We start from the raw sequence: 114,312 nt of genomic DNA on the forward strand, positions 1-114,312 counted from the left end.
GCACGCGACGTGAGCAACCGTAGCAGTAGAATTATAGTAATACGGGCTAGCTGCTGCAGCATGCGTGCTGCCCACATCATCGATGTGCATGCAGCCGCGTCGCTAGCATACTTGTGCATATACATGCATGTGTGGTGTATGATCGATATGATACACATTGTTTAACGGCAAGATAATGCCGCGTATTAATTATTTTGCGGGGAGATGATAATGCCGCGTGATGCAGGCGTACAGAGCTCTGAGGCGAGTGTCCATTTGTCCCGGCCTCTCGTTGCGTCAGTCAGCAGCTTGCGGATCCTGCCACCCATGTAGGTACAGATGGGTTGAGAAGTTTGTTTAATCTATCAGCAAGGATCTGCTCTTACAAACAAACGTTTCAAACTCGGTTTAAGATAATGGATGATCGAGCCTCGAAAAGTTCCCCTTTTTTTTTTGAGCGGGCTGGAGCGACAGCTTTTGACGACCCGAAAGATTAGTACCCGTAATTTAATGGCGACGGCTTAGCTCAGGTCAGCTCGTCCCAGCATCCAACTAGGATAGTATTTGTACACTAGTCCTGTAGGTACTACGTACTCTCGTTCTGTGTCACGAAAAGGTTCAGTGTAAACAACTCCAACACCGTGACTAGAATAATAGAGTGCGAGCAGCGGAAACGGAAGGGCAGAAGAGTTGGTGAAACGTGAGAGTGAGACACTGATCGGTGGTGAAACCGTTGCTGGAATCTGATGTTGGACTCAACCGATGCCCTCATGGTCAAATTCTGGAGTGGGGCGCACATGCCAACGAGAACACCGGCTGGATTGGAATCTGCGCAATATGCATGCATGCAGGTATTATAATCTGTTTAATCTGTTCCCTGTTTCCCTTTTCTTTTTTGCAGGCTGCACAGTTGCACTCTCACGTACTTGACGTGACAAGCGTATCCCGTCCCTGCTTCCAACGAGGTGGCGGTGTGTTGGGATCGTTCTGTCCAAAGCTTCGGAGGGGTAGCTCTTGTGCACTGTGTTTCGTGATATCTCATCGGGCTATGCAGCAAATAGGATATTTCCGTACTACTGTTCATTAACCTATAGACCTAATAAGTAAAACATATTTGTTAGTGAGCAGTACTGCAGAAGCAATACTATCGAGGAACTGGACTCACTCTACAGCTGGTGAAGAAAACAAATCACACTGCAGCGATGCTTCACACATCGGCCGAGCGCAGAACAGCGAATTGACCAAGTTGAGGGTCAGGGAGAAAGCCTAGGGAGTAATTGGCATATTTATAAACTAAAAAATTAAAATAATATATATATATTGATTAAAAATTCAAAGCTAAAAAAATATGGTAAAAATTTTAAAATTAATTTTAAATTTAAGTTAAAGTTAAAATTTTAGTTTATAAATATAAGTAAAAACAAAAAGACCGAGGTCCGTCGCCCGGTCTGCCGCCGAGGAGTAAAAACAGGAAAAGCAGTGATGCTTTCGCGATGCTTGCAACGTTGAGGACGGCCAGAAGCCAGTGTGTCTGATACTCTGATATGTGATTACTACTATCTGCATGTGAGAAGATGGTCAGTGATGGGGAAGCCCTACGCTTAGGGAAAGAAAGGGACTGAATTTATAAGGCTTGCGCGAGCACGAAACGGTGACCATTGTCAAAGGTGAGTAGGTGACAAAGGCCTGCCGGACTTATCGTTTTGTTGAAAAGAAAAGGAAGGGGAGGTATAGGGCTTGAAAGTAGAGATCGCATAGTCCCAAGCGTTGCGAAAAAGCACACAATTTGTTAGTTTCGAGTACCGTGCAGATCTTTCTTCTCGTCCTTCCCGCGGTTCTATTGCCAAACTATTCCATGAGAGCTACTCTTCACTGCAAGTGATTCTATTATGAAATCAGTATATTTTCCTCAGTTGTACCGATATTGTTACTTTTTTAAGGAGACTATCACTTGGTTGTACTGTACATCTAAATTACCAAAAATTTTATGATAGTTAACAAAATCACTCAAGCCGTGCACCAAATTTTTAGTGTAAAATACTGATATCTTAATGTACATAGTAATCAGAGAGACCATTCTTTTAAGATTTTCGGTGTTTGTATTTTAAAAAGATAAAGATTCAACCTTCACGTTGAAATGGTAATTGTACCGAAGGGCAATAAAGTTCAAAAATGAAAATGTACCATGCCGGTATTCTTCTGTAAGTGAGACCAAAGACATTGGTTGATACTAATAACTGTGGTACTGATCATATTTGCTTGATTTTTTATTATCTTTCTTAAGGATGACAATATTTACGTCGTATATTGTGGATCCGTAGGAAAAAAAACCAAGCCGATCGACTAAACATACTTCGTAGAAAAGAACTATGCCGACTAAACGCACTTCTAAAAAAATAAGAACTATTCTGACTAGACGTACTTCATGATGAATGATTTGTCTATAGATACAAACAATGATATACAAATAGGCCTGCTAATGGGTTGAATGTAAATGGATTAAATGGGTTGGTTTTAATTTGGATTGTGTTTGGTTGAGTGCAAATGGATTGTAACTTCAAATGGTCTGGATTGGATTGGGTTATAGAGACAAATGGATTGGTATGGACTGGATTTGGTTAGGTTAGATTATTTTAGGTTCTAAATAGATTTAACCCGTGGAGGATAAATGAATCCTTTAATTGGATAGCTAATGGATAAGATAATAGACATACGTGGGGCCCACATATAGAAATCGACCAAAATTTGTACAAACTTGCTTTTATAAATAACAGATCATCCCACTAAATTTTAGTCAAATTTGATAAACTTTTATAGTGTGAACGCGAGTTTTAAAATTTTAGATCCGAGTTTATACATATGTGCATCCATTTTGCAAGAGTGGGTTGAATCCATTTTAACTAAATGGGTTGGTGCGGGTTAGGCTAAAATTAAAGTTGAATGGGTTTGAATTGGATCCCAATGAAGAATAATTGGTGCGGGTTAGTGTGGTAGACTAATTAGCAAAGAAATAAGATTGTAACAGATTTGGATTGGATAACAATCCACTGGCAGACTTATATACAAAGATGAAAGATTTACGTACTTTGCAAACACCGCAGAATCTTCCTAAGTTTTTATATTTGAAAATATAGTATTGCATGTTAAAATCCTAGTACTCACGTCCTGAAACGTACTAAATACTAGAATGAGATTTGATTCATTCTATAATTAGGATGAGTTAAATCCTATTCTAGTTAACTATAATTTTGAACGGACGAATATAACGTTTCACTTGTGTGCGTTCGTCGCGAACGAACGTGCCGTGGCGGTGTCGGAAGGCTTGGAGCGCCCACTGGGAATCCCAACAACGCTTCCAAAACCAGCAACACACCTGTCGTCCAAAGATGCCACACTCGCCACATTTTACGCCAGCTTTTGACCTGACATGAAAACTGTCGATCCATGCATACGTCACAACTTACGACGGCGCATTTCCGGATTACACGAGATCCCAAGTTGCATGTACGGAGTAAACTACTAGCCTAGCTAGAGTCGTAGCCTCAGTACCCTACTGTACTGACAGGCGTTGAAGTAAACGGCTCAATAATACTCTCTCTATCTAAAAAATCAATTCTCCGGTTTTTTATGTTCAATATTTGATTATCCGTTTTATTTAAAATTTTTTTAGAAAATTAAAAAAAATTAGTCACACGTAAAATACTATTCATGATTTATCATCTAATAAAAATAAAAATATCAATCACAAAAAAATTGAATAAAACGAAGAGTCAAAAATTGTAGATAAAAAATAAAAAATTGGTTTATTTTAGAAGGAGGGAGGAAGCACTTATTACTGTAGCTAGCCGTCTGTGGTGCAGCATGCAGAGCTCGCTGCCAAAAAAAATAGTGCAGCTCTACGTACGTAGCAGAGTAGGGCCGCGTTCGGCTGGTGAGCATAAATTAATTTATGTCCTAGCACAGAAACGTAATAATAGATTATTATATGATTAATTAATTATTAATTATTAAAAAATATAAAATAAATTAATATAATTTTTTAAATAACTTTTTTATAATGTAAAAATATACCGTTTAGCAGTTTAAAAAGCGTGTGCGTGAAAAAGGAGGTAAGTTACTTACCATGCCCAGCCGAACGCGGCCTATATTGTGAGTAGAGTCTCTCGGATCATATGTCTCTGGCCATCACGGTTCAACGCCCAGCGGAGCAAGTCTACACCCCTATACGGAACGCGACGGCCACGCGAGTTATTGCGACCGCCGTACGTACCGTGCCGGTCGGCCATCCGGCGGCGGGGTCTTCGTCCTCACGGATGCATACATAGATCATGGATACTCGATAAGGGGTGGTTGTTTGAATTTTTAAAAAACGTATTTGTAAAATATATATATATATATATGTATTATCAACGATCGGAAGTTAAGGCTGTAAATAAAATTTGATAAAAAACTACACACAATCAATTATAATTTAAGATTAAAATTTAAATTTTAACTTACAAGTATAAGTAAAAACGAAAAGATAGTTCATACTAATATATCGGATCCACACGCCGCTGACCCGACCACAGCAGAATCGCTGGATCAACCATGGGGCTGGCCGTGCGTGGAGGTATACGTCGAGTGCGTGGAGGTAATTTGCCCGCGTGCGCAGCAATGTTTGAACGTCGAGTGAACTGATGACGAGCAGAAGAGCTCAGCGCTGACCTGACTCCCGAGCAACTACTATTTCGTGTGGGGACTCAGGCTCATGTGCAGTGCACTTTGGATGCAGGGGACAACCACCGTGGGCCAGTTGATTGGGAAATCAACGACCAGGGGGAAGACGCGAGCGCTGAACTGATCAAGCAGCATGCAAATCGCTCGCTGCCTGCCTCTGATAGTCTGATCGCAATTATGTGGTTTACTACTAGTAAACTGGTACCAGGTTTTCGATTGGAAGGCTGCGTTTAAAAAGTCAAAATGGCCGCTTAATCTAGCGCAACCATGATATCAATGCGTGCAGGCTTATATAATGCTCGGCTGATTGATTACTGCAGCTGCTAGCTAGACCAGTAGGCCTACCGTGATGGTTTTGCCTTTTTACAAGTCAGCATCCTGGCAGGTTTTCATATATATATTTTTTATTTAACACTCCGGCCGCAGATCGCACGCATTTATTTTTGCAGATTTTTAAAGTACCGTATGTCGTTTTTACTCAACAGTGGGCACATGTATGAATTGATGAAGATATTTTTCAGAAAGACGGAAATTCAAGCTGTTGAAAGAGATGACACATGCTTTCGTTGTGCACTCCGAAGCAGTCTCTAGCTTCCTTGCCACAAGCACAGTTGACGTGAAAAGGATCGGTACCTGCAACTGCAGAGTGTTAGTGAATATTGAACACAAGTAGTTAGCCCTTCCCTGACTTTTATTTCCAAACTACATGTCAATTTGCCAAATGGTCGAATACAGTCTAATAACAGTGACAGAGCATGGCATAAATGACTGAGATAAGATGCAGTCTGATCTACAGAGATAAGATAAGATTGCTGAAAATCTCTAAAATTCCAAATCCCGTGTTCTTCCCCTACGTACAGACCTTCCTCGCCGTGTCATTCACAACTTGATGAACTCACAAGGAAAGTGTGCTGGTCCAGCTCCAACATCAACTGATCAAACTGCAGGAGGCAGCTTTGGTTCAATGGAGTGCATTACATATTCCCAGAAATATCACCCACATATTAGTTTTCTGTTCAGGTTATGCGCTGCAGATGGGAATTTCTATACAGTAGTGAACTGAAAACAGATGCTTCGGAATAATATGGGACGATATGATTTTCCGGTTCTCTGCAATCCAACTGTAGCCAAAAGTAACGGGCAACGATCAAAGATGTTTGGAGCATGAGCAACAGGCCATGAAGGTATGCATGAGCAGAATCAAGATTTTCAATCAAGATAAGGTCCCAAGGAACCTCCTACAGGTCTGAACTGATGAGAAACTTCTTGTAAGTTTTTGGTCCAATTTGAACTGGAGTGATGGGCAACAAGCACAGCACGGCCCACCACGGGATAGGCCCAGGTGGCTGCCAATAAACTACAGAAATCGTAGGCACGGTCCATTGGTGAAAAGGCCTGCGTGTGCCGGCGGGGAAATGGCGGCTGGCGGTGGCACCCGCGGAGCAGGGAAGCAGAGTGCAAATTCATCAACAGGAGCCAATTACTATTCCAGCCGGTGCACTGAAATCTCAACAGTAGACTATTATTGCAAGTACCGGGCGATCAAAATCCGAGGGACAGTTGGCCTCGAAGTCCAACGACGAGGGGGTGCGGCCACTGAATCCACAAGGGTAGGAGAGAGACAAAGCCGATACAGCTCGAACAGGCGGCCACCGTTGCGGCGAATTGCGAGATCCGCGAGCTCCGGCCCAAGTCCTTTTATACTTAACTCAACGAAGCACGGATGCACGCTGACGAGCAATGGTGGGCTGAATTTGTAAGTGAGCCGACGCACCAAGACATACATACATACATACATACATACATATATAAACAGAAAGACTACACAACGGGCTTCCGTTCGAACGGGATGAATTAGGGAGCTGTCAGTGTCGCGTGTTTTATCGGTGCCACTGCTCTCCTGCGCGCTTGCGCCGCGGGCGTTGCCTCCCTTGAGCAGTGCATTGCTCCTCCACACGCTACTTGTCGGCATCGTCTTCTCTGTGCCCAGCGTCACTGCTCTGCGCTCCATCGTCGTTCCTCCGTGCTGATCGCTGACATCGCTCCTCCATGCTGCCTCATGACGACACTGATATCCCTAGCACCCTCCGTTGTGTCTTTCTCGCGCATCACAACGATACTAGATAATACTAGATACTATCTCCGTTTCATATCGTAAGACTTCGTAGTCTTGTCTAAATTCATCAATTGATGGCTTGATTTTGTTTTTCTTTTATTTTTTGGTGGTTTCTTGTTCTTGCCCTACGCGTTGTCGCATCGCTACGGTTTCTTGTTGTTCTCTCCCTTTTTACCAGTAACTCAGCCAGAAAACCATATGATACTGCCTGGTACCACCTGGTATCATGTGGTATATACATCCTTCAAATTACCCTTTGTCGAGCTGCACCATGATACCAAATAATATCAACCAATATTATCTGGTACCACATGATATCAGTTGGTATTTATCTGGTATTACACCAGTGATATCATATGGTATCACATGATACCAGTTGGTATCATCTGGTATCATACTCCTCTCCTCTATCGGCCTCACCACCAACACCGACCTCCGACCACCCTTTGTGCCGTTCCAGACTTCGTCGCACCATCCGTTTTGTGCTAGTCTCCCGAAGGCGCTCATACTAGATGATACCAGTTGGTAACATATGATACCAACCGGTATGGTACCAACCAATATCAATCGGTATCATGTGATACTAGGGCTGCGTTCGTTTGGGGTGGAAGATGGGTTAGTTATCCAGCGCGAAAAACATAGTAATAAATTAGTACATGATTAATTAATTATTAATTATTAAAAAATATAAAATAGATTAATATGGTTTTTTAAAACAACTTTCATATAAAAAAATTTTCGTAAAAAATACACCGTTTAGCAGTTCGGGAAGCGTGCGCGCGGAAAAAGAGAGGAGTTAGATATCTAACTCTCTGGCCGAACACAGCCTAGATGATACCGGTTGGTATCGTCTGGTATCATAGGCACCGCACAACGAGGGTGGCATGGGGAGGATGCAATGTGAAGTTTGGCATCCGAGGTGTGGCGCCGTGCAGCGAAGTATCGACGCGCGACGGTGCGAGGCACAGCGGAGCCAGAAGGCGCAGGGACAAGAGGCGCGTGAAGTCGTTTGGCACGCGACAATCGGCGGTGATGGATGGACATGTGAATGTGTGAACGTGCAAAGGCAACTGAGGCGTGTAGCCTTAAAGTTGTTTTAATATGTTAGCTTCATTTAATTATCCCGTTGAACCGGGATGCCGTGCTGTAGCTACACTCATATATATATATATATATATATATATATATATATATATATATATATATATATATATGATGTCATTGTCTTTTTTGTCAAAGTTTGATCATTCATGTTGAAGTATAAATAATATTGATTATTTCATTTGACTTTGATTTATTACTAAACAAACTTTTAAATGACTTATAATATTGAATATCTACACAGAAACTTTGAAAAAGACGACGGTTATAGATCTAAAGTTTAATGATGTCATAAAAAAGCTAAGGGAGTATTACAAATACCACTGTATCAAAAAAAACTTCCGCTATTAACTATATATATATATATTATAGATAATATGTATATACATATTACATAATGTAATTTATACTATTTCCATTTTTTATTTGGCACATTTGATTTTTTGGGTCTACATTTGAATTTGTATATATATATATATAATTTATTTATTGCTTTGATTTATTATTACTAAAGAGACTTTGAGAATGTCTTATAATATTATATACTTGCATAACAAAATTCCAAGAGACAAATGATTAAATATAGATATAAAATTCAACGGTGTCATAAAAAAACCCAGGATATTACCGTGTCAAAAACGACACCCATTATTTCCTATTTGTCAATTTGATAATATGTCTAAATATATATATGTCTAAATATATATTACATAATTGACGCCTCAATTTATCTATTTCAAGATTCGGTTTTTGGGACTATATTTAGATCCAAAGTTCAACGTTGTCATTAAAAAACCAGAGAGAGTATTACAAATACATGTGTATCAAATAACATTTTCATAATTTAATTTATGTGTATGTATATTATGTAATTTAATTTATCCACATATATTCATTTACTATTTATAATAGTGTATAATATTTTAATTTATAAATGAATATATGTGTAGAATGGCTATGAGCTAATGTGACATTCGTTGATTAACCTACCGACATACTAAGAGAATCAATGTGAAAGCAGCATACCCGGTGGCAAACATTATATCCTTATATGTATCGCTAATGCTAAATGGTAGATTCAATAAATTGGCTATATTGTATTGGCCATGACGATATTGAATGCTTATGTTTTATTTTTTTATGTCAGTAACATGTTAATTACTGTTCTGACATTATATTATTTTTCTATGTGGACGTATTTTGTTCACAATATAAAAATACTGTAGTTGATGGTACCAGGATATATATACACACACTAGAAAAGTGTCCGCGCGACGGATAACAATAATTTAAATTCTTAAGTACTAAGGAAACACAATTCTGACATATGCAGAAAACAAAGATAGAAATAAATAGGAATTGAGCCAATTAGTTAGGTTTCTTATAGTGGAATTTGTTCATCCGGTTTAAATCCAAGATCTGACATAATCATCTTATTTATAAATAATTATTTTTTCGGTAGTAAATACTCATCTTATTTACGAATAATTATTCGAGATCTTATTTACAAATAGGATCAAGCGCTGTAGTGCTGCCGGTGGACGTTGCTCTAGGTGGACTGTGATGCCAGATACGTGTCATCGTCCTACGCGCGCATGCCGTGGTTATACTTGCACGGACGAAATCATAAACAAGAAGAGACGAGGTTGGAGAAGGGTAGCTACACTACGGTGGATGCTGTTCAGTATAAATTGTGGAAGGCTGAGTGCTGATCAGCACCATGAAACTGAAGCTACTTTCAGGGTTACCGAAAGAGATGGCATCAGCACATAACTGTTCTCTTCTCCTCTGCTCTTGCCTGCCGCTCAGCCGCTCCTTGTCTGCTCCTGCAATGCGGCCGGCTGGCCATGCGTGCGAGGGAGACCCGGGGTCATGTCCGGCGCCAGGCCGGGTCGTCGCCGGTGGCGGCAGGAAACGCCTCCGGCAGCGGCGGCGGCGTCGGCGGCGGCGGGGCGCAGTGCAAGCCGCCGCCACCGCGCACGCCGGTGGCCGTGTTCCCACACGGCGTGGACCCGGTGCAGTTCGCGCTGAACCTGGAGTTCACGGAGGCGAAAAAAGACGCAGCGCGCGCCGCGCGGTCTGACGACCCAGCCGATTCCCGCGGCCCATCGATCGCCGCGGCGCGCACAGTCACCAGCGGTATCGCACCCGGACACGTGAAACCGACCTCGCCGAACTACGAATATGATACGACAAATAATGCATATGCACACGAAACAACGGATGAAATTTTACCAGAGTCATTATTCCATTTTATTATATATATATATATACTTAGATTGTATTTTTTAAATAAAAAAATGACAGCTGATACAGTAGCAATTATATTTTGACAGCTTTAGCACGAGTATATTCCTAATGTACTATAAAGAAAACACAACCTAATATAACGGGCACGGCCATTCATCTTCCTCTTCGTCAAGGAGCTCTTCCACTAAGTCGATGATGTGGGCGAAGCGATCGGCAAAGAAGGCCTCCTGATCTGATGCACCATCGTCATCATTGGCAACGGTGACCACCTCTCCGGACTCGACGCCACCACCATGGCGAGGCGCAAACGCTTCCGCCCTTTCCTGGAGATTCTTGATTCTCATACATAAGTTGGCAATGTCGTCAGTGACATCCTCCTCTGTATCTACCAAGGGGAGTACGGGGTCATACACAAACCCCTCCAGCGTCATGGAGCGGAACCTGGCCGGGTCGTACAGGAATCCTGGGTACAACGGCGTCCACACAGTGGAGAACGGCTGGCCATGTTCCATCGGCGTCGTTGCCATCTCAGTTTCGGCGGCTTGCTCAAATTTGCTCGGGTTGTGTGCTGGGGTGTCAGGGCGTGTGCGGTCACGGAGAAGTCGACGAGGTGAGAATTCTTGCTTGGACGACATGTTGACGTGCAAGGTTTCACCCTTGTCGTTTTGCTCTTGCTTTGATGACATGTTGCCTTTTTTTCTTCTTAAAAAAAAAAGAGGAAATGTGGACACTCTTAATTTGACGGGACAACAAGCAGGGGACCGTGGCCCGTGCAGCGTGGCCTATATAGCCCGAGAGACAGAGACCGAGTCCGAGTAGGAGGCAGGACATCAATCGTAATCAATAGAATTTTTACAACTTTGATTTGTTTTCGTTCTCGACAACAAAATCGCAGAAAGACACCTTTCAGGCTTTGACACGTACCGTGTTTAATTAAGAGAAGGTAAACGGGAATATACAGAGCTCGTGAATTTTCGCACACGACCAATATCAAAGCAAAAAATATGCATGCAAACTGACACGTAAACTTCGATCCATCCACTTTAAGCGTAGTCCTGGTCGGCGACCGGCTGGTAGGGGCCAATGAACACGTCGCCGTACACGAGCACGGCGAGGCCGCCGCCGATCAGTGGGCCGACCCAGTAGACCCAGATGCCCGCGCGCGAAGTTGCAGGCGGCCGGCGACGGCCGGGCCGAGGGAGCGTGATGGGTTCATGGAGTCGCCGCTGAAGGGGCCGGCGGCGAGGATGTTGGCGCCGACCACCGGCCGACGATGAAACCGATGGCGATGGGTGCGATGTTGCCGAGCGAGCCCCTTCTTGGGGTCCGCCGCCCGTGGCGTACACCATCGCGAACGTGATGACGATTGACCTCCATCACGACGCCCTCCAGCTCGCTGATGCCGGCGACGCCGTGCGTCGGGATCGATGGCCTGCGTGCATGCATGCGTTTTTGGGGTCAGTTGCTACTAGCAGCAGAGAGCGAGCACCATGGAGGCGAAACACTTTTAAGCACATAGGTGCAGGTGCACCCATACCCATCACCGTCCAACACTTCTTGAGATTCGTGCGGTATCCTCCCTCCCTGCGTATTTCCTACTCCTTCGGTAAAAAAATCAATTCTGTCCCGCGTTTTAACATTCGTCTTATTTAAAAAATAGGAAATTAGAAAAAAAATTAGTCACACGTAAAATACTATTTATGATTTATCATCTAATAAAAACAAAAATATCAATCGTAAAAAAAATTAAATAAGACGAAGAGTTAAAGATATAGATAAAAAGTAAAAGATTAATTTATTTTGAAACGGAAAAGCATATTTGTTCATTCCTTGTGTTTTCTACTCGTTGTATGGAGGACGTTATATCTTGTCATAGCTTCTCTAGCTCGGACACGCGGGATTTGGCTAGTCCTCACCCATCGGATCCTTTGCGCACACAGCTCCCTACCTCTGCCAAATGTGAAGTCCCCTCTCCAACTCTCCACCGTTCGGTTCCCCTCTTTCCCCCTCCCCACCATGGCTGCAAATCAATCGCCTGGGAGGAGCTCAAGCTCGATGCACGTTCTGTCGTGCATTCATTCCATTCGCCCCCCGACCCCCTACCTCAAGTGTGCATGTGATGGAACAAATGCCGTTGTCCAGACTTCGCACACCGAGCGAGAAATCAGAGAAGACGGTTTCTAAGCTGCGGGAAAAGGGATCGCAACAAGGTGAGCTAACAGCAGTTGCTTCACTAACCTCACTCTTTTTAGCAGTTGCTTGACCTCCTTTCTGATCCTTCGCTAACCGCACTCCTTTTTGTAGGGAGATGTGCCGACCTTGCCGTGGGTGTGCCGACCTTGCCGTGGAGCTTCTCTAATCGGCGATGGGTGTGCCGACCTTGCCGTGGGTGGCAAACTCGAGGAGAAGGCAGGGGGCGGAGGCGCCGAGCAGCTGGGCGACCCAGTAGAAGAGTCCGGCGAGGATGGTGATAGCTGACGGTGCGCGGGGTGGCGGCGCGCGGGCCGCGCGGCGCGGAAGCGGCGGCGCACGGCACGGTGGCGGCGCTCGAGGGGGAGTGAGTTAGGGGGGACGAGGGCTAAACTTCCCGTAATATTTGAACGTTTATTATAAATAAATAGTAAACTTAGACTATTAATAAAACTCATCCATAATGTTGAACTAATTTACGAGATGAATATATTGAGCCTAATTAATCCATAATTAACCTATGTGATGCTACCGTAAACATGCTCTAATTATAGATTAATTAGGCTTAAAAAATTCGTCTCGCGGATTACTATTCATTTATAAAGTTAGTTTTTTATTAATCTATGTTTAATACTTTAAATTAGTGTCTAAACATCCGATGTGACATGGGGCTAAAAAGTTTAGCCCCATCTAAACAACCCCGTAAGCTACGTGAAATAAAAGAAATGGAGGGCAGAGGGAGTTGCTTCCACGTAAAAAGCGTAAATACACACTAGTATGTTTTGATGGTATATAACCAAAAAAACGTAAACTTTATATGCCTAGAAACCAGTTTTCCCGTAGGGCATACCTATTACCCAGTGCTCCAATGTGGTAAGTAGCTCAAGCCCACCACGTCAACACTTACTCGCCGGGTTGACATGAACTGTGCCCTCGTAAGGGCACATGGATCTTGTAGAGGGGCGATAGCCCTATCTAGATCCACACGTGGAGGAGAGAGGTGTCGATGGAGCGAGAAGTCTGTCTAGAGCCACACACAGAGGAGAGATACTCCGATGGAGTGAGAAGCGACTGCTGTCGAGACGCGCCGCCGAGCTCCGTTGCTAGGAACACGAGTTCCGCCGAGCTCCATCGTCTTCGAGCTCCACCATAGGGACGCACCACCCCTAGAGATTCGTTGTAGGGACGCGCCACCCCCTAGATCCTACGCGGGGATGCGGCCGCCGCTGAGCTCCTTCGCCGGGACGCGCTGTCACCGAACTGAGACATGAAGAGGTATTGGAGAGAGGGGGACAACGGATGGGATAAAGAAAGAAGAAACGTTTTTAGGACCCACGTAAAGCATCTTATACTGTAAGAGCAAGTTCAATAGTATAACCAACTACTAGCTCCAATTCATTTATAGTTAATCTAATAGCTAATTTATATAATAATTATCTACAAAACATTAATACATGGCCCTACATGTCATATACACATTTTGTCTTGGAGCCCGTGTACAGCTGGCTATAAATTAGTAGTCCACATCTTTTTTCTCTCCCCTATTATCTCTTTAAAATATACTTATAGCTGGCTTATAGCCTACTATTTTACCTGCTCTAACAGAAATATCCTGTCCATGGCGTCATCCTACGTGACACTTCTTTTTCTCTCAAGAACACTCCGACGAGGAGGTTGCATTGTGCCTGCGCTAATATTCGACAGCAATTAATCAACGCGTCACAGCTCATACGTAGAGAGCAGCAGTTAGGGACCGCGAAGTCGAAGGAGATGGATATCAAGGGGGTTCCCGGCAAAAAGGCCCACCTACTCGAGTACCCGACCCCAACCCGCCTCAATAGAAGCCGTGAATTTTAGATCCAACGGCTCACAACGGCATTAAAAAAAAGGAAGCAGCTAGCATCGCACGGAAGACGAGGATACTTTCGCCGAAACGGGCCCACCGCCTCTTCCTTCCCCCCCTCCTCCCTCTCTCCCCTCTCCACTCTCTTTCCCGAACTCCTCTCGTCTCGTCTCCTCTCCTCCCTCTCGTCTCGGCTCTCGCCGCGCTCTCCCGAAGCGGCGAGCTTCGGGTGAGCAGGCGCACGCGCTGGCCGGCGGCTCCCTGCCCCTCCCCGTCCGAGGCCGCGGCGGACGACGTCTCCCCCTTCACCATTTGTCGGGCATTGCGGGGGGCTCCTCGCGCTCTCGCCGCGGAATTTTGTGAGCCGTCGAGTGGCGGGGTTGCGCCCAGTAGGTAATGTGGGATCTGATCCGTGCGTTTCATGCGGAATTAGGAGTGGCTGTGCTTGCCATGGTGCTAATTTCTGCCGTGTTTGGTCGGTTTGCTCTGGTTGCAGGAGAATGGCGCAGAGCAATTGGGAGGCGGATAAGATGTAGGCTATTTCTGTGCCTTTTTTCTTTTAATCCTGCCTGGTTTATGTGATTCCTTTCTGGTTGTGTTAGGATTTATTTCCGATGCTTGTGGTGCAGGCTTGATGTGTATATCTATGATTACTTGCTGAAGCGGAATTTGCAGGCGACGGCCAAGGCGTTCATGGCGGAGGGAAAGGTCTCTACTGATCCAGTCGGTAATCATCTCCGCTGCTTCTGTAGCTGCCTCCTTTTGGTGTTTGCCTGCTTTGCTTTTGATTACAAAGGGAGTTTGTGGCTACAGGAAATTGCCGCATTTTAAGTAGATTTGGCAGGTTTCGAACTTTTATTTGAGATGGCAAGTTTGGAGCATAAGTAGGAACGAAAATTTGTGTTACAAACTGGAACGGGGGGTGTTGTGCTAAAATAAGCCAGGGAATTTGAAATCTTAATTCATGCAAAAGGAAAAATCGAAACCTGGACGAATTCAGTAGACAAAATTTAAGCAGAGAGGTGCTCAGGTTGGAGAGCTTTGAGCTATTGGCTTTTGCAGGGTTGGATTTCAATATTTCGGGAAAAGCAACTTGAGTGGAAATGCTTGGTTTTCAGATCACTTGGCTGCCTAGCTTTCTTGTTTTTTTTCCATTGAGGTAGTTATGAAAATAGTAGTTCCAACCGTTATCCTTATTGAGTGGATGAAAGGATTGGGCGGCTTGCTTTGCACATTCATGCATGCTTGCAGACACATCAGGTTTGATGGAGCATGGATGTATTCAAAGCCAAAACCGCATATATTTCTTTTGTTGTGATTCTATTCATATATCTCTCATAATGTACTTGAAATATAGCAACAAAAACAAATGATTTATTAATGGCTATTTATCTAATTTTTTCCTATTACTATGCAGCCATTTGTTTCATCTCTTGGTGAACTGAATTACGTCAAATTGTGAACTTTGTTATGTTTTTGTTAACGTCAGGCTATTGTTAAAATGAGAATACATGCATGTAGAAAACTTATAAAGGGCTTTGAGTTTTGATGTCAATGGAAGTCAAATATGTATGTTAGTTGCCAAAATGAATTAGTTGATAGTAAAACTGCAGCTGTATAGCAGAACAAGGTGCATTTAATTTTCTAAAAACTATGCACGGTTCTGTTCTGGACATGAGAAATAATAATTGATACAATATTTTGATGCCCTAAGGAGTCCTAACATGGATAGGAGCACATGAGCATAGTGGCGACCAGAGAACAAAGCAATACTAAAACAATTTACATATTTCTAACACGTGTAGTGGGTACTAGGTAGTACTAGACTACTAGTACTATACTATCAACAACTGCACAGAAAACAACGCCAAACATAAGAGCTGAACCAATCTTAGGAAATGAAGAGCGAGGCAGTGCTTTTGCCCTTTTTAGTGCCAAATAAACCTTCATCAAGGCATTTCTCCAGCTGGTGGTTTCAAGTGGTCAGAGGTGTCAATAAGGAAGGTAAGAAAGGGATAAGCTCTCTAATCATCTTGGTGGCTTGGGAAATTTGGTAACACCGGAGTGACTGCATCTTCAACAATGCCACACCTAATACTGTCTCCGTACTAGATGCTGTGGCAAAAGAGAGTGTTTTGTGGTGCACTGCTGGGGCAAGAGCTCTTCTCAAACTCTTAGCCCAGTCGCTCCCCTTTGGAGCTTAGCTCCCGCAGGTTGCGCATTGCTTCGGCAATGCCTTGTGTTTTTTTTTCTCCTCTCTTTTGAGTAGTCCTTTTGAACTGCTCTTTTGTATTTCCTCTCCTACTTAGTGCCAAATAAACATCTTGCTAAAAACAGACATGTTAGAAAATGGCTAGCTTAATCTTTCATGCATTACTCAAATGATAATTTGTCACCTCCGAACCTTCCATGATTTTTGACTCTAGTTGCTTTCCCCCAACTTTAATGATTCAGTTCTCACATAAAAAATACATGTGATTTGCAAAAGTCTTTAAATCCTCACTAAACATACCATCACCTTTAATTCCAAATAAACTTCTCACTAAAATTTGCATGCGAGAAAAGGGTTAGGTAGTGTGTTTATTTTTCTAGGTTGTTCACAAGTGGCAATGACCACATCTGAACCTTCCAATTCAACTCTAGCTCATGGAATTTTCAAAGATTCCAAACACCCTAGGCGATGTATTTTATGTGTGTGCGCGCGCGCGTGTATATATATAGTGCGAAACACCTAGAAGTAATAATTCAATATAGATTTGTAATTCCAAGAACTTATGTGCATGGTTTATTTATCATCCATTCACTACATTAGTTTCAATTCATTGCGAAACTCATTCAAGCATCATCCAATTGTAAATTCTCGTATTGCAGCAATTGATGCTCCTGGAGGGTTTCTATTTGAGTGGTGGTCTGTTTTTTGGGATATATTTATTGCAAGAACAAACGAGAAGCATTCTGAGATCGCAGCGGCATATCTAGAGGTACCTAAGGAATTATAAATTTTTAATCGCCATGCATGATGCTCCAGTAGCCTTTTTTAGCTCTTCCAATGTAAATTTCCTTTTGGAAATGTAGGCACAGCAAACAAAAGCAAGAGAACATCAACAGCAGATGCAAATGCAACAGTTGCAGCTAATACAACAAAGACATGCTCAACTGCAGCGAACTAATGCCAGTCACCCTTCACTTAACGGTCCAATAAGTGCCATAAACTCTGATGGCATTCTTGGGCCATCTACAGCTAGTGTTTTAGCTGCCAAGATGTATGAAGAACGCCTGAAGCACTCTCATTCCATGGACTCTGAGGGGTCACAGCTTCTTGATGCTAGTAGGATGGCTCTTCTCAAGTCGGCATCAACAAATCACTCAGGGTAATCCCACGCATCCTTTTGTTTCCTGATATGTAAACAGAAAACTGAAGAAATTGAATTTTGATGTGTTACTGGTGGTTTCACTAATCACATAATTTATGTCAATAGGCAAGCAGTTCCTGGGACTCCTTCAAGTGTGTCTACAACGCTGCAACAAATCCAAGCTCGGAATCAGCAAAATATTGTGGGTTTATTCTTTAATTGTCCTGTGCAATTTTAACTCACTTATTTGTCCATTAATCCATTAAATGTGTACATCGTTGACCTAAATATCCTGTCTAACAGGATATAAAAAGTGAAGGTAACATGAGTGTAGCACAAAGATCTTTGCCCATGGACCCATCATCCTTATATGGCCAGGGAATAATCCAACCAAAACCTGGACTGGGTGGTGGAGGTTAGCCCATTCCTCTAATCCAACCCCAAATCCTGTTCTCACTTTATCCATTTTGATTTTGTTGAGAAATCTGAATGCTTTAAAATCTTTGAGATGCATTTTTCTTTTAGCAGTTTTGAACCAAGGAGTAAGTGGTCTACCATTGAAGGGCTGGCCATTAACTGTAAGCTTCATGAATATTAATTGCCTCATCTGTACATGCTTTCATTTTTTATTAATATTGGTGCTAACGTCTTACAGGGAATTGACCAACTGCGGCCAAATTTAGGTGGCCAAATGCAGAAGCCATTTCTTTCAACTCAGTCACAGTTTCAGCTTATGTCACCACAGCAGCAGCAGCAATTCTTAGCACAGGCCCAAGCACAGGGGAATCTTGGCAACTCAACCAATTTCGGGGATATGGATCCCCGAAGATTGACAGCGCTAACCAGGAGTGTGTTGAATGGTAAAGACGGACAATCTGCTGGAACTGATGGGTGCATTAGTTCTCAAATGCAATCCAGTTCACCAAAAGTCAAACCAGACCAAGAATATCTCGTGAAGGTTGGTTTCTTCTGGAAGTGTTTTTCTTTCTTCGTTTCCTTTAAGTTTAGCTATACTTAAAAGTTGCCCACATGCAGCAGACATCTTCTCAGCAACCACAGGAACAACTGCAGCAGCAAAACCAGCAACAGCAAACACAACAGGTACAAAGTACTGATAGTATACCCAAGCCCAACATCTGAATTTATCTCCTGTTGTAGAAATTTAATTGACGTCAGCTTTTAGCTCTGTAAAGTTGAAACTATAAATGTGGCATTCAAAACTGTTCCTTTTACCTCTACCGCTGCACTGCTGTAAACAAATGTGCACTGTGAATTATTGATATATTGTATACAATGGAATTAAAATGCTGGTCTAAGAAGGCTAAGTGAATACTGTATTTTATGTTGGTGGTGTGAGGCATCCTTGCTATTCTTTTCTCTAGATTTGTTTGGGAATAGTTTTCTTGAAATGATTGCAGGGAGAAAGATCACATAAAGGTGAAGTACGGAGAGTTATAGACTGTTGTGGTGAATACAGTATAAGTGAGAGCACTAAATCCAACTCTATGGCATTACAGTTTTAGTGGCATATTTCTTAAGGATTATGTCTTTTGTTAGCGTATTGATTATGTGGTCAGATTTTCCTTCCGTTTTTTCTGTTGCATATATTTGAGACTAATTTGGCGGCGTGACGCATAATCTTGCATGCTCTAATATCTCATTCACTCACTCACTCTCTTTCTCTGTCTCACACACATATGATGTTGTTCCTGGCGAAAGTAATTCTCCTTTTTAAATGATTAGCTTCTAATTTGCTTCTTCTGCTATGCAATTCCTGCTTTCTCATTCTATAATTATCTGTTGCCTCCAGGGCAATAGAAAAAGAAAGCAACCTACATCTTCAGGAGCAGCAAATAGCACCGGAACAGGAAATACAGTTGGCCCTTCGACCAACTCACCACCATCAACTCCATCTACACATACGCCTGGAGATGGGCTTGGACTGACTGGCAATATGCGCCATGTCCCGAAAAACTTAATGATGTATGGTGTGGAAGGAACAGGACTGCCATCCTCTTCAAACCTGGTTTTGCACCTTCTCTTTTCCATTTAAAATGTACTTCTGTGTCAATTTAATTATTCTTTTATGTCAGATATATAAGGTTGCGGTTGTACTTACAGGATGATCTTGAACAATTTGGTGACATGGGCTCTTTGGAAGATCATGTAGAATCATTCTTAGCCAATGGCGATGCAGATGCAAGGGATATTTTTGCTGCACCTGAAAAAAGTCCTGCAGAGCCTAATCCAGTGGCTTCAAAAGGTGATCCTTTTGATGTTCTGTATGTCCTGTAAATGTGAAATAACAAACACTCCATGCTGTTTTTTAGGTTTTACTTTCAATGAGGTCAATTGTTGGCGAACAAACAACAGCAAAGTAGTTTGCTGCCATTTTTCGTCAGATGGCAAAATACTGGCTAGTGCTGGACATGAAAAGAAGGTATCAGCAAATGCGCTTCTTTTCTCCATCTGACTTTTCTGAATATTGTGACTTAGTTTTTACTGTGTTTTAGGGTGTACTTTGGAACATGGAAACTTTTCAGACACAGTATACGGCAGAAGAGCATGCTGTCATTATTACCGATGTCCGCTTCAGGCCTAATTCTACTCAGCTGGCAACATCATCTTTCGATAGAACTATTAAACTGTGGAATGCTGCAGATGTAAGTTATGTTTTTTCCTGTGCGTGAAAGTGGCATAGGAGATTATTTCACCACACCTGGAGCTATGTTGTCTATAACATTAATGCTTTCTGCGGCTTACTACTGACTGGCACACACTTTCTTTTAGAGTACTGATCCGTTGCAATAGATATCATTACAACTATACCATGTCTCTGTTACCTCACAATCGACAATATAAAGGCACACCAATTTGCAATTGAACTAGTATATAAACCATAGTATATGGACAAATTTGCAATTGAACTGGTATATAAACCATAGTATGTATATGTGTGATCGTGGTTTTGTTCTATAGCTTATTGGTAAGTTATTCGATACATCAGAGTCAGCATGTCGAGATTATGGTAATCTGTATGAGTTCAAAGTTAGTTTTATGTGTACTTGAATTTGGTACTGCGTTGATTATAAAATATTTTTTGTTTTGCAGCCTGGCTTCTCTATGCATACCTTTGCTGGTCATTGCTCTGGGATCACATCATTAGATTTTCATCCAAAGAAAACAGATATTTTGTGCTCCTGCGATAGCAATGGTGAAATCCGGTACTGGAATGTGTGCCAGCTCAGCTGTATGCGTGTCATGAAGGTTTGTGGCCTTTTTTCCTTAAAATTTATTTGATGCCTTCTGCCTTTTTCAGTTCTTCTAAAAAAAAGAATTGGTAGGCCGACATTCATCTATGTGGTTTTTGTTGGACAGGGAGGTACTGCCCAAGTTCGATTTCAACCTAACAGTGGACAGTTTCTCGCAGCTGCTGCTGAGAATGTGGTTTCCATATTTGATGTTGAAACATATGGCAAAAAATACACCCTACAGGTCATGTTCTTATTCAATAACACATTATGATCCATGCACAGTTCTGATCCCTCAGTTTTCAAGTAATTATTATTTTTTATATGGGGTGGAAATCTGTTGATCTTGTTGTGCCATTTAATTATGAATCTGAGGCGTTTGGCTTGTAATATCAGGGCCATAACTCAGAGGTGCAATCAGTGTGCTGGGACAGCAGTGGGCAATACCTTGCTTCTGTCAGTCAGGACCTAGTCAAGGTTTGGTCAATCTCATCAGGGGAGTGTACTCACGAGGTCAGGTCTAATGGAAACAAGTTTCATTCTTGTGTGTTCCACCCGAGCTATAGCGACCTCCTTGTTGTTGGAGGCTACCAGGTAATTATTGTCCAACATGGATCTTAATCATTTATTGGCAAAACATAGCATACTTTTGTTATTGGGAAGCTACTGCTGTAGGAACAGCTTGCCATGCATTGCCATACTTATGTATCACGTTGTTTTCTCAGCCACAATGAAAGACCTAGAAAAGTTTCCAAAACAGATCACAGCTTGTACTCTGATCTTTACATTTGAATTCGAGCATCGCAAATCCGATGACTTTGATCTTTGAGGCTTGTTCATTTCTGATGAAAATTGCAACGATGCAGTCTCTGGAGCTATGGAACATGGCAAAGAATCAGAGCATGACAGTGCAGGCTCATGAAGGTCTAATCGCGGCGTTGGCGCAATCACCGGTCACAGGGATGGTGGCTTCCGCGAGCCACGATAACTCCGTCAAGTTGTGGAAATAATAGTTGCTACACCTTGGTAAACTAGATTATTCTAGTTATTAGACTATGTTTCTTCAGCCTAGGCATAGAATGGGTCAGAACAGGAAGCAAATAAGGAAAGGTGTCGCATTTGAACTGTTCAGTGCTCATTGCAGCGAGATTCCGGGAGTTGTATTTATTGTTTGTTTATTTACCTTGATAGATGTTGGTGCAATTCAAAATGATCAAAGAGGAAAAAGGATCGAAAGCCTAAGAAGGCGCTGTTTCTTTTTATTTACTTATTTATGCTATCTCAAATGTAAAAGGATGCGATTGACAGCACGTGAGCCTGACGTTTTATGCCCTCGTGGACAGTTTGGGGGGGGGGGGGGGGGGTGCGGCTTATTTAGGGGGAAAAAATTATGATTAAAAGGCCAGATAGAAAAATAAACTATAATTAAAAAACATCAAAATCTACTGTAAATATAAAATTAAGGTTGAAAATTTTAAATTTTGATTTATAAACATAAGTAGAAGCAAAAGATTGGGCCTTTTGAAATGTTGACCGATGATCACAAACGAAGTCATCTCCATCATTCATATATTCACGTTTATGTGGTTGAAGTAAAAATTTCATCCAGCCAGCAGATCAATAATATACGAGGGGTTTAGAGTGTACATGCCACAGAAGTCTTGTTGATCCTCGTAAAGAAACTCGGAGATGATGCTGGTACAGTTCACTCTAACATACTCCTATCTTCAGTCGCAAAAGATGATATACAACACCCAAAAGACCAAAACTTGTCCCTGACGGTAACAATGTAGTAGCTTCAGTGATTCGGAGTTCTATGCGAATATTGGAGAACGTTCGCAAGTTCTTGTTGCCTTTAACCCCTCGGTCGTCTCCTGTTTACGATGTTATTTACTCCCTTTCTTTAGCTTTCCTCTTCTCCTTTCTCTTTTGCTCTCGTGTACCTATAGAAGAGAGAGTGGGAAATTTAAAGGCATACCAACAGACAGGAAACATTCATTGTTCATCTACCATTTGTACAAAGGTGTTGCAATCCGCAGATGCAAGCACGATCTCTATCCAGAGTAAGCTTAGGTAGTTTGCATGCTATTATGATTATGATTGAGTGCTGAATTTGTTGTACTTTCATTTTCTTTACAAATATTGCAAATCGGCAAGTGGAATGTCAAAAGGAACGGCAATTAGCAAAAGGTTATTGTGCAATAGAATCAAGAGGATAGAGGGTTACTTTTCTTCTCTTTTTGCTTCTTCCGCCTCCAGTTTTCAGCAAGCCTTCGCTTTTCTCTTTGCTTGTCAATGTTCACACAGACCTGGAAATATATATATAAACAGTATTCACATAAGGTGCAACAAGATGTGCCATAGTATTACACCCATAAATCCCCCAAAATGGTTCTTGCCCTGACCAGATCACTAGAAACAAATAATCTGTACAGAATCTCATTTGCACAAACCTGTTGCCCAGAATTCTGAAGAGCTTGCAAGGGTTCTATTTGATCCTGACCAATAACAACAAATCGGGATCCTTTATTTGCATTTACACCAGCACTGCCCTTAATATTCCTTTTGGACAACTCCTCTAGTTGCTTTTGAAGTAACGGCGAAACACCAGCCTGAATAATTGTTTTGGTGATTGAAGTCAGATATCTCGAAGAATGTTATGTAGGCAGTGTAACGTACTATAGCAGTTCCACAAACATATGCTGCCAGAAAACTAACCCCAGCTAAATAGCGCCGTGAGAAAGTCTTTGGTTGCAAGGGACGTTGCAAGAGCTCACTCAAATTCTGAAATACAGGACATAGAAGAACATCGGAAAATTATGAACACCTCATAATAATTTGGTTTCCCAAAAGCTACATTAGCCATATAACCCTACTGTAATATTGTAAATCATTTAAACCTGTTGAAGCTTCTGGAGGTGTGCAGAAGTTGCTTTCCTTTGCTTGTGTCCCTGTACACGTTCCTCCTCACTGTCACTTGTCTCCAATACTAATCCCATGGATTCAGCATTCCTCTGAAGCCACGATTTGTTTGCATTATCCTGAAAATGCATGCAGATGTAAGTTATAGCCTACATTAACAGGGTATCAATGATTAATGAATCCATATCAGAATGATTTTTAAATGAGTCGTCAAATATAGCAAACCGGAGGCCATGCCTGTGAATTTTTACGTGTAATCTTGTCAATCTGCCGGGCAAGGGTGAGCCTATTCATTACTGCAGGCATGTAAGCATGGTCAACAGGAAACTGCTGGAGGTTCTCCTGTAAATTTCAATCAAGGGTTACAAAGTCTATTAGAAGTTAAAAAAGTGTAACATACATTGACATAATCCAAGAAAGGACCAAAAGACCAGTGATAGAAGGTTAAAAATGCACTAGAGCCAATTAGGAGGAAAGAAAAAAAAGGAACAATGGTGTGAAACAAAATGAAAATGGTGACCACAATCATCAATTAGGTTCAACCATGAGATCATTCCATACATCAGTGCATGATGCATGCAGACAATGAATGCAAGCAGCATTTTTAGAGCCTTGGGTGAACATATGAGCGTATGATCATAGGCATCATCGGACACTAGTAATGCAGGCCAAATACAATATTGTGGCCCACCGACAAGCCAGGTGTCTGCTCAGGGTCGCAGGGCCTTGGGGTCTGCACATGACTGCAAAGCAGACTAACTTTAATACTGCATTCTATGTAAGAAAATTACCTTTGACAGTGACTTGCAAAGAGTGTAAAACTTGGCCTTGTCCCCAGGAGAGATTAGTGCGATGCTGCACCCTGCCATTGATTTCCGAGCTGTCCTTCCACTTCTGTGGATGTAAACCTAAGAAGCACCACAATATGAAAAAACTCAAGTTGGTGAGCTTGCAGTATAGAGATAGTCTAGGCTCTAGAAATAAACAAAAATACCTACATCAGTTGAGTGTGGCAATTGATAATGAATAACAGTTCGGACATCATCAAAATCCATGCCCCTTGCAAAGCCATCAGTTGCAACCAGAATTGAATTTTCACTTTCGCGAAATCGATCCACAGCCTAGAGAAACAAAAACAACCCAAATTTTCCACATAAAAAAAGGAAAAGCTAAATAACAATAGCATGAAAAGTAGTTAACTATGTTTCCAATACCACAAGTACAAGAAAAGGAGATTGAAAATATGCAAGAATCCATTTATAGTGTCAAATTTAGGTTCCGGAAGAACAAAGAAAAAGGCTGAATTCTACCCTACTAACCATATGGCAGTGTTTGGACATAGGAATAAGGGTGTAGGATAGGAATAATGATATAGGGTTCTCCTCATTGTGGTTTGATAGAGGGATTGAGAAAAGACAGATGGCTAAGAATATCCACAAAGGACCCTAAGTAGAGCGCAAAATGGAAAAAAAAAGAGAACCATTAAGATGCTAAGCAAACTGAATGGAAATTCCATTTGCGTGCACTCGAAGATAAACCTTATGAACGAATTACCTTCATGCGAGCCCTTTGTTGCATTTGAGCATGATTTGTCAGCACATTAATTCCAAGAACACGTAATATAGATGAAAGGTGGCGTAATGCAGCAATTGATGTACAAAATATTATCGTGCGGCCTTGTCCATGGACACTCAATATATAATACAGGTAGGCATCCTTATCATCATCACTACACCTGAAAATCAAACAAACAAATGAACAATGTGACAAATCTATTTTGACATGGAAAAGTAAAAACTAGAAAAAATCTATAAGCAGAAAAGGCATACTCAATAAAAGACTCTTCGAGTTTCTCAGGTAAGATAGAAGCCTTCGTCAGATCAACTATTTCTGCATTAGGTTTCATACCAGCCTGCTTCGAAAGTGCTTCAATAGAACTCAAATCAGTAGGCACAGATGCCTTTGAAGTTGCTAGTCCTCGCTTCAACTTTTTCCGAAAATTAGCTGAGAGAGCAAGTGTTGCTGAGAATACAAATGTTTGTCTCTTCTTTATTTGCAATATTGGCACAGTTTCACAACTTGGCATGGTCCCCACAGCTTGTTCATCAGAACCATTAGTTACTGGCAACATCTCAATGATAGATTGCAGCTCATGGAAATGGCCTCGCTCTATCATTCTATCAGCTTCATCCAACACGAAGAATGATAATGAATGTAACTGAGTACATAAATAAGCAATGTTACAAAACTACATTGAGAAGAAGGTTATAATAAATTTTATATGCAAGTGTCTGTTCTACTTCCTCCATTCTTACAGAAGTGGGGCATTGCTATAAGCTGAACTAACGAGGCAGACAAATGCACTAGAAATGGTGAGCATGGACAGGAATCTTTGTGGTCAATGGTGGCACCCCTCATCCAAGAAAATAATGACAAGTAATGAAGGAAGTTAAGAATTTAACACAGTACAATCACTCTCGCAGAAAAATCAAGTTCAGATGACCTTACCCTACATGATTTCATTCCATTTAATATTTTGGATGCGACATTTTTACAGGTATATATATTATGTGCTTATGATACATTAAATTGTCAGCATTCACAGTTTCTTACCCATAACTTTAACATTTGCACTTTCAATCATTCATACTAACCTTAAGTAGGTGTTGGTTGCCTGTCGACATAAGCTCCCACAATCTTCCTGGGGTTCCAACAACAATCTCAGGTTTCCTTTTCAGAAGCCGTTCTTGCTTTTCCATGGATAGACCACCAACAATGGGAATAACTTGGATTCCTAAGAATTTGGCAGCTTCTTGTAGATGATCGCAGACCTGTAAATAAGAATAGTGACATAAGAAATGAGACACTACCCTGTACATAAATAAGAAACATTAGGTGGCACCTTGCACAAAATATTCTAGGGGCATCAATGCAAATTCCAGTGTTAATGTCATCCTTTTACCTGTTTCGCGAGCTCCCTGGTAGGTGTCAAAATAAGAGCACGAAGTGGACTTTCTCTAGAATTTCTGTCTTGTGTACTCTCATCTCCCCAAGACAATCTTGTCGCCTTTTCTTGTTCTTCAAGAAGGCGTTGCAAGATAGGGAGTCCGAAAGCAAGTGTTTTACCAGAACCTGTCTCCGCTGCACCAATAACATCCTGTTGCAGCATAAACATTAGCACAGTTAGAAGACCAAAGGCATGGAAAAACACTAAAAGGTTAGTAATTATTTCAATATATATTCTCTTATGATCACTGAACTGAGAGGGTGCAAACTGGCATGATTAGTTTACGTCACATTATCCAGCTAGATGTTAGACAACTCTTAAAAAGTGGAAATCATAAGAATAAATGTCTAAAGTTTTCTAAATAAAGTAGGCCATCAAGTTAAGCAACAAACAGTGCATAAGCAGGTGATAGAAGTTCAAAATTTTCCAATGGAAAAGCTACTGGGCAATGGTTTACGAGTTAGCAGTTGACAAACCTTGCCTTGATGAGCCGCGGCAGGAAAGCAAGCCTTTTGTATTGGTGTTGGTTCTTTGAATCCAAGCCTGCGCATTGCTGTAATAAGAAGAGGATGCAGTCTAAGCTCTCGCCATGCATAAACTTCATCCTCACCCAAAATCAGCTCATCATTGTTATCTTGTTCCATAGCGTCACTGGCATCTTGCAAATCTGTGAGCACAGAACAGTACTAAGTAAACCCGTATTGCTCATCTGACAAATTTAGTAACAATGACTACTACAAACCCAAACAGAAGAAACAGTGAACACGAGATACCAAATAAAATAAATTACCACCTTCCACATTGTCATCCGAGACATCTTCCTTGCTCTCCAAATTCTCCTCCATTTCATTCAACTTCTTCTTGCTATTCCTCTTCTTCCTCTTCATCCTCTTCTCGCCCTTCTCTCCTTCCTCACACTCAACAACCAAATCACCATCATCACCAGGTAAAGCATTGTCATCATCTCCTCTCTTCCTCTTCTTCCGCTTCTTCTTTTTCTTCTGATCCTTACCTGCCTTCCTGTCACCTTCTCCTACCTCCTCCACGGCACCTCCAAAGATCCCGAAGTCTGCCTCGTCGATCTCCTCCAGCTCCAGGAAGCCTACGCCCAATCAGCCAAACCTCCTCGTCAGAGACCACACATATCAACTGAACCCCAGTATACGACACATTCAACCCCTCACCGCCTTCCTTGCCGCCGGCGAGTACGAGGAAGGGGTCGTCGACCATCGTTCCCCCCGCCGAGGAGGTCGAGGCGGCGGCGGCGGCGGCTCTCTTAAGCTTCCTCGCGCCACGGCTCTTCTTTCCCTTGCGTGACTTGCTGGACTCCTGAGGCGGAGCGGAGGGGCCCGGCGACTGCGGCGCCGGCGGCGGAGCGGCCATCGGAGATGGAACCGGCGGAAGGGAGGGAGGTGGCGGCGGTGGCGGCAGAAGGCGGGGAAGAGCAGGCGAGGGTTTTGGTTTTGGACTTCACTACGAGCCCCCACTTCATCGTGGGCTTGTGACAACTCGTAAGCCCAACCCAGAATAGCTCTTTACTGGGCCGAATGGAATCCCCAGCCCACGTAGAGGCCCACACGGCGATCCATCGAGAAAGTTGCCCGGCCCGGCCCGGCCCGCACGTACGGAAGCAGAGGGAGCAACCAACCGCGAGGTCGGGTTCGGGGTCAGGTGGCAGGCAGTCGACTGCCACCATCCCACTGACGATACGGCCCCACAGGCGAGCCACCGTGGTGGGCCCCGCAGGTCATTGACTAGAGAGGTGGGAGTAGAAAGAGAGCAAAAGGAGGGGAAAGAAAAGGGAAGGCAGCAAAAGCTGGCCAGGGAAGGGCAGGGGAGGCAGCGGCCGCGACCAGCTGCACTGTCGCAGTGACCAGCGAGGCAACCAGCGGGAGAGACGAGCCGAGGAGGAGGGCCGCCATTTTAAAACCTTCCCCCTCCCTCTCCGATCCCTCTCCTCGCCCCGCCCCACGAATCCCAGCCTCGCATTCGCCTCCGGCTGACGGCGCAAGCGGCGGCGAAACCCGCCCGCACCGTTTCCGTCCCTCTCTAGCCGTTGCGCGGCGGTTGTTCGTGTGGGGGCGCCGTGGTGGGCTGACCCGAGGTGGGGTTGTCGCTAGGGTTTTTGGGGGCGCGCCGGCATGGGGGAGCGGTACAACATGGAGACGCCCTTCGGGGTGAAGGGGCTGCACCGGGTGCTGCAGCGAGTCGCCAGCCACACCCACGCCTTCGAGGTGAGCGCGCGCGCGCCTCCTTTCTAGGTTCGGGGGGGGGGGGGGGGGGGGGGGGAGAGTTTCGTGGGGTTTTGGGTCTGATTCGTCGGAGGCTGTTTTGACCGTGGTTGGTCGCAGGTGGGCTCCTACTTCCTGCAGGGCTACTACAACGTGCTGGCCAACTGCCCGGAGCGGGCGTTCGAATTCTACAAGGGTGGCAGCACTGCGGTGAGGCTGGACTGCCAGACGATGAAATCCTCGATCGCGGGGACTGTTCAGGTATTAAAAAAAGTCCCTTTCCGATGCTTTCTTGTTTTGCGAGACATTCAAGGCAAATATAGTGATTGCTCGTTGGACCTAATATGCGCTCTGTTTTTAGTTTTTGGACAAATCCTTTAATCATTTTGTGGGGTTGTGGAATAAATGGAGTTTTAAAAGCAAACAAGCAGGAGAGCAGTGGCTGCTGTATCCAGTAGAATTAGTATGAAGAGAAGTTACCAGCTTCAGTTTTTGTTTTGGTGTATCTGAATATCTCTCTATACATCTTGCGGGACAGAGTTGCTTTTGTCGCTGTTTATTTAGCTCAGGCATCAGCTGGCTGTTTATTCTATTTAGTTCAGTAGCTGGGAAAAATACGGTGTTCAGGTGATAGTGTAGAGCAGAGCATTTTGTATTGTCGTTTATTCTATTGCTGATGGTTGTTTTTTCTCATTTTGTGCTTTTCTTCTGAGACTGGGGGTGTGTTAGTTTCTTTATATAATCTGTGTGTTTATTGGTTATGTTTATGCAGGGTCCTTGCCTGACAATTCTACTTGTTTTGTGCTCAACTTCACACTGCCCTTTTGTGTTTTATTTCCTTCACTTTTTTGAAAAGTAGGGTTTAAATTGTGAAATCCACCATGTCTAGGTTGTTTTGCTTGCGTTATTTCAATTTGAAAATTTTTAATGTGGTATAAATTAACTTGCCTTTTCATTCTGGTTGAACTTTTCGGCAGGAAATCAATGACATGATCATATCAATGAATATACGCAAGGTTGAGGTCAAAACAGCTAATTTCGTGGAGTCATGGGGTGGGGCTATCCAGATGTTGGTTACTGGCCTAGTGCAATTAAAGGACTACCCCATTCGCAAGAGATTTGCTCAGACTATGCTTCTTGCTCCTCAGGATAATGGATATTTTGTATTCAGTGACATCTTTAAGCTCATCTGTGATGAGTATGATTACTATGAAGTTGCTGATTACAATCGTACTGACAACATTACCCAGATTGATGCTCATAATACCATGACTGAAACAGGTAGCGTTTTCTAACAGTGTTGGAGTGAATTTAGATCTTAGTAGCCTACACTCGTTGTTACATAAGGTTATCATGATTTTTTTGCCACTTTTTTTATTACATGATAATGTTTGTTAATAAACTAAGCTTATATCAGTCTTGTTTTCTTTTGTAAAAATGAGTTCTCTGATATTCTGTGAAATAAATATGCATGCCATGAATGACTTATTTCATATCTTCTCCAGATTCCAAGTAATAGAAACCTCATCATCACTTCACCAGATATATCTGTTGTGTTTTTTTGCATTGATATTGGTAGAAAATTTCTCCAATGGTAACCATGATTATAATGATAAGTTTTTGACTGTTGGTTGATTCATTAGCTTCTGATTGTATGCTTGAAGATTTCGAGGCAAAGGAGGCTTTTGCTTCTGTTGATTTTGAGGAAAGGGACCCTGCTTCTATGCCTGATTATCAGGAAGTTCAGCAGCAAGATACTTTGGATTATGGGGCTGTGATTGATGATAATTCACCTTCCGAAGAGCCTACTCCCTTGCTTCTCAGTTCAACTGACTGTAAACAGGATGCACCTCTTGACCATATAGTCCATCCTTCCACGCTTACCCCTGAGGAAGAGCCTATGGGAGAACCAGCCAAACAAACATATGCTTCAGTGGTAAGCAAGCATATGTTGTATTTTAGTCAATTTGGATTCGTAATCTCCTTTGGTTGATGTTAAACTCTTTGGACTGAACGGAATTTATTCAGCTGCGAACAAAGGGACACCCTAGCCATCAGGCCATGATGAGGACTGTGGAGTCACAACAGAATGGACAGATGACTAAGCAGGTTCAGCCTGTGCATGAAAAATCTAACTTGGACACCCATCATGATGCTAGTGTCCCTGAGGATGACGGTTTGTCTTTTTGTTATATACATTGCTAATGTTTCTGGTAATTTTACTGTGATATTTTTTTGGAAATGTTTTGTTATTACTACTAACCGGCTAGGTACAGGAACCAATTTTGTACAAAATTCACCTAGTGCTTCCCTATTTCAACAACCACCAATACCCTTTAGCGCACAAAATAGGATTTTAATTTAGTCACTGGTAGTTATTAACACTTTTCTAATCTCAATTCTTATTTTGATTGTTGGAACTTGAACTCAATTTCTTTAATTAACAATTAATCTAGGCATTCATTCCCTATTTCAATATTTAAACAACCCTTTTCTTTAGCATTTGAAGTGTATTTTGACTTGTTTATTGGTGTAACATCACACTTCCTGTTCTGGAGGCAAAATCAAATTCTTTTTTGGATAGTTTGGACTCGAAATATTTTATTAATGCCTGTTTTAGTGGCCCGCTTATAGGTAAATTCATATGCCAGTAGTAATTTTTATCACATGTACGCCTATTGGTGGTTTATCATTGCTATTTTCTTTGGAATGTTTTTCAGAGATGATGTGTTGTCATGAATGCTAATTCTTGCTTTTTGCTTATTTCAAGAGTTCTTACATGTCCTCGCAAAAAAGGGCTCTTACCTGCACATACTAAACAAATTACTGCTTAATCATAACAATACACCCTTAATTTTGTAGTGTCTTGTCCATAGTCATTGGGCTTGGTATTGTTATTGAACTTTTATATGCAATTGCTATGTACTGCTTTTGTGGGCACACTACTTTTTGTCTCTTTTCCTGTAGACTTGACTGATTGTTTCAACTTGTGTAGCAGAGGCATGATGCACGCTTAATTTCACAATATACTTACGTGGTTGTCTATTTCTTGTTTGCATTTTGCATGCATTACTGTTTGTCCAAATATTTCTGTTAGAAATATCATTCATGATTTTATTCTGTGGACCTGACTGCTGATATTTTTCTTCTCTTAGAAGAGTTTTTGTCAGTTTATGTTGGGAACCTTTCTCCATCTACGTCAGTCTTTGATCTTGAGAAGGTATTCCAGGCTTTTGGAAAAATTAGACCTGATGGAGTTGCCATTCGAAGCCGCAAGGTTCTCTTGCCTTCTGTGTCCTTTTTCTTTCCTTTTGTTCTTTGTTACTAGCTTACTAATTTCAGGTATTGATATGTAGGAGGCTGGAGTTTTCTTTGGTTTTGTTGAGTATGAAGACATGTCTGGTATCCAGAATGCTTTGAGTGTGAGTTTCTCTTAGTACAGTTGGCTTCTGCATTATATCATGACATATGAAGATAAGCCTGGATACAAAATAAAAAAAGGATAAAAGGCATATTATTGTGAACAAAGTGCGGAACATGCTACAGTACTTGCCTAAAGAGAACCCTATAACAAATGAGTAATATGCTAATGGCTGAGAACTATGGAGTGAACCAACAATGCTTGCTCTGCATATATTCTAAAGCCTATGGTCAAGCATATAGTAGATGCATTGTTAAAACAGATGTCTTCATTTTTCAGTTTTGTTTATGCATGTGGTTTAGTGTTGATTGATTGATGAATGTTAGTGGGGTGTAATGCTAATATGTAAGATGTCATAATATTTCTGAATGATATCTTGTTTTGATGAATCTTTTGTTTATCAGGCATCTCCAATAGAACTGAATGGTCGCCTAGTACATGTTGAGGAGAGGAGGCCTAACAGTGGAATCTATCGTGGAGGTGGAGCAAGTGAGTATCATTGTGGATCTCCTCGTCGATGTAGTAAAACAATCTTCATTGCTTCGTTTTAGACTATTTTGTGCCAGTAATCTAGACAACCATTTGGCTCATAAACCCTTTCTTTCATTCATCAAGGGGTCTGTCACTTTTCCGTATTAATATTTTGAGTCAGGGGCAGTAAGAAAGCAGGGTTATGGTAGTAGACTAGTAATGGCACATTCTCTGATTTGGTTCCTGAAATCTCATTTTTCTTGGGATATATGGACTTCACATTCTCTGATGCACATTATTTTTCTACTGTGTAATGCCTTATAGAACATCACCCTCAAGACATTGTCATTAGTATGAAATATTTTACTTCCAAACAAACAAGACAAATAATCTGTGATGTATAAATGCCCAGTAACTGAAATGTTTAGCAAGTCATGTTTGTCTGTTTTAATACTTAATAGTTTTCTTTCTTGTTCTGCAGGACGGGGGAGAGGAAGAGCTGCTGATTTCTCCAGGGGTCAATCAGGTGGGCGGTATGATGGGGATTATGCTACTCGGTCGAAGGGAAACGGTTACCAAAGAAGGGGTTGACGCCAGTACGATGGCTGCAGCCAATTTCTCATCTGCTATGCTGGTGAACGGTCGTACCCCTTCTCAACATGGTCCGGTCCGGCCATATTTTTGTCACAACAAAGCGTAATATTAGGTGGTAGTCATTTTTGGATGGGCTGCTGTTACCATTTTGTTACAGTTTCTGCCGTCGTCCGGTCAGAACAAAACCTCAGTTGCAACGACCCGGAAAGATTCCATGATGCTATCGATGACATGGTGCCCGACTGTCCGTTGAGAACACCATTGAAAAGTTTCTGGTTTCAGTGATATGTTTTAGGAATCCTGCCATGTGCTTGTAGTATGGCAGCGGCTGGCGAGTTTCCTGCCTTGCGAATAGCTTGATTAAAACTTGTGTTCCGATCAAATGTTTAAAATTTTTAATTTCATCAATTAAATTCAGTCATTGTCTTTAGATGATAATGTCAAGGCATGTACACGTAAGTCAAAAAGCCTATATGTGTATCCTCTCTAGTCTTCTGTGCACTGCCCGAACATAAAAAAAAATCAAATGTTCGAAAGTTTAAAACTTACATTTTGCTGACGTATAAGCAAAGAAAGAGAGAACCGAGAATGGTTATAACATCTCTTGTTTTAGCCAACATATTTGCAAATGTAACATCTCTTGGTTGTCTCGTATCCTAAAACAACCTATCTTGCTCAGGGTTACCGAAACTGTTTTTCCTGCAAAAATCGGTACCGCGTTTCTGCGGATCCCGTAAGGTAACCGCAAAAATTGCTCAGGGTTACCGAAACCGTTTTTCCTGCGAAAATCGGTACCGCGCTTCTGCGGATCCCGTAAGGTAACCGCAAAAATCACAACGAATTTGAAAACAAAAAATTTAAATTCAAAACCGCGCTGTAAACGCTGTTATCGCGCGGTTTTGCACGGTAACCGCGGTAAATATGTGCTGAAACAGCGCACGAGAACGACGAAAACCGAGGTTTCCCGCAACTGAAACCGCGGTTACCGCGGGTGTGATGTCAAGCATTAAAAAATCTTAAAAAATATATGAAAAATAGGAAAACATTTTGTGACTATATTTGTGAGTTGTGACATAGAAAAAATAGGAAAATAGAACATGTTTTAGGGAAAACAAGAAAATTTTCATATGATATTTTCTAAATTCTTGATATTGCAACGTACGAACATACATACATCGTCATATGACTCATATCACCCTTCACCAAATAATTCACACCAATAACAAGTAACAACTTCATTTGATTACTGCGTCACAACTATACCTACTACCAATTATTACTAACGTACACATATAATATAATTTTTTTCCGTACATATTTTCCATATATCCATTGTTGTATATTTGTATTTCAACATTATATACCTTAGTTTCTAGTGTAAAATAATAATGACTTAACAACAAAATATTCTTAACCATCTTCCTATGAAATATTATTTGCAATAGGCTATTTTTTAATTTTGTTTCCCGAAATTCTCGTTTATGATTTTTAATTACGTCAGAAATATATTTTTTTCATAAATTTTTTGACAAAACTACAATATATATCAACACATACAACATATATTTTTTTATTAAATTTTCTTAAATTTTTTAAATTCTCCCCAAATTTAAATTCTCCGTGAAGGGCACGGGTAACCGCGGTTTGGGTAACCCTCTTGCTTCGTTGCTTCGTGCCCTGGTTCACTGCTTGGCGCGATGCCACCGAGCTCGTGCTCTGGTTCACTGCGTGGCCAACAATCACATTCGCCCACGGTGTTCACTCGCCAAGGCGCGGCGATGCATGGAGCCATGGGCTCGGCTGATGGCTGATGTACGCGCCCATCGGCGTGCCATACTACGGCCTCCGAAGCCGGGAATGGACGAGACGGGTGGGAACACCGAGACTCCACGAGTTATAAAACTGAATACAAATTACAGATCCCGTTCTCTATTTTTCACCCGTGAAAAAAAAGAACAGCGTGATGGTTAACATCCAAAAATTTACAGGCTTCTCTTCCAACCACGGTGTTATTTATTCGCCGATTTGTTCAATCGTTTCGCTGCTTACATAGTGGAGTACTGGTAGCAAACAGTAGTACTTGCACGCACAGCACGTCGTCGCCAGCTAGTCTCGCCCGCGGATCAAACGGCCGCGGAAGCCAGCTGCCTCACATGCCCCGCGCCCATCTCCTGCTCACTTTTTCCGAGGTCGTCGTCGTCGTCCTGTTCCCAGAGGAAGCTGGCGTACGCGGCGAGGACATTGCTGCCAAAAAAAAAAAAAAATTGCCACCAAGATCAGTGTAAGGTTTAGCGATTGGAGACACTAGTTGTTTGGGTGGATACCGACCTGTTCTGCGGCGCGGCCTGCACCGACTTGTGGAAGTAGGTGAGGGATCTGTCCTGGTCGCGGTGCACCTCCCACACCAGCTTGGCGTACTGCGACATGATCTCCCCGTCGCTGGGATCCGCCAGCATGGCGCGCGAGTAGTACTCCTCCGCCCTCCTCGCGTCACCCTTCACCTGATATCACCGCACAAACGAGCTACTATGTTAACACGCTTTGTTAATTTGTTGCTCGATCTATCTCGTCGTTTCACGACGTTGGCAGGTGATCGATCCGTGAGCATGGTGGATCTTGAATCGTTTAGTTTGTCGATCGATGAGCATGGTGAGTGTGCACAGGTATACGTACTACGTACGTACGTACCTCGTGCAGAAACTGCGCGTAGTTGCGTAGGAACAGCGCGCTGCCCGGCTGCTCGTCCACCATCTTCTTGTACTGCGCGTCGAGCGCCGCCACCTTCTCGGCGTGCTCCTCCTCCAGGGCGCTCATCCTCCCCGCGCCAGCGTTGCGGCCGACCGTACTGGCGCCGCCGCCGCCGGCGGTGAACAGGCCGGACGCGATGCGGTCGATGCCGAGGCCCCTCGCCAGGAACAGCGGCAGCTCCGGCTGCTCCGAGGCACGCTGCTGCTCATCGGCCTTCCCCTGCAGCTCCACGTCGTCGTCCTGCTCCTGGACCGGCGGCGGCGGCGGCGGCGCCACCTTGTTGATGAAGGCGGTGCTGTAGATGGAGAAGGAGAGCTCGGTGTGGAGGCCGGTGATCTTGTCACCGTCGGAGTGGAGGGAAGGCAGGTGGCCGTCGGAGAAGGATCGCCGCAGCTGGAGAGCGGACGGCGATGACAGCGGCGAGAGGAAGCTGGGGTGCAAGAACGGCGTCGATGAGCTCCTCAGCAGCATCGTCTCTCTGTCACATGCACACACACACACACTCTCTCCGCGTTTCTAGCTAGCTAGGCATCAATTCCTCGAGATCTCACCTCCAGTCTCTTCATTTATATCATCACAAGATCGATCGAACCGCATTGTTAATTAGTCTGTCGGCAGGTTGTTTTCAGACTTGCTGATAAAAGCATTAAAGCGTGTTCAAGTTGGTGCGTGCACGTGAACCCTCATCGATTTTACAAGGGAAAAAAACCCTAGAGATTGGAAGCAATTTGCTTCATTTAGAAACGGAAAAGGTTCGACCCGGTAGCTTCATGTAAAAGTTCGTGTACATATCCTCACATATCTCGTGAATATTGATTGACCTCTCGTTTTCAACGACGAGCATACAGATCCTGGCAGTGGTGTATAGCTTAGCTTTGTTTTGGAGAAGCCGCCAGATTGAGCCACTTGGCCACGATCTTATCTTTGCGAAGGGTCAGCTTAGCGACGGCGAGAACCTCGTGGGCATGGGCGTCCAGCGGAACCATCACCGCGGCGTCCGGTTTAGCCTACCTCCACGTGCACGCCCCTGACTCCGTGGCCGCAAGTCAAAAGGCATACTATAATACACTCATATGTTCATGCCGCCTAACGCAGCAAGGGCTCTGCACAGGCTTAATTAGTGCAAAAGGATTACTCTCACACTTTGTGAAACCAAATGGTACAAGCTTAGTTAGAGCACTAGAGCTGACAAGAGAAAAGAAAGGGTGCAAGATGTATCATTCAACCAGCGTGAAACAATTCTTGATATACTGCAGGCAAGGGAACGGCAGGTCCAACGCGTGTTCAACCATGTTCGATTTCGACAGGAGCTTGCCAAGAACAAAGTCCCTGCGGCTAAGCCCTAGCCGTGCACCGGCTGCTATGGCCTTATCACGGCAGGCGACGAGAGTGATGTTGCAGAGCCAAGGGACCGCCGCTGTGAAGGCTAGCCCGAAATGCTGCTTGTACGCCCTGCAGACCTGGGAGACGTGTTTGCCCAATGGGAGTATGCTCTGGGCACGGGAGCTGTCGTCCACACCAGCAACGGATAGCTCTGAGTCAGAGTGTAGGTTCACCACCACGGTGCCATGGTCAGGGTGGACTTTCTTCTCTAGGTTCTTGAGGAATGCTCCATCTGCGTCCCAGAGCTTGCGGGGAAATATGTCATCACCATCATATGCATCGATGAAGACTATATCGTACACATTGCTGTCGTTGGCAACAAAATCTTCAGCGTCAGCGATATGGAGGAAAAGCCGGTCATGGATGCCACCCCATAACAGCTCATTGCCATCTGCAGGTTGTGTGGACTCGACCGGTAGTCCTTCAACTGGTAAGGAGGGGAAACCCATAGACTCAATTGAAGCTGAAGCAACAACTGGATCAATTTCCACAATGTGAACGACAGCACCTGAAAGAGTCAATATATGATCAAGCAAATGTATCAAGTGCGAAACTACAGAATTTAAGGTTGGACTCGAGTAGGATAGTCTATCAGGCCAAAATTATTGTCGACTATGTGACTCCAAGCAGTTTTGTGCAAGGAATTTTCTTTATGAACAAATAGAAGTTGACATTTTGCAGCTTAACAAGCCAGGTGTATATATATGTCCCTGTCTACAGACTGCAGGAACGAAGCATCAGAAACTGAAATTGTCATCTGTGATGTTTACTAGCTAGGCAATGAGCATTGTTGAGGTTAGTGACTATATTTACCTCTGAATTTGCTAGCCACAAACAATGGTAAGCTGCCACCACCATGGCCAATGCAAAGAACTTTCATGTTGTTCTGCCCAGAAGCTGCTTGATGGATATCGTAGGAACAAGAAGGGAGTGCTGTCAACCCCGAAGACACCATACTCTTAACATCTGTAAATACCTTCTGTCAGAAGTGTATTATGGTATGGAAGCAAAGGATAAAATGCATAAGGCAATAAAATTGCTTTAATTTAGCACTGAAGACTTCAATGCATGTGCACTAAACCATATTGCGATGATGGTGATGACATCTAAGTAACTTACACTTGCAGTCTCGTAGCAAAAAATAATCAGGGTAATCATGTTACTGATATCTTTTCACTGGCATCAAGTCCGTATATATTTGTGTCATGTATATGGGTAGATATTTCTGTGTTTTCAATTAACATATAGAAATGATACCATAAAGTAAAACCTAACAATGAACTATTATGGTCATATAAGATTTCACGAAAAGATGGGAGTGAACTCACAAGGAACAGCCAAACAATGTGGTTGCTGCATCAAGTATATTCCAGCGTCACCCAAAGACCTGTAGCAGGCCATTACTTTCGCAACACTTTGACGAGTATGATCGTTAAACCGCATAACTCGCCACTGGTAGCCTAGTATTTTGAATTGGTCAGTACCAGTTGAATCTGGGTGTATTCTTTCATTTCTTTCTTGGAGCCATCTCTCTATTATTGTCCTCTGGTCATTGGCCTAAATACAAAACAGATGTCATCAATTCATCATATCAAGTAAGAAACTAAATCTTCATTAACAATCTCAACAACTTTATTAATGGCAGCGAGTGCTGCCACAGATATCGCCTCGTAGGCACATCTAGATTAGGAAAAAACAAGCGTTGCCCGATGACCTAAAACGCTTCGCTCCAAACTGAAACTACTCCAGAAGAGCAAACTTTTGGCTGAAAACAGCACGATTGCAAACGCCCAACACAGAGAAGTTGGAGCTCTAAGTTGCAAACATTCGATGAAGAGCGATTTAATTGCCTTGCTAATTAGGTCAATTCCCCGCTCGAGAAATTTGTTCACAGCATTTCCTTTCCCTGGCCCCGCTGACACTGACATGAGTAACCCGAGGTTTGAAATGCTTGGACAATGTTCTCCCCCCATTTATTCAAGCAAGGAGGCAGATCAAGCCGGGAAACAGAGGCGATGTTTACCGGGAGGGATGCGGGGTACGCGGAGACGGAGACGACGCCGTTGCCGTGCTCGGAGTGGCGGCGGAAGACGGTGTGCGCCCCCTCGCCGGGACCCTCGTCCTCGCCCCACCACTCCCGGTAGTAGGACCAGTCCCCCTCGTCAAGAGGAGGCTGACGCCGTGCGCCCACGGCGGCTGGGTATGCCGCCGCCGAGGAGAGGCGCCGGATGGCGGCGCGGGCGCGCCTCGACGCCGCCGCCCGCAGCATAGTAAAAGCAGCTCCCCTTGATTGCGCGGGTGTGTCCTGTTGACGGCGGCGGTGCACCGGTGACCTGCACGAGGAGAAGCCCACAGACGACAGGGCCAAAAGCCCAGAAGACAAATGTAGAACGGCCCATGGCCTCCTGCAAGGTGATGGTTTGCATGTCTTCGTTTGTTTACTTGTTCTAGCAAAATACCCATACCCATGTTTTAAAATACCCATGTTTTATATAAAAATGTATTAAAATATTATATTTTTATTACTATATTAATATCACTTGTCTGAACAAATCTAATTATTTCATAATATCAAGAAAAACAGGAGCTAATTTATTGGAAAGCTATACAAAGCAACGGTGACGATTCGCTACCACCAGCCACACACACCACGGGACAGTTAGTTTAAAGTAGCATAGATTATCTCTAGATTATTCATCGGGTGTTTAAAAAGACATATTTTTCAAACTGCTAAACGTTTTTTTATGAAAATTCTTTTATAAAAATTAATTATTTACTTTTTTCTAAATTTTTAACTTTATTAAATTAATTTTATCATTTACGTTATTAATTAGCTATAAATGTTTTCATCTTTCACCGCTAAAAAAAACACATCCATTCAACTGGACCTACCTGGATGCTTTGATTGTCCACCCATAGGATTTTTTGTTTGTATATTATTTCATTTATACTTTTATAGAACTATTTTTATAAAGTTACATACACCTAATCTAACCCCCTCTAGGAGAGCCTTTTTAAAATACGCCTCATTATGTGACGTGATATATGTTTATTGGAGTCCTTAAAAGGCATTCGTACGCCTCTCATGTTTTAGAAACTTTATTTTACCCACAGAAAAGAAAAACTATAATTCATAAAATGCTTTGGAAACTTAAAGACTATAGGAATAAAAAAATAGAGATTTAGCAATTTAAACACAGTTAAGAATGTAGAAACTGAAAAAAAATAGAATAGAAATTTGAGATGGTAGCAAAACATATTGGGATTGGGTAGAAAAACACGAAAATTTTGAGATGGTAAAGAAAAAAAATAAAATAAAATGGCCCATGCGACCTTCGCGTTATTAGCACGACGCTCTAACCAGCTGAGCTAATAGGCCATGTTGGTGGACTTCAACAATACGTATTAATGAAATCAATATCCATCAACTTCAGAATCTCATAGATGACGTTAGCAACCGATCGAGCAACTTGACACACGTTGACTCAGAAGGGAAATAACCGTCAATTCCCCGTAAAACACCACCAATTCCTAAGCCAAGGCCAGCCGCATAGCCGACCGAAATTCCAGCCCCGCTGCCGCTTCGCCGCCGTAGAACCGAGCGCTAGTCGTTTCTGTCCACCGCACCAAACCACGCCAATGCCAGCGGAAGAAGATCAGCACGGCCCACCCACCTCAGCCACGGCATGCTATTGCAGCAACCGCGCCACCAGGAGCAAAAGATCAGATTGAAGTGTTGCAAGTAGCAGCATTGCTCGTGCATACCGTCGGCATCACCCACATTATTCTTATTTCTCTAGCTCGCATCAAGATTCAAGATACAAAAGTTAATTACAAACAGATGCGACATTCATCTGGGGGTGTGGTTTGGTTTCTGTTCTGCTACAGAAAAGCACAAGATCAGAGAGCTAAGCTGGGAGAGCACTATCTATGCACCCCCCAACTGCCGCACAAAGGCTCAGCTCGATGCATCCACAGACCGATCTAGGACATCTTGGCGTGCTGCTCCCGCTGCCTGGCCACGTACTCGAACAGGCTCCCGTCGTACATGCGCCGGATGGCCTCCCTCGCCAGGTACCCTTCCTCGTCCCTCGCCAGCACGTACAGGATCGTCCACTCCAGCTTCGCCGCGAACCTACACACACGTCGCAACAAAAAAAATTCCAATTGGTTCCTTCTGTCAATTTGCCTCCTTCAATTTCTGTTCGAGTTCATCTGACGATAAAAACGGATATGTATCTTACCAGCCGAAGAGATCGAGCACCTCGCGGTTCCCCTCGGTCATCTGCCACACCTCCCTGTAGGTGAGCCTGTCAGGGGACGTGCGTGCGTACTTGCTGAAGATGTTCTCGAAATTCACCGGCATGAACCTGAATCACAAAGATGTTCAACAGCTTAAACTGCATACATTGAGGGTGCAAACTACTGATGTTGTTGTCTGATCATCCGTTATCTCAAAACTGAATGTGGGGTTGACAGAAGTCCGAAGAGGATTATGTAACTACCGGCCCTCGTTGTCGTAGGAACCAGAGTCACTCCCGTGTTTACTCCTGTGGATGTTGTGGATGTAGATAGGGAAGAAAGGGGACGGCAGCCAGCCCTGCAATCACAAACTGTAGTAGTTAGTGCTCCATATATATGCAACTGCGACGGCCATGCAATCGCTGAGGTCAAAACTGTGCACAATCGAACCGATCAGTTCATCACTCACGGGCAGTGTGGGGTAGCTCATGGCCACGTTCACGACCAGTGCGATGAGGAAAGACATGATCATGTTGAATCCAAGCGCACGGCACCCTGAATCAGTCGGTGGCAGCAACGATCACATCACATATCCAACATGCACGCTCGCAAGATCATGCATGGCAATTAAATGAATGCTAATTAACTCTTGACCTTCGTAGGTTTCCCACGGATAGATGATGCCGTTGTCGTCGCGGTCGAAGAAGGCGACGTGCTGCTGCATCACGCTGAGGTGGTGGTGCTCGTGATCGTCGGTGGTTCCGTCGGGGTGGTAGATGTCCGGCGCCGCCAGTGCTCGCGCCAGATCTTAATTCCCACCAGCCCATGGAACGAAGGACGCATCTCTTCGATCAACTCGTTTGCAAATTAACCATGAATAAGATTACAGTCGAGAAGGTATTGCTTACATGGCTTTGGGACGTGCTCCTCGAGGTCGCCGCGGACGGGGCGCTCGACGGTGACAGGCGACTGCAGCGCGACGATGGTCAGGGAGTCCTTGGCCTCCACGGCCGACATGCCACGCGGGTCCGCAACCTTGCGTGCTGCCACGGCGCCGGCGCCCCTCCCCTCCGTCGCCCTCATCGCGGCGGGGCCTTCGGCGCCTGCGCCGGCGCGATCGCCGTTGCGCCCCGCCTTGGTCGTCGTCGTCGCCTGCATCTCTCTGCCTCCTCTTGGCGCGGCGCAGAGAAGTTTAACACAAAATCGCCGAATCGACAGCTCGTAGTCAAAGGTGGGACACTGGAAGGAGCTGCAACGTGTAGCGGCAGCGTAGGCAAGTAGCGCGGCGGCCGCGCCGGCTTATATAGGCCGTCTCGGAGGGGGCCGTGGCGACGTGTCCGCCCGGGAGGGCACGGCGGCACGACGTGGGCGCTTGCATGGCGTTTGCTCGTCGGGCGGCCGTAACGTGTCGTTTCCGAGGGAGCGTACGTCGTCGTGTACTCGTGTCCCGAGCATTCCTGTTTCGGCACGTTATAGCCACTTTGGGGTCCTGGGGTCCTTGGGGTCCGAGAAATGAATCTCAGAAAGCTAACATTTGCGTAGTGGATAGAACAGTGAGAAATCTTGTCCTTTTTTGCTGGGGGCGGCGAAAGTAGGTTCCCGATTTTCATTTGGGAATATACAGGTCAATCTCGTCCTTTCGATAATGTAAAAGACGTAAGATCGAACGTTATTTAAAATATAGGACTTTAGTACTCTTTTATTTTAATTCTTATTATCACCTGTTCGTTTTATTATAAAATGGTAATACGTAATACTCTCTCATTTCGTCTCTCATCACGTAAGATGTTTGACTACTTATCTTATTTAAAAATTATAAAAATATTATTTATTTTGCTTGTGACTTACTTTATTATCAAAAAGAACTTTAAGCATGACTTGTTATTTTTTATAAAACAAAGTAAATATTTGCCCGTTCGTTTTATTCAAATTCTTTTGTAAAATATGTAAAGTTATATATGCATAAAGTATATTTAACAATAAATAAAATGATATAAAAATAATTAATAATTATGTATTTTTTAATAGGATAAATAGTCAAACGTATATAAAAAAGTTAACGACGTCAGATATTTATTGACGGAGAGAGTACACGTAATGCTAAACTTTATTTCAATCACAGATTATTGATTTGTCAATCACACTTCCAGGTTACAGAAATATTTCAACCACACGAATAGTACAAGCATGCTCCATCCGGTAAACCTTATTTCCACTGTTCTTCACATCCCAGGATCATAAAGACACTGAAGCAACCAGCCACATCCCAGGATCATCAAAGGAGGCTAGCTACTTTTGCTTCTCATGTGCCTCCCTCCTCTGCTGGGCAATGGACTCGAAGAGGCTCCCGTCGAAGCAGCGGCGAACAGCCTCCCTTCGGAGGAATCCTTCCTCGTCTCTCGCCAGCACGTACAGCAGTATCCACTCACCCTTACTAGCGATCCTGAATGCACACATGTATAGTGTGTTTTACACCAGCAACATTCAGAGAACGAACGCAAGAAAAGGCTACATAAAAGGATCCGGATCCTCTCCATTACCGCAGAGGATCACTGTTCATGTGAGTTACACAGTAAAAAATTTTGTAAACAGTGATGTAAATACTGTAGACACTGTTTTGGGCAGTGTATAATCACTGTATCACTACTGTAGCAATTAGGTCTAATTCATGCATTTCTGATCTAACGATTAAAAATCAGTATAAATGTACTGCAACAGTAGTACATGCTACTGCAGAGAATTCCAGCTCTATATAAAGATGTTGCTGCATGAGAGTGTTCAGGTCCTTGTCCGTGTTTCTCACCTTCCAAGCAAGTCGAACGCCTCCCTTTGGCCTTCGGTCATCCGCCAGATCTCGCTGAACGTGAGCTTGTCCGGCGCCGTGCGGGCGTTCTTGCTGAAGATGCTCTCGAAGTTAACCGGCATGAACCTATAATGCAGTATCATTGTTTCGAAAATTAAAGGCAATGGAAATGTTATCGTGCAGTAGTTGTATAGATAATTATGCTGTCGGACCTTCCCTCGGTGTCGTACGTCGAGGTATCACTGCCATGCTTAGCCCTGTGGATGTTTTTGATGTGTACGGGGAAGAGCAGAGATGGTATCCAGCTCTGCACGGTTGATTACAAATTTGAGATGTAGGCAGAGAAGAGATCTCTGGTATTCCTCGTTTTATATATATTATAAGAATTTTTGAATTTATTTATATTTATACATATATTAATGTATATATTTTTTATATGTTAATAGATTTATTAGCACACATATAAATAAAAAAACAGAAAGTCTTATAATATGAAATAGATAAAATACTAGTATTAGATGTGGTAATGCACCAAGGCACTTAGGACTATTTACGATCCTACTTGACCCTTAAAAAGGTTTTAGCTAAAAAATCTATAAAATTTTAGCCTATCTTATTTTAAATCTAACCCTTAAATTTTGTAATAAAAAACTTAGACATATTACTGCCCCTAACTGGTACATAGATATATTCCTTTGTTCTATATTATAAGCTTTCTCATATTTATTCTAAATTAAAAATTTATAAGTTTCATCGGTTTATAGAAAAAAGTAGTATTTTCAACACAAACATATTTACTTTACAAATATATTTGATATATTTGATTAAACTAATTTGGTAGTAGAGATGTTGCTATGTTTTTGAAGGGCAATTTTACCATCTTCAAAAGGTACATAGATACCATATTTTTTAAATAAACTTTAATACCTTTAGGTATGGTCGATATTTGGTTAGTTGAGTTATATAGAAAAATTGGTTATCACAAAGTCAAGACCAAATTAGTTTGAGAAAAGTTAGGACGGTGCAAATCAGTTTCAGTTTAGCGGGTTTTCCGTTTTGGGCATGACCGAAATCTGACAGACTGGGGTTGCAAAAAAAAAAAAAGTCGAATTGAAAAACTTTTGACAACACCTCCCTCTTTTTTGTGTTTTCGATAACCGATGATGACACCAACACAAATATATCTCCAATCATAACATCACAAATATATCTCCAACTGTAACATCATAGTTGCATTATTTGATTGGCATTATGAGGTACTAGCCTTTGATATATAGTTATTTATATTATTTTGGTTATTTTGATTAACCGATAAATATAATCAAATTAACTGAAATTATTTTGGTTAGCACAACTAGTGACCAAGTGACCGTAAAATTGGTTTTGGTTAGTTCGAATTTGATTTCGGTTAGTTTGGCTGATTGGCTCGGTTCTTTAGTTTCACTTTTTTATATCCACCCCTACTTTCAGATACCATGTACTGTATATTTGGAGTTGCCAAAATTTCATACTAAAAGTTTAGTATAAACCGAAAAATTTTATGTAAGTCTAGTCAAATTTGAACAAGTTTGATTTAGGGTAATCCTAAAATGACTAGTATGTATAACAGAGGAAGTTGTATATAAGATCATAGACAATTCACATCAGCTTATATACATCTTCCTTTCTCTGTCAATAAAAAAAATGTTTCCTTTGACTTACAGGTAGAGTTGTGTAGCTCAGACCAACGTTTATGACTATCGCCAAAATGAATGAAACAATCGCGTTGAAGCCCAATGCCCGTAGTCCTGTAATTCGTGCACCGTTTCATCAAGCATTTTGTACCAGTCAAAAGCATATCAGGTGCACATGTTTTGTATGTACCTCCGTAGGTCTCCCATGGATAAACGATGCCATCACCATCCAGGTCGAAGAAGGCCACATGCTGCTGCAGCACGCTCATCTGCCGGTGGTCACGCCCCTCGGTTCCTTCAGGATGGTACACGTCAGGCGCAACGAGAGCGCGGGCCAAATCTGCCATTAGAATCGTTGTTTCAGAGTCCAGAAATAGAGTTCTTCTCGCTTTATTGGAGAGTGGTATGTTTCCTTTTAGAACGTAATAGACCAGTGTATTATGCTGCCTCTGTTTCATAAAATAAAATAAGATGTTTGATTTTTTTTTAACATTTGACTGTTCGTCTTATTCAAAAATTTAATATAAATATAAAAAAATAACAAGTCGTATTAAAAATTCTTTTGATAATAAAGTAAGTCATAAGCAAAATAAATAATATTTTCATAATTCTTTGAATAAGACAAATGATCAAACATTACAAGTAAAAAAAGTCAAACATCTTACATGAAACAAAACAGAAGGAGTAATAGATTCATTCATTCATAGAACTAATAATGATGGCATGTGCCCAATTAGATTTTTTTTAAGAAACCGCTTATTTTTCTTTCTGTTTTTTCTTGAAACCAAAGATTTTTGCATAACATAGAGTGGAGAGGAGAACAGCGACTTTGCTTTTAAAGTATAAAGATATATGAGCGCATTTTCTAAATTATTAGATCAGATCGATCTTTTACAAATTCTTCCATATAAATTTCTTTAAACATTAAATAAATTTATTTTAAAATTTTAAAATAGCTAATGTCCAATTTATAAGACACTAATGATATTTCTCATGTTGCATACGCATAGCTCCAACAAACAGCACTAAACTAAATGTTGCCTTAGGTATGTGCACATACCAGGGTTCAGTTTATCGGCTTGGTCTTCTCTATCAGGCCATTTTGGTTTGAAATAATTTAGAATTTTGGAATATTTTGAATAAGTTTTGCTCAATTCACAGTAAAAGGAAAAGTCTGAAAAATTTTGGATGAAATAGGTTCCTATCGGGAGACTGGGAGAACCAAGAGTTCTTAAATTTCGGAAATTCCGTTCCAGATTTTCGAACCAGGAAAAGACAAAGGCTATAATCGAAAATCGAGGCAAATATATGAGCATATACTCACAGGGTTTTGGGATCAGTGACTCCAAGTCTGCTCGGACCGGCCGTTCGGACGTCACCGGCGCCTCCGCCGCCACGGACGAAATGGCCTCGGTTGGCGCTGCCCTGGTAGCCTCCTCCACCATCGCGATTTCTCGGCCGATCGTTGAGTATGCGTCGTACCTATGAGGAATACTTCTGTCTTTGCAAATTGCAAAAATGCAGCCTCTGTTGGCCTGTTGTTCTTATAGCGAGGAGAGCAGCATGGGCCGTGCGGCGAGCAATGCGATGAGCCAGTGTGCCTGTGGCAAACACGCAAAGTACGTGGGCTGGCGTGCTTCGCTAGCCGTGTATGCACGTACACCTGGAGCAACGCCGGGCCGGCCGGCCGGCCGGCATGGGTCCGTTGCCTTGTGTGCTTTCATCGATGTGTGATCGATCGGGGAGAGAGAGGGAGACGCTTGGACATGTGTGCACGTTTCACGTCGCCATCGATCGGGGCGCAACGGGAAAGGAGAAACTGCGCCCGTCTCTACCGATAGATAGCTAGTATAATAGCTGGCCAGCGATCCGGGACCGCATCGCCGAACTCGCGCACGTCGTGACGATCTTGACGCGGAAGCTACAGGAACCGCCGTGCCTGATGCGGAAAATACCGCAGAATCGTGCTTTGCTTTTCTGGATTGCGCGCGATGCAACCAGCGGGCTCGCGCACCGCGACAGCCTACGCTACCAACTACCAAGGGAGGAGAAAAGGCCTCGGCATGCACTGCAGCGTAGCCGTGCAGCGAACGGCTCACGGTGGAAGCGGCCGGTGGCAGTGAGATTGCCCGCCCGCAAGTGAGCGCGCGCGGCGTTGCCGTGGACAAGCGAAGCACGCCGTGTCCCCCGCCGCATGCTGCGTGCTCACCCCTTGAGGCCTAACGAATTGACGGATCACGAGGGGGGTTAGGCGCGCGTTGGCGCGACCCGACGGTGTGCATCCCGCGAGATCGAGGACGAGAGGTTCTGGCTGGCGTTACTCGCGGCACGCCGGCGCCAAAGTTGCTCGGCGTCACGTTTTTTGTTTTTGTTTTTTGTTTTCCATTTTGGGCGGAGATCGAGAGAGTTGGATAGGAAAAGAGAACGACAGGTTGCGTTGCAGACTTGGTTCGTAAATTCAGATACGGCACCCTAGGGTGTTAGCTAATACCCGGTGTTTTCGCTTTCGTTTCGGCTTATAAGCTAAAATTTGGATTTCAGTCTTAAAGTTAGAGTTAATTTTAGTGTTTTTATTAAAGTATTTTTAACCTTGGTTTTAGATAGCTTGGAATATGTATATAAACTTTTTTATAAATTATTTTGTGTTTAAAGGAACAATCACCCCTTAAGAGTATAAGACTGTTCAAACTAGGCCGACCTTGGCCGCGTTAGGGTAAGGGGTGATAAGTTAAATTACTCGACGCGGAAAACGTAGAAATAGATTAGTATATGATTAATTAATTATTAGTTATTAAAAATATAAAATATATTAATATGATTTTTTTAAACAACTTTTCTATAGAAAACTTTAAAAAAAACACATTATTTAGCAGTTTGGAAAACGTGCGTGCGAAAAACGAGAGGGTTAAGTTAACTTATGCCCTTACCCAAACGTGGCCCTAGTCGACCAGCCCGACCATGCTATTAAAACCTGAAAGTCTAAAAATAAAAAGAAAAAACTAGAAAGCCAACCTAAGGCCCCGTTTAGATAAACTTAAGATTCTTATAAGCAACTGATGAGAAGCTAGCTTATGATTTCTAATTTATTTTCTGATTTTTATAACTTCATATTATCAAAAATTATCTGTTGTTTAGGAGAGCTGACTTCTGAAGATTATGAAGCTTCAGCTCTCATAAATTCCCCAAACAGGCCCCTGGACCGATATCATCCGACTCAAACCTGGTTTTTTGGTTGGGCTTTTCTGTGCCCAACGCAGTGTTTGAGCATGCTTAGTCTCAGCGTTTCTCGGCCCATGTCGCCCGCGCATTTCTAAGCCCACGAGCTCGGCATTTTGCCAGCCACGGGTGTGAAGAGGATTACCACGTACTGATGCCACCACTGCCGAACTGTATACACATGAACGGCCAAATTCCCGCACGAATCTATGAATAGAAAATAAGATTCAAATTTTATAAAATGCAAGTTCAGGTCACTGCACCACAACTTTTAATCAGGTACTTTCAATACGATCAATTAAACACTCTAAAAACACAAGGAAGAAGAATATGCCGCAGTGCAATAACCAATCAACTTCTATTGGCAATGGCCAACTCTACGTATAAACGAGTACACATTATTGCTCATTAAACCCAAATACTAAAAAAAAAACAAACACTGGTTCTTCCTTCAGGGAACTGCGAGGCCGATTTCGCGCCCTTTGGACGGCACGTCGGGGCGGTATCTCTTCCACGGCTTGTAATCCTTCTTCTCCAGCATCTTCTCCACCTCCTCGAACTGCAGGCCCTTGGTCTCCGGCACGGTGAAGAAGACGACGACGAGCGCGAACAGGGAGACCGCGCAGAAGAGGAAGAAGGTGGCCGACGTGCCGAGCGCCTTGGTGAGGCTCAGGAACGTCTGCGTCACGATGAGGTTCGACACCCAGTTGGCCACCGCCGCGATGCCGCCGCAGACGCCCCTGAACCGCAGCGGGTAGATCTCCGAGTTGACGATCCACGGCACGGTGCCCATGCCGGGCGAGTAGGAGACGATGTACGCGCCGAGCGCCACCAGCGCCAGCCACCCGAAGTTGTTGGGGCACCCTTCCGTGTAGAACTCCCGGTCGTCGGCGTGGCAGGTCCGCCGCGACGCGTCGCTCACCGCCAGGCACGCGCCGGGAAGAAGCTGCTCATCCAAATTAAGCTCACACCTCAGATCAATGGAGAGATTCCAACAAGATTAGCAAGAACAGCATCGAAGGGTGTGCTACCTTGTTCCCTTCATGGGCGCAGAAGCCGCAGGTGGACTCGGCCTTGAGGCAGTTCATGCAGTTCCAGCTAGCGCGCGGGCTGTACTCCGGGCACGTCTGCGTCTGGTTGGCGAACAGCCGCGTCTCCAGGTCGCTGACGGGCGGCGCGTGGTGCGCGGCGCCGAGGAAGGTGCCCCCGAGCACGGCGAGCCACACGACGATGCCGACGAGGCTGATGAGCATCAGGCGACGGCGGCCGGCCCTGTCCACGAAGAACATGCTGACGATCGAGCCGATGGCGTTGAGGCCCGAGGTGATGAGGGACAGCGCCATGGCCGTGTTGTTCGACGCGAAGCCCGCCAGCTGGACGATCGTCGGGCTGTAGTACATGACGGTGTTGATGCCGACGAGCTGCTGGGCGACCTGCGCGATGACGCCGGCCATGAGGCCCCGGCGGACGACCTTGCTTCCCAGTGCCTTCTTCAGCTTTCCAAGCAGACCCTGATCACCGCCAATGGAGCCCTCCAACTGTATCTCCACTTCAATCGATCGGCGCAACGCATCGATCTCTTGTTCAACCTCAGTCGCGGGGTAAATCTTTCTTAATATCGCTGCAGCCTCCTCTTTCCTATTCTGTGCAGATCGTAGTAATTTCCAGCAAAATTTTTTAGCTTCACTGCCAATTTTTTTTCCAACAAAAATGCACTTACAAAAGTCGTGCATATGTAACAATATACTATGGAGTGCTACACATCTATGCATAAATATATATATATATATATATATATATATATATATATATATATATATATATATATATATATATATATATTTGAAGTGAATCATATGTGGATAAATATTGACCTCTGCTGGGAGGTCTGGTGTGAAAGAAACCGCCGTGTGTTCCAAGGAGAAGAATTGCAGTGTGTGCAACTAATCCGGAAGATAAAGGAAGAGATACGAACTTGGGTGATTTGTGGAGCAAAGGATTTAGCGAGAATAACAACCTAACGTACATGTAAAAGGGGCAAGACTTTCCCTAAACCTTGTTCAGCGGAATGCGGAGTCCAATCTTCTAATTTCGGGCCGCTAGCTAGGCCTTTCTCTAGTCATCTGCGGGTGACCTTGTACATATTTTCACTCCTTCTGAATATATCCCCCGGGTCTTACCGGAAGTTTCAAAAAATAAATAAATAAATAAATATTGACCTGTCTGTAAAGCCACCTCGGTGATTCAGGTAGCATCCACATTAGTATGAACTGAAGCAGAGCAGGAACTCCTGCAATGCCAAGCATCCACCTCCAGGTTCCTGTTACCTGACAAAAGCCATCGAGATATCGTTACTGCTGCACCTTGAAAAGAAAAGAAATGGTAAGAATTATGAGATTTGAGTGAGCTAGTGAGTGCCTTAGTGAAGGCCAGATTAATGAGGTACGCCATGAACTGCCCTCCGGTGATCAGAAGCCCGTTTGTGCTCACAAGTGCACCTCTGATTCTAGCGGGAGAGGCTTCGGAAATGTACAGAGGCGCTGTCATGGAAGCCATTCCAACCCCAAGACCGACAAAGATCCTCCCAACAATGATAACCGCCGGTGTTGGGGCGAGGGCCATGATCAAGGCACCTGCGAGGAACAGGGCATCAGCGATCAAGATGGAAGGCTTCCTTCCAAACTTGTCGTTCATCCAGCCACCAAGTCCAGCTCCGACTATGGCTCCAGCTACAGCCATGCTCACTATTGTTTCCTGTGTTTTGGATCAGGGCAAATCCCCATCAGAACATGGCATGCTGTATTCTGCAGCACCGCAGAAACTGAAAAGCTAGACCAAAGTGAGAATCGGGAGAAGCCAAACGTACCCTAAGAACGGTGCTCTTTTCCACTGCACTAAAATCATCTCGAATATACAGCAGTGCTCCAGATATGACACCTAGCAAAACAGTAGATTAGTCGATGCCCCATTCTAAACGGATTATTGAGCCAAGATTATTGCGGAGTATTCCTGGCATGTTTCCAAAAGTATGATTTCTTAAAAAGCATACTTTTATCAATATTTTTTTATATCACTTGTTCTAAGCCATTTGTTAGGTATAATATTTAATTCTTCCCTATAAACGAAGTGATCATCTATCACTATCAGCCCTCATCCGCATTTCATCTAAGAATAGGCTGTGTTTCCAAAGTGCAGCTAAATATTTGGAAATGTAAACATCATTATGGTACTTAATAAATAGTCTATAGATGATTGAAAATTAAATAAACAGATAACTGAAAACATAACATTATTATTTTTCAAAAAAAATAACATTAGCAAAATTTGAACTTTGAAAAAAATTCAGTAAACTAATTTTCTTATAGCCCGTTTCATATACCTGTATCATATCCGAAAAGAAGACCACCGATGCCGGCAGAGAGAACAAGCCGAAGAATGTAAGGCTGGGTCCAGGTCAGCCGCAGACATTCCTTAAATTCAGCCTTATCTGCTACAGTTGCACCCCCTTCCATTGCATACAGAACTTTTGCAACCCCAAAGTAGGTTCAGGTTAGATTGGTCACGCACGCACGGACGCACCGCACCCCTACTGTATGAGTGAAACTTAAACTGTCCTGCATTATTACACAAACTTGTGACATAAAATTAAATGAAGCTTTGACAATCAATGTATAGTAGTACCTATAATACTATGAATCACAACAACGAAAATGGCATATACATAAAGTAGTATAAACTCCATTCCACATTATAAGATTTTTTTTAAAACTATTCCTAGAATAATATTAATGCTAATGAATTTAAACACACATATATACCATATAAATTGATCCATAAATAAATCTAGATAGAACGTAAACATCTTATGATATAAAACAAGGTGAGTGTACTTCTTTTCATTAAAATCTAAACGAATGTATCATAACAAAGCAAACATCATGGTTGTTACTTGTTCGAATCACATCATATAAAATTGTAAGCGACATCTATCTATTGACAATCGGGGAAAACAGAGATGAAACTGTTTTTATTCTGTTCAGTAAACAAAGGGTCGTAATACGAATCAAGTTCACTGAAAGACATCATGGTTGTTACTGGTTAGGGTCAAGTTATACAAACGTGTGAGCATCATCAATCAATTAGACAATAAGATGATGCAAGAGAAGGACAAAAATAAATCTCCTCGTGCCAATACCTTCAGAACAGAATACACATGGGTTTGTGGGTTTGTCGACAAGAACCCCAGAATGATGTTAAAAACAAACGATCTCCTGAGACCAATACCTTCGAAAAGGGGAAGACACGTGGGTTTTGTCGACAAAAATCCCTTCTTTTATAGGATCGCGGAACCAACACTACAACGGAAGAACACCTTAAAACCACAATCCCTGGACGCCCCGACACACAAAACCGGGTGTTTATCTCACGGAGACACGCGGATAATCTCACCTATCCACGCCAAATATAAACGAAATCTCAACGATAAGATCTAAGAAGAAACCAGCAAAACCGAATCTGCTCCCTTGCACACTAATCTCGCACCCCCAAAAAAAAACACGTCTTCACTATAAACAAGCCCACAAATCCGAGAAACCCGGAGAATTCCCAACCTTGCAATCCAAGGACGCCGCGAGACCCCCAGGCCACCACCAGGAGGAACAAGAAGGGGAGGCAGGCAATGCCAGGAAGAGACGGAAACCTCACCGAGAAACAGAGGGAGAAACCCCAAGCCGGCGCCGGAACCGAGAGAGCCGCGGCGACGGCGAGCACAACACCCGAACACTCCCAATCCCCCGCGCTTCCTCCACCAAGGACGACGATAGTGGCAGGCGCGCGCGCGCGCCGCAGCAGCTGGCGATTTTGCTGAGGACGACGCCTCTCCCCTCTCCCCCCGCGCTTGCGTGGCAATTCAATGCGGGCTTTGGCTGGGCAAGCTTTGCCTGTAGCAGCGATCCCGCCATCCCGGGCCATCCGATCGAGACGCGCGCGGAGTCTCCGAGTCGCGCCGTGTGAGTGTAACTTCTCGAAAAATATTATGACCGGTTGATATAAACGAAAAAAAAATCCACCCGAGCCATACATGATCCGCATGTATGATCCACATCCCGCGCACAACGGCACAAGTTTCCTGTCTCCACCGTAGTGCATGCACATGCACACGATGCATACATTCATTAGGTAATTTGAAACATTTTTTTCAAAATTATTCATATTTTGGTGTTTCTGATAATGTTACATCAAAATTGTTCGAAACACTTGCCTTCTTTCTGGTAAACGAGAAATAATTTGTAAATAATTTTTTTTACAGTGTTCTTACTTTCTTAGCAATCTAAAAACAAGATTTATAAATTAACTTCGACGAAAAAAAACCTCAAAATCAACTTCACATCTAAGATTGAAAATTTACATTTTGATTTATAAACATAATTAAAAAGATGGTGGTGAAGGTCTTGCACAATTGCAGGGGATATTTTGATATTATTTCATAGCCGCTCCAAAGCGGAAAGAGGTAGATTTAAAATAGTACTGCTTTACAATATATTTTTCAATGTTTTTTTGGTGTTAAATCGAAATATTACGGTGACCTTTCTTTGATGATGTTTTTTTTTTTTGCCTTTTCGTGAACGAGACCTGTTTCGATATATGAAAACTCGATGTTGCATAATATTAAGCTAAAAGTGTTTCAGAGCAGTGTTTTAGCTGTGTTTCAACATTTTAATAACGAGAACATCTTTCCGTAGACAATGAAACTTTTTATGCGATAAAACACCACTTGTTTTTTTTAGAAAAATTGGGCACCCGATTTATAGGCGGTTCTGTAACTGCTTGATCCCTTTGACTCGCTGGATTCTTTGATCCTCCTGGTCCGTGCGGTGCGGAACGCTAGCCTTCTTGACTTGGTTACGTCTACGTTGCGTATAATATGTTGTGATGTCACCTGGGTTTGTGAAGAACGAGACGGTCTTCCTGTGATGTCAGTTTTGCCCATTGTCATTTTGTGAAATTTGTGTCAAGCACCAAGCACCAATGTTGGAGAGACCGCTTGCGCCCAGCCCCGGCCATTTGAGTATGAAAACTGGACCCAACTATGAAGCAGGGCCTGATTTTTTTTTAAATATAGATGTTTCGCAAATTCGGACCCCCCCCCCCCCAAATTTTGCACGGTATTAAATCATATATAAAATAGATATTTCATTACTCGCTAAAAGTATTTCAATTATTAAATAATAAAAATATACTAAAAACCAAAGATGTGATACCTGTAGGTCGTGTCTGCTACACATGGTCGATGGGTACCGTATATACCGTCTTATGTGTACGTGCATGAGACTAAAATAATTATCCAATCTATGATTATACCATTGTTATTGTTATAATTAAATCTTTACAATAAAATATCACGTGATTATATATCTAGTGAAAAATAAATATATTCTAAAAAAACCGAGTGTTGTTTCACTATATAAAAAAGTTGTTTCAACTCACTTTGTGAAATGTTTCACAGACATAACATTAAAAATATGTTGATTGTCACATTGATAAGCACAACATGAAACATTGAGTCGCAACTCGCAGTGGGTAAGTCATCGAAAATTCCATACGAAACAAACAATATATTTGTATTGATATTTGATTTTGTTAAAACATATTTATAGCATGCGTGAAACATCAAGTCATAACTATTGGAACGTCATAAAATACTTACCAAAACAATAAAATGACACTACGTGTAAATGACCTAGTGAAACATTAGGAAGGGTTTATTAAAACATCCATACGTCAGCGTGTGCAATATTAAAATAAATTCGTTGCTACAACTAAAAATTTGCAACAATATTGAATTCTAGCTGAAACACTCCCTTTCCGGTATATGAAATCACATTTTTTATTGGTTGAAATATATGCATATTTTTATAAGAATTTAATCATGTAAGTTCTTGTTATAAATATTTAAATATAATAGATACACTAATATAATTTAACCATACTCCACTTTAACCTATTTTTTTTTAAAAAAAAGCTGCACAAAGAAAATCATTTGTAGCTTAATATGAGACAAATGCATGTATGGGAGAGAGAGACATGCAACAGGGGAGAGTCCGAGAGAGGCAAAATGCATACATGAATTTTTGCCATATAGTCGATGAAAGCAGAAAAATCGGATGACAGAGACTAAGCATTCATATGGTTTATCCGTAAAATTGGATGACAGAGACGAGACTAAACATTAGGCAGGTGCATATGATTTGTCCGTGCTGCGAGAATTCGTGGACAAAGTGGACCAAAAAAGGTCCGTGCTGCGCGAATTCGTGGACAAAGTGGACCAAAAAGGAAAAATACTGCACCAGCCGGGAATCGAACCCGGGTCTGTACCGTGGCAGGGTACTATTCTACCACTAGACCACTGGTGCCTTTCGATAACTCAAAGTATACAATCTTATTTCTCTACATAAGTTATTATCGCACGTGTTATTTTCATATTGATAGTTCATTCTATGGTTTATCTTATCAGATACCTATAATAAAATTAGAAAAAAAAATACTTTTATCAATGCAGAGCAGTATGGTGTCCATGGAGGTCGGTCAACGAGCTAAGTTCAAATCGAGCCTACTAAATCTTCAAGCTCTTATGCAGGCTTGCCTTAAGCTTAGTTAGGCTCGCCAGCTTGGTCGAGTATATGATATAGTTATTTTGATGATATTTTTTTAATAAAAACAATAATTTAAAGTTATTAAATAAATTATAAATAAGATTTAAAATTAATGTATAATACCAATACAAATTAATTTATTATTTAAATATAATATTTCATTCTTAATATACTATCTTATCAAATCAAAAATAAAAATTATATATATATATATATATATATATATATATATATATATATATATATATATATATATATATATATATATATATATATAAAAGCTTAAACTAGACTCGAAAAAGATAGGGAGCTCGGGCTCAGCTCGTTAGGAGCTCAAACCAAGTCTGAGATAAGCCAAGCTCGAGCACCTCATAAGTTTGACAGCAGGAGAAAGGAGGAATGGCAACGGTGGTTCTTCAACCGCTGTCCGGGTGGCCCTGGGCTTGCAGGATCAGCCTGCCGCTTATGGGTTATATGTAGTTATGTACTATGCCCTGGCCGGACTGCATCGGAGTACACATGCTTACCTGCCATCTTGCACAGGTGATAGACAACGCACATTTTCATCATGTCTTGCTGTGACAGGCAAGATTAATCGACTATTTCCCTTGTTTGCCAATTGGTGAATGAAAATTATAGATATACAAAATATTGTGCCTAAACCTACAAAACAGAGTATTGGCACCGAAGGCAGTAGAACAAGGCTCTGCAAGATTGCAAGTTGCAACCACTCGACAGTACCACTGTCTAAAGATGAAACACAACCCCACTGTTGCAGGTGACTTCCTTCTGTTCTCTCGGGTCTGCGAACAGAATAATCAATCATGGAGATGCATTGATTACCTTTATGTGATCCCAGACTTACAAACTGGGCATAGTTTCTTTCTTCGTAGCCATTCGTCTATGCACTGCAGAGTGCAAACAGATGATATCAGAAATGCAACAGCATTCAGCAAATACCAACGACAAAAAAGTATCACAGTGAATACCTCTTTATGGAACATGTGAAAGCATGGCAAACGACGGATCGTATCTCCAATAGAGGGATTTTCAAGACAAACTGCACACGGCTCTTCAATGTTATTTGACTGTCCAAAGCAGAAAACCCACACTAGTTAGGACTAGCAAAAATAAGCAAACAAACAATATATTAGTCCTATTGAAATATTTTTACCTGGACTACCGACTGAGGTAAATTATTTATCTGACTTTCTGATGCACCAGCATGCTGGTGGTTATTTTCATCTAATGCAAGCAGCGCATCATAATCGTTTCTGCAAGGAAAGTTCCTTCAGTATACAATCAAACTTTGCAATCGAATAAAGTCGCTTAGAATCAGCAAAATGGCATCTCGGTGTATACTTTCTTATCCATACTGACTACTAGCACTACTACTTTTCACATGCAGAGAAGAAAGTACTCCAGCAAAACAGGCATATAAAGATTAAATCAAGATGTATTCAAGTTGGATGACAACCTATATAGCTGCTATACTGAAAAGCTCAGCAGGTAAAGCAGTGGAAGCAGAAGCAGGACAAAGTCACTTACAAATCAATATTGGGTTGAATATGTGCAGCAGGGTATCTGGAAAGAACTCTCTGCAAAAATGTCAACTAGAAGCTGTTAATTATCTTTCAGAATTCAGAATCATTCCAATGAAGCAACCACCAACTGTGAATGTGATGAAAGGCTTCACTCAATTTGAAGAAATCTACTGCACAACAAAGTATAAATGGCAGCTGCTCAACCATATACACAAAACAATGGTTAACCAACACAAAGAGGAGTCCTGCTTCCTTCGTGAAGAACAGAAAATGCGCAAGGAGATCAAAATACCACAAAAAGATGAAAAACCACCAGTTTGGCAAAATATGAAAAATTATTGAATCAAGCAACAGGGTCAGAGCTAAAGTGCAAATCGTCAGTTGAAGTCAGTGTTAGTGTTGTGCCATGATAGAAATGCTTTGTTGACTATATAAGAGCAGATAAAAATCCTAAAAAACCATCCTTCCTAATTTCAATGTATGTCTAATACAAATAAAAAACTTTAGAACAAACTTCATAGCATCCTTATGAACCAGCATCTATTATACTGTAATGCACGTGTTATGGAAGCAGGATAAATAACGGTTCTTTTTAAATTAAAAAATCCTGTTCAGAAGTGTCAAGTTTTATACCTAAAAAATTGTTAGTCTTACAGAAAAGAGAAAGCAATACCAGTCCCGCAAATATTAGGGTAGTCTACCTGGTAAATTGTTCTTCTGTTTGCTGAGTCATATACAACCCTATTAGCATGCTGGGAAGCACTTGAACGCATTACCCGTGTACCTCTCTAATAAAAAGGAACAAGGAAAAGAGAAAACACGTCGATGTCAACAGATTAGTGTGTTGAGAGACAACATATTGCAAGTAACTCAATCATGAAACAAATCCTATCATTTGTTTCAACCAGAATGGCTACTTTATAATAGAGAGTATGACTGTCATGCTAACACGCTCAAACTGAAGGATTCCCGTAATTTCATTTTTGGCAACTGTGATATCACATAATATTAAAGATAAACAGCAGTGTGCTATAGAAAGCTAACAAAGGTGCAGATAGGATACATCCGATGAATGGAGCAACAATCATGAGACATCACCCTCATTTGCATAGGCACACCGTGGAGGCGTGGATATGGAGAAAGAAAAGATGAACAGCAAAGTAGATGCTCATACCGTAGTGTTTTGGAACCGCCTCGTAGCTCTAGATGTTTGCTGTGCATTCTCTTCATTTTGAAGTGACATTGCTATGATTGCATCGATCTGCTTTATTAAAATAAAATATTACTGCACAGCTCACAAAAGTACTCAGAGAGTATGAGAGAGAGAAAGGCGTCAGAAATTACACCTCTTCCGCAGGAACAACATGAGGAGTTTCATTGTAAAGCTGCTCCTGAAGTTGGCGAGCCAATAACTCATCAGACTCCAATTGTTCTCTTATGTTAGGATCTACCAAGGTTTGATTGCTGCCATCAATCCCACTTGAAGTAGATCTAACTTCAGGAGAGCATATGTCATCAATATCCACTACAGGAATATGACAACGGTGTGTGATACGATTTCTAGCAGATGTTGAGCCCAATGATGCAACTCTAGGTTGATCTAAAGAACTAGAGCTTTCAGCAGGATGGTAAGAACTTGGGATGTGCTTCCTCTTTCTATTACTGATCCTTATTGTTTTATTAACAGTTGCAGTCTGCAATGTGGTTGCTCCATCAATTGAATTATTGTTGTCTGCTCCATTAATTGAGTTATTGTTGTCTCCTGCTGCAGATGAACGATCAAAGATTAGATTGTTCAGAAGATTCAAGTTCTCTTCCAAATCTACTGGACATCTTACCTGATAGTGACATGGGCAATATACTTGTATTATTGTGTGTTGTTCTCCAACAATGCTCAGAATATATACCAGTGTGGTCATTGTTTGCAACAGAAGAAGAATCTCCCATGGATCTTGGACAAACCCTAACAATAGTGGCAGTAGCCAGTAGGTAAAGGTTCTAGACATGCAATAAATTAATTATGAATTTGGTCCAACAATGAAGTGAAACTAGTTAAGTATTCATATAATTTTAAAGGAAGGTATTTTACTGAAAAAAGGTAGATCTGTAAAAAGAACTAGTGTTTCCTGCATAAAGATTTCAAAAGTTTGCGAACTACAACCACAAGCACCAGAATTTTGTAAGATTGAATTCAACCAATGAAAAACTACATTAAAACTTACATTTCACCCTAACCCAGAATTCAACCTATTGTGAGTCCACAATTCTTTAACAACAAAATCATTTCCTTGATATCTTGTACTCATATTGATACATTATCCTAGATATAACATGAAATTAACTGACAATACACATATAAAAGAGGTAGGGCATACCTTCTGATATAAGCCTCTCCAGACTGCTTACCACTCATGCCATCATGGGAAATTTCTTTTCCTTTACTGTTACTACCTTCAGAAAAAATGCTACTGTTTACTTGATTTGCAGCCAGTGGAATTACAGCCTCCCCAGCTCTGGGTATTGCCAACTTTCTCCCTGACCTTTTTTCCATATCAGTTGAAGTGTTACCCTGCCTTCTTATTGCAGGTGAGTTATCCGTAAGATCTATCACGTTTCCCTTCTCAAAAACATCAACCTCATTATCTGGATAGCGTAAGAGTCGACTTGTAGAGCACATTTCTCGTTTTTCGTCAACTTTCAGACTTCTTTTGGCTATGTTGGAGGGAGAAATACAACCATTCCGCACCAGCTTTCTTTGGCCCACATGCCTTCGAGGAACAATGCTCAGTGTAGAGCTTGAAAGTCCTGTAGTGCCCTTGTCAGTGGTCTCTTCCCCTTTGTCCTCTCTGAAACTTGATACTGAACAAACATCTGCACCTACTACTTCCTTCAACTTATTAAAAGTAATAGTCCCCATTCTGTTTCGTGGTTCTCCGACCGTGGTAGGAATACCTGATCCTACACCAAGAAAACCAGCATTGTTGCGATTTGCATCTCGTGAACTAAGCTCCTCTTTTCTGATTTGGCACCTGGAATTTATATTGTTTGAGATGTTCCTGCTCTGTTCCAAACCAAGTTTTTCAGGCCCTTTTCCAGTCTCAGCAGATGTCCCTATAGTCCTACCTGATTTTAGCGAGGTAGATCTTGCTTCAGGGTCTTCTACTGGCAGCAACCGTGCCAATTCGGCCTGTTTAAAAATATCACCAGCATCTAAAGGAGCAGGTGGCACACTAGATGCATTGTCTCTACTTGATTGACCATGGATGGAGCTATTCGGGATCTTAAATCTAATTCTTCGGGGTGGAAATGGATTTCCAGCTGCTTTTGTGATACCTCTCCTAGCAGCTGGGCTAGATACAGGGCATGTTGACTGTTGTATCCGGTCAGGAGTGTCAGGAACCTCAAAAATGTGATCAGGGTTTATGTCAACCATATTATCCAACTGAAATTATTTTAGTTACAGGTAGTCTGCCTCCTCCTCCTTCACATGTCAATTTATGATTAAAATTCTCCAATGCTTCCTACAACATAAAGAGAAATATTATGAAAAGAGCTGCCATAGAGAAACAACAAGTAAAATTAGTTTAAAATGAAATAAAGTAACTTGGCAGGGAGATTTAATATAGGGGTTAAAGTAGATAGATAAACGGTATATATAGAGAGAGAACGGGAACTATTTCTAAGACAATATGCAGCAGCTGCTTAGCAGCAGAACCAGCGAGATGATGGCCATCATGGTGCTGGAATTCTTAATCTGGTTGGAAAGAATTGGTGAAGAAAAATTAATTCCTGACATGTAAGTAGGTCGGGATCGTTTTCACTGAATTCACAGGCTGCTTCCAAATATATTACCAAAGAAAGAAATGTAGAAGTAAACAACAAACGAGATTTGATCAGGTGAATACTTTCTTCAAAAAGAACGCTTCCTGATGACTATTCAAGTGCAAATAATAATTAGTATTTTCTTTTTTTTATGAATGCCATCACTTGCTAGAGTTGATTAAAACAGCACACATAAACTTGCAACAAATAGCAGTCTAAAGACGAGATATTTGGTATTTTAGTTATACCTATGATCTACCGCTACTGTCAAGAACCATAATAGGTTCAACCGAAAAATCATAGTGTCAACTATAGAACGACAGGATAATGATATAGCGCCCTCTAAAATATGGATACAGTGCCAATATTTACTATATGAAAATCAGTAGCAGAAATTTAAATGGTCCTTCTAACATCGAATTTAACAATCTGATACTCTGCACCCCATCTCTTATCTCAGGATAAATGGTATCGACCAAAACATTGGGAAAATAAGCACTATATTAGAACAATCAAATTAAATCTGCAAGAGATGTGATAGATTGGGGTGTCCCATTGAAGAAGAAGATACGCATTTGACCGCGCACACCAAAGAACAAGATCGCTCTTGGAACAAGCGATCAAAACTACCAACGAGAAACAAATCGCCCTGACTGGGTGGATCTCCCTTCTGCTCCACACGAGATCAGTGGAGGGGCCTCCGCCAATCGAGGTGGCGCTGCTGCGGAGAGAGGGGGCTGCGGCAAGCGAGATTGGACCGGAAATCCCCAAATCCGACGACCACAGAGCTAGTGAAGAGCGAGGCCGCAACAAACTTGCCCAAGAACTATCGGGGCAAAAAAAAAAAAAAAAAAAAAAACGAAACCGGAGTACCGCACCACACGGTCCACACCTGAGCGGAGCACGATCTGGAGACGACGGAGGGTCGCGAAGGAGGGTGGATGGCGGCGGTCGAGATCGCCTCGAACTCCTCCTTGCCTCTCTCGCTCGCTCGGGGATTTCACGGTTCACCCCTCTCCCTCTCTCGGTTTTTCTTTTCTCGTCTTTTTTCTGCTTTCCGGTTCGAAATTATCTATGCCCCGTCCTTCTCGTCGATCCGTCGTCGCCTCCGCTTCCAAATTCCGATACCTTGGGTGAATCCGGTTACCTTGCGACACGGTGGTAGTTTTGATGGATGGGCCGTGGGCCGTGGGCCGTGGCCCAAACTCCATTAGAGTTCTTCGAGAAAGGTGTGCACTGCCTCCCTCGTTCTTGGCCGTGTAACCGTGTCCAAATCACATCCCTAGTAAAGGCACTCAAACTACATTGATTCCTATACTTTAAGATGTCGTGTCAATAAACTATCTTTCATAATATAACTTTTGTATCTTGTTATCATATGGTGTACTTGTCTCTCTCACAGACAGTCTTATTTTACGTACCTGGCTATGGTGCTACAATGGAGACATACCATGGATAATCCAGAGATACATCCTACCTATGCCGAGAGCACAAAGATCATGCTAAGAAAACCGGTCTAGTTAATGCCCACTGGCCGTAGGTCTTAATCTAGAACCAGTTTCTTCATTTTTTATGTTAATCTTCAATAAATAATATGTTATATCAACAAATTACTCGCATAGTATAACAATAATTGCAGATAGAAATTATATTTGGGTCTATATTGGGAGTGCCCTAAGATCCCTCAAATATAGATAATGGTGCGAGATGACTCCTCGGCGGTGGTTTTGAAAGTAGTTTCGGCTGATGGGGCACGTTGACCCTCGTGGCCTCCTCGCTCTCACCTCTCGATGCACTTGCACGACTGCACCGAACTGCGAAGGCCCAAGACGCCAATCGCCTCATGCTGCTGCTCCCGTGGTTCGATCGGCCAATCGGCCTAGCCCTTGACGAGTAAGTAGTGACGAACTGACAATGTGCTCGCTCTGATTTTCCACACATCATGTCTGATGTTCGCCTATCGCCTGAAGCCAGCAGCCGCCAGACCGTCAAACCGACATCAGGGACTAGTGAGTGAATATCTCAACTCTCAAATTCAATTGAGAACACTATAAAGTTTAAAATCTAACTCTATATTTATCAAGTTATCACTAAAGTTCCCACTCATCATATTGTGAACAGGAGACAGACAAATCACATATGCATGTAGAAGTGATAAACCAATTTGAAAGGTAAGTGTGACTACGAGCATATGAAACCAACGGTCTCATATTTTCGGTCTACTTATGCTTATAAACAAAAATTTAAATTTTTAACCTTAAATTTAGAGCTATTTGATCATAGTTTATTTTTCAGTTTTTAGTTTTATATCGCTAAGAACATGTATATAAAATTTTTATTCATAAATTATTTTTCGTTTGCAAATATGTTTTGTTTTTTCCTTGAAAAACCCCTATGGTGACCCTGCGATTCAAAAGAACAGTCGGTGTAACCTCAGATCCAGGATTGCATTGGACTATGCATAAATGTATGAACACAGAACACATGAAAAGATGGGCAATAACCAGCGTGGTCTTTTCACGATTATTTGCAAACACGCGAGCAGGCCCAAAATCTAAAACTTATGCATCTTCATGTACATAAAAATGAAATTGGCTTCACACTCCAAATCTTACACACATTCTTACAAGGTAGACAACAGACAAGGACGTGGCACACATGAAAATTTTGAAATGCTTAAACGAATAGAAACAAGCTCATGCAGAGGATTTCTTCAGTGCTCTATCCAGCCTGACATTGAAGGGAGTTGAGTGCCAGTTTACCCTTTTGTCCTGCAGCAACCCACTGAAGGATGAGTACATGATTTAAAAATCTGAAGAAATATATGACTTGAGTGTTGAATGCACCTCTCTGTATTTGCTTGTCGTATTGGGGATACCATTGGTTCCTGAATCTGATTTAGAAGAGCAGTGCGCATTGTCTTGCTTGGTGCTACTCCAGTAACTTCCCACTGTACCAAAGATTGGTGCCTCTTCACGGTTATGGCTGGGAGACCTTCGTGGAGATGATGTAGCTGACGATTGCTTAAGGTCGTCAACTGTCAAAGCACCCAGCACAGGCCTTTCATCTCGGTTTACAGTAGAAATGGAACGGGGAGATCTACTTTGTGCCTTGTCTACCGTTGAGTTATCTGAGGAAACCAACCAAGTAGAGAGGCTTGCATCCACAGAAACTTCCCTCTTGCTAGAAGTTTCAGGTGTTGCGCTTATGTTTGGTACTGAATTTACGTTCTCCTTGTCCAATTTTTTAGCTGGTGCTGCTTGGGCTTTAACTTCCTTCCACTGTGACATATTCTGAACTGGATTCAGCACAGGACGGACATACTGGCTTCTGTCGCGAAGATTGTTTCTCTGAATTACAGGGCTTTGTTCCTCTACAGAGGTACCACTGCTCTTCGGTGCAGGGCTGCTGATTTCATTGTCATTCTGCTGATCCTTATACATTTGCAGTGAGAAAAGAGACTCATGAGACTCCTGTTTGCTATCTTCAGTGTACAGTTCGTCTTCATCTACTAAATCAATCTTGCAGTCCACAAAATCCTCCTCTTCTTCATCAGTATCATCACCATAGTTGTCATCCTCACCATCCTCAACTTCTTCTTCGTCGCTGTCTGAGCAATTCCGGTAACGGTGATTCTCCGGGAGTTGCACATCCCTTTGCACATGTTTTCTATCTTCATTTTCTACCATACTAGCAGGCACTGGTGGTTCCTCCTCTTGGTCAGCCGGTATAGTATTTTCATATGCCTTAACATTCATGTCGAAAGTTACTTTCTTCTTGCCACTGCTGCGGCTCTTTTGTCCACCCACCTCCCTATGCATCACGAAAGATGGCATGTTAACAAGCACACAGACCGAATCATAATTCATGCGGTAATCACTTCTTTCATCTACCTAAGTTCTGGATCAGCAGTGGGTACAACTGTTTTCACCATACGTGAGCGCATCACCGGGGAGAGTGGCGGTGTTACTTGCTTTTCCAGCAGCGAAGAATTTGCAGGTGACGCCTCCTGCTCCCTGCAAACAGAATTACGGTAAGAAAGACAACAGCAAATGCAAGTTTCAGCCAAAGAAATATGGAAGCATACGCATATGAAATTTAGGAATTATTAGGCTATTAGCATCTGTAAGCAGGAATGGCTGGGGATAATTAGGACAGCTGGTCAGGCGTTTTTTTTTTCAGATTATTCGTCGGATTGTTTGCTCCGTGATTTGGAAAATACATTTCTCAAAAAAAAACATTACTTAAGCCACTTATTTTAAGTTATTTGTTGAGTTTATTTATCAAAATATATAGTTCAACCATATTCAAGAAGTCCCTTGTTTACGCAGGGTAAGACAATCTAGTTTTAACTAAATTCATATGAATGCTAATAAATCGTCTACAAATTATATATATAGATCGATTGATTAATCTAGATAATGCTAGAAAATCTTAAAATATGAAACAGAGTGAGTAGATAATACGTAGCAACAATCCGCTTATAATAATCAAAATCAAACTGGCCTAAAAGATTGCATCTATGAGGCCTTTCAGCAAACACCCGAGCTGCAATTCTCTCCATAACAGCCATCCTTTTGCATTCGCACAAGCATTCGAGCACACTAACAAATATGCACAGGCACACAGAGAGGACGCGGTGGAGGCTACACGCACCTTGGCTCCTTTACGGGGCTTGCGCCGGTGACCACCTCCTCCGCAACCACCGCCGGCAGGGGCGGCGGTGACGCCGGCAACAAAGCCTTCGCCTCGTGCAACAGCGGCGGCGGTGGCGCCTCCTCCTTCACCCCCACATCCACCGCCGTCGACGCCTTGCCGGGTAGAGCAACCTGCAGGGGCAAATCCAAAAACCCATCAGGAACGAACACATGGTCACCGCTTACCACCCACGAGAACGCCCAAGCACAAAGGGAGAACACCCCAACCCAGGATCTCACATGGTCTGGACGCGGCGGCGGGGACCTGGCCGGAGACTGGCCCCGCGGCTTCCGCCGGCGGCGGCGGTCGCCGAAGCAGGCGAGGAAGCAGCCCATGGAGGCGGCGATGCGGGGGAAAGGAGCAGCCCGGCGGGAGGATGCGATGGAGTGGCTCGATTTTGAAATTTTCGGGGGATTTCGAGAAAATATTTTATCGTCGATTTGTGGTTTTGTTTGTGGCGGATTGTGCGGGTTTGGTGAGGGATCTGACCGTTGCTACGAGTACGACGACCAGTGTGCGGCGCGGGGTAGGGTGGGCTCACTGATTGCTACTCTCTCCGTTTCATAATTTAAGCAGTTTTAGTTTTATTTAGATTTATTTATTAATCAATATATATTATTTATATATATGTTTAGATTAATTGATATCTGTATAAATTTAGGATATGGTAGAAAATCTTACATTATGAAATGGACGGAGGTAGTATCTACTGTTTGCTACGAGAATATAATCGTTTCAAAGTTATTCAAATGTATGAACACTCTGTTTAGTTCTAACTTTTTTTTAAAAAAAAAGTGAGGTGCACTAGCGGTCTCTAAAACTTATGTGCATGTGTCATCTATGTCCATAAACTCTCAAAATACATTGTTGGGTCCCCGAACTTGTCCGGGGGTATCATATAGGTCCAAACGAGCTCAGACCCGCTCCATCCGCTGACGTGGCATGCCACGGTGGTGCCTATGAGAAGGGAGAGAAAAGAATAAGGAGGAGAGAGATACTACATGTGGGACCAACATGGCCCCAACAACACGTAAGCGCCACCGTGGCATGCCACGTCAGCGGATAGAGCGGGTCGAAGCCCGATTGGACCTATATGATATATTCGGAAGTTTAGGGACCTAAAAATGCATTTTGAGAGTTCAGAAACCTAGATGACACATGCACACAAGTTTAGAGACCGATGATGCACTTTGGACATTTAAATAAAGTATTAAATATATATGAATATTAAAACTAATTACACTGTTACGGGGAAAATCGTGAGACGGATCTTTTAAGCCTAACTAGTACATAATTAGTCATAAGAGCTACAGTAACAATATGTGTTAATGACGGATTAGTCAGTAATGCAGGACACTGGTGACTACAAGTTATATGACAATTAGGTCCCAGAGCACACTGATTTTATTTGGAACAATTTAGTTCTCATCATTTCAAAAGAATACCCTTCGCACATGAAATATCAAGATAAATTTTCCACCATCCAAACAAGAGTACAATACTCAGCTCAAGTTAACGTAGAACTCATAAGTGAAAAAAAGTTTAAATACGACCTAAATGCAAATGGGCCAAAATGAAACGAACTGGCTTGGACATCCCTAGATAGAAGATGAGCATTAGGTTTTCTGATCCGTTTGATTTGTGGGTGGAGAACGACCCAGGATGTGTGTATTAGGTTAAATTGGTTGGACGAACTCATCCATCTTCACTAACAATGATAATTAGCATGTTTTATCATTAATTAGTAATTACCAAGTTTAAATTAGTGTTAATTAGTGATGATAAATATATTTTATAGTTAATTTATACTAATTAGGATAAGATCTACGTTGATTAATTAATATTATTATTTATTAGTAATTAAATATGCGCATCACATCCATCATTATCTAACTAAATAAAATATTAGATCATCTCATTTATCTATACTGCTATAAAGAGAAGTAGTGCTGGTGGGGCCACCCACCCTACCACCAACTCCCTTATATTTTTAAAAGAAAAAATAGCTAAGACATATATATTAAGCACTTTTATTAGTTATACTTTAATAATATACTAATGATACTTTTTAATAAAATCACTTTACAACACATCGATAATATATGCTAGACTGAAAAAATATAAACATGGACCACATATTTCATACACCTTGACTATCAACCAAAAGTAATTTTATAGTAGTTGAGAAGGTACTAATAGGTAATAAGTTTTGTACCACTAAAATTACTCATCATCCAAACGTACGTGGGCCTGTAACTGGACCGGTATTACTCCAGTATTTCTGTATTCCTGTCCCCCTCGAGGCCACAACCCATTAGGCCATTACCCACATCGCCAGCCCCGCGGGCGGCCGGCCGATGCCGTCGACTCCTCGGACGCCTCCGGCGTACCGCGGCCGTGCCGCCCGCGACGCCAGGTCCCCGGTCCAATGCGGCTACACCGCTGGCGGCGAGAGGTCCGGAGCTCCAGGCCCGCGGCAGCATCGTCGGCTCCGTTGGTCGCCCGTAGCCGCATACCTTTTCCTCCTCATCGCCGACCCCCTCCGGAGGTCGGAGCAGCCCGGCGCAGGTTCAGCATCATCCTCGCTCTCCCTCATCTCGTTAGCCTCTGTTCATCTCCCCATTCGTCTCATTTGCAATCTCGAGGTATAGTCTGTTTAAGCCGCCGAGCCACTGTGGTAACACTACCCGACCACCGGTGATTGAGTGTCTCGTCGGGCCGCGCATTGGGAATTCCTATACATACCGTGCACTAGTGTAGGCACTATATCTTGTTGTTGGTGGGTGAATTGGGCAGGGAGTAACATGCGAAGTTTTCGGCCATCATGTTATGATCCATTGAGCAGACTAATATGCTTTCTGTATCTCAAAATAGAACTACTACGTAATTATGCCCTTTTTATGGATTAAGATTGAGGTGAGAGATGGCTGTGGTTGGTCAAGATAAGAAAATAGGTGAAGAAATTAGATGAGAGTGGTCGTGAGGGTCGTGTATGTTGAGATGAGGAGATAGGTGGAGAAGTAGTTGTGTTTGAGATAAATTTGAATCCTAGAGGTAGCTATCCTCTATCTTTTCGCTTATGCTTATAAGCCAAAACTTGATTTCAACCTTAAATTTAGAGTTGATTTTGGGTTTTTTTTTTACCGAAGTTTATTTTCTAGCCTTAGCTTTTAGATCGCTAATAATACGTATATAAAATTTTTATTTATAAATTATTTTTTGTTTGCAAATATGCTATAAGCCAAACAATCACCCCTATATCTGAGACGGAGGGAGTAGCTCTTATTAAACAGGTTTAAAACCACAAAATCTGAACCATTGAAGGAAAGCTAAGGGCCAGCGGAATTCTTTAGCTTTCCTCTGGGCTATATGCACTCTAAAGCATGAATTCTGACCTCAATGCATGGCCATCAACATAGTTTGAACTTTTGCATATGAATATCAATGGTACACGATTTGATAGTATTTATAGTGCTCATCTGCATGTAGACAACTGAGTAATTTGGCCATTGGTATTGAGCATATGATTTCTTGTCTATTTTTCTTCCTTTTATTTTAGGGCTAAACAACGCAAACTCTACTCGATGAGACCAGACAGCCAGTACGAATATCTGGCATTCCTTGACACTGGTACTCAACATTGCATTATTGTGGCAGCATTTAAAGGCCTATGTCAGGATTCAGAGAGACGATGGTATGAATCCATGCTTAATGGCTGCCAACCAGACCTTCTCAATGTCCATCATATCATCTCCACATTCATGCATTTCCCAACCTTCTAGAGCATGCAATATTCCAGCAATGCGCCATGCACTCATCACCCTTCTTGGCAGCCAATTCTGTTTGTAAAGCCAGTAGTATACACATGTCAATGTTGGTAGATTCAGGCATGGAGACACAGCTGGCATATAACGTAAGGGCCCATTGTGTTTAGCTCAAAAATGTACTTAGAAGGTAATAGAAATATATTTGTTACCTCACAGGTGTGGACATTATGCATCGTCTTTGGGATCTTCATTGCTGGGTTACTCAAGTAAGTGCAGTCCTTGCGTGCCTTCTTAAGGGGGAACTGTGATGTGGGAATAAATATAGTTCCCTTTGGTGCCCTCCCTTGTGCATCGCCTATGCTATCTCCTATCCAGGTCTGTTGTGATGGGAGTATAACCTTGAATGTTAGCAGTTTGCATGAGTGTTTCTTTCTAAGTTATATGTTTCATGCTAGTAAAGTATAAATGGCACCTACTAATTTACTCCACATTTGATGACAGCCCCGCAATAGTGGTTATATAATTTACTGACTCGCGTATAGGAACTCGCATGATGCATTAACAACTTAACTTGTTTGTATTCTTTTAACAGGTTTTCTGGTTGAAGTTTTTAACAACCTACCATGCTCGACTAGTGTCTATTTGTACACTGCTACTATTTATTTACCCAGAAACCCAGTAATGCTTCTTAAAGGAAAACTCCCTTCATCTTTTTCTCAGATAACTTTTACCTGGTGTGTTTCATAATTAGAGAATTTCAGATAGATAGCTCTACTCTCTGGAACTCGCAACTTGAGCATGCCATATTCCTTCTCCTGATTCAAAATTACCTGCATAAAATTATGTAGAATACTCTGGATTATAGCAAGATTTATGACCCAAATTTTACTATACTAAGATAATGTAATGTCAACAAATGGTCTTCTAAATGAGACAAAATTTATCAAACATAACAAAGTGGCAGGCTAGCTGGTAGATGTACCTGGACACCCCGCTTACATAAAGCTATAGCTGTTGCACAGGCCACCTTAGAATTACTTCCACAGAGAAAAACTTGCTTTGTGCCCAAAGGTATGCTATTGAGAACCACTGCAGTTGCTAAGCTACTTCCATCAACAAGTCGTACCCTTAGTCTTGGATACTTTTTGGTAAATAAATTGCCACTTCCATTGAGTTGTTTATCCTGCAACAATGAAAGGAGGTTAAAGTCATGGCCATCTGATTAAATGTACACTTTGGAAGTCTGGGTGAAACAATTCAATGTCTTTTTTCTAGAAAATTTGTATGCCAGTGAACTAATAAAATTTCATGATGATTTTGGTCAAATTTTGACTGATTCTACAAAGTTGTTAGAAGTAGCCAAAATGTTGTCCTCGCATGTATTTTTCTGATGTGATTGAATATATTTTATAGCAGAAGATAACATCTATATTATTCTAAAAGAAGGTAATGGTGGTGGCAGTGAATGTGCCATCCACCAACTATACCGTTTCAAAATAGTTCTATATACTGGTTCTATTTTTCATCTCTAACAAACAAGTTCCAAACAATACTAGTATGCATATAATTCATATTTCTTCATAGCAAAGCACGGGTATTTAGCTAGTATAAAGAAAATTATGTAATACAATTATGATCATCATGCCTGATTTAGAAGTCCTAGACTGAGCACTTTGATTCCTCTTTCATCAGCATCTACTATTGCCTTCTCAATCAAATTGTTGATGGATTTTCTCTCCCAAGGCAAGCCATACTGCATGGAAAGAAATTTTTAGCAGTTTGTAAACTGTTAACGCATAACAATATTACTACGGGAGAGTCCATTACTTGGTAGTTGTATCTTGGTAATGCCCATATTTGTATGTTGATCTTCTTCAGTTTGAGTCTCTCGACAACAAATGCTGAAGATCCATAAATCCTTGCCAGTACCATTGACAACCACGCTGCAGGCCATATCATCCACATATACCAATCTGAGTCATTGCATGGTTTAGAGGATATGGAAGCAATCCCTATCCTTAGATGATACGTTGATTCCAAGGTAGTCATATGTGTCAGGTGGACAATATCTGGTGTTTCTTCTGTTCCTTTCGATGATCTCTCATACAGATCATCACTTGAACTGTCCATAGTGTTGTAAATGTAGTCGTAGAATGGCATGAACAGCGAGTAGTTTGTACGGAACTGGGTATGATGGAGAGAGTGAAACCTATGGAATGAAACAAAAATGAGTAGATTTTTTTTTTTGTGTATTTCTATCCAGAATCCACTGGTCAGCTTTGACTAAGAAGGTAATAGGTTGCTCAGGTTGTGAAATTGATGATAAAATGATATACTTACGATGGAGTATATATGAGATACTTGAGAGGAGGAAAATTTTGGAACATCCACTTTGGCATCAGCTCAAAATTGCAGTGGCCCATGTTATTCATGAAATCGATGTAACTGATGTACAAGATAGCAGCCAGGACAGAACCACAGCCCATAAAAATTGGCGTTAATATGGAGATCGAAAATAGCAGGTAATAGGCTAAATGTTCAGCAAATGGATGGATGACAGCTGCCAATCATACGGTGAAATTGCATTAGAATCAGAGGAAGCTGTGGAACTACTGCATAAATACTGCACATCATGCTATCTGCAACACGGTAATACTAGTTGCCAATCATATTGTGAAGAAGGAAAATTTGAAGTAGACGGACTGGTCTAAGGACCAATAGCATAACACCTTAGTTGAGAATTGTATATAGAGTTTTGAGAGACTATACATACAGTTCATACTTTCTCTTAGATTCATCTAAGATTTGAATTTTTCATGCTGACAGCAACAAATTATTCTCAGGAATTCAACTGATGCCATGTAGTATAGATTAAAAAAAAAATGCCAATGGTACTTTGATATCTTGCAGTACCCTTAGTAAATGAGATAGCATAAACAATAATTTTATTCTTTACTACCTCGATTCCATAATAAGTTAATTCCTAGCCTTGACCATTTGTCTTTGTCCTAAAATAGGTTCGCTTCTTTCCCTTTACCTACCTCTGGTCCACAAATCGATGAGTTTTATTTCTTTAATATCCTTCCCTGCCATTAACTATTTACCCACCAATACTAATCAATGTTAGTTTCCTATTAATAAGGTCAGTCTTATTGCATGTTTCATGGGGTGTAATGCACATTAAATAGGATACCACATCAGCAAAATTGCTGACTTGGCTGGTCATTAAACTATGCATGAGATGAGAGAGGAGTTTCATCCCTATAAAACTCATCTGGCCCGGTTACCTAGTTTATAGTCTTGGTAACTATACCATAAAACTATGCATTAAGATTGGCCTAAGGCACACTTTTTGTCTTTTTATCTCCATCTTAATTTGCTTTCAATGAAAAAAGATGAAGTTATTTTAGGACAGGTGTAGTATATGTTTTACACTCTTTGAGCCACTGTTGGTAAAAGGGAAAATTGTCAGTGAAGAAACATAAATATGATGCCAGGAGATACTATATTTTCTAATGTAAATTTGATATCTCCGGTTACTTTATACCTAGATACCAAATTTTTTAATGTAAATTTTGGTACCTAGAGGTACTTTCTCAAGAATGATAAAATTGCTCAAATATGATATGTACTCATAGCACAATTTGTAGGAGCAATGGCAGAAAACAAAATAAGAATGGTCTTACATGTGTGTAAAAGTACAAGCACCTTAACTTACTACTCCCTCCGTGTTACAATGTAAGACTTTCTAGCCTTATCTAGATTCATATGGATGCTAATGAATCTAGACATATATAAAAATTATATACATTCATCAATTGATAAATTTAGGCAAAACTAGAAAGTCTTACAATATAAAACGGATGTAATATTAATTACTGAAAGCAATTAGTGTGAATTGCTGGTTTAGGATTGGTATATGGTTGTTAAAGTTGAGTGATGCATTTCATTTTTCTACGACAAAAGGTTTGTGTGCTCTTAGCATCGTGATGGCATGTGGTGCTACTTCAATAGATGGAATATCACATGAGAAGTGCTTTGTTTTTATTAACATCTGACCACCATGTGTAATTGCACATTCACTTAAGTTGACCAAAACCACATGCACTGTAGAGTATTACATGGACTCATGCTTTGGTTTATGATATATAAACTTTAAGGTGCACTGTGTCTTCTTTTGTCCATCTTTGGAGCCTTTGATGCATAAGGTGATGCTCTCAAATTGGCACAATGCCACTTATCTAGTGTACCTGGCAGTTTTCCTAATATTGTGGAGCCTTTTATGCATGTGGTGCTGCTCTCAGACTGGCACAATGTCACTTACATGTTGTTCCTGGAAGTTTTCATAATATCCAATTGTATAAACAATTGCTACTTCTGCAAACTAGTGGTGCGAGGCAAAGGCATTAGCATTATAGACCTAGAAAATGTTCTAAAAACTTACTGCGCTTTTCTGAAACAATTAATAAATAAGAAGATCAGTTCCATGTTCGTCGTTTCATGTTGCCACTCTTTATTCTTAGAGCATTTTTTCCATCCTTGAGTAGATACCATGAGGTACCACTGTTTTCTATGTAAAATTTGATACCTTCTGGTATCTAAAGTACCAAGAGGTATCAAATTTTATATAGAGAACAGTAATACATCTTAGTACCTTCTCAAGGATGGTAAAATTGCTTTTATTCTTATGTAAAGCTCTTGAATAATAAATGTATTCTTGAGGGATCCTTGTTTGTGTATGAGTGCAGCAAGTTGTAGACTGGGAGGATAAGTCGGATACATCATTCTGTTGATTCTTGTTGTTGATGCTGTTACTTACAGGTTATGGGCTCGGTGACAATGGATGCATGGTGGTGCGAGTGGTAGCGTGAGTAGAGAAAATGGTGGTGCAGTGCCCTGTGAAGCCAGTAGTAGAGGAACTCCACAGGCCCCATGTGAAGCAAGAAAGTGATGATGGCTCCATCAGTTCTCCACATTGGCATGAGGCTTATGTTCGGGATGGTTGCGTAGGCCAGGTAGAACAGAAGCCCGTTCAAGATGATCTGATCGTCCCTGCACATAATAGCACGCATCAATCAACATTTCAATTCACAAGAGTGGATGTGCCTGTGTTGGAGATCTTTCCCAGCAATGCAAAGATTACTTGGGCATCACATATCTGCCTGTGCTCATGGCAAGTACAATAATTGTCAATCTGACTTACCATGACCGTTCCCGGTCCACCTGCTCAAAGTCAAGACTGCGGTCAACAATGAGGTGCTTCCTGCGAGCAGTCTGGTACCGTGACAAACTGATCCAGATCTGGTTGTGTATCATCCTCATCAGCAGAGCCGGCAGAAGAGCGGCGTATGCTGGGTCAACGTCTCCCCACCCCTTGGTTGCCACCCTGTATGCAGTGTGCATGGCCGCAGGAGCCAGGACCAGGTACTGTGCAAGGATAGAGAGCATTCTGTCAGGTAATGGGTGGTGGGAATTATGAAAGGTTTATCAGATGATATTCATCAAATTATCGCTGTGGACTTGCAGTTTACAATATCAGTTCAGTCGCATCATGAAAGAATTACATGAAATGCACTACTACTTTCATATTCAGAATTGGCTGGTATCTTTTATCATTTGGCAATTGTGCAGTTTTTTTGGCCAAAGAACCTGAGACCTCAACAGAGGAGATTGGGCACTCATTGGATGATGGTGGTGTTAGTATCGATCAGATCATGGAAGCAAATAAACCTGACATGTTTTTTTATCGAATGATTGGAACTATGGTTTACTTCCATTGTTTTCTTGAAGCATTTTGTTCTGGGTGTGGAAATGGAATATAAAATGCTCGACGAACAAGAAATTATATCACGGCTAAGTGGGGTAACTACCATTTGAAAGATAATCGGGCGGTCCCAATAACTTGTCATGATATGCTTGAACATGATCCAATTGTTGACTCTATGGAAATCAAACCTGTTGCAATCCCCAATTGTCAATGCATGGAGACCTATTGTTTTAGAACCCCATGTGGCTCAAATTCATGTTCAAGCCATCATTCTGGTAATGATTAGTACTTCACCAATAATATTCAACTAGTATTGATTAATGCTCTTGATTTCCTTCTACTAGCCATTGTTATTCTCATGCATTAACTTAACCGCTTAAGGAAAAAACAATAGTACATGAAGAGCAAACAAGATATCCTGTATCTGTATGGAAGGACATGCTGGCAAATTCTTCACATACCTTGAAGTTCCCCATCCACTGCCATGGCCATTCAGTCAAAGGGCCTGGCTGTGTCTCCATGGTGATGGGCAGCGTCTTTTTTCTCTCCCAAAGGTAAGCAATCAGCTTCCTCACCTGGTTGTGCTAATTGCTAGACGCTCCAGGCATTGGTGGCATTTTATTTGCATGGACTGTTAACATTGCAGAAAACACCTGATGTAGGTAGGGATGGTAATGGGCCTAATCATTTTGCCTACAAAATTTAAGGGTCGGGTTTAAAACGGGTTGAAAATAAAACTGTATAGAGTTTTGAGCTATGAGTTAAAATTTTTTTAAAAATTAAACAGGGTTGTGAAAGAACCCACAGACCTTGACCTACTCCCACCCCTAGATATAGGTAAGGGGATTTGAGAAGTACCCCTAAAACCTTTTGTCAGGCATCTCCAGAAGGAGATACTTATATACTGAAGAATATTAAGATACCCCCCAGCGGTGTTGGTGTTAATAATGCGAGTGCCCTTGGAAATTGTTGAGTGTTCGAAAACAATATTGAAAGCATTTGTGAAGTATTAATATGTTTTGGTCCTTGCTGGATTTATATGGATGCCAATGAACTTAGACACATATAAAAAATGTTCATTGATGCATAGATGAATCTAGTTAGCGTCAAAATATCTTATAATATGGAATAGAGGGAGTACTAATCTTCTATTTGTTTGTTATGTGCACACCTTTTGCATTCCTGTTTATGTATTATCTTGGCTTGTTAGGCCAAGATAACAACAGTTGAGACAACCGACCTTGCTCTCTAACCCATCTAAAAATAAATTTTACCCTTCAGTATACAAATCATTCATATATATTACCCTATACCCCCTTCTCATTTTAGGAGTTCAGGAAATTTGCTTGATTCCTACAAGAATTCAACTGGGGTGTTACTCTTTTTTCTATTCCAACATTTCTTATTTTTCAATGTTGCAAAACATGATTAGTCCTTTTCATGCCCATACAGTGTGTGCAGTTCATGCTTGCAGGGTGATCTCATCACACAAAACATGCCTGCTAGCTCTCCTTGCTAGTGTTTCAATTCTGTTAGGCGAATGCTTCCTTTGCCTATCGCATCTCCATGCATGCTACTTCTTGATAATACCTCTTGTTGAAAGGGAAATAGTAAAAGAGGCGTCTGGAAAATTTTAAAACACAAGGGTGCAATATGATCTGCAATTCTTGCAATCCAAACCCAGGCCGCCAAGTCAACAGTTCAGAAATTTACAGTCCATATAGTAGAGGACTGTGTGAATGAAGGCTTAGATCTCAGGACAATCAATCGCATACAAGAAGATGGTTAGGTCAACGTGAAGCAGCTTTGCATCCTGCGGTTGTGGTAAGTGATACATATGCCTGAAATGATAAGAAATTAAAAATAAGAAACTGCCATTGGTAATTACTTATCAATTCTCATGAGGACCTTCCTACATAGTTATTGATGTCCAATGGATTGTTTTTTTTTCCTATGTAAAAAACCAGTGGATAGATAAAATTTGCACAATGCTTAGGAAGCAACAGGGTGTATTCTTTCAGCTATGAGTCGCAACTGCCTAGAGTTATACATGTGTCTTTGGTAAAATATTTAGAAAACGGTGTAAAGTCATTTGAGCTGGCCTATTTTCACTCCAGAAGCCTAATGAAACGTACGCTTCATGTCTTGAACGGTAACTTTGACCTTTTTTTTCCAGGGCCCTCAATAAGAAAACTTTAGTGTGTGGCAACAGGAAAATAGAAATGCTCGCTAGGCACTGTAAAAGATCAGGACATAGTTGCAAACAGTGAAACAGATGTGCAGAGTACAGACCGATGCAGATGCAACCACAGTTGCATACATATACTCCTATCTATCATAGTGCTGCATCCTATCCAAACTGATTCTTCCATTGACACGTGAAAAATAACATACAACTTTCATTTTTCAAGAGGAAAAGAAAGGAAAAAAACATGCCAGATGCTTCATCAAAGACGATTCGTTAATATAGTCGTCTATGATGTGTGAGTTTTTTTTAAAACAACCGTATATTGGCTGTCCAGTAAGCCCTTTTTTTCTGTAGTAATGTCCTCTGTCTAAAATTCTGAATGGATGTCCATCACTCGTCCGATCATGTATGAATCAGCACGGTTGTGGCTGTGTTGTGCAAAAAGGTGAGTGATTAGGCGTTAAACTTGATTAGAATTCACTCCAGTTTCTGGTACTTGTGCCCTTTCCTCTGTGCCATCGTCAGTTTGGGCAGCGAGAAGCACTGGCAGTGCCTCCTGAACCGGTCCAGGCCCTTCACTCTGATCCTCAGCCGCAGCCGCTTCATCTTGTCGACGACGGCTTTGAAACTCTTCTGGATCTTCTTCTTGGCTCTCGCGAATTTGATTGCTCTTCTCTTGCTCCTCTTACTACTCACTGTGACACGAAAGTTTCGCGAGCAAATAAAAAAAGATCAGTTAGCCAGTGTTGTTTATGGTATCATTGTTTCATTATTTTCTATTATTCGGAAACGGTATGTATTTTAACAGTTTTGTTATTTGACTATTTACAATCATTCCGTGCAGCATTTCACGGGATTTCATGTTACTATGTGTACAGCACATGCTCAAATGTCTTAAAATTTATAGGCCGTTCCGCACAAAAAATAAAGTAGGCGGTTGTCCTGTACATCGGTGTAGATGTCCTGGAATATAAGGATTTCTAAGTACTCTCTGTGTCCCAAAATAAACCAAACTCCGTCTTATTTGAAAACTTTTTAAGAAATTAAAAATAAGTCACACATAAAGTATTATTCATGATTTATCATCTAATAAAAACAAAAATATTAATTGTAAAAAAATTTTAAATAAGACGAAGCTTCATTGTAGCTAAAATAAAAAGTGAAAGATTAGTTTATTCTGGGACGGAGGGAGTATTTTCCCAGAGTTGGTCACACTTAGAAAAATAGTGGTCGTTCAAGATAAGTAACTGGAGAAATTAAATGTAAGATGTTATGATTAGTTGAGATGAAAGGGTATGTGAAAAAAATTATATTTTGAAACATTTTGAATGGAAATAGCTACTCCCTCTGAATATTTTTTGTTTGACGCCATTAATATTTTGATCTACGTTTGATCATTCATCTTATTCAAAAAATTTATATAATTATTGACTATTTTATTATGATTTAGTTTATTACTAAAGTAACTTTAAGTATGATTTATAATTTTGTATATTTGAAAAAAAATTAATAATATGAAGGGTCAAACGTAAATAAAAAGTCAACGGTGTTAAAAAAATCGGAGGAAGTACATTTTAGGAGTAAAATTGATCAGCGATGGACGTGTGTGTATCTTGTTTGGCACTTGCAATTCTATTTGTAGGTTCTAGCGGCAATTATGTATCACCATCATCTCACTAGCATTTCGGACTTGCGCATATATGTGAGAATATAAATTGAACCCACGCGGATTACGCGGCTAGTATTATTATAAAATTTTCTCACAAAATAACATATATGCTTTCCCATTTTATTGTAGAATAGTAAAAATAATAATATAATTTTTAAAACTCTGGCTTAACTTGATCAAATTTATATGTTTGATATTTTGACTAACATAGTAATTCATATGTATATAAAGCAAAAGTAATAGATCATTTACTATTAAAATAAATGAATGATATTTAACCACTCTCGTATATTTGTTTCTCTTCATTTTCCGTCTTTATCTCCAGAATATTAGTGATATCTTCTTAGTGTCTCTAATGACACTAAAGAAAACAAATGCGCATCATTATCAATAAATATTTATTAGTGGCTTTCTTATATTTTATTTTGTTATTGTTACTCATGTTTTGGACCATATGAACTCTTCTATTACGTTGGTATAGGTCTGACGATTAAATCCCTTCTATGGACATAAAGATAAAGCTATTTTGTTTTTCTTCAATTAACATGTGAAAAATTTTAATTAACATGAAAAATGTATTTCTACATGGACTTGCGTTTTAATTTTCTCACTTTTTTATTCTAAATACAATTTCATCACTTTTATTTTTCTCTTGATTAATATTGAGATAAGAGTCCATTTAGAAATATATCTCTAAATTGTGATTAATTTGAGTTTTCAGTCCAAATTTTAGATTTTCCGTACATTGTATTTCTATATGGAGTCTTATCTTGATATTAATTTTTATATTTTGTAATTTGTATTTCTATCTGGACTCGTTTTTTAATTGTCTTGCTTTTTATTCATAATATCATATGTTTTAAATCATCAATTATTTTGAAATTGCCCACCTCTCATCTCTTGCAGTCTCGTTTTCTATAGAACTAAGCAGTTGTTTCCGCGTTGTTATCCAAGCGAGGCTGGCCAGATAAGTTTAATCGGTTTCGAAAGTAGCAGCTCATAAACAGAGACAGAATAGATTTGTATATCTGTTGTCCGATTGACTCTTCCCAAATTTACTAATCTATTATCCAATTAACTTTTCTATTTTATCCGATTGGTTTTTTATTACTATCCGATTGGTTTTTTTCCTTTCCTTTGATTATTTTTTTCTTTTTTCTCTCTATTTTTTTTCAATTAATCTCAGCATTTCTAGCCCGTGAGGAGCAACGTGGAGGCTCCTTTTTCTATTATTTATATATATAATAGAAGATAATAGATTTGACCGCTATGAATGCTTGAATGGAAAGCATAAAATTTGACTGCCTGCGACTAGTTAGCTTAGCTATTGCTCAATCAGTGGACGTTTGAAAAAAAATATTATATGGTGGCAAATTTCAAAGTTCTTCGTAAAATACTATGAGGTATCAAATTTACTGCAAAACCTTGATATCTCTACCTACATAATAGATAATACCTAGATATATCAGAATTTTACCGGTATGATATCTCAAGATACATAGGAATAAAATTGCCTATGTATGATGAGATTTTCTGATCTAACCCACATGTTCGAGGTATGATGCCTAAGTTTTTTTTTTCTCGAGAATGAATGCAGGAGGGCAATTTTTCAGTATCCAAGTAGTTGTACCTTGTAGCTTCTTTCTGTTCTCATCGTTTCCTCTGACCTTCGCATCATCGATCACCTGCAACACAGCAAGCAATACACTCTCATTACCAGCCGCCTGGTTTAAGTAAATCGTCACTCTCTTGACGCCGAATGTGTATGATAGGTCCGAAGTAGTCGCTTGTCACCTCTGTCATGATTTCCAGGCGCTTTCTCATCCTGCTCTGGATGTAGCTCCGGGTGCACTGCGCACACGAACTTCTCGCTGTCAGCAAGAGCATCTCCAATCTCCCTCGACGTCTAAAATTGATTTCTAAAATTGAATTTAAGAAATTGAGCTAGAAAATATATCTTCAATAGGTTACCAAATGTATTACTAATATTTACACATGACTAAAGCTAACTCATTGTTATTCTAAATTTAGGGCAAAAATATGTGTTCCTAATACAAGTTACTTATTTTTAGAGTTTTGTTGGAGGAGTGTATGATTTTTATACCCTATAATTTTTTAGATAAACATAATACAATTTTTAGAAAATAAAATATTAGCATTCTTTTGAAGATGCTTCGATAAAAAAATACAGAAAACCACGATGATAAAATAAAAAAACCACCGACCAACACACGAAACCAACGGTGCAATGCTACCTTGATGTGGTATTTCACGTAGGACTGGAAGTTGAGCAGGATCCACGCCGTCCTGGCCGCCTTCCTCCCCTTGACGTGGCGCGCCAGTATGTCTGCAAACTCCACCAAACCACCACCGGGCGCGCGTCAGCGTCAAGCCGTCAAAAAATCGCGTGTATGCAACCCAAAACCCCCAAGAAGCGTCGTCGCCCCGACCCACCGACGCAACGGAGGCCGGCCTCCGCGCCGCGCGTCGTCGGCACGGCGCAACGTTGCCACCGCGCGTGCTGCCGCCTACGCGGAAGAGGAGTGCGTACGACGTACCGAACGACACGAATCCGCCGTTGGTGGTGAGGTGGTGCACGTACTCCCCGCGCAGCTCCGGGGGCGGGATCGGCGACCAGCTGCACCGCGGCGCCCCGGAGAACGACGACGTGCTCCCGAGCTCCTGCACCTCCTGCCATTTTCCCCCCCTCTTAACTCTTCAGGTTTTGGAGCTAGATATAACCGGACGTTCAGATAGGTGCAAAGAGAGAGAGGCGCCGGCCCGGACCAACCTGGAAGAACGACGACGCAATGGCGAGGTCCGTGTCGTCCTTGAAACGCATGGGGAATATGGCGTTTATCTTCACTGGCTGCAGGCCAAAAAAAAAAAAGCATCGTTAGGGAACTAGGCTGATCCTCTGTTTTACTCGCTGTGTTTCAGGTTATAAGATGAACCAATGAAAATGGTATATATACATGTCTATAGATTTACTGGTACACATATAAATTTAACATCTTATTTGTAACCTAAAACGGAGATAATATATATGAAGCTTTGTTAATGTGCAATTCTGCATAGCTGGACTGTACCGTTTTGCTGACGAAAAAATGATCCCTTTGGTTATACACGAGCTTCATCGTGCCGGATGAACCGAGGCTCCCCAGCACGTCCTTGAGCTGCGAGCTAAGGATGACGGATTGCAGCAATGATATCTGGTTAATAGCCTTGATGCGATCTATGCAAAGAGCAGTAGTTGTTACATGGAATCGTTACCAAATAAGTGAAAAGGGTGATGAGGATGCCCATACCTTTCTGTCGAGTAAGGCCAGAGAAGTTCAGTTTCAGTGTCAGAGCGTATCCTTCTTTTGGAGGCTCGATGATCTCTGCAAATTTGTGGCACAATTTCCTTGTCTCTTGTAACGTGATTTCAGGCAAGCCTCTGGATGGTGAAGCCTCGTAGGAAAGAGATGGTGTTGATATCGACAAGTACACATTTTCTGAATCTGTCATTGAAACCTGAACAATCGTGAGGATTGTGAGTGCTGAGATGTTCAGTTTGCTTAGAGATGTATTATCATTAAATCATTTTTTCATGCTTTGCATATTTGTTTCAAAATTTAAGCTAATGTATCTAAGGTGTTAGAAGCCAAATTACCTGTAAATGATACCGGATTGACCCGAACTCAAACAATGTATGATCAACTGGCATTGGCCGTTCAGCACTGTAAAAAAACCAAGACAAATATAGTTTCAGATCACATTGCCTCGACGACTCGATCAATGCATGTAGGAGCGCCACAGCACAACCCAGTCAGCTAATCTTTGCACAAAGAAGTTTTCTGCTTTCACCCCCTCAATGTAGAGGCTGGATTGAATTCCATTATCGAAAAGAAGTGTTTTGGTTTCACGAAAGAGAAGGAAAAGACTAACCAACAGCAACTCACCTCTGCAATCGCGTCAGGATTTCCACCAGCGCTCGCGATCCGCTGCTGAAGAACGCCATGGAGCTAGCACTGTTATTGCAGAGGATCCATGGCTAGCTCACCTTATAGACTAGAGGGGCCTAGTGGTGACTGGTGAGAAGAGGCAGAAGAAGTGGTTCTACATCACTACAAGAGGACGACGGTATGGTGAAAAGAACAAAATCATGGGACACCAAACACCAGCCAGGGACGCTGGTGACCGTCTGACTGGTGAGACTTGAAAGCCTGAAGGGGACCTCTACTGTTGTTGGTAAACATCTGAAGCAACCAGCTGAGCTCAGCAATTGCAATTCTTTGCTTTGTTTCAAATGCACTCAACAATCATTAGACGCCTTTTCCCCATCTCTGTAGCAGTGAATCATTAAACTCCATAGCTAAAATACTAGGAGTTCTTAAAATAGGTGAGCAATTTTACAGTATAGGTACCGAAAGATACTAAAATTTTATAGTATAGTATCTAAGGTACCAAAATTTACATAAAAAAATGATATTTTCTATAACTTCTTAAGTACTATAAAATTGCTCAAAATAGTATTAGCTCTATCCCATAATAACTATAGTTATTATGAGGATTACACAAGCATTGATGTGAATCGAATCTGCTAAGTTCTTTTTTTTTTTTTGAAAAAAACTGGAAGTAGTTTTTTTTTTATTATGATCACCTCAAAGCAGATATGGGAGTAACCATGTCTGCAAGGCTCACTTTTTTGCAAAATAAATGACCAACTGCACCCAGCGGTTGGTGAAACATGAAATGACACCGTCACACCGACAAGGAAATAGAAAGAGATGCACAAGATTATTTGAATTAAATTGCTTGTTCACGTTACAGCTACATCTGGAAGATATTTTCAATCGAGAAGATCCCTTCCCCCACCCAAAAAAATGAAAAAAAAGAGAGAAAATATTAATCCTAGTAACTTCTAACCTAAGATACAGCTCACATGGCCAATTGAACGGTGCATGATGCAATAGAATCCAGAACACATGTATGAGGAACAGCCCTGCAGCCAACTGTTGACGCCAATTCTTCAGCCTCGGCCTTTCTCTTTCTGATAACCTCGTTAAGTGTATCTGGATTACTTCCTTGTGGCGGCTCCATGCTGTACAATATCACGGATGTGGTAGAGATATCAGCCTTGTCCAAGATCGATCCCCCAGCTGCGGTGATCAAATCTTCAAGGTGAACCTTGTAATTTGGCATGAAATGGCCACTGAAGTAAAAAGTCAGTCCTGCAAACAGATGTGGTGCCTAGAAAAAGAAATGTATGCGATCAGTACTCAATGAAGATTTAAAATTTACTTTTGCTGCTTTACCCAGAATTTATACACACATTTTGCATCATCCGTAGTCTTCCCATGCGAGGGCCATCAAAGGAGCCATGAACATCGGAATTGATCTCATAGGGCTCTTCTGGGACTGGTTCTCTAGCCTCCATACAAGCTTTCAGCCCTAGATATTACAAAATAACTTGCATAAGAGAAATATCATTGCAGAAGAGAGTATTTTATAATGGAACAGCCACCGTAAGCATAACATGTACTAAGTGACAAAATCCATCAAGCTATTATCTAAATTCTAAAAAACGATAAAGGATGTGTTCGAACTTTGCAAAGCACAAGAGCAGAATCTGTTATCTTCAGGTAAGCCAAAACGTGTTCTTGATTTTCAGAGAGCATTGAACTTACAGTTTATATTCAGAACCCATTTCCCAGCTAGTATGGCCATGAGAACCTTGAGTGTCCTGGCACATGCCCCGCGTTCATCTGTATTAGCAATTACATGAGTCACATTCGACCTCCAGCTGTTAGTTACTGTGATGCCAGTTTGGTGCTCAAACTGGTCCAAGATTTCCTGTCAAATTTCCGAGGAAGAAAGTTTAAGTTTTTAAAAGAACCCCATCATGCAATAGTTTCTTGAGATTATAATCAAATAAGAGTTAACTAATTAGTCACCTTCTCCTGACTAGAGAGAGCGGATCCACATATCACCCATTGACTAGTGAGAAAAGGCGAGGCAGTCCAAAGTCCATCCATTTGGATTGGAGATGGTGAGTTCAGGTCATCAAGCACCGTATCAGAAGATGATCTGGGAAATCAGGAAAGGAAAAGGCTTCATCTTGAGGATACATGCAACCATGCAGGTAGAACAAAATTCAACTAAATGGACAGGCTTAGAGAACAAACCGCTGTAGCCTGATCTTAGTTTTTGACTTTGATCTCTCACATGGCAACTTCTTTGAGGAATGAGAAGGACACAGCATAACAAAGTTTTCCTAAATCACAGTACATCATTTGATGAGATGACTTGCATAATTTTGTACCACAAATAAAGGCATGCATTTGAACTAAATAAAGAAGAAAGAAGGGAAAATTGCAAGGTTAAGGGAATATATACTTCATCCCATCGGCAGCCTGGGATCCCATGGGCACAAGGGACATGGAAGCTCTTCCGGCAGCTCTTGACAAGGCAGCCAAGGGCTGCACCTTTTAGTCCGCAAACACTGCATTTGATCTTAGAAGCACGGGCCAACTCGGGCTCCAAGTTATTTGCAATGTCACCAGTAAAGAATGCTTGAGGAGCCCTATATTGCATTGGTACCAATTACTTCAGTATTAAAGAAATGTTTACAAACGATAGATGATACTCTGACTAGATAAAAAGGCTATCCATCTAAAATGCATATAAAAATACAGGCTTGTTTTATCATATGAGCACAGAATTGCAACTCGATGCATTCCATTCAATGCATTTTTATCAGGAAAAACAAGCTCAAAAGCTGAAAACAGCATACCATTCAATGCATTTTTCATGAACATGAAGAACATTTGATTTCCACGCTTGGCTATCCTCTAATGGCTCACCATGCAGATAATGCGACAAAGGTCCAGTACTCTGTGAATTCCAACTTTGCATCAGATTCTCAAAATAGAAAAGCAATCATAGGCATGTCCTGAACAGTGCAAAAGACATTCAGGTTTTGTTATCAACTGACCTCAGTGGTTTTGGAAGAGTGACAAAATTCACATTTCCAAGCACCAGGAATGGCTGGTGGTCCTGTGTCAATGATTGCATTTGCATTAATGCCTTGCATTTCCAACTAATCAGAAAGGAGACCAGTTAGAAAAAAGAACACTTACTGTCATCCTGATCAGTGGACTTTTGCCTCTTCAACTCTCTATTATCATCATTCACTACATTTGGATCTCTTTTCAGGACACTTTGAGGAGATGATCTGCTCGTTATCTATCAGAATGATACATGTCAGATTTAAAAATCAGTACTAGATGCAAAGGAAATTTCAAGTCACTCATTAGATTTCAACTACTTTCAGGTTATCAAGATTCAGACATACAAATTTAGTCAAGGAAAACCCAAAGATACGTTTTTTTTTTCCTTTTAGCAACGGAGTTGTCTACATAGAATATTACCAGCTCTCCTTCAAGGTCATTGCTGTCACAATCCAGATCCCTAGGACCATCAGAAGATTGAGATCCGCAGGGTCCCTTATGCATAAGAATTGTGGGCATAGCAGTCACATCAGCACCTCTGGTTTCCATTGCAGGATTCCTTTCTTTCGCGAAATCCACATTTCCATATGCAGGCCTGGTTGACTCGGTTGACTGGTTGTATGCCAGCTTAGAACCAATCGGATTGTAGGAGTTCATCTGGTCAGCCTTTTCCGCTCCATTTTTGTTTCCCGATTCTGGTGTTCCTTGGAATGATGTCTTTGCAACTGAACAAAGGGGAGATTCACCGGTGTAATCAGCATTTGACGTTAGAACTACTAGTTACTGAGCATTTTGTTTCTAGTGTTGATACTCTGTAAACTTAGAGAGCAAAATTTGGCAGAGTGTGTACCAGGAATATCAGCTTGAACCTCCTGCTGCGTGACCATGCTGCTGACAGTAGAGCTTAGGCTCCTGTGGATGTTCACTATTGCCTCGAGGTGAGAGGCAGGCTTTAGGTCTGCAGGCCATGTTAAGGTGAGACAAAGAATCAAGGCATTGATCTGAAGCCCGGAGCATTCTAGCGTGGCATGATGTTACCTTGAGAACGATAGGCTGATTTGCAAATGGCGCAGCTGTAACCATTCATGGTCCGTGTAGTAGCACACTTGCTGAAAGAATCCAACAAATTAGTCAGAGGTGAGATGGCGTACAGCAAAAGATGACGCGCATCAGTTCAGGTGTCCGTAAATAACCTGCAGGAAGTGTGGTAACATGGCAGCATGGTAGGCGCGCTGAGCAACTTCAGACTGCGAGGCAAGAGACGGAACCATCAAAAAAGACCGGGAAATACATCAGTGTACAAAATCGTTTCTTTTGCCATCTTAATTCTAAACAAGGTCAGATCCATCGATTTTACGCAGATCTAACGCCACTGGCTAGCTAGTCCGATCGGTCGCCCAAAATCCGTTCTTTCGCCGTGCTAAACTTCGGATCCAAACATCCAAAAGAAAGGGAGAGAGGGCTTACCAGACGGGGCAGGTGAGTTCCAGCTCCATCTTCTGCAGGTTGAGCACCAGCGGGTTCAGGAACCTCCTCAAGCTCTCCATCCCTGGCCGCCACGAACACACCACACGAACACGATCCTCTCTCCTCGCTGCCTCTTACCACTCTTCTCGAAGGATTGCAGAGCGTAGCCTTGTGGCGGAGACGGCGACTTGGGGGCAGGTAATTAAGCTCGCTCTGGAGCCACTGAAATACGCGTGGATTTGGAGGGAAAAGGGGTGGTGCCGGTGGCCGGATGAAATGTTTGGAGGCCCGCCGCGTGCGGGCGCGGGTCGGACTCGGAAACCGGCGCGCGCCATCGGCGGGAAGGAGAGAAAAATTTCGTGCTCCGCGGCGCGAGGGTCGTTTCGGATGGGAAAGCGACTGCCCCGCGCGCGCGCAAGTGCGGCGTAGCGCCGCGCGTGGCGGCTGGAGAGCGGGAGACCTAGCCGGCCGAGCGAATCGTGGTGGTGAGGCAGGCCGGGCCGGGCCTTTAGAGGAGAGCGAGTCGGGGAACATGGGATTGGGCTGGAGGCCGAGTTAGGCCGTGCTGTTCGGTGGCCTGTAACGAGGCAGTACTCACCGCTAAGTCAACTGTAAGCATACGTGAATAAATAAATAAATAAAGTGTTAGTTCTGATCTAATATCTCGCTCTACACATGGCTTCAACATATAAAAATTTATAGGTGGGAGAAAGATATAGAAAATAAACTCTAAAAAGAAGCCTAAAGTTATGCCTAAAAATTAAATTTTAACATAAACAGAAACGAAAAAGATGAGATGATATTGTAAATACAACATTACTCCTGCAAACCTAGGTTGATACCACTTTAATGATCCTAATAATGTTAGTTTCTAGATCAGCAGCTCGACGGGCAACGATGATCGACCAAGTGGTGGAAAAGACCAGCCTTCCCAGCGAATCAATCGCAAAGTTTCACTTATTGTTTATAAGCCGAAATGTCGTGACAATAATACCATGTTATCAATGATAATCACATGAAAACCATATGAACTTGAATTCAAATATTTTGAATAAAACTGTCATAGTTTTGAGGGATCAAACCGTGTGGTAAGCGATCATCGACATCGCAAAACTGCCGCAAATGTCATCCCCAAATACTGTGATTATTGTTTTTACCAAAACCGCGGTGATAATCGCTAACTACCGTATGATAATCACTCTACCGCGTGGTTCGACCCTCCAAACCATGATAATTTTATTCAAAATTTTGAATTTAAATCTATGTGGTTATCGATGATAACCGTGGTACCAATAGCGCGCAGTTTCGGCTTATCGAACAATAAATGAAACCCGGGTAACTATCACTAAAGGTTGGACTATTGGACACTGGAGCGTCGAATTGTAAAAAAACAAATTAATAGTAAGCATATGGACATGCTGATTTTTTATACGGTCATTTGAGATAGCTTGGATGAAAAGATTCTTTTATATATTTATACATAGGCGAAGGCAGCTAAAAATATCGTCGGGGTCATCTCTGTTATATAGCATAGAAAAATATGGATCGGAATAGTGTTTTAGTAGAGATCTTATGAATTTCGTCGGGGTCGTCCGACCCCGAAAAAGAGGGCTGGCTCCGCCTGTTATAGCCATTAAAGGATATAACGACTAAATTAACTACTTCAAAATAAAAATTCTAATTTAAAAAGACTGGATGAGGGACTTTTTACGTAACCTTTTCGCACATAATATACCGTTTAGTAGCTTAGGGGTGATCATTTGTCTTTTTTAGGTAAAAGTCAAATAACATCTGTAAAAAATTTTTATTAATAATACTTTTATATATGTGTTTTTATCGATCGAAAAGCCAATTCTGAAAATTAAACTATGATAAAAAACTTCAAATTTAACTTTAAATTTAATGTTGAAATTTAATTTTTGGCTTACAAGTATAAGCAATTATAAAAAAACAAATTAATAGTAAGCATAGGGACATGCTGATTTTTTTTATACGGTCATTTGAGATAGCGTGGATGAAAAGATTCTTTTTATATTTTCAATAGAGGCGAAGCCAGCTAAAAATGTTGTCGGGGTCATCATTGCATATCATAGAAAAAAATGAATCGGAATAGTGTTTTAGTAGAAATTTTAGAAATTTCGTTGGGGTCGTCCGACGGGCTGGCTCTGCCCCTTATAGCCATTAAAGGGTATAACGACTGAATTAACTACTTCAAAATGAAAATTCTAATTTAAAAAGACTGGATGAGGACTTTTTACGTAACCTTTTCACACATAATACACCATTTAATAGCTTTGGGGGGTGATCATTTGGGTTTTTCTAGGTAAAAGTCAAATAACATATTTACAAAAAAATAATTTATTAATAATATTTTTATACGTGTGTTTTTATCGATCGAAAAGCAATTTCTGAAAATTAAACTATGATAAAAAAACTTCAAATTTAATGTTGAAATTCACATTTTGGCTTATAAGTATAAGCAATCGTAAGCACAAGCAAGTGCAGAACAATGAGGGCGTTAAAAAGTGTGAGAAATTCATAAACCCTCGTGGGAAAGAGATAGTACTTGAGTACAAACTCCAGAGTTTTATTACCGTAAGCATGTAAAAAAAAATATCGGACAATGCTTATGTGTTGTTAGTATTATAAAGTATAAACAATCGGAGGAATGCTTGCGTTGGGGGTAAATTAATCATACGTTTCTCCTTTCCCTTTCCTTGGACAAGCCTATGCCATCTTGAATGGCTGCTTACCCCCATCCAATTCGCCCGGTTGCTTGGACATTTGACATTTCCCCTCGCATGCCATTGACCAAAACCGACACATGGTGAACGAACAGTTCAACCAGATCAACCGTGATCGCCAAATAATTTAAGATGACAATTAAGACGGGCAGGAAAGGAATGCACAGCAAACACCAACTGATCCTTCGTGTGGAAAACAACACAAGCGAGGAACAGCCCCTAGCCCTTTCCATTGCCTAAAATTTCTATACAAAATTCATTCATCATCTCATTTACAAGATACATTCAACCAAAAGAGCAGTTAATTCCACCATATATTTAATTAGATAGCCATCACATAGAAATAAGAGAATCTCTCGTATGAACTCAGCCAAAGCATGCTCGTGCGTGCGTGCGTTCTTTTCGTGCATCACCTCCCTTTCATCGCGTCGTCCAAATCATCATGCATCAGCCGTGTAAGAGCCACGGAAGGCACCCCTCGTCCGGTTGCGGTAACCAACAGGTGGTCACCAAGACGAGGAAACACATGCGCTCCAGGCCCAGGCAGGCACAACACATGGACGATGCTGCAACTCCCCACCTGGCTACCGCCAACCGCCGCACGGCGCCACCGTCTGGACGCGTCCCATGCGAAACGCGGGGCGTTTCATCCATGGAACCGCAGGAGGAGGGGGGAAACCGATAGCTCAACGCCGATTCACCGTCCGTGCACACGCGCGCGCGGGCGTTCTCGACAACAACCAAAAAAACCAAACATCGCATGCACATGAATGATACAGGTAGGGAACTAGTAGTACAACAAATCACGCTTTCCATCAGAAAGCTGGACCATTCTGGTCTCTGGTTTTGAATAACAATACTTCCAATCGAATAAAGCTAGCTAGTACACCAAAGGCCCTTTTTTTTTGTTCCGCTCGCTAGATCTAAAAAATCTAAACAAGAGGAGGAGGAGCAGGAGGAGACGAAGAAACCGCTTGTTGATGTGTTTGGTTCTCCGGTGAAAAGGGGAAAACCACCTGGGGTCGCACGGGCGGCGCGCGGCGACGTCACTCCTTTATCTGGAGCCACCGGCCGAGCTGCGCCGGGTTGACGACGCCGGGGACGCGGGCCCCGCTCGCCATGAGGAGCCACGACACCTCGGTGTACCTCATCCTCTTGGCGGCGTCGGTCTCGGGCTTGGGCTCGCCGGGAATCTCCGAGGACGGGGCAGCTTGGCTCGGCTTCGGCTCAGGCGCGACCCGGCGGCCCTGCAGCGTGCCGCGAGTCAGGAACTCGTGCGCCAGGTGCCCGGCTAGGAGCTTGTTGCTGGCAGGTACCGGAGCCGGCTTATCTGTGCCCGGCTCGGCTAAAGCTTTGGTAGGAGCCTGAGCCAGGAGCTCCCGCTCCTTGCGCTTGCCGAGCGCTACACGTGCCGCCTCCAGCTTCTCGCTGAGCGACATATCGACGGCTGTGATGGGTCCTTTGCCACGTGCCACGTCAGCACGAGTCAGAGCCGTCAAAAAAGAGAGAGAGAGAGGCGAATACAGAAACGAAAGGGTTTCGGTGAGAGAGAGAAAAAAAAAACAGAGAGAGGACGGTGTTTCTAGAAAAAAATTATAAAGGTGGGGCCCACCGGGGGGCAAAATCGTAACTTCACACCCCAGAAGCCAGCAAAGCAGAGGGGAGGGGATGAGAGCAGACGAGGGAGCGAACCAGGGGAGGTAGAAAAAATTTTGTGGTGGAAGGGGGAAGGCCTGTGGGATGCCGGCTCCTTTTTATATCTGGTAGGTTAGAAAAGAGCCCTGGATGTTTGGGAGAAATTACAATAATTTGCCATCGCCGATAGAGCCTTGCTTGCGGGGAAAATCCAAGAGGGTAGTAACGTAATTAAACGCCGTGGTGGATGTGGGCTTCTGTGCCGTGGGGGGTGGGGACCATGGGAAACAGCCACTGGTGTGTCCCGGGCTGTTATGGCTGCGGGTCCCACCGCATGGGCCACCCGTCAGTGGTGTGGGCGCGGAATCTTTTCCGGCGTCTGGTCACTGAGTAGTGGGACTGGATCCAGCTTTACTTGCGGCTTGTCTGGGAAGGTTAAAATCTTGGTCGAATAACGGTGTTAAAATCTTGGTCGAATTAAGTCCTTCCAATTGTGTATATATATATATATATATATATATATGTTTCCTATATTTTTAAAAAGCAAGATACTCGTTAAAAATGTATGTATCTATAACTTTCTTAGGTGCCACACGCTCGAGGCCTACCTGTCGAGCGACTTCAACTTCTTTCATCCTTCTCTACACGCCGACAACCACCGTTATTGCCCGCTAGGCTGTTGTTGTTGTCTGACACCCTTATCCACGTGGCCCTGTTTGTGCTTGCACCCATAGCGCCGACACTACCACACGTCCAAGCATCGTTGTCCTATCCAGCATGCTCTGCTTTGTTGTGTGCTATCCCTATTGTTGCTTTGCACAACACCGCCACGACATCGTGTCCCGTGCCATCACCATTTCGGTGCACCAACCTCCGCCTTCCACCGCCTCTTCCCCGACTATAAATAGCCCTTAGTGTTCTCTTCTTCCCCCACTCCACTCCCGCCATTCCCGTCAACCCAACCGAAAAAATACTTGCTATATTTGATGATGGGGAGAGTAATATTTATGATATCACTGTCGTCGTCTTGACTAGTCATCTGGTATCAATATTGAGTGTGTTCCAAGTGTTAGTATGTATATGTCATCTTTGTTTATTTCTCTATAATATTGTCTGTGGATGTTTTAATAGTATAATCAAAAGTCAACGACATCAAATAAAACAACGAATGGATTATGTCTCCGGTGTTTCTTTCACAATCGTCTGGTTTATAAAATAATTAAATATATTGTCATTATTAATATTACAATTTTTTAAATATATTTATTTAATTTAACACTTTACTTCTATTGAATTAGATATTAGAATTAAAACATACCTTTTTGTTGGTATTTATTCTTTCCATTTTATATTATAATATACTTAACTACAATATCAAATTGATTTCATTAAATCCACAAAAAATGTCTTGATGATGCATTTTATTAAGTATTGTAAATTATTTGTTGTTGCTATAGCTTCTCAACAATGTTGTTGTATTTTAGTATACATGTATCAAGTTTGAGTTCACTTGAAAAATTTTATAATATACTCTAATCATTAGATTATACCAAATGTCACTCCCTTATTTATCTATAAATATCGTTGAAGTTTATATGATTATTTGTATGATATAATATTATCTAATGATATTGTTATCTTGTAACATTATAGATTAGGTTTAAAAAACATCTCAAAATTTTTAAAAACTAGTCAAGTAACATGGATGAATATGTACGATCATTATCATTAACCTGTGTACAAATCATAAACAATATATACCGTAAGTAACACTTGTTTCTCCAAGACTATTTTTTCAAAAACCAAACCCGAGGATCTATTTTTTTTTTTGCAAAATTACTTCATACTGGAGTTGTATCTTTTGGAGTTTATTTGTATCAGACTGGTGCCTTTTTCACTTCTGTTTTTTTTCTCCTTATATTTTTCTCTGCCTTTTCATTCTCCCTCTTTTCTGCCACCTTTTTTCTCTCTCCTCCGTTACACTCTCACTCCGTGGTGGGCCGGTCTGGTCGAACTCCGTTACACTCTCACTCCGTGGTGGGCCGGTCTGGTCGAAGCCCAGTGGGCGACAAGCCCATCACGGCGTGAGATGTTTGACGGGAAACAAGAAAAGGGTAAAAATAAAATAAAAGAAAAGAAAAAAAATTAAATCCAGAACTGCCGAGAGAATCCCTCCATTTCCCCGGCTGTCCCGAATCCACGCCGCGCGTCCGCCGACCTCACCGCCGGTGGCCGGGGTGGTTCCAGCAACTCCCATCCGCCCGCGGCCGCTGCAAGCCGCGGAATCCCACTGGACCGCGGCTCAGGCCCCGAGCACATGGCACCGCTCCCACCACCACCGGCGGCAGCGGCTGCCTCCCCCATCTGCTGCGTCTCGCTCCACTCCCCCGGCCGCCGCCGCGCTTCCTTCTCCGCCGCCCCGTCCTCCGCCAGAAGCTTCCCCAGATTCTCGGCCAGGAGTAGTGGCGGCGGCGGCGCTAGTCCGGGGCCCAAACCAGGTAGGTGATTCCTGTTTGGTGCGTGGTGGAGGGGGTGTGACCGAGACTCCCAGAGAGAAGCACCTCTGAACTGGGTTTTTGCTGTTGTTGTGTAGGTGACGACGAGAGCAAGGCTGTCCTTGACGCCTTCTTCCTCGGGAAGGCCTTCGCGGAGGCGCTGACCGAGAGGGTGGAGTCGGTGGTGGGCGAGGTGTTCAGTGTCGTGGGACAGTGGCAAGCCGAGCAGCAGAAGCAGGTCCAAGAGTTCCAGGTACTGCATCACCACTGTCCTTTCTCTGGATGGGCACTCCTCGTATGAGAATGTTACAACGTGTGAGCCTGGACTGTGGAAAGAGTTGTGATCTAGATGGTGAAATACTACATAAATTCCCTAACTCAAGTGGGTACTTGCAACTGTGTCTATGAATATGGGAATTGGCAATTAGAGAGCTAACTACATGATGTATATCTTTCACGCCTTAGCCTCGGTGCACAAGGGGTGCTTAGGTTTCAAAACCAACTGGTTGCTACTAATAATTATTGATCACTGCATGACATATAAATATATAATTAGAACTTTAGAATCACCCTACCATTCTTATGTAAATTTAAATGCATGGCACATCCTTATAAATTTTCTTGGTGGGATAATGGTAATTACAGGAGGAGGTAGTTCAAAGAGCCCAAAAGGCAAAAGAGAGAGCTGCTATAGAGGTCGTCGATGAGACGAGCCCGAAGACTTTGAGGGAGCCTTCAAAAACAATTGTGACACCTGCACCTGCGACACCTCCTCCACCTCCTCCCACCCAGGAAGAATAGTTATAGCCTTGTAGGCGGTGGTGAAGAGTTAATGCTGCATGAAGATGCATTTTTTTAATCCAAGTAAGAGATTCTCCAGTGAGATGTACCCCTGAAATGTCTTTTTCTTCTATAGTGAATACCCGGCATTTCAATAAAAAGAATGGATGGTTCACTTTTCACATATGTATGAAATGGAACTTAGCAGTTTACTTTGGATTTTTAGAAAAAACAATATTTGCAAATACAATTATAAGGAGATGATATGTCTACTCTGTATCAGGTTCTGTCCTAGTTGTATGCAACACTTCATCCTAGTTATCAGATTAAAACAACCCTGAAGACCAGAAACAATTGCTTGAAACTCCACATGACACCTTTCTTGACAACATCCAGAAAACTTCAAAGGAGACATGTCGGAGATGAAGAGTGATTTGTGCATAAAAAACTCAAAATAACTTGAATATTGCTCTGCCTGGACTGTCATATTACACGTGACTTTGCATATGGTGTTTTGACTTTGTCCTTTCAGATGCGTTGAGGCATTCATTGAGCTTTACTTGTTAGCATTCGGTTTCCAGAGAATGCAGATATGACTAACTGGATTATGAGTGCAGCACTTTTCATGTATTTAGAGGTACAAGCTTTGTTTGATTTCATGAATTTCTGTTGTGTCGAAATGCTTCAGTTGGATACTAATACCCATAACGCAGGTCTTTAATGTTAGTGTAGTCTAACACTGATGATCTTAAGAAGTTTCTGCAGACAAATTGGCGAAAACGCTCTCAATCATTGATGAAGTACAAGCAAAATCATCATCGGAAGATAGAAGGCAGGTATTCATGTAATTATTTTTTTGTTCTTTTGTTAATTATTACTATCATTTAATTGAGCGTGCTTATAATTGAACTGTAGAATGGTCAAATTCAACCTAAAATCGATAAATTACAATATTAGAGCCAGAATATTGGTGTAGAGTGACAAGGAAATCTACCAAAGTAATTTTACACGCTTATTTACCACATCAATGGAATCTACCACACCTAGGCATTAAAAAATTGTACTTATGTGTTAGGAATCCACATATACTTTATAAGGTTTATCTCTGTTGTACTTCATGGCCTTTTATGACTGTACAAGTGAAATTTCAGTGGCTGAATCCCTCTTGACCGTAGTTCGGCCCATGCCTATAGAGCAGTATGTCCATGCATTGCACATATTTGGGCCCATTGAGGTTTTGGAGGCCAGTGTTTGAACCGCTGTTGCTGTTCCATGGTAGCCCAGTCCATCAACTTCTCACCACGCCATTCACCCGTTAGGACTGTAAAGCATCTTGATTGGAGAACAAGTGCATATATATGAAGTAACAGAGAGGGAGTTTCTTTTTAGAATCAATAAAGGGATTTTCTTTCCTTGTACACACTCAAAAAACATCTCTCTCTACTTCAACAACAGGAAGAGCACCATGGCTTCTATTATCAGGGTTATTCAATAATCTGCTCTATGTGACTGCACTTGGAGACCGCCTGTCAGCCTGGAACCCATGAGGAAATCTTTGTACCACTTGGCAGACATCTTGGGAGTCCTCTCTTGCGTGTCAAAATCCACATGGTATAGCCCGAACTTGACGGTGTAACCAAACGTCCACTCAAAATTGTCCATGAGAGACCACACGAAGTAGCCTCCTACATTTGCTCCCTTTCTGTAGTAAGCATTTCAGCAGATGGACATTTCTCTGTGTGAGCAGATGTGCAATGGACATGAATAGATTGTACATATATGTATAAAAAGTTTAGTAATGCATCACCTGATTGCTGAAGAGAGATACTTGAGGTAATCATGCAAGTAGCTGACTCTTTCCACATCATTGATCAACTCTTCCATATTGGTGTCGTTGTGTATACGCTGCGAGTAGCCTAAGAGAAAATAACAGGACACATGATCAATCAGAATGAAATAAACGCAAAAAGTTGTATGAGCTTGCTAGCAAATCTTTATAAGTTCTTCTTTTGGAAAGCCAAATCTTCACATGATTAAGAATCCAAATAGTATCATTTGGTACTCACCGTTCTCAGTAATGTAGATAATTGTGTCTTTGTATCGGTCGGTCACGTACATGACAGCCGACTCTATGCCTTGTGGGACGACAAAGAACACATCAAATGCAGTCTACAACGTTGATCATATCACACAGTCACATGTACCTGAGATATATATAACTGAATAAAAGTTGCAAAGATTAACTAGAAACAAGTAGTTCTTACAGGTTTCCCAATTTTTACGCCGTTTCTTTCACTTGGGGCATATACGAGAGCATTTGACTCGTAAGTGTTAAGCTTGCAGGGAGAATAGATGCAATCCTTTGCATAAATTGATGTGTAATGATTTATTCCAACGAAATCCACCTTGTTCGTCCATAGTAGTTTCTTCTCTTCTGCGGTAAACTCTGGCAAGTTTAATGAGAGGATCTCTCTCATTTCTCTAGGGTAATCACCAAAGAATATTGGATCCAAAAACCTGAAAGTAACACATAATGCATGAAGCATCATGACACCTTCAGAGCTACAAACTTGAAAGACTTGTCACTACTCACTACTCACTACATAACAAAGGGAGAAATGATCCTAAACACATTGCATGTTCTCTACTCTCTGAAGCACATGTTCGTTTTGTTTTTATTTCTAGAGCAACTACCATACATGTTCCTTCTTTTTTGTTTTAAAAGAAAAACATCACTCTGTTCGTGATCACTGTGGGTAATCATTTGGGTGCGGTGCCGTCCACATTTTTAATTGAGGTCCTCAGAGTGAAGTTCAATAATTTCCGTCCACAATACGTGCTCTTTTTTTTCACTCTTTTGCAGGCTATTCTAGTTGGCAGATTCTGAATTTCTGCTTCTTTCATAAAATGCATTCAGAATTTCTAATACTACATGTCACACGTGTGCATCACTGAATAAAGCGGTGAAACAGGCAAAGCCATACCACTCCACCTCGAATGACAGTGCACGCCGTGCCGCCCGAACATCCTCCGTGGAATTCGTCAGCGGATCGTACCATTTCATCGCGATCACGATCCCGATCGAGCTGCCTTGCTTTGCCTAACAAAAGCAAAGAGAAGGCCAGGAGACAAGGCCACCTCTGCATCTCAGACGACACATCGAAACAACAATATTGTATATACACACAGTACCAACCAAGCACTCATTTTTTTTCACCTTTGTTTATGTTTATATGTTAAAATTTAAACTTTTAGCCTTAAATTTGGAGTTTTCTCACTGAGATTTATTTTTCAATATTGACTTTTAGATCACTAAGAATAAATATATAAATATTTTATTCACAAATTAGTTTTTATTTATAAATATGTCATTTAGGTTTTTCCATAAAAATCCAAACAATCACCCCAAGAGTACATGCACAGCTAAGGACCGAGGGTTGCGTAAATCACCTGATAATTCGTCTTGTAGTTCTGGACGGCAGCGGCGTGGGAGAGCAGGATGTTGTGCGCCGCGACGTACGGCTCCCGGCGTGAGTCGCCGCCGCTGCAGCTGCCGAACGGCGGGGAGCAGCGGTTCGGAGGGTACACGCCCAGCATGAACTGGAACTTGCTGAGCAGGTTCGGCTCGTTGAACGTCGCCCAGAACCTGACCCGATCGCCAAACGCGTCGAAGCATACATCTGAGTAGTACACAAACTCCTCGCTGAAACATGCATACATGTATATCGGATTAAACTTAGCTGGACTGCGGAATCACACAAGAGGAAATTAATTATCTTGGCCATATGCATACCGGATTCCAGCACCTAACCAGCCGCCGTACCGGGCTTGCAGCTCGTGTGGAATGTCAAAATGGTTCAGTGTCACGAATGGTTGTATACCTGTCCAATAAAAAGAAAGAAAAAATTGCAACAGGATGTGTTGTTATTTGTTGAAGGACATTGGTATGGTACATTCTGCTACTGGCCGTAGTTAGAGATGGACAAAAGCTTGAAGCACATGGCTTGGATCGACTCAAATTCATAGTCTTGATGAGTCTAGCCAAGCCAATCTTTTAGCCTGTGAGCTTAACAAGATAAGATAGCTAGTTAGTACAAAATCACTATATTTTACGTATGTTGAACCTATTAACTAGTGTTTAGTCTTATAATCACATCCAAGTAAGTTATTTGTTAGTCAGTGCTTATTCTTATGTTAATATATGATAAAATGATAAATTTATAAAGTTATAGAGATGATTTAAACGAGATATACAATCCCATATTTTCACTTATGCTTATTCATATAAGCCAAAATTTAAACATTTAACCTTAAATTTAGAGTTGATTTTGAATTTTTTCATTGTAGTTTATTTTTCGTGCTTGCCTTTTAATCACTAAAAACATATCCACAAATTATTTTTCATTTATAAATATGTCGTTAAACAATCACCCCACAACTAATTAACAAGCCAGCTTGTCAGTGTTAACAAGACAAACCGAGCAGGCTCGTTAAGTTAGCGAGTCCAAATGAGCCGAGCCTTAACGCTTGTTATCCACCCATAGCAATAGTGTAAAATAATTTAAGTCTAAAAATATATTTTTATAAGTATATAAAATATTTTTTCAAATCTTTTGTAAGATATATTTACCGATTCTTCTATTTTATTTTAACATAGTATATGTTGCATGAACTTATTGGCTTATTGTAACGTTATATGTTTTAGTTTCAATTTTACCTCTATAAAATATTTACTACACATATTACAAAATATAATACAATAAAAATTAGATCTAATGGATATAAAGCAATGAATGACCTATAAATCATCTAAGATTACCTTAAAAGACTACCTTTTTTAAGGAGGGCGTTGATCAGACGGTCGTAGAAGGCAATTCCTACTGAATTAACTCCTCCGAGCCGACCTCCTACGAGGATTAAAGAAACTTTATGGTCCATTGTAAGGTAAAACTCAGTACTGAAGATAAATCTTGACATACTTGGTAGAATTCTCGCCCACGAAATAGAGAATCTGTAGGAATTAACACCCAAGTTATGTAGAATATCCACATCTTCCTGTTCACAAGATCACACATGATTAAAATCCAAAAGACGCACATTGCATTACATGGACATGATTGCTTTGGCTTGTGAATATTCTCATGTACCATGTACCGATGGTAGTGGTCGTCCGCTACGTCCCCGTTGCGTCCATCCGAGATTCTTCCAGCTGACATGAATCAAAACAATTTTGAGAGAAAAACATGAAGCTAACTTGAATTACATTCCGATTTTAGGTATAGAGCAGCGGTCAGATACAAAACAAAGATGATGTCGACAAAAATGAGAAAAATGATATGCTCATTCATTATTTGAGCTAGAGGGAGATCAATTTTATACATAAAACTCTCATAAATGATCCCGTCTCTCCCAATTGAAATCTTGGTGTCATAAATATCACATACACATTGATACGTTTTATATGAAAAATTAGTGATGAGATCATGGATTGGCTGTTGACTCATCTCTATTTAAGTAGGGGCATTCACACGAGTTCAAATATATTGGACTTACGTTGGGTGATTGTTTGACTTTTTTAGTCATCAAAACACGACTTGATTCTAATACCTATGAGCCTATTTCGGGAGTTTAATATATTGGAAAAAAAGTTTGTGGAAAGTCAGTTTCTCAAAATATGGAAAAAACTTGTTTTCTAACTTCTGGCACCAGATCATTTTCTGAATTATATAACTTCGTATTCTTGTTTGAGAGGGCTTCGATTTCTAAAGATTATGTGAAAAACTGCAGCTACGGTAAATGGCCAAACAGACCCATAGGCTCAATTAGCAGCTCATCGCAGCATTATAAGCTAAAGGGCTGAGCTAGAGGAGGCCAATGTAACACATCAATTAGATAACCATGTGATTAGTTGGGCTATAGGGGATATTAGAGGCCTCCGCTCCCTGCTGCTGGGGTGAGTCTTGGCAGTATTGCTATCCTAGTGTCCTTCAATGAATAATGACAAAACCATGGACTGCCAACTTTTATATGAGCCATTTGGGTTATAGGTAATTAGGCATTTTCAGTCACATGTTAGTTAGCCCTCGAAGGGAAGGGAATGGAGGTAGGGATGGGCGCGACTGGCGCAGGTTCATATTGAAAATAAAACATTATTTGTTTATTTATGACAGAACTAGTCACAAATTATTTGTGGACTAGCTCATGTTCATCCCTACATGGACAGACATACTTGATTTTTATTTTTCCGTGGAGTATGCATGAATGACAGAATAGAAAGGACAAGAAATCCCAACTATACTTCTCCAATGCGAGTTAAAAGAATTGAAGACACCGATTACTACATACACTGTGTGTTGATGAATACATCCCAACTACTGATGCACATGCCATCTCTGAGGGTGCTAGAAGCCAGAAGGTCCATGGCCCAATAGGTGGGAGTAGAAGCCAGAAGGTCCAGCCGTCCAAGGTAATAAGTATAGGTTTATCTAGTAGATTAGTGTGCACAGAGAATATTTTTCTCTTTTCATTTTGTATGCTTGTATCTATATGTGCACAGGTTTATCTAAGATTTGGTAAGTTAACTCTAGGGCTCAATTAAAATTTGACTGCTGCCGGTTTGGCCGTGTGGAGAAATGACTTACCCTGCGCGTGGGTGAAGACATCCCAGATGCTGAGGCCCTTGTTATCCTCCAAGTACGCGCCCTCAATCTGGCAGCAGCAGCAGATCGAAACGGCGTACGTACATGTTACTGCTAGGAACGATGGAGAAGGGAAGGCAAGAGACCGCGGCCATGAGCCACGACGATCGACCAAACCTGGTAAGCGGACGTCGCGGCGCCGAAGAGGAACCCCGGTGGGAAGTCGTCCCGGTCGAGCCCGCGCGCGCCCGCCGCGAGCGCCGCCGCGACCACGGCCATCACCGCAATGCACGTCGCCACGCGGCCCATCGATCCCCCCACCTGCACTGCACACGCGGCCTTCTCGCTCCCGCTTTATGCTACGGTGTCTCGAGAAACAAAAGAAGGGGATGCGCGCCCCGTTAAAAATTGGAGTGTGGGACGCCGCGCGTGGATGCACGTGAGAAATCCGGGTTAGTCGTCGTCGTACCGTTAGTGGTGGCTTAGACAAACCCGGCTCGTCCGAACCCCTCGACGTGCGCGCACCGTCCGCGCGAGGACCCGGGCAACCCGTACGTACGTGTGCGGGGGCGCGCGTGTATGTACGGGATCAATTGATCGTTCGCCATCGGGTAGGCACACGGCAAGTAAACAGGCCAGCCCTACCTCTAGTCTGCAGAGTTGTGTTTGACGTGTAGTGGTTTGTTTGTCAACCCTAATTGTCGATAACATCGCCGGCTGCGGCGAGGCAGTAAACAGCGAATGTCGTATATAACTTATTTTGTTTTTTTTAAGTTTATACATATAAAGTTTATAAAATTGATGTTTATACATATAAAGTTTACATATTCACAGTGACGGAAGACGATTTAAAATTGAGGTGTGGTCATGACAGTGCCGATTATCGGAGTGAATCTTTACCTCGAGAAAAAAAGATTGACAACAACAGATCACTAATTTATAGCACATTAATTTTCAACATAAATATAGACAAACAAAGAAAACTAATATTACCTTGCGCCCTTCCCATGCGTCGCCCTCGCACCACGGACTGCCCTCAGCCACTCTGACCCCCGACGACGACGAGATGATGACCGACGCGGTCACGCCGCGAGCTGGTGAAGCCTGGAGCAACCGAGCAGGTGGATGACAGCGGCTGCGACTGTGCGCCTAATTACTTCCACCCCTAACCCAACTGGCCCCGTCGGCTTACCTCTCTGCTTGCCGCAGTGCCGCCTGGCCTCCTGCTCGGGCACATGGTCTCAGCCCCTACGTCGCACCACCGCCTGCGCCACTTGTGCTCATGCGTCGCACCGCAACCTGCGGTCGCCCAGTCGCCTAGCCGCCCAACCGAATGACCGACCCATCACCTCGATGACCGACACAGTGATGGTAAGCCGACGATGCCTAGAGAAAGTGGAGCATGTCATTTGGTTTGGTGAATGACGAATTGACGGCGGCTACGATTTTGTGCGATTGTACCATTCTTAGGTTAATAGCCATCTTGAACGGTTGGGCCTATGGTTCCTGGTTTCCCACTTTCCCTTCTAGGGTGTGGACCGCCTGTTACGTGTTGGGTCGTGGTTCACTTGCTCGGTTACTCTCGCACCCCACAGCCGCAATCCATCGCCTCGATGCGGTGCTGCATGCAGCTCCAACTTGCGTTGCCACCACCGCGCCATGGCATACCACTGCTTGGTAGGGAGGATTGGGGGGGGGGGCTAGTACAAAGGTCAAGGTATGGCGAGTGCCATATGTTGCCACGATAGGTCCTCCGCCCCTATATATTGGACTCCAATTCGAACTAGAATTCGATAAATTTATATACTTAAATTTTATAAGCGAAAATGTTATATATCAAAAGTTTATACATGTTAGTTTAATGAAGTGTTCGTGTGAAAACCATTCACGCGAATGTTCACCGGATGACTCGCAGGACCTAGCCATGCCCCCATCAAGTTTTATGGCCACAAGACGGATGCTGTGGATAGACAGACTGTGCTAGTTTGTATACTGCTGACATGCTCTTGTAACCGGTTTATCATGAAAGGCAGAGCCCGAACAGTGTCCAACGCATGCTCCCGTAACTCTGTCTTCTAATTTATATACTCCGAAAGCTGATATTGAACGAACCCTATTTGGTGGTTGGGCTGTGTCTGGCTAGGGCTAACTTTATAGGCCGTGTTCGTCCTTGTTAAGTTAATTTTATCTCTCTCGTTTTTCGTGCATACGTTTTACGAACTACGTTATTTTTGATTAAAAAATTATAGAAAATTATTTTTAAAAATCATATTAGTCTATTTTATATTTTTAATAATTATTTAATTATATATAATCTATTACTATGTTTTTTGTTGACAGAAGTTAACTTACCCTTAAAAAGAACGCGGCCTTAGTCGGTCCCTGAATAATTCAAAATCGACTCACGTTCAAATAATATATTAAATTTTAACTTACAGTAATTAGAGCCGAATGTAATTTATACGCGAGTCGATCGACGCCGCTTCGCCACTCTAGAGATGACACGAGACATGTCTGGAGTTATTACGCGGACGAGTAGTTATGACTAAAGTATATCCGTCAAATCAAATTAAATGACTTGAGTAATACACGTACCATCACAGAGATTTAGGCTTTTAGATCAATTTTTTTCAAAAACATCCGATCGAATTTTTGAACACTTAAATAAAGCATTAAACATAGATGAATAAAAAACTAAGTACCCAGTTACGAAAGAAATCTTGAGATGAATCTTTTGAGCTTAATTAGTCCATGATTAACTATAAGTGCTACAGTAATCAACATGTGCTAATGACGAATTAATTATGCTCAAAAGATTCGTCTCGCGGTTTCTAGGCTAGCCGTGAAATTCGTTTTTTCATTCGTGTCCAAAGACCCAATCAACATCCGGTCAAACATTTAACGTGACACTTCTTTAAAAAATACTACGTTGCACGCAAAGACAAAGACAACAGGGAGCGGCCCCCCCCCCCCCCCCACACCCGCGTCTAATATCCCAAAGATCCTAACTAATGATATATAGGCTGGCTTCTTTTTCTCGGATTATTCTTAGTTTTTTTCTTGACTTTTATGCACGTACGCTTTTATATTTCATTTGCAAAAGGTTTTTAATGAGAAATTTATTATTTCTGTAAAATAGATTTTAACTTTTGTAGTATCTAATTTTATCGTTTACGCTACTAAATAGCTAGCTATAACAAAAATAAAACAATATCTCTGTCCCATAATAAATTTATTTTTTAATTTTTGGATAAAATGTTTTAACTCTTCGTCTTATTTGAAATTTTTTTGTGATTAATATTTTTATTGTTACTAGATGATAAAACATGAATAATATTTTATGCGTGATTAATTTTTTTAGTTTTTATATAAAATTTTTAAATAAGACGAATGGTCAAACGTTAGACACAGAAATTTGAAAAATAAAGTTATTATAGAACGCAGACATTATATTCTTCCCTATCTAATTGAAAAAGAATCAAGTGGGCTAGTAGCTGGTTTATGCGGTTGTTCCCCTGTTTCATTCGGGCGTGGAACCATTACCTAGTGTACATTTTAACATCTCCAGTATTACATTTCAACATGACTGAGTACATTTATTCTTTTTCCCGTCAGTTATACGACGAGCATATTTCTAAACAAGTGCAGAACGTACCATTACCTAGTGCTAGATTTATTCACTGCTAACGGCAGTCGGCAGAAGCATAACTTCTAGTACCAGGGTTCTTCAGGAATCTGCTCTACGTGACTGCACTTGGAGACCGTCTGCCTGCCTGCAGCCGGTGAGAAAATCTTTGTACCACGTGGCAGACATTCTGGGAATCCTCTCCTGCGTGTCAAAATCTACGTGGTACAGCCCGAACTTGACGGTGTAACCAAATGTCCACTCAAAATTGTCCACGATAGACCACACAAAGTAGCCCCTCACGTCTGCTCCCTTCCTGGAATTAATAGATACTTCTTCGTGTGAGCAGAAATAAGCAATTTTATAGTATTTGAGTAGGTACTGAGAGGTACTAACATTTTACATTGAAATTTTGATACCTCATGATACATTCTCAAAAACTGTAAAATTGTTTAGCAGAAATACAATAGACATGAATAGGCTGTAAGTTCAGTGCTGCGTGACCTAATTGCTGAAGAGAGATACGAGAGGTAATCATGCAAGTAGTTGACTCTCTCCACATCATTGATGATCAGCTCTTTTATGTTGGTGTCGCTGTGTTGCGAGTAGCCTGAAAGAAAATAACAGGGACCACCATCAATTATAATGAAATAGACACATGAAGGTGTGAACTTGCTACCAAATCACGTTTTTTTTCTCTCTCTCTGAAAGCTACTATATCTTTAGATGGCTGAGTCCAATTAATAACACTCACCGTTCTCAGTAATGTAGATAGCTGTGTTCTTATATCTGTCGTGGACATACATGACGGCCGACTCTATGCCTTTTGGGACGACAAAGTACGTATCAAATGCAGTCTACAAGGTTGATCATACCACATATTCACGGATGAGAGAAAGAAATAAACGCATGCTAGAGAAAATTAATTACAAATCAACTGGAGACAAGTATTTCTTACGGATCCCCCAATTTGTTTGCCGTTTCTTCTAGCTGTGGTGTACACCAGAGCATTCCCCTCGTAAGTGTCAAGCTTACACGGAGAATAGATGCAATCCTTCGCGTAAATTGACGTGTAATGATTTATCCCAATGAAATCCACCTTATTCATTTGTAGTAGTTTTTTCTCTTGTGGGGTAAACTTCGGTAAGTTCGATGATATGATCTCTCTCATATCTCTAGGGTAATCACCAAAGAATATTGGATCCAAAAACCTGAAAAGTAACATATACTCAATATAGCAAAGGGATAAATCAATAATCATTCCACTAACCTACGACCCCGTCTTCTTGCTTTTGTTTATGCTTTTAATCTTAAATTTAGAGTAGATTTTGGATTTTTTATTATATTTTTATTTCAATCTTGACTTTTTAGATCGCTAAGAACAACATATAAAAATTTTATTTGTAAACTATTTTTTATTTATAAATATGCCGTGGGCAATCACCCCCTAGTCATATTTACATTGCACGTTGTACTCTCTGAAAACTTGGATTATGTTTCCTGTATGTTCACATTCCTTTCGTCTCTAAAACAGCTAGCAGACGTTCTCATTATATTCCACCGAATAAAAAAAAAATCAGCACTCTGTTCATGATCACCGTGCGTTTCCGTCCACATTTTTAATTAAGGTCCTTTAGAAAATAATTTATGAACTACTCGAGCCATTTCTTTTCATTCTCTTGCAAGCTATTCTACTGGGTCAGGTGGATTCTGAATTTCTGCTTCGCTCATAAAAATGGATTCTGAATTTCTAGCGCTACGTTTGTACATCACTGAAGAAAAAGGGAAAAACATGCAAAGCCATACCAATCCACCTCGAAGGACTGCGCACGCCGTGCCGCCCGAACATCCTCTGTGGTGTTCGTCAGCGGCTCGTACCATTTCATTGCGATCACGATCCCGATCGAACCGCCTTGCTTTGCCTGACACGCATACACAAAGAGATGGTCAAGAGCACCGAGGTGGTTATTTGAACGGTCATATTTGCAAACAAAGAATATCTTGTTAATTAAAATTTTATATATATATTCTTAACGATTTAAAAATTAATGCTAGAAAATAAATTTCGGTGAAAAAAAACCCTAAATCAAATCAAAATTTAAGGCCGAAAATTACATGGCTAACTCTGCGTATCAGACGACACACTGAAACAACAGTGGTGTTCAGGCTCGGCTTGGGATCCAATCGAGGGTTGGTTGTGCAAATCACCTGATAATTTGCTTTATAGTTGTGGACGGCGGCGGCGTGGGAGAGCAGGATGTTGTGCGACGCGATGTACGGCTCTCGACCCGAGTCACCGCTGCTGCAGTTGCCAAATGGCGGGGAGCAGTGGTTGGGAGGGTACACGCCCAGGACGAACTGGAACCTGGTGAACAAGTTCGGCTCGTTGAACGTCGTCCAAAACCTAACCCGATCGCCGAACGCCCTGAAGCAAATGTCAGAGTAGTACACAAACTCCTCCCTGGATCATGCACACCAACGGTTAATCATGTAAGTTCAATTTAAGCTTAGCCGAAGCCGAGACAACACAAGAGGAAAACGTAGTCATTATTCATACTGGATCGCTGCGCCTAGCCAGCCGCCGAACCGGGTTTCCAGCTCGTGTGGAATATCGAAATGGTTCAGTGTCACGAATGGCTGTATGCCTGATAAAAACGAAAGACGAATGCGGGTATTTCATCTTGTTATTTGTCAAAGATTAGTGTGGGAAAGCCGACGACTTTTAACTCCAGCTGTGATAGATATCCAATCAGTCGAAAGGTTACCTTTCTGTAGGAGCGCGTCGATCAAACGGTTGTAGAAGGCAATTCCGGCTGAGTTAACTCCTCCAAGCCGGCCACCTGCGAGGATTCGAGGATAGATAAGGAACTGAATGGCGGTCTTAGGTAAAACTTTAGGGAACTGTTATTATACAATATTCCATTTTATAACGTATGATTTCTATTAGTTGTCATACCTCACTGCTATCAGATCTAATATCATACTGATATCAATTAATATTCACGTGATAACAATTAATTTAGTTGGTACCAACTGATACTAGTGTTGTAACAGTTGATATCGGAACGGTAACTGGTTGGTACTAACTAATATTAGGATAATATTAACTAATATAATATTGGTCATACTTATATAGAAGAAATAAAACTAAAACTAAAATGATCATTGGATGACTGTACGACAAACCACTCTTAAGTAGCGTCTTGATGGGGACTAGGGGTGTCCTGTTCAGTAAGGACGAGACACTGTGCTATAGATTTTCCTAAATTTTATTATAAAATAAAAATACATCAGTACTGCAAATATTTGTATTGTTCTTGACATACTTGGTAGAACTCTTGCCCACGAAATCGAGAATCTGTAGGAATCGACACCCAAGTTATGCAGGATATCCACATCTTCCTGTTTGCAACATCACACATGATTATAAATTAGAGATGCATCATGCATGACAATGGTGTGATTATAGCTTTGGCTTATAATTTTTTCATGTACCGTGTATCGATGGTAGTGGTCGTCCGCTATGTCCCCGTTGCCTCCATCTGAGATTTTTCCAGCTGAGACGATCGAATCAAAACAATTTTCAGAGAAAAAAAAAGAGGTCAAATTGAATTGCACACGCGTGTGCTCTGATTTTAGGTACTGAGGAGCCGTCAGATACAGCACGACGATGTCGATGGTATCGCGGAAAATCGATAATTTAATTCCGTACTTGTCCCTCTCTAGATTCTATAACAATCCAACTCTCAATAGCTTTAAGTATCTCAAAAACACAATAAGTTCTCAAAAAAGATATAATAATCGTTATTGCAAATTTTACAAATGACTTTTTAAACTTCTTAATAAGAAACAAATAGAAATGATTAGCCACATATACAATCAAATTGTGATGCATATTTCTATAACCCCTTTCATGAAAATACCTTTTTATTTATTTTATGCAATATCTATAATTACGTTGTTTTATGTGTTAAATAATGGGAATTTAGCTAGTAATAGAAAAAAATGAAAAACGTCATAACCACCAGCAATAATGCTCGGAGAAAGATAAGAACGGTGATACTGAGATTGCTGGGCCGCGTCCTGCCGGGGGTAAGTTATCTTAGCCCTCTTGTTTTTCACGCGCACGCTTCCCAAACTGCTAAACGGTGTATTTTTTACAAAATTTTTTTATAAAAAGTTGTTTTAAAAAATCATATTAATCTGTTGTATATTTTTAGTAATTAATAACTATTAATTATATACTAATCTATTACTATGTTTTTCGTGCCGGATAACTGACCCTCCCTCCCACCCCAAATGAATACGGCCCTAATGCTATGGGCCCTGGGACTAGCAAGTGGGCTCACCTTCAGAGCAGTGGACTCTAGAGACTTGCAATTGGACACAGGTAGTAACTGTGTGTCTGTGAGAAATTATTTGACCTAAATATTGGCAGTAGCTTGCAGATCAACTTTTGGGCACAGCGAAACTTATATCTATACTCCTATAAAAAAATGGTAACCGCCGCCGCCGCCATCACCTACCCTCGCTACAGTTTTATAATTTAGCCTTAAGTTTCTTGATATTAAAAACCACTTAAATATAGATTGGTATCTACATATAAATTTAAATTAATGTGACTATTTTATATAAAAAAAATTGATAACACGTCATAAAATTCATAGCAAAACATGGGCATTTAACTAGTATGAATATATGATACGGGCATCCATCCCTGAGCAGGGAAGTGAAGCACCCACCACAGTGTTTGTATGCTTCCGATTTTATTCTCTTTTGATAAGTAGTTTGGAGAATAATAATCATCAAGGACAAGAAAAAACAATATCATAGGCAAGAATCTGAACTCCTTGGCTGTGTTTTTTTTTTCTGAAGATTATTTGATTTTGTGATAGCTATTTAGCTACATAAATAATAAAATTAATCGATGAAAAGTTAAAAATCTACTCTAGAAAAGTAAAATGATGATTTTTTATGTATAATCTTTTTATAAAAACGGTTTAGGAATTTTTATGGTGATCGATGAGCTCGTTAGGTGTGCGTAAGGGTGATAATGAACTGTACCTTTGAGTTCTTTTACGACCGTTCTTGACCTTTGAAAATTTTAAACTTAAAATCTATAGATTTTAACTCATCTTGTTTTATACTCAATGCTAAATTTTGATTACAAAAAGTTAAGCCATTGACACCCTGTGCAGAGAAACAACTTACCATGCGTGTGGGTGAAGACATCCCAGTTGTTGAGACCCTTGTTGTCGTCCAAGTACGCGCCCTCAATCTGAAAGCAGCAGAAAACCGACTACCTGTCACTGCAAGAAACAGCCTGCAAGGGGAGCCAATCCATGCAAAAACCTCACACCCCCGGCATGCGCGCGAGGCCATGACGACGACCCACCCACCTACCTGGTAAGCGGACGTCGCGGCGCCGAAGAGGAACCCCGGCGGGAAGTCATCCCGGCCGAGCCCGCACGCGCCCGGCGGCGCCGCGAGCACCGCCAGCGCCGCGACCACCGCCACCGCTGCGCACGTCGCCGGCGCCACGGCCATCGATCCCCTCCCCCCTCCTCTCCCGTCTATCACCCTGCTCGCTGCCTCCGCGGCCCCGAGGAGAGAGCGGCGCGCGAGCCTTCTCTCTTTATAGTACGGACTACTATGAGCACGCCTCGCCTCGTTCGGTCGAAACGGGGCCTGCAGCGCAGGCTTTCGTCTCTTGGTGTTTTCTTCCCGGGAGGCCGCGCGTGGCACTTGAGACTGGTGAGAGTGGCCCCCGTTCGAATGGATATTGGGCGCTACCGGCCGCACAAACTTTTTTTTCTATTTTCCAGTGCGACGCTGCTAAACGATATATATATTTTTTAAAAAATTATATAAAAGCGGTTTAAAAAATTAGATTAATCCAGTTTTCAAGTTTACAAATTGATACTCAATTAATCATATGTTAATAGCTTTATTCATTTTACTTGCACCAATAGAACTTGTTGTCACAGGCTGTGGCGAACGAGCATTGAACCCTCATATCCGTGGATTTATAATTGGGGTGTAATTAGTTAAGTTTTAACTTATTATAAATTTTAAAATATACTTACATAAAATTTTAACTTATTTTGATATAAATATAGATATAGAAAGCTTGACAAAAACATAATCCCTTGTATACACCTGAAACTTTAGCTAATTCCTTTAATGTCCCTGAATTTTGCTTAGTTCTTCGTATACCCCAAATTTGATTTTGATTCAATTTTCTTCTATAAAATTGATCATTTTTACCCTTTCGATAAACATACCAATTTATGAATCACATTATTGAAAATATAAAAATTTATCACATGAGACTATTAATAGTTATGAATTTATTGTGCAATACATTATTTATGATAAAAACTATTTTTAGATAATATAATAAAAACATTTATTTATTTTATTTTTAAAAGTCATGATAATAAGGAGCGTTCATACTACCAATGTTCAAGATATTTTTTAAGAGTGCTCCCAATAAAAAAAATCTATTGTCCTATTAAATTTCAAATAAAAAACTAATTTATTATATTTTTTATTTTTAAAATTTATATTAAAATTTTTCACACTAATTATTTAGTCTCATTAGTTGTATAAATGCACATGGTATGCACTCAACCAAAATTTTCAATCGTTTTGTCAAGCTTATATTTAAACCTAAATCATCAAGGGCATTAAAGATATTTGTCGTAAAAACAGTAAAATTATGAAAAATATAACGGCAGGGACATGAAAGGGATCAAATTGAAATTTTAGGGGTATAATTTACCCTTTAACAAAAGATGCACATGATAACCTATTAGCTCATAGCTATAATCTACTCCCACTGCTTTTCATACCTCTCTATTCAATTAATTATTCCATTCGATTTTAAACAGATGAATCCGTTGCTTTTTAATACAAGTTTAACCAGTTATTATGTAAAAAAATATGTCGTTGTCATTTTTTGTTTGGTCAATCAATAAATACATCTTAAGCTTGAATTATACTTTTACATATTTGCAAACTTTTAAATAAAATAAATGTTCAAACACATATAAAAAAATAACAACATCGTCTATTAAAATCGAATATGGTGTGTAGTCATTTCTGGATCTTTCCAAACAACTCTAGATGTCCTTATAGATGGCCCGGATCACCCTGAGATCATTGTGCGGCTAGTGTAACCAGACGTGCCCCGGTGTGTTTGTGTGTTATTGCAGGCACGTAATAAACTGGCCGGCTCTATCAATCCAGCCACGGACCGGGGGGAGAAGCGGCCATCATGCAGGCGCGAGAGGAGGTTGGTGGCGAGCGAG

At 41.6% G+C, this 114,312-nt stretch overlaps 16 protein-coding genes, 1 non-coding gene and 1 pseudogene across 35 annotated transcripts; 3 read left to right on the forward strand and 15 right to left on the reverse strand.

Moving 5' to 3' along the window:
- Window positions 1–10,896: 10,896 nt before the first annotated feature.
- On the reverse strand, window positions 10,897–11,627 carry LOC121054261 (annotated as a pseudogene).
- Window positions 11,628–14,358: 2,731 nt separating this feature from the next.
- LOC102702276 (transcriptional corepressor LEUNIG_HOMOLOG) lies at window positions 14,359–22,125 on the forward strand. 3 transcript variants are annotated; one of them, XM_006652438.3, is made up of 18 exons: window positions 14,359–14,591; window positions 14,695–14,730; window positions 14,828–14,925; window positions 17,070–17,179; window positions 17,274–17,569; window positions 17,678–17,753; window positions 17,855–17,966; window positions 18,077–18,129; window positions 18,207–18,509; window positions 18,587–18,652; window positions 19,362–19,577; window positions 19,673–19,814; window positions 19,882–19,991; window positions 20,065–20,214; window positions 20,663–20,818; window positions 20,930–21,046; window positions 21,199–21,396; window positions 21,669–22,125. In XM_006652438.3, exons 2-18 carry the CDS (start codon window positions 14,699–14,701, stop codon window positions 21,810–21,812), a joined length of 2,379 nt encoding a protein of 792 aa, XP_006652501.1. In that variant the 5' UTR covers window positions 14,359–14,591; window positions 14,695–14,698; the 3' UTR covers window positions 21,813–22,125. The 3 variants fall into 3 exon arrangements, with proteins under 3 accessions (XP_006652501.1, XP_015692315.1, XP_015692314.1); XM_015836829.2 differs by having other exon boundaries at window positions 18,590–18,652; XM_015836828.2 differs by having other exon boundaries at window positions 18,080–18,129.
- A 195-nt stretch (window positions 22,126–22,320) lies between these two features.
- Window positions 22,321–28,165, reverse strand: LOC102706562 (DEAD-box ATP-dependent RNA helicase 13). Its single transcript, XM_040523655.1, has 15 exons — window positions 27,916–28,165; window positions 27,525–27,833; window positions 27,208–27,398; window positions 26,687–26,881; window positions 26,379–26,555; window positions 25,554–25,942; window positions 25,279–25,459; window positions 24,723–24,845; window positions 24,516–24,632; window positions 23,962–24,066; window positions 23,703–23,843; window positions 23,521–23,586; window positions 23,256–23,414; window positions 23,030–23,111; window positions 22,321–22,745 (listed from the first exon to the last, which is right to left on the reverse strand). Exons 1-15 carry the CDS (start codon window positions 28,112–28,114, stop codon window positions 22,693–22,695), a joined length of 2,487 nt encoding a protein of 828 aa, XP_040379589.1. The 5' UTR covers window positions 28,115–28,165; the 3' UTR covers window positions 22,321–22,692.
- Window positions 28,166–28,557: 392 nt separating this feature from the next.
- Window positions 28,558–33,918, forward strand: LOC102702554 (nuclear transport factor 2-like). Of its 2 annotated transcripts, none has more exons than XM_040523521.1 (9): window positions 28,558–28,965; window positions 29,083–29,223; window positions 29,940–30,243; window positions 30,606–30,898; window positions 30,991–31,138; window positions 32,118–32,239; window positions 32,319–32,384; window positions 32,788–32,872; window positions 33,336–33,918. In XM_040523521.1, the coding sequence occupies exons 1-9, from the start codon at window positions 28,873–28,875 to the stop codon at window positions 33,443–33,445; spliced, it is 1,362 nt and encodes a 453-aa protein (XP_040379455.1). In that variant the 5' UTR covers window positions 28,558–28,872; the 3' UTR covers window positions 33,446–33,918. The 2 variants fall into 2 exon arrangements, with proteins under 2 accessions (XP_040379455.1, XP_040379456.1); XM_040523522.1 differs by having other exon boundaries at window positions 32,121–32,239.
- A 1,409-nt stretch (window positions 33,919–35,327) lies between these two features.
- LOC102702840 lies at window positions 35,328–36,755 on the reverse strand. Its single transcript, XM_006652440.3, has 3 exons — window positions 36,137–36,755; window positions 35,777–35,949; window positions 35,328–35,692 (listed from the first exon to the last, which is right to left on the reverse strand). Exons 1-3 carry the CDS (start codon window positions 36,665–36,667, stop codon window positions 35,572–35,574), a joined length of 825 nt encoding a protein of 274 aa, XP_006652503.1. The 5' UTR covers window positions 36,668–36,755; the 3' UTR covers window positions 35,328–35,571.
- A 355-nt stretch (window positions 36,756–37,110) lies between these two features.
- Window positions 37,111–39,897, reverse strand: LOC102706841. Its single transcript, XM_006653530.3, has 4 exons — window positions 39,603–39,897; window positions 38,908–39,136; window positions 38,393–38,545; window positions 37,111–38,087 (listed from the first exon to the last, which is right to left on the reverse strand). The coding sequence occupies exons 1-4, from the start codon at window positions 39,846–39,848 to the stop codon at window positions 37,414–37,416; spliced, it is 1,302 nt and encodes a 433-aa protein (XP_006653593.1). The 5' UTR covers window positions 39,849–39,897; the 3' UTR covers window positions 37,111–37,413.
- A 1,442-nt stretch (window positions 39,898–41,339) lies between these two features.
- LOC102707119 (peroxygenase-like) lies at window positions 41,340–42,979 on the reverse strand. Its single transcript, XM_015836443.2, has 6 exons — window positions 42,730–42,979; window positions 42,476–42,628; window positions 42,291–42,376; window positions 42,085–42,179; window positions 41,824–41,949; window positions 41,340–41,714 (listed from the first exon to the last, which is right to left on the reverse strand). Exons 1-6 carry the CDS (start codon window positions 42,977–42,979, stop codon window positions 41,564–41,566), a joined length of 861 nt encoding a protein of 286 aa, XP_015691929.2. The 3' UTR covers window positions 41,340–41,563.
- A 907-nt stretch (window positions 42,980–43,886) lies between these two features.
- Window positions 43,887–47,824, reverse strand: LOC102703116 (peroxygenase). The gene is made up of 6 exons (XM_006652441.3): window positions 47,622–47,824; window positions 46,488–46,637; window positions 46,326–46,411; window positions 44,837–44,931; window positions 44,625–44,750; window positions 43,887–44,264 (listed from the first exon to the last, which is right to left on the reverse strand). Exons 1-6 carry the CDS (start codon window positions 47,740–47,742, stop codon window positions 44,111–44,113), a joined length of 732 nt encoding a protein of 243 aa, XP_006652504.1. The 5' UTR covers window positions 47,743–47,824; the 3' UTR covers window positions 43,887–44,110.
- Window positions 47,825–49,849: 2,025 nt separating this feature from the next.
- LOC102703389 (probable inositol transporter 2) lies at window positions 49,850–54,399 on the reverse strand. Of its 2 annotated transcripts, none has more exons than XM_006652442.3 (7): window positions 54,218–54,399; window positions 52,893–53,122; window positions 52,380–52,450; window positions 51,932–52,267; window positions 51,733–51,840; window positions 50,545–51,156; window positions 49,850–50,459 (listed from the first exon to the last, which is right to left on the reverse strand). In XM_006652442.3, exons 2-7 carry the CDS (start codon window positions 53,023–53,025, stop codon window positions 49,965–49,967), a joined length of 1,755 nt encoding a protein of 584 aa, XP_006652505.2. In that variant the 5' UTR covers window positions 53,026–53,122; window positions 54,218–54,399; the 3' UTR covers window positions 49,850–49,964. The 2 variants fall into 2 exon arrangements, with proteins under 2 accessions (XP_006652505.2, XP_015691706.2); XM_015836220.2 differs by having other exon boundaries at window positions 52,893–53,127.
- Window positions 54,400–56,854: 2,455 nt separating this feature from the next.
- Window positions 56,855–56,925, reverse strand: TRNAG-GCC. Its single transcript has one exon. It is a non-coding gene; the product is annotated as a tRNA-Gly (tRNA).
- Window positions 56,926–57,538: 613 nt separating this feature from the next.
- Window positions 57,539–63,630, reverse strand: LOC102703674 (E3 ubiquitin-protein ligase RNF12-like). Of its 3 annotated transcripts, none has more exons than XM_040523324.1 (10): window positions 63,424–63,630; window positions 61,085–62,230; window positions 60,548–60,672; window positions 60,056–60,471; window positions 59,884–59,970; window positions 59,411–59,497; window positions 58,714–58,763; window positions 58,340–58,439; window positions 58,155–58,253; window positions 57,539–58,073 (listed from the first exon to the last, which is right to left on the reverse strand). In XM_040523324.1, exons 2-10 carry the CDS (start codon window positions 62,140–62,142, stop codon window positions 58,011–58,013), a joined length of 2,085 nt encoding a protein of 694 aa, XP_040379258.1. In that variant the 5' UTR covers window positions 62,143–62,230; window positions 63,424–63,630; the 3' UTR covers window positions 57,539–58,010. The 3 variants fall into 3 exon arrangements, with proteins under 3 accessions (XP_040379258.1, XP_040379257.1, XP_040379259.1); XM_040523323.1 differs by having other exon boundaries at window positions 60,056–60,474; XM_040523325.1 differs by lacking the exon at window positions 59,411–59,497 and having other exon boundaries at window positions 60,056–60,474.
- A 1,334-nt stretch (window positions 63,631–64,964) lies between these two features.
- On the reverse strand, window positions 64,965–67,623 carry LOC102707397 (proline-, glutamic acid- and leucine-rich protein 1-like). The gene is made up of 5 exons (XM_006653531.3): window positions 67,469–67,623; window positions 67,188–67,360; window positions 66,425–66,547; window positions 65,378–66,344; window positions 64,965–65,302 (listed from the first exon to the last, which is right to left on the reverse strand). Exons 1-5 carry the CDS (start codon window positions 67,562–67,564, stop codon window positions 65,228–65,230), a joined length of 1,434 nt encoding a protein of 477 aa, XP_006653594.2. The 5' UTR covers window positions 67,565–67,623; the 3' UTR covers window positions 64,965–65,227.
- A 2,992-nt stretch (window positions 67,624–70,615) lies between these two features.
- LOC102703957 (very-long-chain aldehyde decarbonylase GL1-7) lies at window positions 70,616–77,345 on the reverse strand. Of its 2 annotated transcripts, none has more exons than XM_015836586.2 (10): window positions 77,225–77,345; window positions 76,200–76,423; window positions 75,816–76,048; window positions 73,337–73,556; window positions 72,824–73,205; window positions 72,642–72,749; window positions 71,979–72,179; window positions 71,728–71,826; window positions 71,206–71,394; window positions 70,616–71,068 (listed from the first exon to the last, which is right to left on the reverse strand). In XM_015836586.2, the coding sequence occupies exons 1-10, from the start codon at window positions 77,282–77,284 to the stop codon at window positions 70,910–70,912; spliced, it is 1,875 nt and encodes a 624-aa protein (XP_015692072.1). In that variant the 5' UTR covers window positions 77,285–77,345; the 3' UTR covers window positions 70,616–70,909. The 2 variants fall into 2 exon arrangements, with proteins under 2 accessions (XP_015692072.1, XP_006652506.2); XM_006652443.3 differs by having other exon boundaries at window positions 71,206–71,373; window positions 77,225–77,344.
- A 1,169-nt stretch (window positions 77,346–78,514) lies between these two features.
- Window positions 78,515–84,713, reverse strand: LOC102704235 (actin-related protein 2/3 complex subunit 2B-like). Of its 4 annotated transcripts, none has more exons than XM_015836587.2 (10): window positions 84,565–84,713; window positions 84,276–84,342; window positions 83,929–84,136; window positions 83,710–83,855; window positions 83,412–83,489; window positions 83,179–83,311; window positions 82,876–82,967; window positions 82,415–82,471; window positions 82,251–82,305; window positions 78,515–78,604 (listed from the first exon to the last, which is right to left on the reverse strand). In XM_015836587.2, the coding sequence occupies exons 1-10, from the start codon at window positions 84,621–84,623 to the stop codon at window positions 78,549–78,551; spliced, it is 951 nt and encodes a 316-aa protein (XP_015692073.1). In that variant the 5' UTR covers window positions 84,624–84,713; the 3' UTR covers window positions 78,515–78,548. The 4 variants fall into 4 exon arrangements, with proteins under 4 accessions (XP_015692073.1, XP_015692075.1, XP_006652507.1 ...); XM_015836589.2 differs by having other exon boundaries at window positions 78,562–78,604; window positions 82,415–82,526; XM_006652444.3 differs by lacking the exon at window positions 78,515–78,604 and adding an exon at window positions 78,994–79,646 and having other exon boundaries at window positions 84,565–84,706.
- Window positions 84,714–85,399: 686 nt separating this feature from the next.
- LOC102704508 (BRCA1-associated RING domain protein 1-like) lies at window positions 85,400–89,262 on the reverse strand. The gene is made up of 14 exons (XM_006652445.3): window positions 89,083–89,262; window positions 88,809–88,862; window positions 88,654–88,724; window positions 88,466–88,573; window positions 88,036–88,340; window positions 87,745–87,850; window positions 87,600–87,661; window positions 87,399–87,499; window positions 87,002–87,188; window positions 86,791–86,879; window positions 86,560–86,692; window positions 86,293–86,458; window positions 85,938–86,056; window positions 85,400–85,855 (listed from the first exon to the last, which is right to left on the reverse strand). Exons 1-14 carry the CDS (start codon window positions 89,160–89,162, stop codon window positions 85,544–85,546), a joined length of 1,893 nt encoding a protein of 630 aa, XP_006652508.1. The 5' UTR covers window positions 89,163–89,262; the 3' UTR covers window positions 85,400–85,543.
- Window positions 89,263–92,572: 3,310 nt separating this feature from the next.
- LOC102704792 lies at window positions 92,573–93,538 on the reverse strand. Its single transcript, XM_040523509.1, has one exon. It carries the CDS (start codon window positions 93,263–93,265, stop codon window positions 92,873–92,875), a length of 393 nt encoding a protein of 130 aa, XP_040379443.1. The 5' UTR covers window positions 93,266–93,538; the 3' UTR covers window positions 92,573–92,872.
- A 2,045-nt stretch (window positions 93,539–95,583) lies between these two features.
- On the forward strand, window positions 95,584–99,790 carry LOC102707673 (uncharacterized protein At4g13200, chloroplastic). 5 transcript variants are annotated; one of them, XM_006653532.3, is made up of 5 exons: window positions 95,584–95,959; window positions 96,055–96,209; window positions 96,602–97,373; window positions 97,490–97,572; window positions 98,192–98,277. In XM_006653532.3, the coding sequence occupies exons 1-3, from the start codon at window positions 95,779–95,781 to the stop codon at window positions 96,755–96,757; spliced, it is 492 nt and encodes a 163-aa protein (XP_006653595.1). In that variant the 5' UTR covers window positions 95,584–95,778; the 3' UTR covers window positions 96,758–97,373; window positions 97,490–97,572; window positions 98,192–98,277. The 5 variants fall into 5 exon arrangements, with proteins under 5 accessions (XP_006653595.1, XP_015692294.1, XP_015692295.1 ...); XM_015836808.2 differs by having other exon boundaries at window positions 97,493–97,572; XM_015836809.2 differs by having other exon boundaries at window positions 97,502–97,572.
- LOC102705064 (beta-glucosidase 16-like) lies at window positions 98,202–112,732 on the reverse strand. Of its 5 annotated transcripts, none has more exons than XM_040523675.1 (12): window positions 112,403–112,727; window positions 103,378–103,444; window positions 101,884–101,945; window positions 101,716–101,791; window positions 101,569–101,643; window positions 100,530–100,617; window positions 100,187–100,439; window positions 99,721–99,836; window positions 99,001–99,253; window positions 98,803–98,905; window positions 98,544–98,652; window positions 98,202–98,438 (listed from the first exon to the last, which is right to left on the reverse strand). In XM_040523675.1, the coding sequence occupies exons 1-12, from the start codon at window positions 112,544–112,546 to the stop codon at window positions 98,225–98,227; spliced, it is 1,560 nt and encodes a 519-aa protein (XP_040379609.1). In that variant the 5' UTR covers window positions 112,547–112,727; the 3' UTR covers window positions 98,202–98,224. The 5 variants fall into 5 exon arrangements, with proteins under 5 accessions (XP_040379609.1, XP_040379610.1, XP_040379608.1 ...); XM_040523676.1 differs by lacking the exon at window positions 112,403–112,727 and adding an exon at window positions 103,552–103,722; XM_006652447.3 differs by lacking the exons at window positions 98,202–98,438; window positions 98,544–98,652; window positions 98,803–98,905; ... (6 more) ...; window positions 101,884–101,945; window positions 103,378–103,444 and adding exons at window positions 106,881–107,315; window positions 107,504–107,609; window positions 107,754–107,856; ... (6 more) ...; window positions 110,495–110,556; window positions 112,211–112,277 and having other exon boundaries at window positions 112,403–112,723.
- Between the last annotated feature and the right edge of the window lie 1,580 nt (window positions 112,733–114,312).

The sequence above is a fragment of the Oryza brachyantha genome, chromosome 4 (genome assembly GCF_000231095.2).
Source record: "Oryza brachyantha chromosome 4, ObraRS2, whole genome shotgun sequence".
In the NCBI taxonomy this organism is placed as follows: Eukaryota; Viridiplantae; Streptophyta; class Magnoliopsida; order Poales; family Poaceae; genus Oryza; species Oryza brachyantha.

Bases quoted from the DNA above. Each gene is read 5' to 3' on its own strand.
- LOC102702276 (XM_006652438.3), top strand. From the start codon at position 14,699: ATGGCGCAGAGCAATTGGGAGGCGGATAAGAT. The intron at 17,180-17,273 runs GTACCTAAGGAA...TTGGAAATGTAG, and splicing joins TCGCAGCGGCATATCTAGAG to GCACAGCAAACAAAAGCAAG. The intron at 20,215-20,662 runs GTAAGTTATGTT...TTTGTTTTGCAG, and splicing joins AACTGTGGAATGCTGCAGAT to CCTGGCTTCTCTATGCATAC.
- LOC102706562 (XM_040523655.1), bottom strand. From the start codon at position 28,114: ATGGCCGCTCCGCCGCCGGCGCCGCAGTCGCCGGGCCCCTCCGCTCCG. The intron at 24,633-24,722 runs GTAGGTATTTTT...GGTGCTTCTTAG, and splicing joins AATTGCCACACTCAACTGAT to GTTTACATCCACAGAAGTGG. The intron at 22,746-23,029 runs GTAACCCTCTAT...TCTCTTCTATAG, and splicing joins GAAGCAAAAAGAGAAGAAAA to GTACACGAGAGCAAAAGAGA.
- LOC102702554 (XM_040523521.1), top strand. From the start codon at position 28,873: ATGGGGGAGCGGTACAACATGGAGACGCCCTTCGGGGTGAAGGGGCTG. The intron at 30,244-30,605 runs GTAGCGTTTTCT...TTGATTCATTAG, and splicing joins TAATACCATGACTGAAACAG to CTTCTGATTGTATGCTTGAA. The intron at 32,240-32,318 runs GTTCTCTTGCCT...ATTGATATGTAG, and splicing joins TTGCCATTCGAAGCCGCAAG to GAGGCTGGAGTTTTCTTTGG.
- LOC102702840 (XM_006652440.3), bottom strand. From the start codon at position 36,667: ATGCTGCTGAGGAGCTCATCGACGCCGTTCTTGCACCCCAGCTTCCTC. The intron at 35,950-36,136 runs GTACGTACGTAC...CGGTGATATCAG, and splicing joins ACGCGCAGTTTCTGCACGAG to GTGAAGGGTGACGCGAGGAG. The intron at 35,693-35,776 runs GTCGGTATCCAC...TTTTTTTGGCAG, and splicing joins CAGGCCGCGCCGCAGAACAG to CAATGTCCTCGCCGCGTACG.
- LOC102706841 (XM_006653530.3), bottom strand. From the start codon at position 39,848: ATGCTGCGGGCGGCGGCGTCGAGGCGCGCCCGCGCCGCCATCCGGCGC. The intron at 38,546-38,907 runs GTGAGTTCACTC...AGGTATTTACAG, and splicing joins ACATTGTTTGGCTGTTCCTT to ATGTTAAGAGTATGGTGTCT. The intron at 38,088-38,392 runs GTAAATATAGTC...TGACTCTTTCAG, and splicing joins TGTGGCTAGCAAATTCAGAG to GTGCTGTCGTTCACATTGTG.
- LOC102707119 (XM_015836443.2), bottom strand. From the start codon at position 42,979: ATGCAGGCGACGACGACGACCAAGGCGGGGCGCAACGGCGATCGCGCC. The intron at 42,629-42,729 runs GTAAGCAATACC...GTGGGAATTAAG, and splicing joins GGAGCACGTCCCAAAGCCAT to ATCTGGCGCGAGCACTGGCG. The intron at 41,715-41,823 runs GTAAGATACATA...ACGTGTGTGTAG, and splicing joins GTGCTCGATCTCTTCGGCTG to GTTCGCGGCGAAGCTGGAGT.
- LOC102703116 (XM_006652441.3), bottom strand. From the start codon at position 47,742: ATGGTGGAGGAGGCTACCAGGGCAGCGCCAACCGAGGCCATTTCGTCC. The intron at 44,932-46,325 runs GTAAGTCAAAGG...TCAACCGTGCAG, and splicing joins TGAGCTACACAACTCTACCT to AGCTGGATACCATCTCTGCT. The intron at 44,751-44,836 runs GTCCGACAGCAT...ACTGCATTATAG, and splicing joins ACGTACGACACCGAGGGAAG to GTTCATGCCGGTTAACTTCG.
- LOC102703389 (XM_006652442.3), bottom strand. From the start codon at position 53,025: ATGGAAGGGGGTGCAACTGTAGCAGATAAGGCTGAATTTAAGGAATGT. The intron at 52,451-52,892 runs GTATATGAAACG...CTGTTTTGCTAG, and splicing joins TCTTTTCGGATATGATACAG to GTGTCATATCTGGAGCACTG. The intron at 51,841-51,931 runs GCACTCACTAGC...GGCTTTTGTCAG, and splicing joins TTAATCTGGCCTTCACTAAG to GTAACAGGAACCTGGAGGTG.
- LOC102703674 (XM_040523323.1), bottom strand. From the start codon at position 62,142: ATGGTTGACATAAACCCTGATCACATTTTTGAGGTTCCTGACACTCCT. The intron at 59,971-60,055 runs GTGTAATTTCTG...TTAATAAAGCAG, and splicing joins ATGTTGTTCCTGCGGAAGAG to ATCGATGCAATCATAGCAAT. The intron at 59,498-59,883 runs GTATGAGCATCT...CCTTTTTATTAG, and splicing joins GGCGGTTCCAAAACACTACG to AGAGGTACACGGGTAATGCG.
- LOC102707397 (XM_006653531.3), bottom strand. From the start codon at position 67,564: ATGGGCTGCTTCCTCGCCTGCTTCGGCGACCGCCGCCGCCGGCGGAAG. The intron at 66,345-66,424 runs GTAGATGAAAGA...CGTGATGCATAG, and splicing joins ACTGCTGATCCAGAACTTAG to GGAGGTGGGTGGACAAAAGA. The intron at 65,303-65,377 runs GTGCATTCAACA...GGGTTGCTGCAG, and splicing joins CGACAAGCAAATACAGAGAG to GACAAAAGGGTAAACTGGCA.
- LOC102703957 (XM_015836586.2), bottom strand. From the start codon at position 77,284: ATGGAGACACAGCCAGGCCCTTTGACTGAATGGCCATGGCAGTGGATG. The intron at 76,049-76,199 runs GTAAGTCAGATT...TATTATGTGCAG, and splicing joins GTGGACCGGGAACGGTCATG to GGACGATCAGATCATCTTGA. The intron at 73,206-73,336 runs GTAAGTATATCA...TTCATTCCATAG, and splicing joins TATCTCATATATACTCCATC to GTTTCACTCTCTCCATCATA.
- LOC102704235 (XM_006652444.3), bottom strand. From the start codon at position 84,623: ATGGCGTTCTTCAGCAGCGGATCGCGAGCGCTGGTGGAAATCCTGACG. The intron at 84,137-84,275 runs GTAATTTGGCTT...ACGATTGTTCAG, and splicing joins CAATCCGGTATCATTTACAG to GTTTCAATGACAGATTCAGA. The intron at 82,968-83,178 runs GTACGTCGTACG...TGGAGTTTGCAG, and splicing joins CGGCGGATTCGTGTCGTTCG to ACATACTGGCGCGCCACGTC.
- LOC102704508 (XM_006652445.3), bottom strand. From the start codon at position 89,162: ATGGAGAGCTTGAGGAGGTTCCTGAACCCGCTGGTGCTCAACCTGCAG. The intron at 88,725-88,808 runs GTTATTTACGGA...GGATTCTTTCAG, and splicing joins TGTTACCACACTTCCTGCAG to CAAGTGTGCTACTACACGGA. The intron at 86,459-86,559 runs GTGACTAATTAG...GAAATTTGACAG, and splicing joins CTCTCTCTAGTCAGGAGAAG to GAAATCTTGGACCAGTTTGA.
- LOC102704792 (XM_040523509.1), bottom strand. From the start codon at position 93,265: ATGTCGCTCAGCGAGAAGCTGGAGGCGGCACGTGTAGCGCTCGGCAAG.
- LOC102707673 (XM_015836810.2), top strand. From the start codon at position 95,779: ATGGCACCGCTCCCACCACCACCGGCGGCAGCGGCTGCCTCCCCCATC. The intron at 95,960-96,054 runs GTAGGTGATTCC...GTTGTTGTGTAG, and splicing joins TAGTCCGGGGCCCAAACCAG to GTGACGACGAGAGCAAGGCT. The intron at 96,210-96,601 runs GTACTGCATCAC...TGGTAATTACAG, and splicing joins AGCAGGTCCAAGAGTTCCAG to GAGGAGGTAGTTCAAAGAGC.
- LOC102705064 (XM_040523674.1), bottom strand. From the start codon at position 112,546: ATGGCCGTGGCGCCGGCGACGTGCGCAGCGGTGGCGGTGGTCGCGGCG. The intron at 99,837-100,186 runs GTGATTTACGCA...TGCTTTTGTTAG, and splicing joins ACTACAAGACGAATTATCAG to GCAAAGCAAGGCAGCTCGAT. The intron at 98,906-99,000 runs GTAAGAACTACT...TCAACGTTGTAG, and splicing joins GCGTAAAAATTGGGAAACCT to ACTGCATTTGATGTGTTCTT.